At 38.4% G+C, this 144179-nt stretch overlaps 3 protein-coding genes across 9 annotated transcripts in view; 2 read left to right on the top strand and 1 right to left on the bottom strand.

Annotated features, from left to right (window-relative positions):
• BEGAIN (brain enriched guanylate kinase associated) overlaps positions 1 to 39138 on the top strand; it is a 168688-nt gene extending 129550 nt beyond the window's left edge. For all 6 annotated transcript variants that reach the window (XM_068160134.1, XM_068160133.1, XM_068160132.1 and 3 more), the window contains 3 exons: positions 29349 to 29456; positions 33844 to 33927; positions 37034 to 39138. In XM_068160134.1, coding sequence (XP_068016235.1) covers positions 29349 to 29456; positions 33844 to 33927; positions 37034 to 38407 — 1566 coding nt within the window. In that variant the 3' untranslated portion in view covers positions 38408 to 39138. The remainder of the gene's footprint in view (positions 1 to 29348; positions 29457 to 33843; positions 33928 to 37033) is intronic.
• Positions 39139 to 59802: 20664 nt separating this feature from the next.
• Positions 59803 to 121253, bottom strand: WDR25 (WD repeat domain 25). Of its 2 annotated transcripts, XM_068160127.1 has the most exons (7): positions 121244 to 121253; positions 118111 to 118867; positions 83645 to 83792; positions 74722 to 74852; positions 63015 to 63185; positions 61673 to 61813; positions 59803 to 61289 (listed from the first exon to the last, which is right to left on the bottom strand). In XM_068160127.1, exons 2-7 carry the CDS (start codon positions 118819 to 118821, stop codon positions 61068 to 61070), a joined length of 1524 nt encoding a protein of 507 aa, XP_068016228.1. In that variant the 5' UTR covers positions 118822 to 118867; positions 121244 to 121253; the 3' UTR covers positions 59803 to 61067. The 2 variants fall into 2 exon arrangements, with proteins under 2 accessions (XP_068016228.1, XP_068016229.1); XM_068160128.1 differs by lacking the exons at positions 74722 to 74852; positions 83645 to 83792 and having other exon boundaries at positions 59804 to 61289.
• Positions 121254 to 121553: 300 nt separating this feature from the next.
• On the top strand, positions 121554 to 143629 carry WARS1 (tryptophanyl-tRNA synthetase 1). The gene is made up of 11 exons (XM_068160125.1): positions 121554 to 121668; positions 126439 to 126633; positions 127709 to 127916; positions 130473 to 130581; positions 131449 to 131568; positions 132083 to 132265; positions 133679 to 133779; positions 134925 to 135037; positions 136043 to 136216; positions 141468 to 141608; positions 143164 to 143629. The coding sequence occupies exons 2-11, from the start codon at positions 126520 to 126522 to the stop codon at positions 143320 to 143322; spliced, it is 1422 nt and encodes a 473-aa protein (XP_068016226.1). The 5' UTR covers positions 121554 to 121668; positions 126439 to 126519; the 3' UTR covers positions 143323 to 143629.
• The last annotated feature ends 550 nt before the right edge of the window (positions 143630 to 144179 follow it).

Below are 144179 nucleotides of genomic sequence, written 5' to 3'. Positions count from 1 at the left end.
TATTGGAGGACAAGGGAAGGTAGTCAATACATCTCTCAAGTGAGTGTATATCCCTGATACTACTTATAGTACCAGGATCAGAAAGTCTTACTTACCAGTACTCTTCATATCTTCCTTTTTCCTTCTGTTCCTGACCTTTATCTCTTTTCCATTACAGTAGTCACTGGCCTCTACCTCCTCCATCTTCCTTTTTCTCTCCCAGGAGTTTGTAAAGGAAAGAGGGAGGTCAAGGCAGCTCTTTTGTGGGAAATGGTAGGGATTGATAACTACATGGTAGCATGGAGACATGAAGTCTCAAAGAATTTGGAGGGAAAAAATGTAGGCCCTAGGCTCTTGTATGGATCCCCCCTGAAAACCTCCTTGCCTGATTCTAGGCCTTCATCTACAGTTCTTCCAAAATCGCAACATGATCTACCTCAGTGAGACATTTAAGCTAGTTTAGCCACTTAGATATGGGGTTGAATTCCAATTTCCAAAGGGAAAGGATGAATAAAAGATGCGCTTGGTGGTGGGTCGTTCTTGTTTCTCCATCTCACTTTTTAACAGTATTTTTCTTTCTCCTCCCTGTAATGTCCTGTCTGTCAGAAAAAAAAATAAATGTGTTAATCTATCAGTCTAGGAGGAGATGAAACCAGCAACAAACAAGACACACAGAGACTTTTACAGGAGAATAAAACTGATGAGAGATGTGGTGGCAGACAGGAGCAAAGTTTGATGGCTGACCAGGGATGATAATAAATGCTCAGATTTTCAGCTACCTTTAGTTCTGTTTCTGAGATCAATCATGTTGCAGGGAAAAAAACAACCAAACAAACCTCAAAGAGAAATAAATTGCACACAGGACTAAAGAATCGTCTTGACAAGAGGCCTAACAAAGCTTGCATACATTATATATGTTCCTCAGACAACATGCTATTGGTATAAGGCTGGAATTCAATGAACTAATTTATGAGATTGTAATAGTCAATTTAACATTAATTTTAAACACTAAAATCTATGACTGTCAATTTTACACATCCTTCTTTCAAAACTAATATACATATTGCTCTTTTGTTAGTGTTTAACAGAATTGAAGTATCAGTTCAACAGACTTGTGATTTTTCTACCCTTAAAAGAAAAGCTTTGCTACAAAAAATATTATTGAATTAGTGCCTGAAATTATCCCTTCAGACTACCACTAATGTAAACCTAAAAGATAAATTGCTTACATTTTAGGATGTACCACAAGAGAAAGAAAGACATTATTGTGAATTTCAGCAACATAATAAAGCTTTTGGGGGGAAATCTTTGCACCAGTCTTAATCACCCAATTTCAAAGTAGCAATAGGGCAAGAAAACAAAAGGAGATTCTATTATGAGAAAAAATAAAAATATAAAGACTCTTAAATTACAGAAAAGATAATCCCAATGGTATACTGATTTCCACAGGGGTTTATACTTCATTAGATGTGCAGATAATTAACAAGGTTGTGCAGATGTTTTTCAGAAGCCCTTGATTCCCATCATTTTGCAATAACTGCCTGTCTATTCTATAGTTACACAGATTAGAATAATTCTAATTCTTTTTTTACAGTGCTACTAAGCAGTGCTATGAATCTGTGAATTACCTTGGAGACTGTACAGCTTGTCCACTCATTACCGAAGTGGTTCATTCCATCAAGGATAGAGAAGACGCTCAGAGCTATTTTGATACCATATATGCCTCTAAGGCTGAGCATTTCTATAGTGAAATACTCTATGTGGGAAATGCACCACACAAAAGCCTCATGTCTAACTTAAGCTTCACAATGATTATTAAAGGGACTTGAAGGCAAGAGCAAACAGTTTTGTGCAGGCATTTTGCACCTGCACGAACATTACTCTAATTGCTTAGGTTTATTTACTTTTCTTCTCACAGCCAGAAGCGAGAGATAAGCTTCCACTGCAAATAAGCTTCAATAAAGTAGTCTGTACCAACAGAAGGAAGTAAGCCCATGAATGCATTCATTTTACTTTGCAGGCATGAACAATCCTTTATTACAGCCAATTATTCCTACTTTTCCAACCAAACACTATGCAAAACATGAAAATTAAAACCTTCAATTTGGCAGTGCACATACTAAATCAGATACTAAGCAGATGACTGGTGGATTCAGGAGCTATGTCCGTAGCCTTTGCTTCAACATCTAAAGACAAAATTTCTCCAAAATAAAAAAAGAATGGAGAGGGAACACTGGACAGCACAGACATAACACACAGGCACAACACAACTGTATGTCTAAACTCCAGATTTGTATCCTCATACTCATCATTTTTAATTGTCTATAGCAGAAATGTGTGATGTTTAAGTTACAGTAGGTCCCTTTTAGCGCTTCCTGGCAAACAGAATGAAGGCATGGAAATTGTTATTATACATTTGCTGTGCCTTAAACATATGTACCACATTGAAAAGTTACATAAGACACTCATAGTTACATTTAAATTATGATATAACTGATAATTCTGATTGTAAATTAGCAATTTTTTCTGGTTAAGGGATGTTAAAAGGCAGGAAATTAAGTGTAAGTATGAGTGGTCTATTTTGTCAGTGAAGAAGATCTGATCTCACGCCTCTGTGTGTTTGGAAATGACCTGTAAGAGATAGATGACCAGATGCAATAAGAGCATTCCCTGGCAGCAGTAAGCTTCTCAGGGTCACAGGAGTGAAAGGAGTCTGCAACAATCAACAGAAGGATGTATGAGCAGTGAGCTACTGCATGTCAGAAACCCAGGTCTAACCTCATGCATGCCTTAAGACTAACCATTATGAGTCAGGGGTTTGAATTATAATAGTCACTTCTACTAAAACACCATCTTAAAACTGTTCTGTATATTATCATAGAATCATAGAGTAGTTTGGATTGGAAGGGACCTTTAAAGGTCACCTAGCACAACTCCTCTCTGCAATGATCAGGGACATCATTAATTAGATCAGGTTGTTCAGAGCCCCATTCAACCTGGCCTTGAACCTTGGTGCTTCTACCACCTCTCTCAGCAACCTGTTCCAGTGTTTCACCACCCTTTTTGTAAAAAATTTGTTCCTTACATCTAGTCTGAATGTACCCTTTTTTTAGTTTAATATCTTGACATCTAGTTGTGTCTCAAAAGACCTTACTAAAAAGACTGTCCCCGTCTTTCTTACAAGCCCCCTTTAAGTATTTAAAGGGCACAATAAGGTCTCTCCAGAGCCTTCTTTTGTCCAGCCTGAACAACTTCCACTCTCTCAGCCTTTCCTGATAGATGTGTTCCAGCCCTCTGATATTTTTTGAAGCCCTGCTCTGAACCACTCTGACAAGTCTGTGTCTCTTGTGCTGAGGACTCCAGAGCTGGACACAGTGTCTCACCGGAGAAGAGGGCAAGGAATCCCCTCCTTTGACCTGCTGGCCATGCTTCTTTTTATGCAGCACAGGATATGGCTGAATTTCTGGGCTCCAAATGCACATTGCCAGCTCACATCCAGATTTTCTTCTGCCAGTACCCCCATGAAGAGAATAAGAATATGATTATGATGTAGGAAAAATCAGTGGTGCTGACTATTGTATGCAGTTTAGGTTTCTCCATCTCAAAAAAAAAAAAAAAAAAAAAAAAAAAGGAATAATAGAAAAAATATGCAAAGAGCAACAAGATGAGGGAACTGTAGGACACATTCCATGCAAAGACCAAGTACATAGGCAAGATTCTCACAGGCAGGATTCTTCATATTGTAGAAGAGGAGAATCTCAGGAATGTTATCTGAAAAGCCACGGGAAAGTAAGAAAGAAGTACACAGGAATGATTCCTTGTCTTAGCCAACAAAAGAACCAGGGGACATAAAATGACAGCAATAATTATCAGATGGAAAACAAAACAGAGGAGGCACATAGTAAATGATCTCTGGATATTATGGATGCTAAAATAACATCTGGATTAAGAAAGGTATAGAAAGACACCACTTTGGTATAGTATGACCTATAAGTAAGGAAGTCCTTAAACTGCAAATTTCCAGAGAATGGGAGGATATTCTGGGAAATTATGACTGTGCTTGCTCTCTTTGTGTATACTAATCTGGGCAGTTCTGCTCCCAGACAGCAGGATGGATACCTCTCTGGGCTGACTAGTACCATTCTTTTATTTTTTAGATCTTTTATTTGGTTCAGTACAAGATTTAGTTTGGAATCTGGATGCTGCCTATAGACTAGAAGGGTAAACTATAAAAACAAGATCAAAGAAAGAAACAGCTTGTATTTCATTCCTTTCTGGCTAGATACTTTATCAGGATATTTTCATATCCACCTCCCACAGATTTCCCTGTTCTGTCCTTTTCTACATAGTCCACTAGCAAATTGTTTCTTCATTTGTACTGAGGGGCTCAGCAGTCAGTTAGGAGCTATCCCCGGCTATTTGCAAGGAGGAAGCACATGAATAAAGGTATCCATAAAAATCAGCCAGAGTTTGGATATGATTTACAAACATTCAAGAAAGACAGACACCTATGTTGCTCCCTGCAGGAGCAGAGAAACAGAGAACAGTAGAAACAGAGGAACACCACTCCTGCAAAGACAGGCTGAAAGAATTAAGGCTGTTCAGCCTGGAGGAGAGAAGGCTCCAGGGAGACCTTATAACTACATTTCAATATCTGAAGGGGACCTACCGGCTGGCTGGGGAAGGACTGTATTGATGTGATATGGGGCAATGGTTTTAAAGTGGTGGAGAGTAGATTTAGATTGGGCATAAAGAAGTTCTTTACAATGAGAGTGGTAAAAATACTGCAACAGGTTGCCCAGGGATGTGATTGAGGCTTCATCTGTGGAGACATTCAAAATCAGACTTGATGTGGCCCTGGGCAGCCTGATCTAGTCAGAGATGTCCCTGCTCACTGCAGAGGGGTTGGACAAGATGACCTTTGAGCATCCCTTCCAACCCAATGCAATCTGAGAACCTGTGAATAAAAGTCTAAAATGCCTTCTGCAAGACTGCTAGAAAAGGGTTTTTATTTTACTCTTTTTCTTTCAATGGAAAACTCCCCAGTCTAATTCTTGATCTCCAAAATTACAATGTTGGATACTTTATCCCATACATTATCAGAATTTTAGCAGCAAACTTCAGCTGCTAGTTTAGAAAGTAATGGAAACGTGTTCAGTTTGTAACTGTAAACTCAACTGAACACTTTCTGTCAGAAATGGCACCAAAGCATCTCAGGGATTTGTCATTTGGGCCCTTGTCTCCCTGACTTCTCTGCACCATCTGGCCTGAAGGAACAATGGTTCCCATGAGGTACAGTAGTGATCCAGATTAAAAATGAACTACAGAATACATCAGCAGCACAGGAATCCCATTTCACAAAGCAGAAGCATGCGTGAGCTACCTACCCTGCAGTTCTCTGGAGGGAGCACTTCTGGGATGCTATTTCTGTCCCAAAACAGGGAGTTCACCTGTCTCCTGTATCCTTCATTTTTGCAGAATATCTGAATCTGTGGGAACCTAAATGTTTTGTCAGTGTTAATAGACTTCCCTTTAAAGCTTTGGATGTGAAGACTGGGTGAAGATCAGTTCAGAGTGCATCCATGTATCTAGTAAAATTTCTCCTCAGTGACTGAATTACACCAACTAAGCTCTCTAGAGCAGAGGCTGTATTTTGATGAAGCATTAATTCAATTACATCTTGCTGTGTTACTGTAACATAAAGTATTATAAGAGTCAAGAGATGTGAATGTGGAAACATCTGACATCTCAACATGCTGAGCCAAATGTTTTTGTTCAAGGTATTGTTCTTCTCCCTACCATCAGGTTTAAACATTGCAATTGCTGTTTCCAAACACTGCCCTTCCATTTTCTTTATTAGTTAGCACTTAGGTGCTAAGTACTAAATAGAATTCAGTCCACTGGGGTTTGGCACACTCTGTGCTAAAGCATCATTCTTTAATAGTCGCATAAGTCTTTGTATGAGCAATAAAAGCTGCCACTTTCTTTATGAGGCAAGCTAAATGCTATTAAAATGATGAATGAACTAGTACCATTTTATTTGTTCAGCTTTTCTCAGAGCTATTCCCAGAACCCAATTTAAATCACCAGCTTGTATGCTACAGAAGTTCCTAAATGCTTGAAATGCAAACTCCTGCATGAAAGCCCCTCAGAATGGCAGTAAAGTTTCCTTTTCTTTTCCAGTGAACAAACAGTTAAAGATTTGAAATGGAGCTGAAATGCACAGTCAAGATTAATCCACATGTTCCGAGGCAGCTCTTACCTGAATTTTCCAGGTAGTATAAGAGGCCATCCTGCCTTGCAGCTAAATGCTTCTGGTTACTTATGGGAAGTTGAATCGCAGGCTGATCAGTCCCTCTGGACTGCAATACAGAGCAATAATGTTCAGATCAAAAGCATCTTTATCAAACAGCCTAATTGAAGGTACATAGAAGTAGTGTGGTAGCAGGCTTTTTTCCTCCTATGAGAATGAAAAAAATCTCAAAATTTATTTTTTTTCTAAAATTAACAGTAAATATTTGCTGTCTGTGATGCTTATGACCTATTAATTAGTTCCTACAAGGATAGCTGAAATCCCAGCCCCGTTTTAACATGGTTAAAGGAGCTAAAATTACCTTCAGCCAAACATCCCAAGAAATGAACCGTGAAAGGAATCAAAACACGTCTCACTGAAGTTTGTCTGGATGATCAAATATGGATCTTTCAGGTGCTAGCTTTAACGCTGGTGAGGAGCAGAAGGGGAAGAAAAGAGAAGAGGAGAGAGAAAGAGCACATAAGGAATCACACTGAAGCAATGAAATTGTCAATCAAATAAGGTGTCAATCAAAGTTCATAAACCATGGTTTAATTTAAATAAGCACCTGAAACCCAGTGGTCAGCATGAGCTGTAGTTTGTTACCAGGCTGCTTCAGGCCTTACCTATGCAGGAGGATTTTTAGCTCAAATCTTGAGTTTTAAAGATCCTCTGCTCTGGTGTACGAAGACAGACTGATGTTTCTAACTAATGGGACTAACTGGGGAAGAAATGACAGAATCACAGAATGTTAGGGACTAGAAGGGACCTTGAAAGATCATCTAGTCCAACCCTTCTGCCAGAGTAGGATCACCTACACCAGATCACACAGGAACACATCCAGGAGGGTTTTGAATATCTCTAGAGAGGGAGACTCCATAATGCCCCTGGGCAGCCTGTTCCAGTGTTCTGTCACACTCACAGTGAAAAAATATTTCCTTTTGTTTCCATGGAACTTCTTACTCCTTCACTTCCACCCATTGCGCCTTGTCCTGTCATTGGGCATTGCCAAGAAGAGCCTGACTCCATCCTCTTGACACTCACCCTTTACACATTTATAAACATTAATGAGATCACCGCTTAGTCTCCTCCTCTCCAAACTAGAGACCCGGATCCCTCAGTCTCTCCTTGTAAGGAAGGTGTTCCACTCCCTTAGTCAACTTTTTGGCTCTGCACTGGACTCTTTCAAGCAGTTCCCTGGTAAGAAAAGATGGAGCTGGGATAACCATTTGCTGTGGATAGCCCTGTAAACCTAATAGAATTAAATCCATACATTTTCTAATTTCTTTTGCTGTTTCACATGTTATAATTTCAATGCAATTGGGTTCATCTAGTTGAAAGTCACCTAGTTAGATAACTGAGATCTGGGTTTTAAAAAAAAAAAATAAATCCTGTATTTATTTTATTTCCTCCCCACAAAGCCAAATGATAAAACTTCTGAGGTGTATCTGTAATCTCAGAGGAAAAGCTGAGGAATTGTTCATCCCATAGTGATGTGAATTGCCTGTAAAAATAGTTCCTATATATAAAATATTTTCTTACATAATTCTGCCAATAAGATTGAAAAAGTGAGTAAAATCCAGTAAACACAAATGCAGGTTAGTGGTTAGGTTGGAAAAAGTTCACCAGTTGTCATGGGAACAGCTACAGCCACAGTTAGAACTGTAATAGAACACAAGTTTATCTCTTTTCTTTCTTATTTGTTACTAATTTTTATCAGAGTAGCACTTGCCACAGAGCATGGAGTGTAATTAAAGGAGATTGCTTGGTCACTACAATGGCACCATCTGATCTGTGCATGGAAAAGCTCCACAGGATGGTAAATGGGATAGCCACACTTAATAAAAAAAAAAAAAAAAAGAGTTTCAGAAGCTCAGCTAGTACTAACATGCAGAAAGAAATAAGATTGCTGTCATTCAGGGATGAAATTGTTTAGAAACACACTCTTGAGAAATGTATTAGAGTTTATGTCATAGCTCTGACTAAAGAATTTACGGAAGAATTCAGAGAAATTAAAAGTAAGCTTTGTATCTCTGGACTGACAGAATTCAGATTAATTAATAGGACTATTTAACTGCACTAAAGAATTCAAGAACTTGGAATGTGGAAAAAGCCTGAAAGTTCTTGAGGATTATGCACTACAAAATAGGAGACAAAATCATAAAGAACAGTCCTGGGATTAACTGAATACGGAGTTGCCTCGCAGGTGATAAGCTTGGAAGGAGAAAGCTGTATGTCATAAAGCATAGAAATAAAGTTACATTTACCAAAATTCAAGGTGAGATAGATTTCTCAAGGGAAGGTAGAACATATGGCAGAAGGAGCTGTGTCGGTGCAAACAGCAGAACATGAAAAAAAGAAGTTATCTACAAGGGGATTGGTGAAATTGGTGTTCAAGATAGCCCAAAAAGAAGAGAAGCAGACACTCATGTGGAACAAAGCAAAAGGAATCACTCTTACAAAGAAGATACAGAATAGGATACTACCATGTGGAAGCAGGACATGATCATGCTAAGTGTAAAGGTATCTGAACCATCAACGTTCTAGGGAACAAAAGATGTAGGTTTATAGTCAGAGAAAGCCAATAGATGGTTTTCTACAATCAGTGATTGCTTGTCCTACATTATTTCCACCAATTGTGTCGCCACAGTGGGAACTGGGAAGCATATGAGAGAATGGATGTTCCTGAGCCATAGGAACAAGATGAAATTTTGCAGCACACTCTACAAGGTTCATGATGCACATCTTTGTCCAGACTTTGGCAAAGCTAAGCAAGTAACCCAATTTAGGAATATGAAATTCCTGTGTTGCTTTTACAATCAACAAGGAAAGATGGGCACTCCTAACTTCAGTTAGAACATGAGTTGGTCTTTTGGAGCAACTGGCTGTTACTTGACTGTATATGCAGTAAAAGCCCTAAGCCTCACTCAGATATATATCCACTCATGTGCAGGACAAAGCTATGCCGTCAAACTAATGAAAAAAATCTGTTCTAAATTAGAGATTGCCCACTGGAGGTGTCAAAAAGGAAGAAAATTCTGTCTTGCTTAGTCAATCATAGCTGGAAAAGTCATTTTGTTTCAAATGTCCCTTGTGAGGCATTTTTAGAGAACAAGGCCATGATGAGGCCATCTGGAAAACATTATGCAGTCCTGGGTGGGAAACTGCAGATGCAAGGAAGATTAATTCTGTCTGTAACAGGTCTAAAATTATCAAGGAAATGAAAAACTTATCTTCTCAAATGAAATTAAAAGATGCTGGCTTGTTTTGCCTAAGAGAATAGGAGTTGTGGGGATTCTGACTGATTTTTATAAACTCATCAATCTAAGTTACTGTAAATTTAGCAGAGACTAAGCGCTATTTAAACTAAGAGACACAACCACTACAGTAACAAATGGATAGACACTAGCCATTAATAAACTTAGCCTGAATACTAGACAAAAGTTGCACATCCCCAGAGCACTAGAATAACTTTTATTAAAGGCAGCTCCACCACTTAGTTACATTCATGTTGAAGCATTATCAATTTACAGTTAGGACTTACTGCACAGCTGCCTGCTATGGCAAGAAGCAGAATTCACAGGGTCTTTTCCTGAGGCACCTCAAACATTTCTCCTAGTGAAGTAAGAATTTTCTCATCATGGCTCTGTATTGAATGCATTTACATGTACTGCTGTATTTTCAGAGACCTTCGTACTTCACAGAAACAAATGCCAAATTTTCAGAAGTGGTCTGCAGTCATAAGGGCCATTCTCTTTGGATACACCCACCTGAGTGTGCTGACTATTCACCTGATGATGATTTTTTTTATCATATAATCTTTCAGTGATCATATTTTGAGTCAGAAATTAAAATAAGGGTTTAATGAGGGATTACAATGAAAATAAACTAAAAGAGGGGTCCTTATTCCCTTAATATTTTACAGAAGTTAGAGTGTTGGCTGACCGCAGGCTGAGTTTGGCTAAGACAAAAGTACCACAAACTGGTTCTTTGCAATGAGGGAGGAGTAGGGAAAGGGAGAGAAAACAAAGTAATCACAGAGACTAAGGGGAGATACTGTGAGTTACCAACCTACTCAGATTTGACACACAATTATTGTATCCACACAGACATAGACACAGACATAGAAACTCTGTGACAGTACCCCCTGTGCAAGGCAGCAGCCCTCATCCATCACTCTTTGAGCATTGTTTATAAAAAATACAGAAAATATCATCTTCAGTGATATATTAGAAACCTGCCATATTTTCTACCAGCTGAAAAGGTCTGAGAATTGTGTCTTTGGCAAGAGTCTTGTCTTAAGGATTAACCTAAATGGATGATGCACCAGTCTTCTGTTAATAAACAAAACCAGGCTCCGTTGTACAACAGTTTGAGTCAAATACGTTGAGCCCTACAATTACATCTACTGATACTGGGATCTCTTATTTTTTCTTCTCTGCATGGCATTTTGCTCTTGATGGGGTCCTGGTGCATGAATAAGACTCCTAGACACTACTGCATTACTAGGGAAAGCAACATCTCAGCCAGCAGTAAATTTCTATTCATTTAAGTGAGCAATCATCCTTGCAGTGCTTGTATGTGCCATAACACCATATGGCACCTGCATTTTTAGTTCCACTATTAGTGTCATAATTGACATAATTTTTTATTTTTCCTAAAGGGCAAAACACATTTCACTTGTCTAGATCTCAGGATGCATTTGAGAAGGTAGGAGCATTAAGCAACTCCTCAGCACTCTCCAGCCATCCATTTTCCACATTTAGATACTGAAGTTCCTTTGTGAGGAAGGGAGCAAGGGTATATTTGGCATTTGTTAAGTCTTGGGTTTTTTTCAATTAGAAATTCCAGAAGAGAGGCTGTTGGAGTCCTGCACAGGTTAATCTACAGAGTAACTTAGAGTAACTTTATGAATGGGTCCTGATAGTAAATATCATTAAGAAATTCTGTTTTATGTAGTTGAGGAGATGGGAAATGAGCACGTTTTCTATTCTGACTCAATTTTTAGCTTTGACTCTTATCCAGCAGTTTTTCCCAGCAGTCAGGAGGTGGCAGCCTCTGCAATCAATGTTAGGAAGAGCCAAGCATATATTTTTACCCCCTTTCAGGAGAATGGAAAAGTGCCTGTAAAAATTATAATTGGGAGAGAAGAGACATTAACATCAGTGTTATGAAAAGGTTCAGGCTGGAGGGATGTTACTTACGCACATATACTTTCAGCTCTTCAATTTGGAAAGTCCTATTCATCCTCACAGTGAGTGGTATGGTTTAAAAATGGTTCCCTCATCAATGATATTTTGAAGCCATGTTTCCCAATGAGATTATAGAATTTTTAATAATAATAATAATAATAATAATAATAATAATAATAATAATAATAATAATAATAATAATAATAATAATAATAATAATATTGTTCATCTTTTTTCAGTTTCAAGCCTGGAAAGCAAATTGTATTTTAAAGCTCTATTTCATACTTTGTGTATTAAAATACAGAAGAGAGTTTTCAAATACATAATTTGAGGAAAATATTTTATCAATACATGAATAATAGAAAATTAACCTTAGAAAGAATCTTTTAATATATTTTTAACTCTTCAGGCCACTTTATTTAAGCAACACCATTACAACAACAACAAAAGAAATATGCATCTTCTGGAGACATAGAACTTGTTGAGATGGTATGAGATGCATGGTTTCTGCTCAGTGATTTTCTGTCTAAAGCTTTAAGAGAAGCTGTAACTTAAGCACCTGAATGACATTAACATGTCAGAGTATAGGGTGGCATGGCAGATAGTTTAACCACTTGCAAGGTGCTGCTTCCATCACTTTCTTCCTATTCACAGAGCTTGAACATCTTAACCTACTGTCTAAGGCTGCTCCACATCTTCCAGACAATCTCCTAACACAGAGAATAAATGTTCTTGAAATATCTTTTTTTAGACTAGAAATGCAAATATGATTCCAGCATTCATTCTCCTAAATTACAAAGGACTCACCATGAGTTCAACTGTATACTTAAAATACTGCTGGAGACAGCCACTAAGTTAGATGAGGATGAAGGCATCCTGCAGAAGTCCGTTAGTAGGACTATTTCAAATTATTACAATTAGAATTAGGAAACTGTAAAAACATGACAGTGAAAAGTGGTGATATAGACTGCAGTTACATAGCAGCAGACTGATATCATAAGACTCTCTAAATAATGCACAGATAAGCTGAGTCACCTGTAGTAGGAACATTTTAGGCTGCTGTATAATTTAGGAGCTTTTGTTCCTATGAAGAATGCATTAAGGTTTTCAGTTCTACATTTCTAACTGGTCCATGGTCACTTGGCAGTGATAAATAGTGACAATTAACATGTCATACAGTTTAACAATCGCACTGTTTGACTTTATTTTTTCATTTCCATTTCTCCTACAGTCCTGAAATTCCTATTCATTCCCATTCCCTATTCAGTGTCAGCTTTTCTTCTCATTAAGGCTAATGTGGGGTGGCCCCTGCCGAGGCCTTCCCCCCCAGCCATTTGGAGCAGTCTACCATAGTTCAAAGCTTTCACATAGCGCAAAACCTAGGGAGCAGACAGGCTGTTCTGGAAATGACCTTCAGCTACATGGAGCAGTGAGAAACCTCTAGCATGATTCTTTCTGCACTGGGACACACAGGACACATGTACAGATTTGGTCACTCTCAACTAGGCAACAAGTACCTTGTGAAATGTTAGTCAGCTTTCTGGAGAGTCTTCAGGCAGCTTCTAAGCAACAGGGGGGAAAGTATATTCTTAAAACAGAAATTGATGACTGAAATGTGTATGGCATGAGCTCAAAAAGAGTTGGTCACAGTGGTCTTTTTGCTGGCATAGAAAACCTATTTTAAAAATATGTCATTTTGACTGAGGGGGGATAAATTATTTATGAATGTCTGGATTTTCACACAAGACAGATCTAGAGAACCTAAAATCTGGCATGATACCTTATGCCAGCTCCTAAGTTGCATTTTTGTTAGCTATCAAATAGCAATTAGGACATTGCTTAGAATCAACCTCCTGTGTCCAATCTGCTGGAAAATATGGACTTTGAAATCATGCCAGAGTAGTAGGAAGTGTTTCTGTACCTTCCAACAGTGTCTAGTTTTATCACCACAAGCAGACAGCACAGGCTGTGAATGGTTTAAATAGTATAGTTGTCCAGCTCTTTGCAACAAAGCTGGAGGGGTTGCTCCTACTTACCTGTATTAAATTATACTTTTATACATTTTAAAATATCTATATTAGAAGTTTTTTTCCTACAGCTCTAACGGGTAAATTGAGCTGTAGTTTTGCTGATGACTTCAACCTGTTTGCTAGAGAGAGATTCTGGAACATAGCTAAAATTTTCCCTACCACCACAGGTTACAGAAGGGGATTTTTAAAAGTTTTGATTTAGAACAACTCCTATGACTTCTGCTGACACTTAAGACTAGTGTAGGGGTGTCCAACATTACATTCTAGCTGTTAGGCTGCCTGAAGGTTAACCTCTTACTTGCCTCAAATACACTCATGCGTGGGGACAGTATTCATTCTCTCATTTTTGGAGTAGCAGAATGGAAAGGCTGTTTGTTAAGATTCAAAGTTAGAGCTAAAAAGTGAGATAAAAGAAACTTTTTAACAACCAGACATTTTGTCTAAGGTGTTGACACAGATTCCTTACCATTAATGAATGACAATCAACACAGCTATAAACAGATCTCGGTAGCTGAAAAGCAAATTATCTCTACTCTTAGAGCAAAAATGACAGCAAGCCTTAGAAAAGGACCAAAAACTAGATGTCAGTTCTGAGGAAACTAGTATATGACAACAAATAGTAAACAAAAGTCATAAACCAAAACTTGAGGACAAAGTCAGAATAATTAGATGAAAAATTTCCCTGAATTTAAAACTATGTTCCTAGACATACCTTAAGAACAACAATGACATGGAAGGTAGAAGGAATCAAAAGGCAATCAAGAAGAGGAGAAGGCTTTTCTAAAGAGTACCTGTGGGTCTAGGCTCTAACCTTTAATTTGGGGGGGTATTCTCTCATAGATATTTCCCATTGTTTCCCAAACTTTATGATTAAATAGAGTCACCATAAAGTTCTTTTCTAAGGTCAAAGACCTAACAACAGAAACAGCCTTGTTTTGAAGCACAAGTTTATTCTTTTTCCTTAATTTTCTTACAGGTCTGGGGGCCTAACAACCTGCTTAATATTTACACTTCCCACAAGCCAGTAAAGCCTTACTCTTCACAGTGAGAGCAGATTTGGTTGTAGTATCTAAATGGCATTTGTTAAATACCAGGAAATAGTTTACCTACCAGGCTCTCAGGGTTCCTCATATTCCCCTGTCAAGAAGAAAGTAGCTGTCAAATGATTTCAGCATCCATGACTGAAGAATCATTTGTAAGAGAAGGGGGAAAAGAATAAATTAAAACTAATTAGTAATAATTGTATGTTTACTAAGAGGTCTTGGGGTTTTGTTTTGTTTTCTTCTTTTTCTGTGCCTGCAAGTAAAGGAATTAGTTATAAGCAGTAATTAACTTTCAGACTATGTCACTTGACAAACATCACAGTTAAAAAAAAAAAAGATATGGTGTGCATTATGGTTAGACTGAAAAGATAATTGCAGACAGAGTTTCCATCTTCGATGCTTCAAAGAAGAATTTTTCAAAATCACTTAGTATAGCACCCAGAGATACACTGAATGTTTTTGCTGTTGGGGTATCTCAAGATTCAAGGACAAGACTAGGCAAAGTCCTCCCAACTTCTGTGTGTGGTCCTGTGTCATTCAAATGTAAAGCAGCTTCCTTTGGACTATTATTATTGTCATATGCTTCTTAAACTAGCTTTGCAAAGCCACTATCATAGACTGTCTCTGATAGAGAATGTCTCTTTCTGACCTAAGTGGGACATTTCATGCCACTTTAGGTCCTTAACTTGCCATATGGCCAGAAAACAGATGAGCATCTTTCACTCTTCTCTCCACCACTCTTAGCTGGTGGCAGAGCTCTTGTAGCACACTTTGCTTTTAGCCAGAGCATATTTTATTACCTATTGCAATCCAGCTTCTGAATTCAATGGAAACTACAATGTTGAGCAATATGTCACTTGCAAAACTGTTGTTGCTTTTTTTTTGAGAAAACCCTGTAGCCTACATAAGCTTCCACATAAGAGTCCTAAAAGAACTAGCTGAGCAGATTCTCAACTTCCTACTCCAAGCTAAATTAAAAGTACATGCTAGTGTGTTAAGCTGGTGTTTATTTTAAATAATTCTCTGAATGTTGGATAGTTGTGAGAGGCTGAACAAAATGCTCATGTGCATCTTAGCGGTCAAATGTAGCAGTGGATAAACAGAGATCATACAAACCACAAACTAATTGTTTATGATGCTCAGCTACCAGCTAACTATATCACAGGAGTTTAAATAATGAAAGTTAACATAGTTTTTATTAAAAATTGTTAAATCAACCATAGTTTCTTTAGCAAAGTAGATATATTTGCATAGTTAGAAACAAGTACCACATCATAGTATTGTGATTTCAATTCTACTGAGATACAGCATCAAAAGCAGTTAATAGATGGTCTGCAAAATAACTAAAAGCCACTTCAAAAAGTAGCAGGCACAGGCATAATTCTATTATAAAAGAGTCTTTCAGAGGGATGGATCAGGACAGCTCAGTTATCGGTAGAGTTCTCAGCATTAACAATATTTTTCAATAGTCTCCTAAAAATAAACATAACATTATTGCTGATAAAATATTGTTAATTAGTGATAAGTAAATAATTCAGAATGACCAGTACATTTTGTAAGCTGTACCCAGTCAGCCAATATAATTTTCCCACAGACACCTAGAAATATCAAATCTATAAAGGTGTTTCATAAACCATATCAAAAAAAAAAAAAAAGGAAGGGAAAAGTGGAGGGGGCAGGCATCGTACTCAGGAAAGAAGAGACCCAGGAAAGGTCAATGACAAAGTCAGAGTAACTGAACAATTCAATGTGAGCTCCCAGAAGCATGCCATGGCAAAGGTGACAAAAGCAGTATTTGTATAACCATGGAAAAAGGTGAATAGAGTAGAATGATAATTTTGCCAGAGTTTCAGACAAGGGAGAGCCTAGTCTGAAGATAGTGGTTAAAGTTCTGATAGTCACCTTTTTTTTAAGAATACGGAAAATCATTCAAGCTGACAAATGAAAAAATACTCAGAAGAAGCTGCCTTAGCTAATGACTCAAGGAGATCACTTGATTAGTGCCAACAAAGACAACTGACTTCCATAAATGTCTTTACAGGGAGAAAATGGTAAATATCAGACAGCTTTTTAATCAGACAAAACAAGAACATTGACTATACTCAGGATGCAGACCTTTTTAATAGGGAAAAATGTTTCCAGATGCAGAGGCATAGAGCTAGGAAACGTGTACATTTTCCTTTATCAAGGTTTTCCCATCAAAACTGGCAACAGGTCATTTCCATTCAACAAAATGAAAGCCTGTCTCAGCTAGATTCATATTAGTTGCAAAATCCCTTCACAGTGCCCTTCCCTGGGGACAGTTACAGACCCAGAAAAGCAATCTTCCCACAAATTACAAGATGTGTTGGAAGGTATGGATTCAGCTTTTGCCTCTGCCATTTAGTTTATTACTTAAAATAAGCTTTATTTTACCTAGTTCTAGGTATCTAAAAGCTGTATGTCTATTTAGCATGTAAGTGCCTGAAGCATTTTTATCCTCAGTATCTCTGTCAGCTAGTGCAGAGAAGCTGGTACCATTGGAGAGCTATTTCTTGTCAATTCTCCAAAAAATCACTACATATTGAGGGATTTCACGCTTTGAAGAAACCTCTATGCTTAGATGTGGACAACGCCACTTTAGATAGATAAACAGAGGAAGGTCTGCCTTAGCCTCTGCTGAAGAAGATATTAATATTTATAAGCTGCTGTGAAAATACTACATCAGAGTCAATATTATTAGGAAATATATTAATAGCTTTGATAAATGTTATCAATTAATCACAACTTTCAAATTTCTGCAAAGCTCTAGGCTGAAATAAAGCAGAATCTTAAGATAGCACAGGACTACATTCAGACTGTGAGCCAGATCTCTGAATGCCACAATGAAATACTGAAGGTATGGAATCGTGTATGCTTTCCTTAACTGCAAAGATAGCTAAAAAGACCTTGTTCCCATGTAAAGGTTCTTTCCATTTTAAAGAGTTATTTTCACCAGCCTAGCTTTCACAATGGTAACAAAGTTGTGCCAGCACAGCAGATGGGTCTGTGAACTGGTGTGTGGTAGCAAAAGTCTTTTAAACCAGATTCAGGACTCAAAGAGAGGGCTGTGGAGTTACAGCATAGTGTAGAATAGTTAATAAGGCAAACTAAATTCTGGCATAGTCCTGAAATTGTGTAGAGTAGAGCTGATTCAAGTAAGATAGTTGATATAGTGACATGTAAGGGAGGTTCTGATGTTTCCCTCGACCAAAAGGTAGAGTCTTTCTCATATGCACAAACCCTAGAAGCAATAATCACCCTGAAGAGCAACATAAGGAATACACAGCAGTGAGTTTCCTGTCTGCTTGTAGGAGCAAATCCTTTCATAAAAACATATCTGTGTTTCATTTTCTTTGGATTTGATCCCAGCAGTCAGATGGGGAGGAAGTGTTGCACTTCCTTCATAGTAAAGCTTAATCAGTACTTTGAGACATCCATTCTGGAGCCTTCCTTTATACCAGAAGAATTTACTCCACAAACAATAGTCAGCAGAAACAGCAGTCCTGGTATGAGGATCAAATGTGACTGTATCTAGCAAAGTATCATGTGACCATGACCATGCAACAAAACTCACTCCAGCTCTCTAGCATACTCCTGCCTGTCCTTCCACCCAGGGTTTCTCAGCAATTCCGAAGAACCACAATTAAATCCATATTGAAAAGTACTACAACAACAGCCACCAAAACAGCTCTGCAGAGAACTACATTAGGAAACAGAGACTTGAGTAATGTATTAGCAAGATTGGAAGCAAAATTCTCACTTTGTTCAACAATTTGCGTAATGACACTTTCTTTTTTTAGACTTCTGTTGCACTGGTTATTCAATATAGTCATTATACTTCATTATAGTAGTTTGAACGGGGATGCTTCCAAAAAAACATTTTGTAGCTGGGTCTGAGGGGCTGGATGTTTGAACAGAGCATTTCACTTTAATGAATTTCTCATATTCCATGTTGAAAGGAGCTTACAGAGATTTTCCCTGGTGTTGATCAGAAGGGGATAATGTCAAACCTTAAATAGCTTTATCCAACATGAGATTTTACGAAGTAAATAACAAAGGTATTTTTTAATAAAAAAGAAGGGAGTAATTCACACAGAAAACACACAAGTACATTATGCTTATTTCCTGTATTACACTTGGAAACTTTCAGTCAGCTTACCAAACCTTTCCAATTAATACCCCGGCTGATATTAAACAAAGAGATGAGAAGAGCAGAGTATAAAAGCCTACACACACTGGCCATGGGTATGTTTATAAGGATAAAATTCAACAAGAGGAAGAGCCCAAGATGGGAACTAGGTTAGACAAGAAAAGGAAGCCTGTAGAATAATAATACTGGTAAGACTAATACCAGGATTACTATCATGACAAGTGCTGCAGGGACAACGGACCTGCTGAGGCGGGTTCTGCTTTGGCCTGGTATCATCAGCAAGTCTTGGACACAAATCTGACTCAGCACTACCCTTCTCTTCAATCTTGTGCACTCAAGTGCAAATATAAACCTAGAGAGGAAAAGTCAGTGTGAGACAGGACTGTGATAAATCAGAGAAAACTTTACTGACATAGAAGTATCTTAACTCCCAAGAGAGAGCACTTAGCTAAACAGTATTTTAGGACAGCATTTACAAGGGGAAGAGGAGTGGGATTTAGTTTTTCTTCTACTCAGCTGATTATTAAGAAAAAAATGTCAAAAGATGACAGGAAATGTGGATTTAGAAATTTCTAGAGAAAAAAAATAAATATTTGAGTGGTAAATAGTCTAGCATTGGTTTTGTTATATGGTTGGGAAATTACCCTTGCTTAGATAGTCAATGCTAATTAGAATTCTCTCACATAGCAAAATGATCTCCAATTAATGTGAACGAATGTGAGACTCTAAAGTTCAGAATTCCACATTTTCTTCATTAGGCTATTTTGCTTCATTACTCACATAAATTAATGCAACATTCTCTTCTCAGTCCATTCAAGTAGAGAAATCTCCCATCTCCAATAGTTTCTCAGATTTTTTTCTGTTTCCACAGGTCAACCTGTGTGGCTAGAAAGTTTGAGCATCAAATAATCAGTCATTTGAGTGACAGCTTCAGGTTGCAAGTCTAATGAGCCTAGTTGTGTGGTCTGCAGTAATGGTACCACTCTTTTTCTACCCATTTACACAAGTTCTTTTTCTTTTTGCAAATGTTTACCTGCTTGCCTTCAGCTAAAGCCTCTATTCCTTTCATCTCATTATGACCATACAATTCTTCTTAATTATTTTGATGTTCTCTTAAGTCTAATTACAAAACAAAAAATGTTAATATATGGCAAGAGCAGGCAATCTAGTCTCTTGCTAAGCCAACCCAAGGTTCATAAAGCTGTCACTTCATTTTATCTAATGTCTTCATCATAGAAAAATCTGTCACATTGGAATAATGCTCTTGCCACTATCTTCTTTACATGGAAGAACTCCAATATGACATAGGTTTTTGAAGTAATTGAGGCCTCAGGCAAAAGACACATTAACAACATATATTCTCTGAGCCTCCTAGCAAATTTGAGCATTTAGAAATCCTTAATTCCATACATTTGTCTCTGAAGAAAGCAGGCTTGCCTGTACCTTTGGCAGGTTGGAAACAGAAAGTAACTTTAAATAAATATCTAATATACTATAGAGTAAATATAATTCATTAGTCATTACTCCTTACCTTAATGTAATGGCAATCCTGAAAGCTAGGTTCTATTAGCTTTATGAAGAATGCTGTGACAAGGGCAGGTGTCCTGAAGACTGCTGCAGTTGGAAGCAAAGATGAGGTAATGGTACATAATGGAGCGCAGTCAGGATGCTGCCACAGCCTCTGAATATATGCATAAATATTCCTGCAGTTCAGTTTGTAACTTGACAAAAAATTACCCAATAAATTAGTTGAAAGTTTAACTTGTTTTCTCTAGTTGCTTGTTAAGATGCATGTTCTAAAACAGATTTGTGGGTTCAGTGAGTCTGTAAGTGAATACAGATACCCATTTTAGATACCCATTTTACTGTTAAAGCAAAGTGAGATTATTATAATAAAGAAGTAAACCCAAAGATGCAATAGGTAGTAAATATAAATACAAAACTAAATAGCTCCCAAGCAATGATCAGCACCAAATCATTCAGCCCAAGGATCGTGTCATGATCTGGTATAGGCTGATACAGCTTCATCATTTATTGAAATGTCTTTTATTATTCTTATTTGTTGTTCTCATCTTGTTAGTTCACAGCATCACAGTTCACTGTTTTCATTGCAACTTCTGCCCATGGGTGTAAGCAAGGGTGAGTAACATGCTTAACTAGGTTCTTAACTGGAAGATAAGCTCACATGGCTCCAAAGCATCCATAAATATGCACACATACAAACACATAATCTGTCATGATAACATGAAGATCTGCGGAGCAGAAACTAATATGCAGTAATGCTAAAGATCATGAATTACTGCAGAAAATACCCAGTAATATCTGCTAATCTAAACCATATTTTGCTTTTTTTATGAGCCAATTGATAAAACATATGTTATGCATATGGTCTGTGAGGAAGTACTGTAAATAGAACAGCTGTTAACTTTAGGAGTTACAATAGGAGAATAGGGTTTATTTCCTCCACAGGATTTCTCATTCTCATTTTTTGGCATATTATTGAATATACCCCTGGTTAGGCATCGCCATCCACCCCAGGTTTTATTTAATACTCTGCCAGTAAGATAAGAGGTCCCTTGGTTCAAACACTGCACTTCAAAACTGGGACTGTGTACAGATGGCATTTGAATATTTCCAATGATGGAAACTCCACATATCTGGGCAGCCTTTTCTGGTGCTTAGTCACCCTCACAGTAAAAGTGTTTCTCGATGTCCAGACAGCACTGCCTGTGTTTCAGTTGTTGCTTATTGTCTCCTGTCCTGTCACTGAGAACCAATGAAACAGGTCTAGCTCTGTCTTCTTTGCATTCTCCCTTCAGATATTTATGCAGATTGATGAGATCTCTTCTGAGCCTTGTCTTCTCCAGGCTAAACAGTCACAAATTTTCTCAGTCTTTCCTCATAATAGAGATGCCCTGAATCATCTTCCTGGCCATGTCTTGAACTGTCTCTCCAGTATGTCCATTACCCATCTTGTCCTGAGGAGCCTGAAATGGACACAGTGCTGAAGGTGTGGCCACAGCAGTGCTCAGTAGACGTGAAGGATTACCTCCCTTCGTTTGCTGACAACATTTCTCCTGATGCAGCCCTAGTTACCTTTGGCCATCTTTGCAGCAAGGAAACACATTGCTTGCTTATGTTTAACCTGATGTCTACCAGGACCTCAAGGTCCTTCTCTGCAAAGCTGCTTTCCAGCAGGGTGGCCCCCACCCAAACCAACAGTGCATTGACTTGGTCCTCCCCAGATACAGGACTTCGCACTTCCCCTTGTTGAACTGCATGAAGCTCCTGACAGTCCATTTCTCCAGACAGCTGAGATCCATCTGGATGGCAGCACAATCTTCTGGTGCATCAGCCACTTCTCCCAGTTTTGTGTCATCTACAGCTGCTCTGGTTTATCCTTAAAAAAAATTGTTTCAATGAGATTTTCAAATACTGCCTTAAAATATCTTGTATATTCACACAGATCTTGTGGCACTTGTTCACCAACTACGGTCCATGGAACAACAGTAAATACATCGCAGTTGCTTAGCAGATACCTTATAGCACATATTAATATTTGTGAAAAATATTAATATTTGTGTAAAAAATCATGACTGGTGCTCTGTGAGAAAAGTACAAAGCTACCAGTATTACACTTAACCAAAAAGGTGGACTTCTCCTGTGGAAGTCCTACCTTCTGCACAAGCATTTCCAAAGGAATGCTGCTGGGCCCCAGTACCTTGATAGCTTCTGCTACAATTACATTATTCACACTCTAGCATTGAAATGCTATTCATTGAAATGTTCCTTACAGGAGCATCAAGAGCAGATTTACTTTGCCATGTTTGAAAAGGCTGACATTTCCACAGACCAGCACTGCTCATTTGCAAAATTGAAACTGATTTCAAAAGGTCTATACACATCTCAAAGCTCCCGCAGGACAGCAGAGATGACAGCGAGCAGCATAGCCTTGACTAATAGGCTGACACAGCTTTATGGTAGGACACTCTCCAGCTGCTGGAAAGCATTGAAGAGAGAAGCATTACCAGAGAGACAGTCAACTTTTATGCTGCTCCATTTATGTTGAAGGACTAGAGTAGAAACCTTTGTGGATCCATGGATATGCAAGAAAAATAGAAGTTTTCATAGAGCTTCTGTTACTTTCCAAAACAACCCTATCTGTTAATTATTGCATTCTGTACTAACCTCCTAGAACTCTTTTCACCACACTTATACCACAGATAATAGATGTGGGGATTAGGTGATAACAAAACCCTTTTGAAAGTGACACCTTATATTTTTATGGATCTGTAAACATATCAGGGAAGTTGGCAGTGTGGTAGATACAAATTATAAGAAAAACAAGGTTCCAGACAGAGATGATATCTGTTATTATATCGTTTAGTTCCATTGTGAAGAGCAGATACCAAATGCCTTCATCAAGTATGAGAATGAAGCAATGGGGCTCATACTACATCCAGGATAGGAGCAAGGGTTCTGTGCATTTGGTTTCCTCAGCATTAATGATGGAGTCGCCCAGCAGTATGAATTTGATCTAACTCAGGCATGAGTGCGTGATTGCACTTCTCCTGTGTTAATCACACTGTGGAGCTGTATTCTTTTACACTGACTCTGTGCCAGGGGAAGGGGCAGGGGCAAGATGCACTGAGCTGACTCAACACAGATTTCTGAACAGATCCATGCAAAGCTCAGCCCATTGCAGCCTATAGATACAGCATTTTGGAGTGGACTGCAGGAGTGGACTTTAGATGCAAGATAGTGATTTATAAATAACACCAGTAACTTACTCTGCTACTGAGTTTTTAGATAAATATTTTTAGTACCTGTAGAGCATCTGGAATTTAGAGGGATCTGCAAGAGTGAAACAAGCATTTCTATTTGTAACTCACAATCATAGCATTGATATTGTGTTTTCATTGCATTTATAGTTTCATTCAGGGTTGGAAGACACCACAAGGATCATCTAGTTCCAACCCCCCTGCCATGGGCAGGGACACCCCACACTAGATCAGGCTGGACAGAGCCTCATCCAGCCTGCTCTTAAACACCCCCAGGGACGGGGCCTCGACCACCTCCCTGGACAACACATTCCAGGGTTTCACCACTCTCATGGTGAAGAACCTCCTCCTCACATCTAGCCTGAATCTCCCCACCTCCAGCTTCATTCCATTCCCCCTAGTCCTATCACTACCTGAGATCCTGAGAAGTCCTTCCCCAGCCTTCCTGTAGGCCCCCTTCAGATACTGGAAGGCCACAATTAGGTCACCTCGGAGCCTTCTCTTCTGCAGACTGAACAGCCCCAACTCCTTCAGTCTGTCCTCATAGGAGAGGTGCTCCAGCCCTCTGAGCATCCTCCTGGCCCTTCTCTGGACACGTTCCAGCACCTCCACGTCCCTCTTGTAATAGGGGCTCCAGAACTGGACACAGTACTCCAGGTGGGGTCTCACCAGGGCTGAGTAGAGGGGGAGAATCACCTCCCTCGACCTGCTAGCCACACTTCTCCTGATGCAGCCCAGGATCTGATTGGCTTTGCGGGCTGCAAGTGCACATTGAGAGCTCATGTTGAGCTTTTTGTCCACCAGCACCCCCAAGTCTCTCTCCTCAGGGCTACTTTCCAGCCAGTCACTGCCCAGCCTGTATTTGTGCCTGGGATTGCCTCGACCCAGGTACAGGACCCTGCACTTGCTCTCATTGAACTTCATGAGGTTGGCTTGTGCCCACCTCTCCAGCCTGTCAAGGTCCCTCTGGATGGCCTCCCTTCCCTCCAACGTGTCTGCTGCACCACACAGCTTGGTGTCATCAGCAAACTTGCTGAGGGTGCACTCAATGCCACTGTCCATGTCACCCACAAAGATGTTGAACAAGACAGGTCCCAGGACTGATCCCTGAGGGACTCCGCTTGTCACTGGCCTCCACTGGGACATGGAGCCATTGACAGCCACTCTTTGAGTGCGGCCATCAAGCCAGTTCCTTATCCATCTAGTGGTCCACCAATCAAACCCATGTGTCACCAGTTTGGAGACCAGGATGTGGTGCGGGACAGTGTCGAAGGCTTTGCTCAGGTCCAGGTAAATGACATCAGTTGCTCACCCCTCATCTATTAATTTTGTCACCTGCTCATAGAAGGCAACCAGGTTGGTCAGGCAGGATTTGCCCTTGGCAAAGCCATGCTGACTGTTCCCAATCACCTCTTCACTATTCTTTTGAGCAAGTAGTGACTCCAGGAGGATCTGCTCCATGATCTTTCCAGGCACAGAGGTGAGACTGACTGGCCTGTAGTTCCCTGGTTCCTCCTTCTTACCCTTTTTGAAGATGGGGGCAATGTTTCCCCTTTTCCAGTCTGTGGGGACTTCACCAGATTGCCATGACTTTTGAAATATAATAGAGAGGGGTTTAGCAACCTCATCTGCCAGTTCTCTCAGTACCCGTGGGTGTATCCCATCGGGTCCCATGGACTTGAACACTTTCAGATTCTTCAGATGATCACGAACCTGATCTGCACTTACAATGGGCAGTTCTTCCTCCCCGTCCCTGGCTTTGTCTTCCATAACATCAGGAGTGTGGCTAGAGGCCCTTGCAGTGAAGACTGAGGTAAAGAAGTTAAGTACCTCAGCCTTTTCCTCATCACTTGTGACCATGTCACCATTTTCCTTTCTGAGGGGGCCTACACCTTCCCTAGTCTTCTTCTTCCCATTAATATACCTGTAGAAGTTCTTAGTGTTCCCTTTAATCTCCCTGGCTAGATTCAATTCAAACTCTCCTTTGGCTTTCCTAACCAGGACTCTTGCTGCTCGGGCAGCTTCCTTATATTCCCCCTGTTCTACCTGTCCTTCCCTCCACTTCCTGTAGAGTTTCCTTTTAAGTAATAGTGTGTCCAGTAGCTCCTTGCCCATCCAGGCAGGCCTCCTAGCATTCTTACCTGCTTTTCTCTTTGTTGGTATACAGAGCTCCTGGACACAGAGGAGGTGGTCCTTGAATACTGACCAGCTGTCCTGGGTCCCTCTTCCCTCCAGGGCTTTGTCCCACGACACTTTGGCTAGCAGATCCCTGAAGCGATCAAAATCTGCACACCTAAAGTCTAGGGTCGTGAGCTTGGAATACTTCCTCCTGATTGCCCTGAGGAGATTAAATTCAACTGCTTCATGGTCACTGCAGCCAAGGCTGTCTATGAGCCTCACATTGCTTACCAGCCCTTCCCTGTTGGTGAGAACAAGGTCCAGCATAGCACCATTTCTTGTGGGTTCCTCTACCATTTGGAGGAGCAAGTTGTCTTCTATGCATTCCAGGAACATCCTGGATTGCTGGTGCCTTGCTGTGATGTCCCTCCAGCAGATGTCCGGGTGGTTGAAGTCACCCATGAGGACCAGGGCTTGTGACCTGGAAGCCGCTTCTATTTGCCTATGGAGGGCCTCATCTGCTTGGATCTGCTGGTCAGGTGGCCTGTAGGAGACCCCCACAGTAATATCTCCTTCCCCTGTCCTGCCTTTAATTTTAACCCATACACTCTCAACTAGCTCATCATCCCTCCCCAGTTGGAGCTCCACTGATTCCAACTGGCTATTGACATAGAGGGCAACACCTCTATGTCAATAGCCAGTTTAGTGAAAGATAAATGTAGTACAAATCCTTTTGCATTCTAACTGGTCCTCACACCAGCTGAGATAGACTCTTTGCCTCTGTCAATGACAATAATTTCAAGAGAAAGATGCAAATGTGTACTGGTGGAGAAAACTGGGGCTGGCCTTTCTCATTTGCCCTCCTCCACAGCACTGCTGAGATGTTTATTACTCCGGTGTCTGTCTGCTGACATGTATAGTATAAATTTGAACTGAGATTAATTTTACAGTTCAACAAATATAAAATATTTTTTAAAGTCACACTTGGTCAAATACAAAGCCTAGACAGTATTAGCCCAAAAGTTATCACAATCAAAATAAAATTAAATCATAATTCAGTCAGATTCAGCATTACTCAATGCTGCAGAAAGTACTGCTTTGAACGCCTGAATCTGCTGCCCTTTCAGAATCCCTCTCCTGAAGACTGTAAATCCTTAGTCAGATGATATTTCTTCAACTGGAAAATACATTGAGTCAAGGTCAATTGGATTAGGCAAGAGCACCACTTACCAAAATCAGAGAAACTCTGAGCAAATGGGGTTCTACAAATCAGCTGTCTTGGCATTGAAAACTTGTCATGTAAGGACTGATAAAACAAGTGGTTGTTTAGAAGACTAAGTCTGTACTCAATGTAAGTGGATCCTTCAAAAGTGTGAATGGCTTGGACAACTGAGGGGACACAATTTTCCTAGGTACTTAGATAGTTACTTGTCTACCTCACTGTGTGGCTAAATACCTTTGAAAATGTAAATTTCAGTCATGCTCTCAAACGAGACAGATTTCTAGACATGTAGAGATGTCCAGGAGGTATTAAAAGTGCCTAATTGTTTATTTCATAATAAAATCAATGAGAGTTAAGGGCTCATATAAAACCACATCTATTTGCCTAATTACAAAACACAGCCCCCTAAGATCATGAGTCTTGTTAAAATTAGTGAGGCTGGAGCTCTCGAAAGCTCTCAAAGCTATGTTTTGGCTTTCCGTGATACAGCCTCCAGGTAGCTAGCAGGAGCACCTGATCAGTGTGAGCTTAGATGAGAGAGATGTCAAGCCTGAGAGCTTCCAGGCACAACTGGATTGAGAGGATGAAGGTCTTGTCACAGAAAGGAATGTAAGGTCCATAGACAAGCAGACATAAAAACAGGCTAGTCTAGACCTTCACAAAGATACTTCAATCATATTTGGGCTTTTCAAAGCAAGCTGTGGCTTTGCTCTAGATGATTTGAGAAGGTGTTTTTCTTTAAATAGCAACTTAGGAAGAGAATTGCCACTTCCAATTTAATCATCCTTCCTTAATATAGCCGGGTACTTTACAGCTGGATAATTAACCTTGGTATTCATTCAGACTTCAAAACACAGAACTCCCATTGCTGTCAATTAGCTGACGATGTTGAGTGTGTTGATGATGGAAGATTTTTCTGTGACCCTGGCAATATGGCATTTGGGAAATTTCAGTACCTAATAGAATCATTCTTCTGGAGAAAGTCCTTCACAAACTACTCTATGAATTTTAGAAAAAGGGAAGTGAGATTGTGAATCTTTGATTAAGTTTGCTAAACAAAACAGATGTACATTAAAGTTTATCCTACTTTCTGGTTTTTATTACAAAATTACAGAATTGTTAGGGTTGGAAGGGACCTCAAGGATCATCTAGTTCATGCCACCCCTTCCATCCACTAGATCAGGTTGCCCAGAGCCACATCCAGACTGACCTTAAAAACATCCAGGGATGGGGCTTCCACCACCTCCCTGGGCAACATGTTCCACTGTCTCAACACCCTTATGGTGAAGAACTTCTTCCTAATATCTAATCTAAAGCTACCCTTGTCTAGCTTGGATCCATTCCCCCTAGTCCTATCACTACCTAACACCCTAAAAAGTCCCTCACCAGCTTTCTTGTAGGCTCTCTTCAGATACTGGAAGGCCACAATAAGGTCTCCTTGGAACCTTCTCTTCTCCAAGCTGAACAACCCCAACTCTCCCAGCCTGTCCTGGCAGGAGAGGTGCTCCAGCTCTCAAATCATCCTCATGGCCCTTCTCTGGACACATTCCAGCACGTCCATATCTTTCTTGTAATAGGGGCTCCAGAACTGGTGCAGTATTCCAGGTGGGGTCTCACAAGACTAGAGTAGAGGGAGAGAATCACCTCCCTCAACATGCTGGCCCCACTTCTCTTGATGCAGCCCAGGACACAATTGGCTTTCTGCAAGTGCACACTGGCAGCTCATACTGAGCTTCTCATCCACCAGTACCCCCAAATCCTTTTCTTCAGGGATGCTCTCAGGCCAGTCTCTGCCTAGTCTATATCAGTGCTTGAGATTGCCCCAGCTGAGATGCAGGACCCTGCAACAATGCTCTCAAAAAATCCCTCTAGATAATAGGTAAACCTTCTTATAATCATAGACTTACACAGCTCTGAGCACAAGAAGGGTAGCTTGATCTCAGCTAGAAAATGCAGAAGCTGCCTTACTTTTGAGGACTAACCTAAAGGCAGATTTTTAGATGATTTTCACAAAATATTTTTTTGTATTTGAGGCCGTGCAATGAACACTGAAATTAAAATGGGACACAGTATGGGAAGGATCAGTGGCACTTTAACTGTCACACCTTACTTTTAAAATACTTTTCTTCCTCCCAGGTGAGAATAGGAGCCAATGGCATAAGTGAAACATTCTTGTAGCAAAAGCCAAGAACCACCCAAGCTTCTTCCAGGTTACATACTCTTCTTTGTGACAAAGAAGGAATAGCTGATGCTCAGTTGAATGCTATTGCACAGGTTAGGTAGAGACTTCTGTGAAGGTTCCTAATGTGACCTCAGTTTGACCTCCATATTTTCAAAGTACTTTGCCTCATCTACTGAGTGAAAATACAAGAAGAAAAGTAAAAATATCACCCTGGTGGGCTTTCCCCTGGATTTGAGAGAGACATCAGCCTTTGGGCCTTTTTTCCTTCTTTTTATTTTTCTTTTTTTTTTTATATTCTGATTGTAGTGAAAATACTGACTACTCCATTTTCTACACAGGGTCAACATTATGAAGAGGAAAAACGGGCATTGAGCCACGAAATAATTGCACTCAATAATCACTTAATAGAGGCCAAGGTGACAATAGATAAGTTATCAGAAGACAATGTAAGTATTTAATTATGGACACATCTTGAAATTATATCATGCACTTCCCATGACATTATAGAATAACTTTCTTATTGTTTACATAAAATTCAACTTGTTGCCTCAACAGATAACATTTATTTTGGATTGCTTACATCATTTTCACCATCCCTGGATGTGTTCAAGAGGAGATTGGACGTGGCACTAGGTGCCATGGTCTAGTCATGAGGTCTGTGGTGATAGGTTGGACTCGATGATCCTTGAGGTCTCTTCCAACCTTGGTGATACTGTGATACTGTGATTTGTTTGATTCAGCTCTCCTCTTGCTATAGGTTGGGGTGAGCCTTTTCATTGATATTTTTTCTTTGTATCTAATCTAAAACTGATTTTAAAAAAATACTCTAAGAAATGACAATATTCCCACATTGATTTTGCCATCAGTATTGGTCCAGTGCACCAAATTGGTGGAAACACATTCTCAGAGCTATTGTATGGACACAGATATGCATGAACACAGGTGTAGAGTGAGGATTCATTAAAAGGATTTCAGACACAGTATAAAGCCCTACATTTCCTGCAGTTTCTCTGGTCTTTCAGTCTTTGCTCACTGAAATGGGATGCCCAGCACAACTGAGCTCTACTAGCACAAGGTGGAATTGACCCAAGCTGATCACTCAGGCTGTTACAGGGAGAAGGAGCCAAATTTTCTCCAGCTGTGTTTCATCTATAACAATTTAACTATCTCTCTGTGGAATGAAACAGGGAACATCTCGGGCAAATTGGCATTCTGCATCTCATTAAACATGCTGAAAACTCACATGCATACTGCAGCTGGCAACCAAGCTCATGAAATCCTTCCAACCTAAAATGCTGGCAAGGAGAGGAAGACTGCAGGCATTTAGTTTATTTTTGTTCCATTCTTAAGACACTTAATAAAAAAATTCATCTAGAGAAGATATGTTTCTCTTAGCACTTATTCTTCAGCACCTTACACTCAACAGTCCCATATTTCATATGAAATAGCAGGGAGCATTTGATCCCAATAATATTCATGTTGATGTGACTCTCACCTTTGTGATTAGTAGTTTTCCAACAGAAACAAAACGTTCACAATCTGAGCCTTTTGTTTTAAAGAAATTGTGTTGAAAAAACAGTTATCCCATAATTCTAATAGCTGTAAGTAATGGAACATGGGAAATGCAATGGGCTACATTTAGGGTTTAGTAGCACAGGTATACATCCAGATTAATTTAGCTGAAATCAGCCAACTTTAGATTTAAAATAGAGGGCAAGAAAAATTGTAAACCTCTCCCATTAGATATGAATGCATTTACACTACTTGATGGAGTCAGGTTTGAGCCTGCATTTGAAGAAGTGTAGTCCCAGTGTTTAAAAGACAGCTTAGACTGGACTGGATTTTAGAGTATTCTTCCAGGAATAATTCTGAAATACTAAGAACATTAGAGTATGGTCCAGAAACCTCAAAAAACACTACCCCTTCATCATGCTTGATGTTGATTCACAGAAAAAAAAAAAAACCACACAACTGCCCTTAGTTATGTAGCATCTCTAATGAAAGCAAAAGTTAAATTCCAAATTTAACATGAAGAGCTATGATATAAGCCATTAATATTCTATGGAATAAGTAGGGACAGTATTAAAATGAAGAAACCTACATGGAAAGAAAATGAGTTTGTCTTGCTAATACTGCTTGCTATAGAATAGAATAGAATAGAATAGAATAGAATAGAATAGAATAGAATAGAATAGAATAGAATAGAATAGAATAGAATAGAATAGAATAGAATAGAATAGAATAGAATAGAATAGAATAGAATAGGACTAAACCAGGGTGGAAAAGACCTTTGAGATCATTGAGTCCAACCTATCACCCAACACCATCTAATCAACTAAATCATGGCACCAAGTGCCCCACCCAGTCTCTTCCTAAACACTTCCAGTGATGGTGACTCCACCACCTCCGTGGGCAGCACATTCCAATGGTCAATCACTCTTTCTGTGAAGAACTTCTTCCTAGCATCCAGCCTAAACCTCCCTTGGTGCAGCATGAGACTGTGTCCTCTTGTTCTGGTGCTGCTTGCCTGGGAGAAGAGACCAACCTCCGCCTGGCTACAACCTCCCTTCAGGTAGTTGTAGAGAGCAAGAAGGTCTCCCCTGAGCCTCCTCTTCTCCAGGCTAAGCAACCCCAGCTCCCTCAGCCTCTCCTCATAGGGAGAGTTTGTGCTCCAAACCCCTCCCCAGCTTTGTTGCCTGTCTCTGGACACATTCCAGCAACTCAACATCTTTCCTAAGCTAAGGGACCCAGAACTGGACACAGGACTCAAAGTTGTAAAAAAAAATAAATATATAATAATAAAACCAAAACAAACAAACAAACAAACAAACCCCACACAGCAACAAAACAACCACACCACCAAAAAAAAAAAAAAAAAACCACCAAACCAAACTGCATGTTTCTGACTGCAGGAAACACCTGCTGATTATTGTTATAGTTGTCACAGGTGTGGCTACTTTCCATTCAGATAAACATTAAGGGACAGAAAGTTACTCTAGGCACGTGGCACATTGCAGACATGAGATACAAAGCAGAACAAGGTACACGTGGCACACTTAACTCACATGTAATTTTTCTATAGTAATTTTTAAAGCTACTAAAAATGAGGTGTCAGAAATGCCTTTTTTTTTTTCCCCGCTCTCCATGACAACTGCTTCACAGAAACAGAGGCACGCAGCTTTTGAAGAAAGGATTAGGTTTGGGATTTAATTTTTGTGTGCCTAGCAATGCCATATGGGATTTGGAGTAGTTGTCTGTGCTATTCATGTCTGTGCAGCAATATATTATGTGCTTAAGGTGTCACATGTCAGAATCACAATGTGCACACAATGGATTTTGCTTTAATATTGGATCCTTAGACTCCTGCTGGTTGCATTTGTTTTCAGGAGCAAAATTTGTGTACTAACATAAAATTTAACACCTACAAAAATTAATATATCTTTCCAGTACATTAAGGGCATGGTTGGCATGTATAAAAGCTCACGGAGACACCAAAACCAACCAAACAAACAAAAAAAAACTCCACAAAACCACCAAAAACACAAACCAAAAATATCTGAAGGCCCTTCAGTATGAAGCTATAGTAAACTAATAATCATAGGAAGGCTGCGTTTACTACTGCCATGCCTCACAGTCTCTTGAGAGCATCTTGCTGCATCTGTTATTACAGAGTATCTTTAAAGCAGTATTTCAAAACAAAGGGGATTTCCATCTTTCTTTTCACACAAAAAGAACAAGTGGAACAGTAAAAATCTGCATGCAATAAAATTACAACATTTACAGGAGTGAAAAATTAGATCAGTTCATTAATCAATACATTTTCTCTTTAAAAAATTTCCTAATCTTTACAGATTAAGAGATCTTAGTATACATAGTACCTTTAAACTTTGTCTCATCTATGCCCACATATAAAGGCAACTTCTGAAGCCATTTTTGTTCTTAATAGTACCTAGGTCAGGAAAAGCAACATACAACTTTTACCTCCAGGGACCAAATGGTACTGGTTAAAGGATACAGTTACAGAGTCATGTGTCCCAAATTAAATTTAGATGAAGGGCAAATCTATGTACTGAATTTTCCCTTTAAATAGGCTGCAGGCACCATTCAATACAAAACCAGTGTAAGTGGCTCATTTAAATTCTCTTTTTTCCCTGTGTGGAATTCTCATGGTAATTTCTTACCCAGTAAAAATATCCTGCTCTGCAGTATCCAATATTTGCAGCCAGACACAATGTATCTGCCTAGTTGAATTCTGCAAGATATGAAAGGAGCCAGGAGGCAAACTCTTTCTTTCTTTCTTTTGTTAGTTGTGTTTATTTGTTGGGGTTTGTTTGTTTGTTTGTTTTTGTTGTTGTTTCAGTTATTAAAAAGCAAACAAACAATATCATTACTGCAATGAATTTCTTTCACGGTCTCATAAGATTATTTAAGCATTTGCTCAAGTAGTATCGTAGCAGATAACACTCAGTCTGTTCTTAAGTTTTCTTTTGTGTTTAAAAGATCTTGTTTCTTTTAGCCTTTGTAGTGCTATATGCATGTTAACAGCAAAAGTCCATGTCCTAATGGTAAGTATCTATATTTTGGAATGCAGGTTACTGCTCTGTAGTAACAGTTATCAAATTTTTCTTTGTAGTTATTTTATCAGCCCTCATGGAACAAGCGGGAAAACATCTCAGGAATATGCAAGAAATACAAATCTTAATGTATAATATGTATAATATGTTCCAAATTTCCTCTAAGTAATTTTTTAAGATTTCTCAGGCATGGGAAGAAAACGGAAAGCCACAAGCTATTTACAGACTTAAAAAAACAAGCTATTTTTTGTTTTTCTAGGAGCTCTATAGGAAGGACTGCAATTTAGCTGCTCAGCTGCTCCAGTGCAGCAAGAATTATGACAGAGCACATAAGCTCTCAGAGGTAATGTGACCAAACTCAGTGAATATTCAAAGTAATAAATATTTTATGGAAAACAGGTTTCTTTACATGTATCAGTTACAGAGCTTGTTTGTCCTTAAGGCTTTGGTTCCATCCCCTTTAAGCCACAGGAGGTGTTCTGTGCGGCTGAGGGAGGTGCTGACAGAATCACAGACAGTGATGGAACGTAGAGGTACTCTCTTCTCCAAAACCTCTGCTATTCAGTAAAATGGGCCTGCACTGATCACATGGAAAATAAAGGGTTTAGCAAACCCAACGTGCTGAGAACTCTAGACTACACAATGCTGGGGGGGGGGGGGGAACGGGGAGTGGTGAGAGCCAGGAAATGACAAGCTGCGGGCATCAGATAGAATCTGATAGAATCAATTTTCCTCCTGAAGCTATTTTCCAGTCCAGCTAATTTCTAAACCTGAATTTTAAAATGGACCGATAGAACAAATATCTTTTTCTAAAGCAAGCAGAGCACTGAATGATTGATTTTCAAGGTGTAAACCATAATTAATAATCCTTGCTTCCAGGGAAATTAGGCTTGAGAAACAGACTCCTTAAAGGGGAAGCAAATATTACTTTAGGGAGCAAGATTATCTATAGGGACGCAGGCCCTACACAAAGCAGTAACATCTCCCTTGTGTCTTGTCTCAGTGAAGATCACAGCAAAGGAAAAAACTTTCCTTCATGAGTGCCATCACGTTAGTGTCCCACTCAAACAGACTCTCTTGTTCAATTCTGCAGTGGAATAATGCAAAACTATATGTAGTACATAGAAACCATTTCTAAGCCAGTAGACGACTGCAGAGCACTAAACCCTGGTAAATAGGGACAGAAAAAGACTCTTCTGTCAAAAGGGAGGGTGATTTTTGTAGAACAGAGACACAGCTTCCAAATTAACCATTACCTTGGTCCTGACTCCTCTTAGCAATTTATATTCAGGAATTAATATGACATTACTCGTATCCTACGCGTTAGTAGGAATTAGGAGTGATAAGGTACTTAGCCATTCACTTGAAGAAAACTATCACAAATGAGGGATCTCTCCACAATTTCTCTCCACATATACTCAATTAGGGGCAAAGTCTCCACTCATAAGTCGAAGTATTTTTTAATTTAGCAAGTGTGAATGTGTTGTCACAGCCAATAAACTCCTTACAAATGAAAATATTGCCAGAAAAAGTATTGTATGTTACCTCAAAGCCTAAAGTACATTATCATAATGGGACAGCAATATCATTCTAGTGTTTTCAATTTCCAGTGCAATGCCCAGAAAATAATTTTTTTTCTTAATGCATATCATAGTCTATCTAATGCATATAAAAAAGATCAAGCAGTAGTGTTACATGATATTAAAATACTATCTGCCCAGAACAGCAGTTTCACATTAAATGAACTGTATTTCTTTTCCCCAATTCTGTGGCAATTTACAGCAGCCCCATTTTGCAACCTGTTCACTCAATTTTACTATGACTAATATTGTTACCTGCCAGCAGATTGTCAATATCATATTCTTTATTTCCAATGGAATGCATATGAGTTAGTTAATAACATAATGATTAATCAAAAATATCCTGGAAGGTCTGTTGGTTGAAAAAACACTCATCCCCCTCCACATAAATAAGAATGCCACTTCACAACAAGCTGTATTTTGGATACATTGAGTTTTGGAGACTAAACCAATTTTTTAAACTTCCCTGCAAAGCTAAAAGAGGATCTCCATACCTTTTATGATGTGAGATGGTTACAAAGAGGAGGCATCATAGGTTTCTCTTTCTTAAAATATGGATGAAGGGGGAACACTTCAGCATTTACAGGGTTCTCCCCTCTAGAGAAAAGAAAGTTAAGGTGGGAGTGAGATGGTGAGGGCTATATGGGAAATCACTGATTATTTGGTGAAGGGGGGCTTTATATACAGTTATAAAAAGAAAGTGCTGTGTAAATCAGAGTTCATGCAAGCATTCAAGAACTGAATTCCTAAGTAGTGTAAAACAACATGGGTATCAAAAGAGCTATCACAGTCACAAACTCAAAATTCAGTACAAACATGAGTTCTTCCGATTTCCAACAAGAAACAGTGAGACAGTCATCATGCAGTTCTCTCTTATATCCCTATCTGATTACTGATGGAGACCTGAAATAAGCAAGGCAAGCATTTTTGGCAGCAACTAGCTAGGCATTACTTACCAAACTTCCAAGCTACACAAGAAATGTGGTCTCTCAATCTCTTCTGGTCTATGTGACAGGATGGCAGGCTGTCGTGGGACCACCATCTATAGAACTGATCACGGCTTTCTGCAAAAATTATATGATTTCTGATGGATAATAGAATTATTAATTCTGTGTAGTCTGTCACAAAAATCATAATGTAAATTTGGGTCTTAGTTCTTATCTCTCTCAGTGTAGTAAGGACCTAGAAAAGCAGTCAGCTAGCAGCTGCTGGAAGAGGGGAACATATTGAGGTGTATGTGGATGGTTGATCTGACAAGCTGTGTCCGGCTGCTGGGGCAAAGGAGCTGTTTTGTTTTGCTTATTACCAGCACAGGAACTGTCCCGCCATAGCAGCCAGAGACAGTGCTTTAAGTGTCAGTGAAACGAACATTCCTGCCCCTTCCCACAGAATTGTTTATCAAAAAAGATGGCATTGGGTTAGAAGAAAGATCAGCTCAAAGCAAGGCAAGAGAACCTACCCCCAGCAGAGACCTCAACATCACCACACTCCCAACTGCACATCCTAGGCATGCACACAGTCTGGAAAGTGTTGCTTTAATTCCCTGACCACCTTTTTAAGATTGTTGTTTACTGCCTTCTTTTCATCATACATCATTTCTATCCAACCTGAAGTAACCTAGAAGGAAACCTTTAAGTTTCACAGTGTTTTCCATGAAGGGAAGCAGATGAAAGTTTCCAGAGGTTAATAAATTAAAGTCATTTGATATTTGTTTTCAGAAATATGCAAAGATTGTGGGCATATACAGTGAGCTATAGAAAGTCATAATCATTGTCCATCTGTGGACATTGTATAAAGCCAAGCAGACCAAAGTCAGTACCCATATGAATCCTTTTCTCCTTCTCCTTTTGCTATCTGTTTGTGTTACAGTTGCCATCTGACTTTCAGGAAAGAGTCAGCATCCATCTGGAAAAACACGGCTGCAGCCTTTCTGTCCCCTTGTGCCACACATCATACGCTGATACCATACCCACTTGCGTCATTGCCAAAGTACTCGAAAAACCAGACCCAAACAGTTTGTCATCACACTTGTCAAGCCCATCTACAAGGGATCTCAACTTTCAGGACCCTGCCGGAAAACTCGGACAACGTCCCCAGTACAAGTCAGACATCTACTGCAGTGACACTGCCCTTTACTGCCCTGAGGAAAGGAGGAGGGAGAGGAGGCAGAGTGTGGACACACAAGTGAAAGATGTGGGGTTCCTGCGGTCTCAGAACTCCACAGACAGCACTGTTGAAGAAGATGGTTTCCATTCCAGCTTTTCTCATGAAGCCTTCCCAGAGTACATTACCTCTCTGCCAACATCCAGCTCCTATTCCAGTTTCAGTGTCACATCTGAGGAGAAGGAGAATGCCCAAGCCAACACTCTGACAGCCTCTCAGCAAGCTATCTACATGAGCAACCGAGATGAGCTGTTTGAAAGGAAGTCACCTGCAGGTTACGAGCATCAGGGAAGTCCTAGGTTTGCCAAGTCCAAACCTGCACAGCACATGGAGCTTGCCGATGATGAGAACTCACCCACTTTTACAAGGACTCTGCCTCCATATGCAAACGAACCTCCTTTTCATTTCTCAGCCATAACACCACAGCAGGCTTTAGCAAATCAGAAAATGAGGAATGAGTGCAGGAACACCAACCTTTCAGAAGAAGACTTGCCTGGACGATGGAGGCAATTAAGTGTGGAGGACATTGGTGCATACTCTTACAGGAACACTGGCAGGCTGTCACCCTGTAGTTTTTCAGAGCAGTACTACAGCAGCCCTGTTAAGAAGGGAGACGGTCGAACAACCCCCATCTATGCTAGTTACAAAGCAGATAGCTGCTCAGAGGGAGATGATATCTGCCAAAGCAGACTTGTGGACCCTTGCTTCCTGAGAACAGACAGTGGCCTGAATATTGACATCAACACTAGCTGTAAACAGGAAAAACTGCCGACTTACAAAGCAAAAGAAGCAAGAGACCAAAAAAATGAGAGGATCACCGTCCAGTTATGCAGTAGCAAAAACATTGAAAATAGCCCGGTATTGAAAAGAGAATATGTGGACGTGAGCCCAAACAGCTCAGCAGAGTCCCTCAATCAGAGCTCAGTGGAGGCTTCAGAAATCCACCAGTCTTCCATGGAGCAAGGAAGCCATCCGGGTATTCACAGCAAACAGCAACAGTTTCAACGGACTGGGAGCACTGGTTTGAGTCGTAAGGACAGCCTTACAAAAGCACAATTATATGGAACCCTTCTGAACTAGGCATCTTCCAAAATGGCAATAAGACAACAAACAAAAAGAAGCAAAGAGTGTTTGATACTTCTAGTGAACCATAAGGTTCTAAGGAACACGATTATTATAAAATATATATTCATAATGGTACTATATGTTTAAAACAAAATCTCTTCAAAAATGTTATACAGCACTTTTCACTTAACATCCTTTCCACGTGGGAGACTCTCCCCTCCCCTCTTTTATAAACCTGAAATATTTTTATAAGCAAAATCATATTTATTAGACTATCCTAAGCTATTTGAGCAGAATTCTTTTCCCTTTGAGCAGGTTTCTTATTTATTTTTGTGCATGAGGCCATCTGTGCCTAAACTATTGGAGGAAAAGGGTAAAATCATGACGGTGGTGATAAAAAATACATCCACTTGATAGAATACTATAAAATGTCATGTGAAAACAAAACAAACAAGAATGTTGGATTTGAAGAAGTATATTTTTAACAAGAATGGAAATGTATCTTAAGTTATTTCATACAAATGTATTTATGAGTGACTCATGTATGCAGAAAGTTATACTAATATTTTGCTCTTTTAATCCACTGTGTTTCTGCTTTCCTATTTTTCCTTGTATACTACCTCAAAAGTAATTGAGGGTTTCTTTGTCATATTTTCTGTAGGCTTGCATTTATATTGTCTAAAATGCATGCAGTGGCATAATACTGTATTTTGCATTACTTAATAAAAGACACCAGTGGAAATATATTTGGGATTTTTTTTTTTCCTTCATTAAAACATACTCTGGACAATAGAACACAGGATTTCTCTGGGAGGCATGTCACACAAGTATTAAAGCTCCTTGTGACTTAAGCTCCTCCTGCATTACACACAGACTTGACACAATCTTTTAGGCCTTTAAGAGGCTGTTATTTTCCACAGTCACCCTTTTCTCATGTGTAGCTTGGAATTTCTAACAGAGTTTTTTTAAAATCTTAAGGAATATCTGGCCTTATATGGCCTATGGGAATTTCATGGGATCAAGAAGCTGTGGTTTCTCCTCTACATTTTGCATTTCCTCCATCAGGTTTTCTGTTTCTCACCACTTCAGCATTGAGGAGTGCACAACTTGTACAGCAGCAAAAGGGAAAAAGCCTAAGAAGAGGAGAACTGAAAGAGACAGAAAGGGATATCCCTTGGAATTCCTTCCTGGCTTCAGCACTGTTGATTGGTAAGAGTCAGAAAACAGGAATAAATATTGAGCAATTCTTTTAAGTAGTATTCAGGAAACATGTATCCTATACCTGAAATACTGACTCTTACCATCTCATAGACAGGGAAGCACGTCACTCAGTGCAGTATGTGGCAAGAATCATTGTGGAAGTCTAAACTAGGTCCTTATCAAGCTAAAACAATGACCTACCATTCAATACTGATAGAGAAAAATATATATTTCCTGATGATTCTCTGAAAGCAGGCACCTGGCAAGCAACTATGAGCCAGGAATACAAAACTGTTTATTTCCTACACAAATATTTTAAATCATGAGGCCACAGATCCAATGCATTTGGCATTAACAATTCCCACTGCTCTTCATATTCTTCATGGGTAATGTAAAAATTTGACCATTATTGATGGAGGCAAGCACTTGCTGTGTTGTTTGGAAGATCTGACATCAAGTCCCTACAGTTCCTGTAAAATCTGTAGCAGTGCTGTGGAGAACAATGGTAGCTAATAATATCAAAAAGGTAAGGCACAACATAACTAAAATGAGACATACTTTGTGCTTTTATGCTCCCATAGTTGCTCACCTGGAGTGTGAGTGGCAGGCCATGCCACATGTAATTCTATGAAGTTCATAATACCCCATAGAATAAAATTTCCAAAGGCTAACTGCTTCTTATGACAGAATCCAATCTGCAGAAAATAGACTTGGAGATTCAGAAAAGCTGTTATTTCCCCTTGAGATAGAAAACATGACAAAAACCTCACTGTTGACTCATACAAGTATATAAAAATTAGACAAACTCTAAGCCAAGACGTTAATTTCTCCAGTCAATGAATACAAGGATTTGTATGCAGGAATGAAAATTAACTGTTATCTCACCAAAGGAAATATGTAATCTATTGAACAATACATCATGGTGTTTATGACCTGGAACACAGTATAAGGCTAATCATTATGTATCATTCATTTTTTGATACTCCTCTGTTGCTTTGGGAATTACACATAATTAAGTTCCTGCTACATATTATATACCTGATTACTTAATATCCTGTGTTATTACATTCTTTTATACTACTGCTTCTTTGCTTCACTTGACTCTTTTTCCCAGTTTATGTGCACTCATATGTAAACTGAAGAGTCTTTTCAGCCAATCAGTACCGTATTTTCCTTGTAAAAAGATCTATAACCTTGTAACAGTTTTCAGTAACTTACTCTGTTACAGAATGCTGTGCAACCCTGCAGAGTTTCAACTGAATCAATCAAAATGGCTAGAAAAGTTCTTCAGTTTTAATGTCTTGATTTTAATTTCTCTGAAATCAGAAAAACTGATAGCAAGTTTGCAAATTTTCTATCAACTTTTCTATCAAAGTTCAAATAGCTCATCTAAATCTGCTTAGATGTGTAATTATTAACTTGATTTAATTAAGAAAAAAAATAAAAAGAAAGAGAGAAAAAAGATAAAGAATGGAAAAATATAATAAATCCTGCATTGGTGCATTCAATTTATATTGCTCAAGACAACCACGGAAAGATTTGAGGCATAAGGCTGGAAAGATACTAGGTCTTCTCACATTTTGTTTGTGGTGACATCTTAATTGATTGCTTAGTACAGATTTAATAGTCATTGAGGTTTTAGGAGAATGAACCTGGTTAAAAACACACAAAGTAGTAGAGGGTGGGAGAGCAAATCAAAAATACAATTTTCAGGAGGAGAAGATACGCTTTGACTCCAGCCAGAGAGGCGGTAGGCCAGTTTGATACAGTGTTCTTCAGAGCACTTACTTTCTGTAGGACATTCATGCTGGAGGGTAGTATCTGAAACATTGTCCTCAGAACAGCTTCATTCCATTTTTTATTCAAGTAGGCATGGCTTGATTAACTTTACTCAACTCTTATGGTTCTTTAACAAGGCATTCCAGAAATGCAAAACAACAGATGTCCAGAAAAGTGCCACAAACCCTTCTACTCCAGTGTCTGGGAATTTGGGTTGAAATGCCTTTTCCCAAAGACATAAATGCTCTGTTTTCCTGTAGACATTATAAAAATGTGACGGTGTCTCCACATCACCACAAATCCTACTTTTCTAAGTGATGTCTAAAAGTAGTCATATACTGTATACAAGGCACCTACAGTAGTATTTTTGCTTTGATCATTGATTTCATTTGCCAAGCTTACAGTAAGAACAGAAAAGAGGAGGAAAAGAAGGGGTACGTCCTCAACAGTGCAATGAAGCAGAAGATGAGAAATGTCATTTTAATGAATGAAAACTTAAAGCAGAAAGTACACAGCACAGGACACTGACAGGGGAAATCAAAGAGGTTAAAAGAAATCATAATGAGGCATAACAAATCACATGTTAAAATGGATAAAAATAAAAAAAAATAAAAAAGGTATCATGGAAATGGGATACAATACACTGGGAACAAAGATATGTAAGTATTATGCAATAATGAAAAGCAAATTTGTTTTTTGACATGTGAAAATAGTTTTCTCACTGCAAATAAAGTTTAAACAAAAGCACAAATTCTCAGTAATTTTAAGTAACACGTGCAATGTCATACAGTTTTCTTTTAAAGCTTTTAGAAGCCTAGAAATAGCTAAAATGTCTGTGTTTAAATCATATCAATGCACAAAATAGGTAGTTTTAAATTTGACAGTCTCTGACTTCTGCCAAACTAGAAAATTTATCATACTTAATGCTTCCCACTTCCACTCCAACATATATATCAGAGGGTATGTTTATACAGCTACTTGGACTAATTTCCCTTTGTTTACTTCTTAAATACTAACTGACATCTTTTAGACTTTGCTATAAAATTCTTATACCCTATTCATGCTTACAACCTTGTGGTCCTTAAATATTGCTCAAATTGTGCACATGTTGTCCTCCCAATTATTCCTCAGAAGACACTCCCTTCAGAATTCTAGTAGTTTCCAGTTCCTTGCAAGGAACTCTCTTACCTTTCTACTGCTGAACACTGGGATGCTTTAATATGAATACTGAATTGCTCAAACCCACTGTACAAACAAGCAGTACAAGGAAAGGGGGAAACTACACAGTGATTTCATGTGTGATAATTTCAGTACTGCAATTCTCGTAAATATAGGTAACTGGTCAGAGACATCCATAATAAATGTCTTGCTCAAACTAATTGCATTTTCATATAGCCAAATGTAAAGGTTTCCACTTTGATAAAGAATGTCTGGTTATGTTTTTAGAATGGGAGCTTTCCTCCTTGAAATCATTTGAAAAGCAAGTGTTTTTCATCTATTTCCCTTTTGCGGTATCCAGATTTTCTTCTGTACTTACACAGTAGTATCTGGACATTCGCAAAGGGCTTTGGGTTTGGTCATAATGGACTTCAACTCTGAAGGGTGGATTTGTCGTCTTCTTCAATCACATGTAAGCTTAAGAATTTGTTGTCAGCTATACTGTTATCAAATCCTGCACAAAGTTTCAGTTACAGGCTGTTAGGCTCTAACATCTCTCCCAAGATCAATAGATCTGAGGCTACTCAGTACCAAGTTTTCTAAGCCTGTAACCCCCACAGAGCAATTCCATTTCCAGCCTTGGAGATCTATGTCACATTTAAGAAAAATGTCTAAGGCAACTCTGCAAAAGTACCTTGTGTCTAACAACAATCCTTGGGGTAAGTAGCATCTTCTAACGACCATCAGCTGGATGTGCTGATTGTATGTATGAAATCTTGGCATATTCCTGTCTAAATGGTCTTATATCAACACTATCAGGTTTTCATTGGTTTCCTTTTTCCTCTATGTCTTTTTTAAAGGAGCCAGTTGTTATAAAACAACTTTAGCAGTTCAGACATTCTTTAAGAGTCTATCATTCACTCCATCTCTCTCACATTGTTTTCTCTTTTGTGTTCTTTTGACTGTGTTAGCAAAGCTTTTTTAGGAGTTTTTGTTTAACTGGAGGTAAAAAGGACAACTTGAATTCTCATGCAATTAAAAGTTTAGCTGCTTGTGCAGTGAATGAGCTTTCCACTGACATTTAGTCTTGCCCTTTCCCCTTGCTAGTTTTATGTTTTTATTCTGTGGAAAAATATGTCCTTTTTTTTCTCACCTCACTTGAGAAAGCTTTGATTACAATTCTTCTTCACTTTCAGTGCAGGATCTTTTATAGCACTCAGATCCTGGAGCCATTTCTCATACAAATCCACTATTATCAATTCTCAGTCTTAATTCCTCCATATGTGCCTTCTAAGCGAAGTAAGGAGCACGTGAGCAGAAACTTGGCCTCAGGAGTGCATACTTAAGTGCTCTGCTGAACAAAGTCCTATATGATGTAGCTGGAGAGAAGGTACCCTCTGTAGATCCACAGTGTGCCATAAGAATTTGTCAAATATACTCTAAGCCTTTGCAACAGTAGTTAAGGGTATATTTATTCTGCCCCTAATTAACAGTCACTGACCATTTTCATTCAAAGTACTGATGTTAAGCTCATAGTCTCCTCATCACCTCAGAAGAGTTAATAGGATATGTTTCTGCAGTGAGGTAATTTTAACACTTCTTCAATTTAGATGTCAAAGTGTAAACAGATTTATTAAAATTTTAACTTATGAAGACTTGCTTTCTAAAGTAAGTTGTCTTTCAGAACATGTTGAAATAGTCACAAAGCCAAAACCCCACAAACCTCATATCAGCAGGACAGAATGGAAAAGAATTTCACCCTTTCTAGGGATCACAAGGGAAACAGGACCCTAATGTCATCCTTACTGCCATGTAACACTAAGTCAGCTTCCTAAGGCCTTGAAAAATATTACTTAAATTGCAGCTAGCTATACAGATGAGTCTCAGAGAAATCCAGGAGTTAATGGTTCATCTGCAATGAAGGCAAGCAGAAGGCTCCAGTGGTGATCATTCATCAAGTCATCCCCAGACAGCTTTTTACCTGACAAGATCTACTTAACCACCAGCTTGGTGTCTAAGGCATCACTGTGAAGAGCCTGATTCTGTCTCCACGATAACCTCCTTACAGGTTTTGGAAGGCTGATGGTCAGAGCCTCCTGATCTTTCTCTTCTCTAGGCTTCTGCAGTACCCATACTGCTGAGAAGTGCACTCTGCTTTCTGTCAGGTGGGAGCTCCCAGAGGCTGCAAACAGCCCCACATGCTATACCTGTGGGAAATGACAAGGTCCCTCCCACTCCTAATTTTTCTTTGCTGAGGAGAGGATCATCCCTGCAGACAATTACTACATCCCACTGTAGGTAGACTGTCTTTATCTGTACGGGCAAAAACTGTGATGGCTACAAGATGCAACCATTGGAAAAGATCCCTGGTGGGAGTTAAATGCCTTCTCAGCAGCACACACATCACTGACACATAAACGTTAATACTCTAACTATGATTATTCAGACAAATTCTTATTTTTTAAGTCACCTCTAATGAATTCATGTTTAAATTTATCCTCCCATCTAGAATTTTTCTTTGTAATTTATGATTCAGATCAGCCACACATATGAGCTGCAGAGCCACTGCAATATTTACTACACCTAGTTGAGCAATGACAGCTCTATGATTTAGATGAAGAGAAACAGCAGTCAGTCCCAGATTAATTAGATTTGTAATGTCAACATGTTAGTATGCTCTACCATTCCAGTTTTGCACATATCGTAAAACAGATCATGAAGAATAAAAAGTATTCTCAGCACACAAGGAATGAGAATCTAAGTGGGCTCTCAGTCAAACCCCAATTTAACTTTTTTCCTACAGTAGAAAGTCTCCTAGTCTGGACATGTTACGTAGGGTGATCTGAGGGGGAGGCCCTATGCTGAATGTCCAGACAGCATGCAACTTCTCACCTCAAGAAAGCTACCTGAGGAGATGGGGACATTAGCAGCACTTCTAATTGGGTAGTTAAATTATTAAAACAGCAAATAATTTCTAGCACATTATTGCCCATGTACAACAAAACAGAATTTTTTCCTTATTTTGCCCAGAGAATACACACATCAGGCAGATAACTAAGCTAAAAACTTGTTATATTGGACTACCTTGAATTTTCCTGACGAGCTGCAGGATAGATAAGGGAATGGAGGCAGAGGAAGGATGATGGTTGTGTTGGAACAAAATGCAGTAAAACATTGCAGTCACATTTACTGTGTTCCACTCATCCTTAGGGTACATTATGAAAAATTCCCATGGAAAGGCATTTTAGCAATACATATTATTTTCTTTTATTCTCATTTTGGCTTCTCCTCTCCCCTTTTTAAAAAGGAAAACCTCATGTTTTGCAAGGTACAATGATATCAGAGTTTTGTGGGTTTTTTTGCTCGAGTTGTCAGTCCTAACTACAATGACCTGACTTGTGTCAATAAGGAAAAACAATCCTGAGACTGAATCAGTTTAACAGAATAAAAATTGTTATTCAAGGAGAAAGGGTCTAATTGAAAAGAATGTCAGTAAAGAGCTCATTACTAAGATCTCAGAGCCCAGAAAGCCAAAGTGTACAAGCACAAATAATCTAGTAAGTCACACTTTGTAAATACACTGAACAAGTATTTTATTTAAAAATAGGTTCAGACTGCCTTTGCCTTTTCTTGTTTTCTGTATTGATGTTGCAGATGAAATGCACTTTTTGGCATTCTAGACAGCACCAATTAAACTTGATTTCTTGCTTGAGCTCCTCATAGCTCCACTTGTCTCTCCCTTCTAAGACTATTTTGTTTTGAGCTTCAAATTTCTGCTTTGTTTCCAGAAAAAGTGTTCCACCCACTCAAACACTCTAACTTGCACCTTCTGAATATATACACACAGTTCCCAAGCCCTGCTAAATTGTTACTTTGTCCAACGTTGTTATTTTATCCTTATGAAAATTTAGGCTAATTCTTCTATCTTTTTATCCTGTAAGCTTGTGAAGGATGGATTGTCTCTTATTTTTTGATTATACAGTACTTGACATAATAGTCTCTTGATTGTAATTGCATAAGCCATGCATATTGCATTACCTGCCTACCTTTACAAATATCACATTTTCTTATTCTTAGCTTTCTCTTCCCTCCCCCCCACCCCCCTCCTTTGGATGTGTATTTTAAGATTTCCTATCCATAAGCCAGTCTGTGAGCTACGATAGCTCACCACACATCTATGAATACCTCACACACTGGATGAAGTTCAAACATTTCCCTTCATTTCTGTAAAATGAAGAGCAAGTATGATGAACTTCCAGCTTTTGAAGGCCAAGTATATTACTTAAGTCTAAAAATGGCAGTTTATCAGCTACATGCATGTTCACCTCTCTTGCAGACCCACCTCAGCTAGAATGATTTATTTTGACATGCATATGGCTGCATATAATTCACTCCATTGGCCCCCAGAAACTTCCTCTGCCTCTGGGAAATCTTTGTGGAAACTTCCCCGGCCCTCATGATCTCAACTGTAGTCCCTCCAGTCCTCCAGGTTTAGCTGAAGATGAAAGCCAGAGCTCCTCAGAACCAGTGGATTTGACATTCACTTCTGACTGCCCTTCAGTATCTGCAGAAAGTTGATTACTTCAGGCCCTCCTTTCCTCTTGCCTATCCTTTCTGCTTACAATGCCCTCTTAAACTGAAACAGAGCAAATGTCTCAGCATACAGCATTCAGAAATTGCTATAGAGTGTCAAGGTCCGGAGACATTAGATGTCTCGGTCCGGAGACACAGTTCTTTTAAATATTCCCGTGTTGTGAAATTACAGGCACAAACGAGGCCAAAGCATCAACAGCTAGACTATTTAATAAATAAAGTGGACATAAGAAGGGAGAGGGAGAAAAGAGAGAATGAGAGAGGGACGAGAGATAGAAGAGGAAAGGAATTATAAAGTGGACATAAGAAGGGAGAGGGAGAAAAGAGAGAGGGAGAGAGGGACGAGAGATAGAAGAGGAAAGGAATTATATTACCACACCCCTCATCCCCCCCAAGACAGTTAAAGTCTGTGGAGGAATGGTGCTGCAGGAGATGTTGGGTTTGTAGAGAAACCGTGGTGAGGCTTTTGCTGGAGAACAGCTGTGGTCCTCTGGGGAGATGTTGGGTTGATACAGGAACGGTGCTGAGGCTCCTCTGGGCAGCCTGGGTCTGTAGAGAAGGGGTGCTGAGGATTTGGCTGGAGCTGTGGTCCTCCGGGCAGCTTCTTTTCTCCGGAGCAGCATCGTCCTGGCTTTCTCTTCTCAGCGGCCTGGCCCGTCTCCTGTGTTTTCCTTCATCTCCGTTTTTCTCCCCGTTTTCCTCCTCTGTTTCTCTCTCCTGTTTCTCTCTACAAACCAGTAGTTGCTCAAGTCTTTTATACAGTTTTTTAGTCCTCAGGCAGGTGTTGGTATGTCAGGTATTCCAGAGGCAAGGAAATAATCCAGGTATCTGTTCCCCCGGAAATCTTTCTGTGTATTGCTGTGTATGTGGGCAAGATTTTTTGGATGGAGGCGAGGGGGGCCTCCGTCCCCCCCCCCCCCCCCCCATTCAGACAAGTCCTCCCACATTCCTTTACACAGGTGGTGGAAACCATCGTATCACCCTGCCCAAGGTACTTGATGGGCGGAAACCACCCTGCCCAGAAAGCGTGATGGCTGGGTCCTTGGGTCCATTGTTGTAGTCCCGTGTTATCACGATGCAATCACAAGCTGATTTGCATCCAGGATTGGTGGACAGGATTCTTTCCACCTTCTTTCCAGTGGCTCTGCTATCACTTTATCTTTGTTGACTCACATAGAGAGAGACAAACTTATTAGACTCTCACATAGAGTAGCTGGGCTCCAAATCACGTTTCTACAGACACTTGCATCATATGTATCCCAGTTTTTTCAACACTCTACACTGTGTATTTAGACTTGCTTACAAGCCAAAACTGTTTATCAATCCACACAACAGATCTATTCAAAACAGACATCATCCTTGCCACAAACTACCTTGACACATCTGCACTACCTTCCATTAGTGCCATCCACTAGCTAGGCTAAGATACTTGAGGATTGCTTTGAATCCTTTCACATTCTCTTCCCGGGTGGAAAAAAAAAAACAACAATAACCAAAAAAAAAAAAAAAAAAAAAAAAAAAAAGGGAAAAGAAAAAAGAAAAAAGGAAGACCTCAGAGAGGCAGAACTGCTCAGGGAGTTCATTTATTAGCAACAAGGAACTACCTACCATCTGAGAAAGACCTATTTCACTGTAGAGCATGCTCATGCTCTTCAGCAGGTGGCTAATTAGCAGGGGCCTACAAGAAACTCATAAACATAATATTGCTAACAGAGACTAATGAGCAATGTGTCTTTTTGAGTAGCTCTTTCAGAGGCTGGTGACAGATTTTGCTCACATTTACAACAGTACAGATCTAGGATGATTCCTGTACGGCTCTTGGTTGCTTCATAGATCCTGTAGCATTAGTTGTACTCCACATGCCAACATCCTGTTACATCCGTGATAAAGTTAGCATGAACTATCCTGTTTTGACATCTGTGGCATGTGTAATGCAAGAAATTGCACAGCTGTGAATACTGATGTGGGGTAGAATAAAAAGGTAAAAAATAAGGCAAGAGGACAAGAGAGAAAGAGGAATGTTTACATTTAATATCTTGGGGTTTGCAGTCTTAGTCTAGGATTGTCCGGCAGCAAACAACAAACAAAATTAAATGAGACACACCAGAGAGCAAGGCAGAAAACAGCAACCAAACCTGACAAACCTCCTAGAGCCTCAGGATCCAAGCTACAATAAGGGTTGCCATTATTGTTGCTGAGCCTGCTGTTTGCTGTCCAGGCAATAGAGCCTGGAAATCAGAAGAGGGTCAGTTTTGAGCTTTTCCACAGCTCACAGGGCAGACCTGAGAAAATCCTTGTGCCTTGTCATTATGTAGCCACATACCTGCAGAGCAGAAGCCAGGGCAGCAGCTTCTCAGAAATGCAGAACAAGACTGAATAAAAACATAGAACGTATCTTGACTTAACTCTCAAAATTTTTCCTAATTAATGGTGGTGTCAGAGTGAGGCTTCTCCCTCACTCTGCTGGGTGAATTAATCCATTTTCCTGTGCTCCAGCCCTATATGTATCAGGCAGGAGTCACCCACTGCATTCAAATGCTATCAACACTCATCAGCACTTCCTCTCCTTTCTGGGCACTTGTGGAAGTTTCCATGCCATAGTTTATTTATACTACATCCAACTCATGCCTCTAGCAATCTTAGGGACATCCCACATACAAAATCTTATAAAGGTTTTAGGGCTCATTTTAAACCTACTGATGATACGCAGACTGTGCTGTCTGTCTTTGGACATTTGTTTTACACATTTGAATCATAGTAGAATTATTCAGAAATTTAGACAAATTAGAATACAAATTGTAGATGAAGTACCCATCTTGATCCTTGTCAGCATAATTCCCCACACACAAGAGCAACCTGCTCTGAATTCTACTGAATGAATAAATTTCCATTCAACTGCTGCATTGTATTGTTTGTCTAGAAAAATAGCAGAGATTTTTGCTGGACTGCTCATTTTTCTTTGCGTGTATATATATCCACATCCTGATTAGAAGGGAGATATTTCCTATCATAAAGCTTGCAAACTTACACATATAATTCTCAATATTAAATTATTACAGATTCCTTACTGTTAAGACTGCTCTGTTAATAATTTAGATGAGTTTCAGCCTTACAGCAAGAGCATTTGATCTGAAACGTGAGAAGCATATTGGCAGCATTCTAAAAGACAGATGCACATTTCTTACACCAGCCACAAATGAGACACTAAGTATAGGCTGCTAATACACAAATAAAAGTCTAATTTAAAGACAGGAAATAATCAGTATGGAAAATGGTAAAATAACATTACATTGAGGAGCGAATGTCTTGGTTAAGCAGTGTAATTCCTTGAAAAACGAAGAACTTGTTCCCTTGTAACACTTTCCTTGCAGAAGGCACTCCTACCTGAGGCAGCTGCCCGTTACAGAGTGGTTCTTGTGCAGCCCACAGCAGAGATCTCATTAGCTCAGGTTGATACCTGATGTGTTCAGCTTCCTGGAGTATGGAATGCATTGAATATTTCCCTCTTGGTAATAAAGGTGTAAGGCAAACTCTTACCTTCTCTTATCTATTGCACTAAAATGTTCAAAACACTTCCTGAAAATGGTACTACAATACAGAAGTGTGTATCAGTTTGCTTTTCTTCCTCAAATACTAGGTATCTTCTGTTTCCTAGCATTTCTGCAAAGGGACAGTAGTTTTGCCACAGGCATAGATGGGCTGAAGATCAGTTTCTCTGTTACAGGTGTTGTAAGTAAAAGCTTCACTGCATGCCTACACTTTTGGACCCTTTATATTACATGACTAGTGGGGAATACCAATTCCAGCCAGATTTCTCTCTGCAATTGCAGATGAATATATGCCAAATGTTTAGTTCAGGACCTGCAGATCCTTTGAAAACATCTGCTACCAAATCCTCCAAAACCCTGTAAAAGCAATTTGCAAAGTACAGCTCGAGAAATTCTGTACAAATATGGCAGAGTCTTCCAATTATAAACACCTTCAACTAACCCGGTGTAGGATGCCTCCCCCATAGCAGCCACAAGGGTATTTCACCTGCCTGAGCATTCAGGGGAGTGCTGAGCACATGAAGGTGTCAGCCTTTCTGGAGCAGAAATCATGGACACTGCACCTTCCAACCACCCCTTACCTCTGCTGGAGGAGATGTATCTGTATTGTTAAGAGGACCCCCTCTGCATACAGCTTTCCAGCACAAAGAACCCGAAACAAAATCCCACAGCTGGGGCTCTCCCAGGAAGTTACAGAAAGAAATGTCAAACGAATTATGCATTTTTCACCCTGATATCTTCTATGAAGTGGTCCTCTGCAAGCAAGACTTCAGGACCTCCTGTTCTATAACCAATTTAATAAAAAGAACATATGTTTTTTACCTTTACAGTTTGTTACAGAGAGAAAACAGAAGAGGTTCATGCCTATCATCTATGTCCTACATGTATCAATAGGTTAAAGAAATATTAAAGAGAAACCAATCTTTATGATTTCACTGGTTGCACATGCCATAACACTAGAAAATATTCCTAAACAGCTACCTAGATGATAGGTTGTTTTTAAGGCTGCTATACAGAAAACTAGGTACTACACCTGGATGAACAGAGAAGAATTTGTTTCATATATGCATTTTTCACAAGTCATCATATTATCTTTGTTGAAAGACAGCACTAAAAATGGAGAGATCAATGATGCCATTGCATTGATATGTACTAACTAACTTCCCAGGTACAGCTACCACCATCTTTCATGTTAGCATGTTCTCTCAAGCCGGACAACTAAAACTGAAAGTCTTCCAAAACCTGATTTCTTTGTGGGTGTTCCCATGATAGGAAGGGTACATTACAGGCACTCAACAATGCAGCAGTCCTTGTCCCCAGGAGATATTAAGGACCAACAAGCAGAGAAACGATAGAAACAGAGGGAGAAAATAACAAGGAAGCGCAGAGCAATTTAAACAAATCTTGAGTTATATGGCAGAAGTTATACCTAGAATTTAAAAGGTTTGTGTATGAGCTTGTGAGGGTTAGACTTGCAGAGTGAAGTTGTGTGGAAGCCTTTATTGGAATTCCTGTTGAGTAATCTATGTCTGACAGCAACGTCAGCATGGATGGGACTGTGCCCCATGTAAACATAAAAATAAATCACCCAGATAATGTAGCAACATTTGAAGTGTACTTAATTGTCATGAATTTTTCTCACAGAGATTCAGAGCAATACTTGTTCAAAAGGGAATGATTGCAGAATATGAAATGTAAGCATTCAGAAAGTAAATTAATGTCTAATTATGAATGCTAAAAATAAAAACACAGCTATTAATTTCAGGAGCAAATAAGCCCTTATGTTATGGAGAAAAATAACAACCCTCTAGAAAACATCTGAAGAGTCCATTGATAGTTTTGCCATAATTTACTCAAATTACTGCCAAAATTTTCCTCTGACAAGTTTTCTTACAAAACTGTTTTGTATTCCCTTATACAGTTGCCACCTTCCAAGATCTCAGGTTCAGAAATAATTAATACAGAACTAATGGGAATGTATTGAGCTAGAGGAGTTTGATTGGAAGTTATGTACAGATAGGCTTCCTAACTTGAATAAAAATGCGACCATCAGTGCAGACTGTGAAGAATGTGATCTCTTTCAAACATTTCTCTTGACAGACACCTAAGTAAAAGGCAGCTTAAAACACACCAAAAAGGTCAATGCCCTCTTTTTTTTCTCCCCTTTTTTTTTTCTCTGCGTGACTGCAGTCCCCAAGGAAATGTTCCAGAATCCTTCAAAATATATGGAAAACAGGAAGGCAGAAAAAAAGACAGAAAAAAGGAATCATCTCAGGGATACCTGTTATTTGTTCCTGCAGGAACATAACACAAACAGAAGAATATTCTCCCCAGTGCCAAGGTTCAGATCCTCCAAGCAGTCACATTGCAACAGAGAAGTAGGAATTTTCATTTGGTGAAACACCAGCTCCAAGGGCCACTTTGAATGTTGAATATTTGTACGAGCGTATCCAAATTTGAACACTGGATTTTTGTGTTAAAAACCTGGTCAAAATGAAAGCAGTTAAGCCAAAGATTGTGGTTTTTTTCCTGGTCCTGTTAACATTTTCATTTTAAAATTGGACGCATTTTCTGTTGTTCCAGTGGCATTTAGCTCCTTTGCACTAAAGAAAACACTCAACTTAGTATAAGCAATTGTGAATGTAACAGGAGATCCCCCCAGAGAAACCTTGCCTGACCTTGCATTTGCAAACCACCACTCTTTCTGAAAGGCAGACAAAGCAGACCAAATAGCAGAAATCCCTAAAAGTGTATAGTTCGGTAGTTTGTTGGGGGAAAAAGGAAAACATTCTGTAAGTCATTAACAGAGAGAGTACTAAAAATTGCACTGTTGAAGTAGAGACGAGAGGTCCAAATATAAACTATATCAGATGCTGGAATCCCCAAAGCATTTTCTTTAACAACAATCAAATGTCTCCACTGTAAAGCTCTCAAAATGCCAATTACCCAAGGAAGTGCACCCGCCATTGAAGCAGCCATGACCAGACCTCCTACAGCAGTGACAGAGTTCACTAATTGAAAACTGAAGTGCTGCAGGGTTGTCCTGCAAGCACGACAATAGATTTACAGAAATTTTAAGTTGTGTTTCATAGATAGGTGCAAGAAGGGGCCAAAGTAAAGCACTCAGCTCTGGCTAGTGCAGCAAGGCAGCCTGAGCAAGCAACACCAGCTCTGGGACTGTCACCAGTCCTAGAGCTCCACAGCTCTAGCAAGGTCATAGGGCAAACATAGTAAAGTTTGTCCATCTGAAAAGGACCATGGAGTTATCCCCACATGTAGTAGCTTGAGATTTGGACAAGAATGGAGGCTTTGCCCAGGTCACTGGGCATGCCAGCCTGCCTGCTACTGGGAGGCAATACTCATCTGGGCTGTGCTTTCCCACTTTCACGAACTTCGGCACCAGACTAGGCAGTTGAGTAATGGTTGAACTCAGTGATCCTCAAAGTCTTAGTCCAACCAAAACAATTCTGTTATTCTAGGATTCTCAGGCTTCCTGAGCAGCCACCCTCTTGGTCAAGGGCACAAAAGGTTCTTCACTAGCAGACACTGCTTGTGAAATCTAAAGCTCTTTGAGAACTAGACCTTCCTGCTTCTTTTAATCATGTCTAATGTTTGACCATACTTTTCATGGTCAGGCGTGTTCCTTTGTCTGATACACTGTACACTTCTGTGAACAAACCATGCTGATTTCTTCACATTTCCTTCTCGTGTTCTGCGATTAGCCACATCCATTCTTCTCCACTCTTATCTCAGCTTTCTCTTATCTTCTCTTGTGCTATTTTTCACCTGCAATTGCTGCTCATCCTCCAAGTACATTCTCTGTTTTCCTATTTTACTATTCCACAAAGCTCTCACAGGCTGTTCTTCCTTCTGTGTGTTGCTACCCTTCCCTCCCACCTCAGGTGTGCATCTCTGAATAAAGTCATGCACATGCTCAATGTAAATGCTACATAAAAATATTGTAGAACTGACTCTTGGGCTATAGGATTAGAGAGTCTTCACATTAGTCTTTGCTTTCTCATCTATGACACAAACAGCACCTGATAAAATTAAAAAAACAAACAAACAACCAAACAAAACCAAAAGGCATTTCTGTATACATTCAGGCCTGTGCATTGCACACATCCTATGAAGAGCACGCAATGACTCAGCTATGTTTTTATATTAGGGTGTGACCCACCTGAGTACTCACCAACAGCCATTTAGTTTCTGAGGCATTAGAAAATAGGAAAAAAACTCAAACTGAAGAGTCTGAGATTAGTGAAATGAACAAAAAGTGTTACCTGCTTTGTAGTTGAGGAAGGAACACAAATTTCATATTCAGCCTCAGCCGAGCTCTCCAGCCTGGCCTTCTCCAAAACCTCCCCTCCCAACCAAGCCGCAGTGCCCCAGGCCTCAAAGCCCCAACGCCTCCCCTGCCCCATCAGGCCACACTGCACCGCCAGAAAATCAGCTTGCCTGCACCCAGCCCCATGTGCTGGGAGAAGAGAGGGAGAAAAAAAGGGCAAGAAACTGACTATGTAGCCAGTTTATTCAGAAGATAAAGATGCAATATTATGGGATGGAATAACATAATTTCCAGTGCCATCCCCCAGGAGGGCCTCTCTAGGGCTGGACAGCTCTTCCTTAACTCACAACAAAGAGAAAAGGTCTCTGGATCTGTATGGGGGTAGAGGTGCTTGTGAGAGTTGGCTGTGTTAACCCAGAACAGGCTGCATAAAGAAAAATTATTCCCTGTCATGTGTAAAGTTCAAGGATTGAACATTTTATATTCATGGCATAATAAGCATTTTCATTTTTGTACTAAAAGTAGTACATGATTGGACATTATTTCTGTGTTTCAAGTGATTGTAAGCATTAAAGCAAACAGTAGCTGTACATATTAACCATATAAATTAACCATCCAGACTGGCTGGGGCTAATGTTTCATAGTTTCATAGTTTCATAGTTTCATTCAGGGTTGGAAGGGACCACAAGGATCATCTAGTTCCAACCCCCCTGCCATGGGCAGGGACACCCCACACTACATCAGGCTGGACAGAGCCTCAGCCAGCCTGCTCTTAAACACCCCCAGGGACGGGGCCTCGACCACCTCCCTGGACAACCCATTCCAGGGTTTCACCACTCTCATGGTGAAGAACCTCCTCCTCACATCCAGCCTGAATCTCCCCACCTCCAGCTTCATTCCATTCCCCCTAGTCCTATCACTACCTGATATCCTGAGAATGGATCTTTTCTCTCTCCCTTTTAAGACATTCTCTTTGGAAAGTAGAACAGCTTGCCTTAGCAAGGATAAACAAGGCAAGGAATGGGAAGGAAACAAAACAAATTGTTTGCTTTAGAAGGTATGACATTCTTTACCTAACATTCAACTTAAGCCATTTCCTAAGTGTGGTGAGTTGGAAGGTTTCTGGATTTTCATTGTATGTAATGGGAAGGTAACAAAGGAGGTGCTTACGCAGTAAAACATGAAAAATAACATAGTTCATGGGTAAAGATGTAGCTAAATGATTTTCTGAGGCGATTCTTTGCTACTTACTTATAAGAGAGTGGTAAAAATCTGAACAAGGTAACTATGTATCTACCAGAGATAGTACACTTACACACAAGCTGTTACATAAATTGCTCTTCTAAGGACACACTTCAAAAACTTTGTTAGTACAAATCTTATTCAGGACTAGAAATAGTAACCGAGTTCCATGCCCCGCTGATGGAAATTGGAGACAAATGGGTCTAGCTGAAGCTGTCTGAACTGTAATTTCAGGCATTTTCAAACTTCTCCAAAGAGTTCCTGCAAAGGTTTTTAGATTGATTTTAAGAGGCACTTATCCAAGATGTTGAAAATTACATTTGGATGATGCTTTATAATTTCTGTGCATGTAATGGGATAACACAGCCCGCTTGCATTGCCCTCTCCACCCCAGCCTGCTCTGTGCCATTGTGGAAGGGGCAGTCCCATCTGCCTGTCCCAACCTGTGGGGCCAGTCAGCTTAAACCAATACAGGCAATAGTTAGGTATTCTGGTAGGTTTCTCAATAAGCTTGTGTAGAAAGATAACCAAGGACTGGGAAAGACAGAATAAGTTTAAACCTTTAAACCTTCACCTAAAGCCAGTACAGGGAGTCCTACTTACATCTGGAGACCAACCATTCCCATTATAAACTAGGCTGTTCTATCCCTGTTTGGAGTCATTTTGCCCAAGTGGCAGAATTCATCACACACTGGGCAGGGGCCAGCTTGTCTTACTACCACTGGTACTAAAATTGCTTTCTTTTCCCTTCATAAAAGAAGTCTCTGTATTCCCATTCTTTGAAGCATGACTATATCAGACATATGACATGCTCAGCACCCCCTCTGTGCAGAGCAGTAATTCATGAAGAGATAGGCAAGAGATTTATCAAAGAAAGGGGGAAGTGTCAAAAACTTTGAAACTTTTGAGGCTATGTTTACCTTGGCAAGCAGTAAATCCTGACAAAACTAATTTTGTAGTTTGTCTCACTTCTGGAAATGCAGCACCTAAGGCACATGCATTTGAGGGGCTAGAGAATATTCTGAATTATCTTCAGTCTAGTCCCACCAGCTGTGACATGTTAAATATGGTCTTGGGGCACATCTCTTCATTTAGCTTCATTTGAAAGAAGTGCAGTTTGTGCATTCCCCGAATTAAAGCATTATATGTGGCAATAACTGTGAGAAGTTTTTTCTTGTTGCTGCTGTTGCTATTATTTTTGATTCAGAAGTGCTCTCCTAACAAACTAAAATGGTGATGCAGGTACACCTTGTAGGAGTGGCTATAATAGAAAGAATTGCAAGACAATAAAGCAATAATCAAAGGTAGGAGGAGGACAGAAGTAAGGCTAAGTAAAGGGCACAATATCCAAAAGTAAGAAGCCTCATTAAAACTAGAAAATAGAACAAGGCAAGAACAGAGAATGAAGTGCTCTAAGATTTCCAGCTACCTTTCTGTTGGCAGCAGGAAATGAAAGCCAAATGTCAGAGCACTACAAAATGAAATTTGTTGAAGTGAAGATGAACATAGTACAAGCATATAGACTACTACACATTTAAATGCAGAGGATAAGGTGCTGAAGCGAGGACAGAAAATCTGGAAATTAAATGACAAGAATGCAAGCAGTGGCTAGGAGGATCCAGGATTGAAAGAACAAATGAAGGTTAGCCAGAGAAAGTAGAGTAAATATTTAACAGTTGAATGCAGTTCAACCTCATATATCAGGATAATGGGAAATTTGTGGTTCCATGGTGTTTTGATCTTGCTGGTTTGCTCTGTTCTGTCATAGTCTTGCAGCTTTACATTTGCCTGTCCCCCTGTGGAGTCATCCCATGGTAAAGCTGTACCTTATTTGCGTGATTAGTTGTAGAGTTGAAATACAGAGTGACTCACCAACAGTATTTCAGTTGAGTGAACGTGATGATTCTAATAACTGCCTGCTAATTAGCAGGTTTTGGAGATAGAGACACTTGAATAACGCGCATCCTCTGACACCCCAAATTAATAACACCCCAGCAGCAGATAATAAAGGAGTAGAGGTTGCCATTATTGCTTTTTGGTACAGTACAAAATAGATTAAAATTAATCTGGCTTGTTTATCTACACAGCTCTTCCTTGGAACTAACACACAATAACCTACAGAGCTCTCTATAAAACTAGAGAGAATCTTGCTGCTAAGGCAAGACTTAAAAATTTCTAGATTACAACTTTATGAATAATTAACCAACAATTCGCTACCTTCTGAAAGCTTCATCTGACCATAACAAACCTTGTTCATAGCCCAAACAGTCATTGGTAATTGCAGAATGATGGAGCAATGTGGATGTTTTTTTATTACAGTTCATTACATACAATTACAAGGAAGAATTTGTCTTTGAATCATAATGAAAACTTAATCGACACCACTGCTCTAAAATATTTCTAATGATTACATTTCAGTCTGCATCTTAATCAGTTTTATACATATTAGAAAGATTTTAACACCAGATAATGCTGTGAACATCATTTCATTGCATTATAAAACCTTTGGCTGAATCTCATAAGTAATTAAAACTCCAGCCATGGAGTTGGAAATCTGACACAAATGCAATTCTAATTTTAATATTCAAGATTATACAGCTTCAAGTTCCTTTTATTTTTCTCTACTAACATTAATCAAATTTAAACCCCACCCCCCAACCATGAAACAATCTAAAATTTACATTTGCAAGATAATTTCAGGAGGGATAAATGACAGACACCAGAATCACACCTTAGGATGTAAGTTAAACGTAAGCAACAACATGGGCAATATTACAAAATGCAGCTACTTTTCTAAGTAATATGTGCAATGATTGGCCCCAAAGACTGCCCTTTGGACCCAAGAGATTTTTCTCCAGAGGTGCTCTCAGCTGAGCCACAATGTCCTGAGAGCTCATTCAGATATGGATCAATCTTCACATAACCTGGGATCTGATCCAGTAAGGCATTTCTACCATGAGCTTGCATTTATTTGAGAAATCCTTCCCAATGCTGTATTTAATAAGAGGTAGTTTAAAACAAACAAACAAAAAGCCACACAGGAAACGTTGTGGTTGTCGAGTACCTCAAAGGGGCCTACCAGAAAGCTGTGAAGGGACTTCTCACAAGGGTTTGTAGTGATAGGATGAGAGGGAATGGACTGAAGCTTGAGAAAGGGAGATATAGAATAGAGACTAGAAAGAAATTACTTACAGCAAGGGTGGTGAGACACTGGAACAGGTTGTCCAGGGAGCTTGTGGATGCTCCCTCTCTGGAGGTGTTCAAGGCCAGGTTGGACGAGGCCTTGAACAACCTGGTCTAGTGGAAGGTGTCCCTGCTCATGGCAGGGAGGTTGGAACTAGATGATCTTTAAGATCCCTTCCAACTCAAACCATTCTATGAATCTATGAATGCCAACTTCAGTAACAGTATTAAAAGTGGACAGGGAATAGCCTATGGAAAGACATATATGCCATTCCACCCATATGGAAAAGGCTTGTTTACTGATATCCAGATCAGTAAACAAGGAAGCAAAAAACAGTTGAGCAGTAAAGCATAAAGATACAGTACAATACTCAATGATCATTCTATGAATCTATGAATCCAAATTTAAAACACATTTACATGTAATCTATACATATGTAAATATAGAGTTATGGCCTAATGAATTTTATATTTGCTACAGAATAGCCCAGATCCTGTCTGAATGTCAAAGAACATCCTCTGCGCTAAACAGCATGATTATTATTTTCCATGTGTAAGTGACATCAAGAAGTATGGAGAAATGAATGCATGTTCACACTAGATCAGGGCAGCATATTAATTGTTTTTCCTTCCAAGTATCAATTTCATGATTGTCTTGAGTCCCAACTTACCAAAAGAAACAGGAGTAAAATAGAGAAATACCATGTATAAAAAAAAGTTTATTTTTTCATTACAAATATTTACAGACAGTTTTGCTTTGTTTATGTACAGTCATAACTGTAAGTTTAAAAATCAAGTTTAAGTATCAGGATTTCAAGAACACAGTTTTATTGACTTTATAATTAGCTTAAAGTTAACTGGCACATTTTTCTCTGGAACTTTCAAATAGTATTTTATAATATGTTTATCTGGTAACAGCTAATCATTTCCAAAACAAACACCTGCCCTGTCATCCTCCCTCTTCTTGAGCATAGAAGCTGTTTTGCCTTGAGCTACAACATTGCTTGTCTAATCCTTTGCTTTCCAATCCTTCAGTGACTAGGTCAGGGAGTTAAACTAATGAAAACGAATAGAAAAAAAATCCTAGGAAGATCGAATAACCACTAACTGATCTGAACATCCTCAACTGATCTGAACATCCTCATCTGTTACACAGCGTGTCCTCACCAGCTTTTGGTGAGAATGAGAGGAAATGGCCTCAAGTTGTGCCAGGGAGGTTTAGATTGGATATTAGAAAAAAATGCCTTCACTTGAAAGGGCTGCAAGCACTCAAACAGGTTACCCAGGGAAGTGGGAAAGTCTCCACCCCTGGAAGTATTTAAAATATGGGTAGATGTGGTGCTTCAGGACATGGTTTAGTGAGGGACTTGTCTGTGCTAGGTTAACAGTTGGACTTGATCTTAAAGGTCTTTTCCAACCTGAATGATTTTATGATAAAACCTGGTTTAAGAAAGTTGTATTGAAAAGCTTCATAAAAATTTGTCACCAGGACCAAGGGAGAATGGAAGACGACTTCTTTTCTCAGCAGCTAACCACAAGACCAGCATACACTCAGTGGTCATAAAAGACACCAGTTTATCCTGCTTACAACACATCACAGCAAAATTTGACATCGCACAGCATGGTTTATTTCCTATGCCTTTGACAGACTAACAGGAGACATCTTCAAAAGTAACTCTGCTTGTTATTGCCAGATCTTGATTTCTCCAGCCCAATCACACGTTGCAAGAAGTGATGGCAAGACTGGGTGAAATACTGCACTCACACAAGCTTCTTTATGTGCAGACAAAGTACGAATAATCCTAGCAGTATGATAGTTGTAGAAAAACACTTTACCATCTGAACTTCCTGTCACCAAAAGTGTTCCATCTGGAGAAAATTCACAGCCCACTGCAAATCCTTCTACCTGCAAAAATCAATACCAATGTAACGCCTGATGCTGATTATAAAAGTTCATTGTGATATATTGAAAATTAATACAGTACCAAAAAAATTGTGTCTTTAAATAAATATACACCAAGGACTCCTCCAGGTGTTTATTAAGACACAGCTATAACACAAACTTATTTAATCAAGCTGTTAAGTATTCACAAAGTCTCCTAATAACTATTTTCTTCAGAGTACATATAATTCAAAATAGATTGCCACACAGGAAGGTAAACGAAGCCAATTAATATCTATCACTGATTTATAATCAAACACTATTATCAGACATTAAAAAAGCATGGGTACTTTGCTCTATCTTTTCCTTCTAAACTTGGATATTAAGTTCCTAGTGAACAATCATACCTTATGTCCTTCATATCTTTTCTTTTTGTTGATCCGGTAAGGTCGCAGGGCCGAAAACAAAGCCATGTAGTTCCCATTTGTCTGGGCAACAAACACAGACTCTTTTGGGTGCAGGGTCAGACTTGGGCATGTGTAACGCTCCTGAAAACAAATATAAAGAAGGTTTTGGTTTATGAAAACAAAGGTTTGTTCAAATGATTCGGGTTATCTTTTGACAGTTAGGCAGTGTGCTGGTTCAGAGTGTGTTCCATAGCAGAGTACTGCATGCTGCTTGGAAGTAACTGAGTCTAACAGTAAGGGATTAGAAAGAGCAATTTAATCTACACTAGCAACTGTGCAGAGTTTACTGTAATAATGGGTTACTCTAGAACTCTTAACTATTAATTTGTTATGCAGGCAAGCAATAGATCAAGTCCTGTAGTCATCTAATCTGTTTAGAGAGTTCAGGGGTTCTCTCACAAAATCACCACCAAGTTTTGTTTATTCGCAGTGCAGAAAAGAGGGAAACCAGCCCATTTTGGAGATGTGGTAGTCCTGAGAACACAGGATGGTGGGAGAGGTGTTTGTTTGTCAGGCTATAAAGAGAAAAGTTATTTGCTTCATTTTCACTCTTTGATACAGAAGTTCTCTGGCCTGTACTTTATACATTCAGAGTTTTGTTCTTTTGGGCTTTTTGTTTGGTTGGGTTTTTTTGCTTGTGATGTTAATAAATTCAATGGTAGGCAAAGACATAACTGTAGCAATTAAACATGAAACAATACCATTACATCATCAACCACATGTCCCTGTCAGTACAAAACTGTTCATTTCAGTCAAAAAGTTACATTACATAGGATACAGACCTGAGTTTTCAGAAAAGACCCAGGGAGTTGGAATTACCTATTAACTGCCCTGGTAATCTCCTTTGAGGCTATAAGCCTTTCTAGACAATTTAGTCCATAAAATATCTTGCCTGTATAGATTACTGAGAGAAATATTATACCTGTACTGATAAAAATAAATCTTACTCTGTGATGATGCTGTACTACATATCTATATGCATGTACCAGATTGCTATTACTACACAAATATTAAACTCCATTTGTCAATAGCCCTTATTGCAGATGATGAAAAACGTATGAAAGTGTGAGGGGAAAAAAATGTGGCACTTACAGCAACTACTGCCATGCACCACTGCATGACACTGCAGTGGCCTTGCCTAAATATAGCTTAGATAGCAGTGAATGAGAACAGAAATGTAAATAGGAGACCTATCAGTCTTCAAGGCAATTTTTCTTTTTAGAACACTGACAAGCATGAAATACTAAATCATGACCCAAACAGTATTAGTTGTTAATCTTACATGAAAAATTTGATTGGAGATTTTTGCAGCACTTTGGAAGTCCCATGCAATAACAGTACGATCAGCTGAGTCCCGGCTTACTGCATCTGTGCTTGTAAGAAATTCTCTTCCTTCAGCAAGGAAGAGTATATCCAGTGTCTGTTGTACTGCAGCTTTATACACTCTTAACACCTAGGGGATACAAAAAAAAACACCCTGTTATTTTTTGACAGGTTAGTATTAATAACTACCTCCAAAAGAATTACATATTTGTGAAAAAGTGTATTAAATAGCTAACTTGTGTATGTAAGGAGTCCACACACAGGACACTTAAATGAGATAAAAGAAAACATCTGTTTGTACAATTCATAGTATATATGTATGTATATAAATACACAAACTTTGTTATCAATTCCCAGGGAATTACAGTTAGATCCAGAAAGAGCATTAGACAACACAATGTCAGGACACTGGGTCTACACAAAATCCCTCTCTAGATTCCCTAGAGGAGGCAAGAGAATCTTTGTCAGCAGGCTGGCCAACTTGATGAGGCAGGCTTTAAACTGAAGGAACTGGGAGGTGGGGTATAAAGTAGCAACACTACACCATTGCAACCAACTGGGGAATAATCCAGGCCAACCAGAGCAGTGACAAGTGTTCCTTAGCTGCCTTCCATGACAAGAACCAGAAGACAACCACTTCAAGTGTACACATGCTAATGCACATAGCCTGGGGAGTGAACGGGATGAACTGGAAACCAGTCAGAAAGTTACAGTATCATAGGAATAACTGAAATGTGGTGGGACAATTCACATACCTAGAGGATTGCCATGGATGGCCTTAGGCTGTTTCATAAAGACAGGCAGGGAAGAAGAGGAGGAGGAGTAATGTTCTGTGTTAAGGAGAACCTTGAATGTATAGAAATTAACTATGGCAATGGTGGAAGCCTTATGTAATGCCTCTGGGTCGAGATCAGAGGGCTGGTCTCTGAGGGGGATCTTACAGTAGGCATCTGCTACCAACCCTCAAGCCAAGATAAGGAAAACAACATTTGGGTCACTTACATAAATTTTAGGTCAAAAGAACCTGATTCTTATGGGTGGCTTCAACTACTCAGACATTTGTTGGATAAGCAATAGGGCAACTCACATGTCACCCTCAGCCATTAGAATAATCTCCCCAGGGAAGAAGTGGATTTCCAAACACTGGACACTTAAGATTTGGCTGGACAGGGTGCTGGGCCATCTCGTCTCGATCACACTTTTGCCATGAAAGGTTGGACAGGTAAACTTTGAGTTCCCTTCTAAACTGGTATTCTGAGGTTCTATGACGAACTCAGCATGCTCTGAGGATCTCTCCTTTTTCCTTCAAGGAAACCAAAACTGCAAGTCTTTGGTGGTCTTGTTCTCAAAAGACTCAGCTAGTTACAGAGCCAGAAAAGGAAAAGTAATTAGGTTAGTAGGGTTTGGGACTTCTAGGTATGAAAATTACATAGCAGGAAATGAATATTCTTGTTGATCATTCTGAACTTAATTATACATCACTATTTCTGACTGGGGATGAATAAAATGGATGATTCAAGGCTCTTCAAGTCTAGACTCAACTAGAATCCAGCCTTAGTTTATGGGCATTCAATCCCATACCTCCCACCTCATCTGCCTACTGATCATCCTGGCAAGAAGCAGCTTCTGGTGTTTCTGATGAAACAGAGGCTTTTTCTGCCACTCTGCTGAAAATGCAGTCCAGCAGTGAAAAAAAGAGTCATCAATACTTCAAAGCATGTCCAGGCTCAAAGGCAAATACAGTGGCTCATCCACCAGTTCCCATCATGTAATTAATGCATACATGATGTAATAGGAAATACCAAAGCTCCCAAGTCTTCTCAAATTCAAAAGACCAGAGGTCCCAAGCTTAGATCTTCTTTCAGGAAGAAATGGGTTCTCAGCCACAATATTCTGAATATTTGAACAGGTTGTGAGTTGGATATTAAAAAGTATGAGACTTTGAACTATTCTAAGGAATATATGAACAATTTTACTTCCTTTCCACCTTTCTTCATGAAATTTTGAATCTATGTTATCTACTTTGAATTTTGCAAATCAATAGTTTTGCTTTCTTTTTCCCTGATTTGCCTCCAGTGAAAGGAAACTTCAAGGCAAGTGGTCAGATCAAAGCAATCCATCTCTCTGAATACAGTGATCCTTAAAACTAGGACACTAGAAGGCTCCTAGTTATTAATAACTAATTCTCTCTCTCTCTCTCCAAGATAGCTAAAATATAGCAGCCTGCACTTCCAACAGAGTGTTCAGAGGTTAGCCCATCTTCCAAAAGCGCTAGATAAAAAACAGTGCAGAGACAGCGCTTGAAGTATTGGACTGAAACAGTTCCCAATTTTGAGGCATGTCAGTGCCAACCTTTTACCCCTAACATAGCATATGACTACTGACATCAGTGTCCAGATCTTTCACAGATACTGTAAGCACATACATTTATAAAAAAATAATATTCAGGTGTCACAGTGAAATATCCTGGATTATAGGTCTGGTTTATACTTTAATGAATAAAAGAAACAACTTCAAACATCAAACACAACATGAGAACTTTTTGATTTCTTCCTTCAAGCAGAAAAAGATCTCTGACTGGAAATGTTCAGAACTAGCTGATCCTACTTTAGGGTAGCAATACACTAGATGATTTCCTAAAGTCCCTTCCAGCTCTGCTTCCTGTGATCTCAGCATGTGGAAGGATGGCATCAGCAGCTGCTCCAACTGCTTTTCACAGGCTCTGTGAAATGTATGGTTCAAAACCGTGATATTTTGCATTTAGTGAAGAGCTTTAGTTATGCAAGCACCCCACATGCCCTGTAATAACATCAACAAGATGTAAGCCTGCAGACTCAAAAAAATGGCACACTTTTCATCAATTTCCCTGAATGCTTAAGACAGTGAATATAAAAATGTGTTACTTGCTCTTGTCAGATTTTTCAGTGTAGGAATCTGCATAATATACAAAGCAATTAAAATTTGTAAAGCAAATAGTGATATTTGCATATTTATAGCCTCTGCTTTCTCTACGAAGAAATCACCATGCATAGCTATTTCTTCACAGAGTTTTAAAAGGAAGTCCACATTTCATTAGTAAAGTAGAAAATTAGGCTATTTTGCAGGAGAAAATGTAAAAAAAATTAATTAACAATTAAAACAAACCAGCCAAACAAAAAAACCCCAACACCAACCAAAAACCACACACACAAAAAGCCCCCAGTCACCAAACAAATAAACCAACAAAAAAGAAAGCAAACCATAAAATATAACTGACTGGAATGAGAAATGGCATTCAGAAACCTGAGAGCTGTAGGAACTGCAGGAGAAATTAGATAAAGTTTAACTCAGAGGAAGGGACAAAAAGGCTCTACCACCCCAACAGCCAGTTGGTGATGGAAAATTAAGAACAATACAGACTGGTAAATTGTAAGCCCCCAACAATGACTCATGGTGGTGATTCTTAAATATTTTCTTATTTTACAGATTAAAAACTCAGACATCCTGTTTGGGTTTTCATCTCCTAACAAACCTTCATGAAATGCATGTAGCTATAAACACACTGTGTTCAGTACTGTTAAGGTGCTAGGGTTTAGGTTTGGGACTTGGCTTTAGCTGAGTTTTTTGAGCCGTCATCTCTCTAGCAAGGGAAAAAAGGAATTATGAAGCTGGCAATGTGTACATAGTTCTAATTTCTGCTGGAACACTGTTGGGCTCTTAAATAAATTGCTACTATCAGTAGCTTGCTTGTCTGTTATTTAATAGGGTATTAACCAAATTACCAGTGTATCTCAGCTCTGTAACAGGAAGTTGTCTTTGTAAAAGGTAGTACAAAAGACCATCTTATTCTATATGTTTAATACACACCTCAGAAAAATGATGCTGTTGAATCTTCAAACCACTTTGTAAGAACTGGCTTAGAGAACAATAAATTAACTTAGAACAGCATCTGGGAACTTGGTATATGTAGTATTCTAAATTCTCCTATAAAGACAGCTTTCAAAAAGAGCTAATTACAACACCCCTGCTCAGAAAAGTACTAATGATTAAACCTGCTTTGTTCTACCTTAGACAATTAATTCATGATATGCCTGAGGAACTTGCTAGAGGAAAGCACTAGTTTCCTTATCCTGCTGGCTTCAGCTTGCTAATAACAAGTTTTGCTCTTTTTCTATTTGCAGTTTTATCACCCACAAGCATTGGAAAACCACAGTCCACTTCTTCAATCTAAGAATTTTCTGGACATAAAGGAAGTAATTTCAAGTGAAGGCCTAACAGTTTATCATGTCAACACAACCCAACACCATAATAAAGACTCTTCACTGAGGCAGGAATTCATGGCTGCAGGCATTTGACAAGAAAGGCAATTTAAGCAAATTAAATCAGTTTTAAACAAATGCTTATGGCTCCGGTGAGTTGAAGAGCATGCTGTGATGCTGACATCAAGGTATATATTTCAGATGGGTGTTCTGCAATACTTCTCTGCATAAAGCAAATGCAATGCCTGGTATTTTATTTGTCAGGGAAGCTCAAAGCCTCCACACAAGCAATTCAGAAGCCACTGCTCACCCCAAGTCTGTGCTGGTCACCTGTAACTTATGTGCACTGTACTTTCCTAAAATCCCCTCAAGTTTTGTGCAAGCAACGAAAAAGAAGTGTGCTTTTATAGTCATTGTCTTGAGCATCAGGCAATGAGGCCTCAAAATAAATAGGACAATAAGCAAGCTGGATGGCCAAGGAAAATACTATGAATCGGAAGGTGCCACAGTTTCTAAACTGTAAAAATGGTTAAATTTTTCCTCCCACTTCTTGCCCTAGCCCTTCTAGATTGAGCACTTTGGCATGAAACCACCTCTTCCTACTGACAGGTTGGGTAATTAAGGCAACAGTGGCCTGATTAAAGTTTCTTCTGTGAAACAGTACTACAGCATTACTAATAACAAAAAGTGTCTTTTAATGTAAAAGCAAGCTTATTTCTCACAAAATAGAAGTTTGGGGGTTTTTATCTACTGCAGCATGAGCCATTTATGCTGATCTAGACAGTAAGGTGTTGATGCAGATGACAACTATTTGCTTTTTAGCTACAACATGACAAATCCAATTTATGTCTGTGATCATCTAAAAACTATAATGCCAATTTTAATCAACACACATGACGAGAAGATAAGACAAGAAGATCATAGACAAGAAGATCAAGCATGCTACACACTTCTATTTTTTAAAGGAGTTTTAGCATAAGACTACCATATTACTGTTTATGTAATGGAAAAATTATTTTGCTTTTTGATTTAAGTTTTTTCCTTGTAAGTGCTCTGTTTGCAGACACAGGTCAAGATTGTCAAGGGGTTTTCAGAAAAATTAAATTAAAAGGGAGAAAGATTAAAGTGAAAAAGTGACTGAGTTTAATCTAGTATTGATCTGTAAGAGTTTAAGTATTAATAATGTACACTTTTTTTTTAAAGTCACTTTTGACTTGCTTGAGAAGGCAGAAGAATGGTGTGCTGGAAAACATCAAGAATTTAATAGGGGAAAGAAAAAAATAAATTCCAGAAGATGTTTTACTGCAAATTATCTCCCCATCTCAAATAGGGTAAGAATTAAAACAGGAAACAGAGAAGGAACATCTGAGATACAGATTAGCTTTTCTTCCATTGTAAGAATTTAGATTCAAAACTAGCAGAAGGCAGCTTCAAAACACACAGAAAAAGATAGGTTTTCACACAATACATATTTAAGTCTAATTCCTAGCTACAGGATGTTGCAGATGTGAAAAAACCCGTGAAGAACAGACTGTTTCATAGTGTGAAAACTCAAAGAGTGCCATGAAAGACAAAGATGCCATCTGTTGTGCAGAAACTCCCAAAAGTAGAAGTTATAAAAGCCCAGGTAACTATTATGCTGGGAATTGTGATATTTTGCTCTAGTTTCACATTCTTGTTTTTTAAAGGCATACTGGTCAGTGCTGAGACTGTAACATTTCTCTAGAAATAGGCTTAAACTGAAACAGTTATTCCCTGACAGCTTCTTACTCAGACACTTGTGCTCCAGGAGGAGACTGTTTTTTCCTGGCCCATTCCAGGCCTCTCTAGAAGCAGTTGCTCCAGGAGAGACTGTATGCATAGCCAGGCCTACCATTCTCATCTGCAATACCACTATATGAGATTCCCAAATAAATGCAGTGAGACTGCTCATGTATGTGATACGGCCACATAAAATGTGCTTTCCCACTCAAAAAGGACCCCTGAATGTTATAATTTAATCCCAAATGCCATTATGCAAATACAAATGTACCCTCACCACGTATCTTTGATCTTTTTGTCCATTCATTCAGTAAGGATTTGACAAACTATGAGAACAATAATTTTGGTTTCCTAAAGCACAAAATAAATCATCTTAGCTTAATTACTTTGTTCTTCCTAATAGCACCGGTACATGACAATGTATTGGCTGTTTCTATAGAAACCAGAAGTGCAAGTAGCTCCACCAATTTCTACAGCTTTTTTTCATATTTATGTGCTATCCAGAGACAAATTCATTAGGTCTCCTAAATACACACTACTTAAAATGACTTCATCTCATCCAACAGAAATTGCAATATAACGTTTCCAAGGAAACAAATGCACTTCACTTATGCTCTGTATTTATTAATATTTTCTTAACTGCACTCTAGTGACTTTAGCTTATTTCTTTATAAAATCAACTATGGAGAAATAGCTGAAAAACATAAACAGCATCTCTTTATTTTTTTTATTTTTAACCATAAAGCTATAGATGATAGTTACATATCTGCAGATAAACAATGTTCAATCCAGAGTAAGAAACCAAGATGGGGGTGGGGAACAAAACCAAAACAACACACAAACCCTGCTTTGGCCTCTGACAATAAGAAAAATTTTGTAGTGCATTTCTAGACTAATCTTAAAAGCTCAAAATAACTGCTCCTGCCATTTTGCTAGTTAATTTGTTCTATAGCTTATAAGACCTCAATTTAAAGAATATAAATGGAATTTTGTTTAAATGTTCAAATCTAAGTTTTCCTTAAATTTGCCTACTGCTCCAACAGATTGACTTTCTATTAATTTGTTGGGGCTTTTTTTTTTTGAAACCTTCCTTATGTCCTGATAAAAATTTCTCATTAATCCCAAAAGTCTGAAACTCTGTATTCTTCCCATTTCTAGTAAGTCTTTGTTATTTTTCCTGCATGAAACTCCTTGTGTGTCCGCTGTTTATAACTGACTGTGCCACCACACTACTTTCTGCAACTCTCATTTTTCAAAATTTGGGACCATGATTGAAGAACTTCACTAAATTCCTCCCAGTTTCATTTCTTGTAATCTCCCCTTTAGTTAGATTATTCATTTTACAATATCTAGACTAGTCTCTGCATTCTCCAGCTTCTCTAATTGCTCTGTCAATATGCAAATTCCTAGTGTGACATCAAATAAGCTTCACACAATCAAACTTTGCTTATCTCCTATAATTTACTTTTTTAAATATAGTTTCATTTATTCCTATATCTGAAACTAATCTTTCCTTTTAAGTCTGTTCTGTGGCTGTGTCAGGTCATGCTACTGGATCTTCATTGACTGATGCCCTTCCTCTATTAGTTGTTCAACAGAGGCAGTGGATTCCCATTTATGGAGGCCTAAAAGCTTTAAATATTGCTTAATGATTGGAGCCTTGAAGCCTTCCTATTCTTCCCTCTCTAACATAGTGCATGATCTCACTGCTCTGACAACTACAGCAGACAGCCCTTGCCAAAGCTGCAACAGGCCTCAAAGGTTTACGAAACAGAACACATGAACATCATAGAATCAACAAGAGATCAAAAACAAAGACCACATCCAACAGCAGAATGTATTCTTCCTCCATTTTTAACAAAGTCCAACAAAATGCTCCCTACAATTCCTTGCAATTCTGTATTTGTGACAATAAGCTCCTGAATGCTTAAATTATGTTTCAAAGTATAATACAAATAAAAGGTCAAATATGCAAAACTCAAAAACAACTATGCAGACACGTAGAACATTTCAATTAATAAGAACCTGCATCCAAATGTGAGTGCTGTATGCCTCTTCGATAGTGCCAATAGCTTTACACTATGCAAACCTCGCTGACGTGTAGATTGGTGCTTTCAATTCACTTTGGCAAATCACTCACAACATAAGGAACTTCAGCTCCTTTAAAAGTAATACCAGTACAAGGCAGTTACATTTCTAGTCTTGTTCTGATATTGCAACTAAGTAAGCTTAGAAACACAAATTAAAATGGGGGGTGGGGGAGGGGGGGTGGAGGAGAAAAGAAAAAAACACCACACCACCACCCTGTAATATTTTCTTTGCTGAACACAAAGTGTCTTTATTGCTGAGCTAAAGGGTACATGTCTCAACCCTTTGTTCCCTTTGATATTTCAAGGAATATTAAAATTTCAGGTAAAATAAGTGGTAGGAAAATATATATATTGTCTCCTGTCTAAAGAGCTAACGTAGACCAGCACAACTGGAGAGTGACTGTGTAATTCAACTTGTTTGTGCTGGACATCTTTGGAAATTCTTCCACAGCTCAGAGAAAGGAAATACTTCAAATTATATAACTGCTTTGAGGTATTGATGTTACTACACAATTGTTCTTAGCAGGCATTTTACAGGGTTTTTCTAGGTTCAGCTCTAAGGTTCAAAGATCTCATGGGGACTGTTCAAGTGATACTCTCTCCTTGGTCAAACTGCAGATTTTTCTTTTAATCACAGCAACTCACATCCAAGTTTTCTGTTCTTTTCAAAAAGTCTCCATAAACATTCTCCAAATGTTTCATAATTTAATCAGTCTGTTATACAGCAATATAAGATCTCCAGAATAATCTCTTTGCCAGAGAGATAAAATTGGGTTTAACACAAAAAGTAATACCACTGTAATAAATCTCTGCATGCTATTCAGCTCTCTCTTTCGTTGTTTTTTTTAGGCTTTCATTGCTTGACACTGTATTTTTTGAGATGCCTGTATACTTCACATTTCACTGAGCAGTTAACAAGCTGTTTCACTCATTCACTTCTGAAATATATTGCCTAGCTTCATACTGAATATTTTTAACTCCCTTATTGTTCTTTTGTTCTTTATCTTACTCAATACTCAATGCTACATTTGAAATTGTTTTGCCTATCTACTCAAGAGAACAGGGATGGCACAAAAATGCCTCTCAGCATTCTTTCTTTTTTAATATATCTGCCTTTCTGATTAATAGCCTACTGTACATTTCTCAATGTTTTAGTAGCTGAAAGGCAGCCTCAAACCTGTCTTCATAAATTTGCTGGGCCCAGAAATCCAATTTTTGTATCATACTCAATACATTAATAAATAGTAGTAATTTATGTTCATAAAATTATGCTCCTGTTAAAAATTGGTTGTTCATCAAAATTGAAGTGAGATTTCAGAAGTACTAATTTGGAAAAATACCTCTATCAGCTATTCTTTGTCATTTGCCATCAGCAGGAAGCACCAATGTGGCACACTGGCATAAAGCTGCCCATTTCAACCACTCATGTATGTGCAACTGGACAACATTTCTGTTATTAGCAGCTCCTTCTCTGTGATGCCTAATACTTTGCTCTGAATTTACATCAAAAATTCCCTCCATTATATAGTTATCATTTTGCCTCATAGTTAAGTTTAAGATGTGCAAGCAGAGAGCCTGTTAAAGCACCAGAGTACATCATAAAGAATAACCTCTAAAATTGAATTACCAGCAAACACTGAAATTGAGTTTTCAATGTTCAATGAGTAATAAGATTCAAGGTCTTGATTTAGAGCACTCACACTACTGACAAAATATATTGCATAGCCTGAAAAGGCTATTGGCAGCATGATGGGGGGGGGAAAGAATGAGTTCACCCACACACCATTCCAAGCTGAATGACAGGTCAGCACACTTGAAAGCACAGGCAAAACAGGAAAATCTTGTAATGAATTAAGATAAAAGCACTTGAAAGATATCAAGGTTGTTTGCATCAAAACTGGAAGCGGCAAGAGGCCTCAAACATCTCTTTCAGTCAAGAGCACACAGTACTTGCTAGAACAGGAAAAAAATTCAAAATACTGGCCAGAACATTTTATCCAATCTTGAATATGGCTATAACCTTGTTAAGATGGAAAACAGAAAACATGCTGGTTTTATCTTGTGAATAAATATACTAATATAAACTGAAAGCAGGAATACCTCAAGTATCCATAGTAGTCTCCCAGAGAAGCAGACATGAGATAGTGATGATCTTGACAATTCCTACCTGACCAACATGCTGTTCTATGGCTGAGGATTTGAAATGTAACTACATTATTCTGCAATAACATTGCACTGCTGATACCATTCTGCAAGAAGGAGCCATAAGCAATCAAATCAGTTGGCTTTTTTTGACTTTTCTCCATTCATTTATGACCTTCCCACATTCACTCAGGACACTAACAGAGTTTCTCAAATTTTAAAATGAACACAAATGCAGGTGTTTAACAATCTACACTCATCATTGGGCTACAGCTGTGCCAGATGGGGGAAAATAAATCCCCTTTGTAAGTGTTTTGAAGTAAGACAGTAAACCATGCTCCCACTTCAGACAATCTGAGTACGTGCAAAATTAGTAACAAATGAAGAAATATAGCAAACAAATAAAAAGGATCAATATCTGTTACCAGGCTAAACTCAAGCCCTTCCCTTTCCAAGGTGGTTAGACACTGTTCATTATTAAAATTAATATTCCTAATGTGCTACTTAATTGGCCAGTTTTCCAACTGGTCAAGTTCTACATTAATGTAATTGTTTCCTAATGAACAAAGCAGGTAATAGCTTCTAAAAACCTGCCAGAGAACCCAGTACAGAAACTGTACAAAAGAAATAGGCTGTTTTGTTTGGGTTTTTTACCAAGCTTTAAACCTTTCCTACTTTACCTACTCATTCAATTAATTTATTCTCTGGGAAAGTAAATTATATCCTTACAATAAGGTGGGATGTTTCCCTTCTCTCTTCATTAGCATCAGCTTACGAAAATAGAATTACACACAATCTTTAAGCACTGGAGTGTCCTGCAGGTACAGAGACAACCCCTGTGTGCATTATTCCTCACTGATCAACAGCTCTTTAAAACAGATTCCAAGGCTGGAGCTTCAGCATTGCAAAAACTGATGTATAATTAGTCAGTGGGATAAAAATGCATTATTCTATTCTGCTACTCTCATTTAGCATCCTGGCCACAGAGTGCACTGCTTTTTGAGAAATCACATAAAATGGGAACAAAGGATGTACCTGCTCCTGTCCACAAGGGACTGTTTTGTGAATCTGTGTTTACGCAGGCCTGAACTACTATCAAAGTTTACCAGAGATATTAATTGACAATCTGGCTGTGGGACCGGCAGAGATACTGGCAATAGGAGAGCATCAGACTCAAGAGATGACTCAGAACTAACTTACCTAGCACAAACATTAACATCTTATTTAACCCCTTAACTCTTCTAAAGTCCATGCTAATTTTTCAGTTGGTCTTAGGTCTTGCCATCACAATTTCTGGTATAAGAACTGATGAAAAAAACCCAACACCTTATTTAAGTATAACCCTTGAATTGTAAAATACCCATTGTAAATAAATGGTACATCCATCCTAGGGAACATTCTAAAAGAGAAAGAGAAAAAAAAAATATTCCATTACCTTAGAGGTCCTTATATCCCAAGCTTTAACTTCTGGGCTGAACCCTCCACAAATGAAAATATTTGACTCTGTAGGGTGGAACTTCAACGAGCTGATCCTAAATTCATTTTTGTAACTAAATACTTGCTTCCCTAAAATAAAGTGAGAAAAATTAGATTAAAATTTGAGCAGAAAATAGACTATGTTATTAATTTCAACCTAGTTTCAAAGATTTATCAAAGGTGAATATGTTTACATTAACACACTTCAAGTATCCAGGGCTGCTTGGATTTACTGAAAATACAAGACTCAACTCACTAATATCTATCTATGTGAATTTGCTCCTGCTCATAGGTCTCTGCACCACTGACTACTTCCTACTGAAAGGAGTCAACAAGTAGTTCCCCACACTATGGAGAGAAGCTCCAGTGAGGTCCCAGTCCAGTCAACCTGCAGGACTTAATCTAAAAATCTGATGGTTGAATGTTTCCCTACAGTTTTTCTTTCAAGGGGATAAAAAACAACTAGAACAAAATACTGCCTATACAGAAATACCATGTCCCAAACTATACTACAACTCTTGAGTTGTTTACATATCTTTCTGTGAAAGTAGGAGTGAAGCTTCATCTTGAAAGTAGGAAATAATAATTTGCGTAGGAAGGCAGTAGCTGCTCCCACGGATACAATGTTTCCAACACTAATCTCCACAGGATTCTGTGGTCAATCTCAATTGGATTGTCAACACTTTTGAAGGCAACAGAACTCAGTGAAGTTAATTTATAGGACTTCTACAGTCTGCTTCATTTTATCCTAACAAATTCATTATATTAATGTACATTTGCTGAAATATAACTTTTGCAAGAGCAGAATGGACCAAGATAAATACTTCTGCTCAGTTTCACAATTTCAACTATGTATCACATATAAAGAGGTACATTAAATAAATTTATTGCTCTAAGCCACAGTAAAGGTACTGCAGAAGTAAAAAAGGGGGGGAAAACAGCAATAAAACCCCAACAAACCAAAAAGGCCCCTCAAAATACTATGACAAAGGCTTCTTAAAATAGCCATTCAACTCTATTTTCAGCGAGAGTTGTCTTAAACAGGCTTTCTTCAACAACTGAAAATACTTTGAGCTAAAACACATTAGTGACATGTAAATGCTCTTACTGTTAGGCGAACAGTACTGAAAATCATTCACACAAGTTCATTGTGCTTATTTCATGATTTGGAGCAAATTTATTTGATTTTATTGTCAGTTCCACTTTCCTCATATGCCGAATCCAACTTAGAGCCAATATGCTAAGATTTATCAAATTACTTATTGATTCGTTTTAAAGAAGGGAAGGGAGATTTTACTTCACTTGCTCTTCAAGCTAGCAGGAGCAGGGAAAACAGACAGCAGGGAAGTTAAAGGAGGGGTAAGTGTTGGTCTACATGAACACTGGGGCTTTTAGGAGTTTCTTTTCTTTCTCTAAATGTTCTTTACCAATTCAAGATCTAAAGGGCCTCTCTGTCTTTCATTTGCAGGCTTTAGAAAAGCATCTGAATCTCCACAGCACTTGAGAAAATACTGAATTTCTCTGTGGAGGCTCACCAGACAGTTTAATAGCACCTTGCACCAGAAGAATTTGGTTCCTACTAATAAACACTCTGGGAGTATAATCAACAAATTTTCAATGGTACTGCAGCCAGAAATAAGCAAAATTGTACCCTACTTGTACTAATCCTTTCAAACATCTTTATAAAGGATGTTTCAAGAAGACACTAGCCTCCATAAAATATGCTGTCCAAACAAACATACATAAGTCATCCAGTGAAACAATCTCCTAACCTTATGACAAACATTAACTACTAAAATATGTTTTTTTTTTCCTTCCACCAGACTTTTGAAAACAGGTTTTTCTATAATTTCCTCTGTGTGTGTGTGATTCTGCTATCTGGCCTAAGATATAAATCAGTCAAGTAAGACACCACCAAAAAAATGTGCACTAAATTCAAGATTTGTTTTATCTACTAACTACAAGATCTGTTATTTTTTCCTCAAGGAAAAAAAAAAAAGAAAAAAAAAAAAAGATTTGACATAATTTGTTACTAATTACTCCATCTTTCAAGCTCATGTGCAAATACTTCCAAGTAATTTAATCATTTGCTCGATATTTTCTCCAGAAACTAAAATTCTTTCATTTTATATTCCATCTTCTCTTTTCTTTTAAAGAGGAGGAGACACTGGGTTTGCCCTTTTCTTGACTTTTAGAGGCTTTTATCTAAAACCTCTCAGCTACAGTCGCTAATAGAATCACACTAATAGAATCTCAGTGTTATAAATTCTACATTGCAGTGTAATTATAAATAAAAGTCATGCAAACAATCTGAGCATCTTATTCACCTCTGTACTCTAACCTCCTTCTTTTTCCTATTTTAAGCTGTCACCTGACTGTTTGATGCAGATATTATCCATGCTAACTTTTTGACTGGTCTGAGGATCAGCTGCAAGACATTAACCTTAAACGTTCATGCCCTTCAATTAATAACTTTGAAATACAACTCTCTATCAGATGCTCTCACTCCAAAGTGAAATTCAATCAAACATTTCTTTTTGAAAACTCAGGGAAGCATTTTGAAGAGGCTTTATTACATGGATACATGAATTCTACTGCCATGTCACAGAAAATGAGAAAAACACTGGAATACAGAAGAGCAAAGCAGCAGCAACAGTGAACATACTCAAAAGGGGAGAATCACATTACAGAAGGGAAACTTTCTTATTGCTAGAACTGAAGTTTATGTCATATAAACACGCCTGAATCTAGTAAAATGAACTCTCCTAAACAATCATCTGAATGCATCCCTTAGACCCTCTCCTTTTAAACATGACTGCAGGGCTGAGGCACTGAGACACATTCTCCACAGTTATGAAGACTGTTGCTATAAATCTTTCAGAACCTTGATAAATGTAGGAAAAACGTCCTACTGACAAACTAAACAGATGACTGTGGAAGATGACATGGGGCAAAACAGTTTGCACAATTCAGCATTTTAAAACAAAGAATATAACTCTTAGCCCTCTCCTATACAAGTTTTATCTAGTGTGTTTTAATACACTACTACAAACAGAATTTGCTGATTTCCAGACTGTAAACATGCTGTGACAGAATGTAGCCCTATGCCTTGGGAAATCTGAGTTCAGTGTTTGCTAGAGACCCTGCTCCTCCTTTCTGGAAGCTGGTATTAACAGTTATGTATACTTTTCTTTACAATTGTTCAGTTTATTAACATTAAGCATTCAAATTATTGGGGCCTTATTTAATATACTGCAAAAAAACATCCTCTCAACAGAAGACTCCTTTATAACAGAATATAGTAGGTGTAATTTAGCAAGCTTACAACAGGTGTAACTCAGCAAGCTTGTATAAAACTTTATTGCAGCATAACAAAGATTCAACCAACTCTTAGACTGTAGAAAATTACATCTTCTGAAAAATCTATATGGCTTATTGAGAGAAAATCCATACCACAAATCATTTCTTCATATGAGAGGTTTTTATTCCATAGCAGGACTCTCAGTCTTTTAATTTTCACAATTTTAGTAAGAGTATCTACTACCTCTTTGCAGTGTGTTTTTTATTCTTAAAGCACTTTAATTCAATTCTTCACTCATTAAAGGCTTACCAGCAACATACACAGTATGAAAAAAAATATCTTTCAAAAGGCCTTAAACATATGTTTCTGCTCCCTTATGCTGCAGCCTACTGTGAAACTGCTCAACTATGAAATCAGATATTTTAAAGGCTATTTAGCACTGTGAATTTTTCACAGACCATCAGCACAGTTACTGAGCACTGGATGTTTCTGTAACTGTGTTTAGTGGTCCTCAGGTTCACATCCCTACCTGCATAAACTTCCTTACACTGATCTGTAAAGAAAAGTGAAGCCTAAAACTTACAAGGACGCAAGAGTAATCTTGCTAAGCAGAATGGATTTCCACAGTGTGTTTACAAAGAGACACAAGACAATATATTAAAAAGAAGGGCAGAAAAAAAAAATCTCATTACAGTCAAACTCTCTCATGCACAACCGTGAGCAGAACATTAGACTGATCAGATATAACTTGTTCTTACAAATCAATGTTGGCTATTACTTATCTATTGGATCTTGGCATGCTTACAACTTGTTTTATTATTTTTCCAAAGAGCTAAGTTTCTACTGACTATGAGCTTTCTAAGTTTTCCCTCTACAAATTCATAAATTTCTAGCATACAGAGGTGCTTGAAATATTAAATCGTTTTATCTTTTACCCTTGAAAATGTACCCAAAATGACATCTTTCCCTCTTCTTACTGCAAAAATTATACTACTGAGTATAAAAATGCTGCTCCCTCCTGACTGGAGAGTGACCACTACATTACCTTCAACACATTACTTAAAATTGTTGAATTTGGAGAGAAATACCTTTGACCCTCTGTCAAAGATGCACCCAAAAGAAAAAAATGAAATAAATTTTTAAACTATGCTTTCTTCCTGAGGTGTTACCTAAAACCTTTGCACATGTTAAAACAACATACTATATACATAGTACTGCTAGGAGAGAATGGGAGGAATAGAAGAAAGGTACAGCTCTCCTGAGGCAGTGTTCATACATGAGCACTAAAAGCCCTATGTGAACAAATGCAATTACATTAACAATAATAATGTCATACTTATAGGAGCACCAAATTAGAATACCAAATACAGTATAGAAAAGCAAATTCAGCCAATCCTTTTGGAAGTACAATATGGTCCATCACAAAACTCTCAAAATCATGTAAAAAACCCCACATTTTGAAAAAAACCCAAGCATCAGAGGTATAAGTAACCACATTATACATAATCTGAACCTTCCTTCAAAACAATCAGGCTGATTTCAGGATTGTGGCCATCATAACATGATAAACTTTCAAATTTTGGGGGAATGTAAATTTCCCATTAAAACTCTGATGAAGTTACATTTGAAATCAAGCTCAGTCCACAACCGAAAATACAACTGCAGCATTTGGTAACACAGGAAACATGCCAAAATTTCTTGGAACACTGTCATAATATTAGAGAAATGAAAAGTATCTACAATATGCAAGTAGTATCAACTCAGCCAATGTTCTGCCTATGCTACTGCACCAATTCATTTGTGACTAATGAAAAATCCACTGATGAATAAAACACATTCCAAAAATAAAACAGTTATATATAATTTGTAAAAATACAATTGCCCTTGTAAAGTCGGTATAGCATCTCCATTGCATCTAGACAAGCATAAGTTAAATGTCAAATGTACTTGACCTAGAATGTTTTAAAAGCATTTTTTTCCAGTGCTCTCTGAATATAGCACTACTTGCTACTCTAAATAACAAAATATCTTAACTATCACTAGTAGAAAATGACTGAGTGTAGTGTTAGAAGAGATGAACAAAACCAGAGTTTCCCTGGTTCAAACTGCTGCATTATTATCACATTTGTGAAACTTTTCAAAAAGCTTTATAAAAATTAAAGAAAAAGATGTACAGAAAATAAGACAGTAATCTTTACAGGCAGCTCAGATGCAGTTCTTGGATATACAAGCTATTTATGAAAGCCCATAATGCAGTACTGAACCGGCCTTGTAGAAACTCTAGCTATTGAACCATTCACATGAATAATGCACGAATAAACTTGAGTTCCTTTACAATTTTATGCATGTTTTCAATCAGAACCATACTCTGAATACACACAACAGTTTTCAAGAAAACCGTATTTGAGGAAATTCTCACCTTTACATCCTGGTGTTAGGACAGTGGATTACTATTAAAGATAATAAATGATGACACACAAAATTTCAGAAAAAGATGACTTGTACAACAGCATCTATTTTCACCAAACCAGGAAAAGTGAATTCCTTGTACCTCAGTAACTTGAATTTCTCTCTTTCCCTGTTCTTCATTATAGCATCCACAAATCATGTAGGTTGGACCTCCAGGGGTCATGTAGTTCTAACCCCTACTCCAAGAAGGTCCAGCTGCAGCAGGTTACTTACATACTAGGTAAGCACTTGCTAATCTGGCCCAGGATGAAGTTGACCTTCTTTGCCAATTTATATTCAGCACCAGGACCCACAGGTATTTTTCTGCATAACTGGGAAACTCAAACTTTAGTCCAAGCTTAGAAACTAAATTTCCTGGAAAATTCATTCTAGCACTGTGTTACAACGATGCTGGCACATTCATTCCTTTGAAGCATCTCCTAACTTGCTGTCATCACACTCAGAACAAACAATTAGTTAGGCTACAATTTTGATTTAATAGCCAAGAAACTATGTTTCTAACAGAAAAACAACACAAAATTATGAAGAAAAGCCAACTGGGCAGCTCAATATTATACAAGTACTAGGCTGTATTTGCAACACTTCCTAAACTTTTAAAAGCAATTCTCTTCAGACTGCTGGGTTTCTTGGGGTGAAGGGCATATACAGCAATACTTATAACACAGATATAACATATACTATCTATACTGAAAACAAAGACAAGAAAAACTAAACTTTAGCAAACATAACTAGAAAAATACACATAAACATACATACACAAAAGAAAAGAGCATAGAGCCATGAAGACAGCATTATTACTTATAAAATCACACCTGCATGCATTTATTGCATTTAAACACACTGGTAGTTAGTTCAACCTAGCAATGGAAAGTAATTAAGACTGAAGTCCAAAAAAGTATCTAGAAGTCCTTTGTGAAGGAACAGTTCTCACTTCTATCTGAAGTTAAACAAAGCAGAAATTATCTCAGTACTGATTAAGAGTGAGAAGAAATGAATGATTCAGTGAACTAATGTAAATCAAAAATCTTATAGCTGCCTTAGTGTTTTTCAAATGGAAATGAGGCTTTTTATATCAAATTGATTTGGATTCCAGAGGCAAACTGCTTGTCTTGTTTCTCTGAAATTACTGAAAAGGGGGGGGGGAGGGGGAAGAGGGGCAGAAGAGTAACTTTGTAACACAGAAGGAAATTAGAAACTGTCTTGCACGTATCAGAAATCACACCAAAGTTCCTGTCACTCATATCCGACATCCAAATGAGGTGCAGATCGTTGAAAGCCAGGTCCAAACACCAACATTACAACTGCAGTTCGCAGGAGCTACAAGGAATCTTGTGTTCTTGGTATTTTCAAGGATTACAAGCATTCCTTTTGTCTTTACACATATAACATACAAAGTAGTTAGAAATACTACATAACTCACAAGTCAGTAAGGAAAGACTCATTTATAAGCTTATCTGTTTTGAAACTTGGTAAATACAATTTGTGATTGTTGTCAAAACACCACAACACTTTCTTTCAAATGAACCACTACAATTAACTTGAGCCAGACCAGTACTATCCCATTACTGGGTAGTTAAGTCAAAGAGTCATTAGAAATTAAAGCATGTGACTAATACTACATATCTTTGGAAATTGTTCTATGGTTTTATAAAATGAGGATTCCCCTCAGTAGTCCTTTCAAATGACTCAGGCACATAAAATGTACTCTACTGCTATAAATCCCATTAAGGTGGTAGACATTCTGTTTAGGCTTTGTAAGCACTTCAGTCAAAATTAAACCCACTTGGATTAGTAAAATTTCAGTCACACGAGACTAAAAAGGGGAAATTGCTGCAAAGAGAACAAAAAATTTTAAAAAGGAAAAAAGGCTTGGCAAATTAATGACTTGCTATACTCACCTCACATACTACTTCTACATCAGCTACACGAAGGTCCTTTCTCTACTACAACACATGAATATTCATGAAACATTGATATTTCATAACTGTGTCACATGTTTTGCATTCCCAAACTATTACAATGCCCTTCCAGCCATCGCTGAATTGCAATATTTCTGGTACAACAAGCATTGAGAAAAAGAATTTAGAGGGGGGGGGGGGAGGGGGGGATCTTTTCACGTGAGTAACATTCACAGGTTTCCTTGGCCATTTTTGCAGTTCATCAGAATAGGACTTCTGCTCTCCAGAAGTTCACATAAAATGCACTTCTCACTTCTATGTAAGACAAGAAATAGACAAGGACTGCTTGTCATTTTTATAAAGATTTATTTTGTGATCTTACAAAGAAAATACTGCACCTTTGCAGGAGTTAAACATTTAAAAATAAATTAAGTGGGAAAAAAATGTCTCTTCAGTAGACAAGGTACTATTTTAGGCTCAATCTTTCATTTATACACACATAAAGATGTCCTATTATATACAGCCCCAAAGAACGCTGCCATAGGAACATACATACAGGAAAAAATAAATACAGCCCATAAAAGCACTTTAGTTTGTGAAGGAGACAGGAGGAGAGAGAGCATCCAGGAAATTAGTTAAGGTCACAAAATCAATTTCCATATCAAATTCACAACTACATGAAAGCAGCACAGATTCAGTCTCAAGGTTTCATACCAGAATTTACATCTCTATACTCCTTAATAAGGTCTTACTGAGAAAATGAAAAAATAAAGATAAATTTAAAAATCGCCTTATTAAGCATAAGCTCAAAACCAAGCCAACTGAGAATGAGGTATGAGCCTAAGTTTAAATTGATCCTACAGAAATGTTACTGAAGTCAACCTTAAGAGGGTCTTCAAATGTTTTAAGGAGCGATCATGACAGAGCATAGGGGGAAAGTTTTAAAAAGGCATATTTCATTCTATTCATCCATACAGGATCTGACAACAGAAATTACATCTGATCATGAACTCAAAGATGTTTGTTTTTTTTAAGTATCTTCAACTACCCTTAATTTTTTTAATTATTTTTTTTTAGTAAGGACAAGTTTTAAGAACTCTAACTTTGGTCTATAATTTTACTCTGTATTTTTAGAAGAAAGATTAAGGCTAATGACATGCAAAGTTACCTGTACTCAAAGGTAGGGCTATAAGGCACTCTTACATGACCTTTACCTGTTTCAACATCTGTTAAATGCAGCATGGAATCAAAGCCCCCACTGAGGATCCTTCTTCCACAAGATGACCACCGGGCAGCTCGAACAGCACAGGAGTGACAGGAGTATGTTTTTAAACAGCAGCCTGTATCTACAGCATCCCATATCTTGAAAAAGAGGATAACAACTTTATAAAGAATCACAGTATTTTTAACAATGCACTGATAAATAGCTGCAGCAAATTATCATGGCTGAGAAAGTTTTGCATTCCAAAGTCATATCTGCTAAGCTGTACAAGTCTGCTTGAAATAATTGCATGGTTGATTAGAATTAGGGCAATTTATTAACAAGGCACAAATTAGCAATACATTTTTATGACTTGTATTATTTCTTGAACTGCCTAAATTACTCTCAATGGCAATTTATGCTATACTTTCCCACTCATCATGCCACCCTACATCTGTGCAGGGATGTATCCAAATATATCCTCACTTTAAATAATTTTTCTTCCAATTTTTTGTCTCTATCAGATCTTGCTTTCCATCAAGAGGAGTCTAGCACATCACAGGTTTCACATTTGTCTATAGATAAATATTACCATATTTCTTACTCAGTTCATAATTTTAAGTAGAACTTTATCTTCACTGAAGGAGGGAGACAAGAATATTATCACGCACGGAGACTGGTCTACGTCCTCTCATTTCTCAATTTCTTCTGGACAGAACTGACCACTTCTGTTATCCAATTTTAAGTACATAACAACATATATTTTCAGAACATAAATATTCCTGCTCATTGTTAAAGAGAAAGGCAAATGTTTCCAAATAACATACTTCAGAAAACAGAACTAGTGTGAATTGAAATTTCAGTTACAAATATAGTTTACAGTAATCAAAAGCACACCCTTTTCATGCTGCTCTTTTTGGCACAGTCTTAAGATAAAAGTTAAGTAACAAATGAGCCATATAAAGATCCAGTATGTTCTCTTGTGTGAGAGAAGGCTAAATATCCAAACTAATTTCCTTGTGAATATTGTGCTTTGGTAAAAACTAGATTATGAACTCTTATGATTGCATGATACAATAGAATACCTCTTGAGCTGTCTAATAAAATGGGTAACAAATTCTGTAGCCATACACATAAATCCTACTTTTTATTATTTCCAATATTAGTACTACAAATACATCAACACTTTGACAGTGTTTTATGATAGTTTTATCGCAGTTTCAGTAAACTCAAGGCAGTCTATTGCTTTAAAGTCACCATTTTACTTCATGATATATCTCTTTGTGAATAGTTATTTTCATCTTCCAAAAACCTGCAGGATAAAAACAACACTGCCTATGAGCTTGGAAGATTATTCTGAATTTTGTCTATTCTAATCAATTTCTTAGTAGCAATAGACTAGACAACAGAATCCCTAAGAATTTCATTTTTTTTAAGTGAGATTAAATTCAACCTCCACATATCTGAAGTTAGAACCCCAAACAAAACTGCGTTACAGTTTGAAGGGAGAACTTTAGCCTATGCTTGACTGCAAAGCAGTAAAACAAATTGCCATTGGATGTAAAAGAAAAATAATTATGAGGTCTATGTAATTAATTGGACTGCTAAAAGAGCCAAGGCATAAACAGTTCTTTCTCTGTTCTCTTCTCCTCTCACTTCTGCTTGCAACTTTCTTCTCTCTCTCTTCTGTGACCTTGCCAGGGTATCTTTGGTTTGGCTAGTGTGTCAGGTTATGAGAAGGGACTGAGTTGAGGGAGGAAGTGAACAGGCCCCCTGAATCTGTCCAGGGGCCTTGAGAGGTTCCTGTGTTGTTTATAAATTGTGTACATATATATATTGTACACATATTGTATATTTTGTACATATTCATTGTATTTCATATTTTTAAATTGTAGTGTGCTTGTAAAGACAGCTTCATTTGCTTCCATCCCAAACTGAGCTGGTCTGGAAATTTGATTTAAAGGGTAGTTTCTCCAAATTAATTGGGGGGTAATTTCACAGAATCACAGAAATCCACAGAAACATTCAGATTGGAAAAGACCCTCAGGATCACCAAGCCCCACCAATAACCCTACTCTACAAGGTTCAACCCTAAACCATATCCCCAAGCACCACATCCAAACAACCTTTAAATATATCCAGCGTTGGTGACTCAACCACCTCCCATTCCAATGCCTGACCATTCTTTCCATGAAAAACTTCTTCCTAATGTCCAGTCTAAACCTACCCAGTTGTAGCTTGAGGCCATTCCCTCTTCTTCTATCACTAATTACCTGTGAGAAGATACCACCACCAGCCTCTCCACAATGTCCTTTCAGGTAGTTGTAGACAGCAATGAGGTCTCCCCTCAGCCTCCTCTTTTCCAAACTAAACAGCCCCAGCTCTATCAGTCAATCCTCATCAGATTTATTCTCCAGGCCCTTCACCAGTTTTGCTGCCTTCCTCTGCACTCACTCCAGCATCTCTGCACATCTCCTGTACTGAGGTGCCCAAAACTGGATAGAATACTCAAGGTGTGGCATCACCAGATCTGAGTACAAGGGGACAATCACCTTCCTACTCCTGCTGGACACAGCATTTCTAATACAGGCCAGAATGCCATTGGCTTTCTTGGCCACCTGAGCACACTGCTTGCTCATATTCAGTTGCTTGTTGATTAGAACTCCCAGGTCTCTTTCTGCCAGATAGCTTTCCAGTCACACTTCCCCAAGCCTGCAGTGTTGCTTGGGGTTGTTGTGACTCAAGTGCAGGACCTGACATTTGGCCTTGTTGAAGCTCATGTCATTAACATTGGCCCATCAATCCAATCTATCCAACCCACGGCAAAATGACTGCACATTTGTGCATTTTGAAGGCTATTAAAAAAAACAACAAAGAAAACCCACAAATGGGTCAAGCAGAAAACAAGTGAATATTTGCTTTCTTATGGCAACAGCACAATTTACAATATAGAAGAAGGTAAAGGCAGAGGAAAAAAAAAGCAAGACTTCTCTTAATGTATTTTTATCTTCAATTACATTTTCTTCTTACTGGACAAAAAGGACTTGCTGACAATATCATTATTACATAGTCCAAGCTTAGAAGATAGCATTCTGTTATAGAAAATTATTTCAAAGTGTCTTCTAGCAAGCATGCAGTTCTGCAATGCATAGCAACTAATTAGCATTAATTACTTGAGTAGTCAGTTAAGACTGAAACTGTGATAGCCATACCCTAAGTATTCTACCCTATCCACAAGAAAAGAAATCAGGAAAAATTTAATACTGAACTGCTTTGACAGTAAAGTTTCTCTGCTTTCATGAGTTTTAATGATCACTTCAAGCTTCACAGCTTTAAAAAAAAAGGGGGAGGGGGGGAGGTGATGTCTTAGAGGGCTTTTAATATGCAAAAACTAATGAATGAATCAAGATGAAAGGAAAAACAGGTGGTACACGCTTCAGATATTTTTCTGTCATGTTTTAGTGATTGAGTATGAAAACTCAATTTTCACAAGGATGAAATAATGCAAGTTCAACAGCACTTCTAAGTTCCTCTTGTTAAAAAAAAAAAGTATAAATGGAAGCAGCACATTCCTAAACGGGCACATCTCTCTCCATTTTGTGAAACAGAACAAATGACGGACACTTATGGCTGAAACCACTGACCCTGTGCAAGGGACACCTTACTGAATACTACATTTTTCTCCATTGTTAGGCTTTCCATTACGTTCCATTTTGTCTCAGGTAACAACCAAGCCTAAAGCCTGGTGATAACAGTTGCAGATGGGCTAGGTGCAGGGGAGGTGAAGTGTGCAACTAAAGGGGGCCTGGAGAGGGAAGGTGCTCCCCTAAGTGTTTGTTTAACTCTTGGTCTTTTTTCCCCTCAATACCTGAATCTGTAATTAAAAGTTTATGTTAATTTGCAATAAACTAAGTGAATTTCCTCAGTCAAGACTGTCTTGCCTATGTGGCTCTAGTTCAAAGTGAGCTGGAACCTGGTGCAGCAACACAGAGCAGCTCACAACCTCCTCTCACACAGGTCACTCCTGCAGCCACTGCTACCCAACCCCACAATTAATGCTCAATACAAGCCATAAGCTCAGAGAGAAGAATTAGGACAGTCCCCCATCAAGATATAATCCAACACATATTCACTGGAGCCCAGAAATGTGCTTTTAAATAATGCTGAAAGGCATAACTTCTCCTATGGCTTCACCGAGCAATGGAAAGAGAAGTCAAAACAAGGCAGCAGAAGAGGATACTGCTGTGCAGTAGCAATACTCTGCAAGCTTCATCTAGACACATTCATTCCTAGGTATGATTCCACATGATCTACCAGAGATTTTTCTTAAAGCTTCACATCTGGTGAATTTAGCTCAGTGTAACTTTGACATATTAACTGTCTGCCCTACAGCAATGAGGGTACAGCGCAATACTGTACAGAAGCATAATTTTAGAGTTGAAAGTGACAATATTCATTTTCCAGAGAAAAAGGGAAGCTCTACTTGCCTTCATAATTTTTTTCAGGGCCTGGTACAAAACAGAGGACAAGACCAAGTGAGTGAAGCTGATCCTCTGCCAAAAAGGAATGAGAATTCAACTCTTTACCTGAAGATCATAAAACCATTCTTCTGAGTGGCATCTACATACAAGCTCAGGAAAAGGATCTGTATCCAAGAACAGTCTATGGAGAAAGGAAAGGCTGCCACATTCTAACTGAAAAAGGCATGGCTGTAACAACTTCACCTTTAACTTCAAAGTAAGAGCTTTTTTTTAATTAAGTGTCTTATAACTACTTAGAAAGTATATCAAAGACTGCTGGACTTTGAATTTGTCTTGTAATAAATACTTCTATAGTAAAGGTTTATAAAATAAGCTTATCAATTTATGTGGAATAAAGGCTTATATATTTACTACAAAATAAATTACTCAAGCAGAGGGAACAGTTCCTTTTAAAAAATAGAGAGGCTGAAATATATATGTATATTACCATCATAGGCAACTGAACATGTGCATCAAGTATTACAGAACTAGGCACTATCATGCATCTATCAAAAGACAAAAGATTTTTATTCAATTACTTCTACTAAAAAATCAGCTGTTTTAAGTGTTAGTGTTTGATTTAATATCAGCTCTTACAGAATCTCAGTATTATTTATAGAGGAAATTCTCATTAAATTTGAGGTTGGTCTTTTATCTTGCAATATCCAATGTAGTTGATAACTGCTGAGAAGTTAAAAGCACAAATTTCAGCCTGCTACTCTGAAAATACTACTTATTGCCACACATTCAAGCAATGTTTTACATTATAAGCAGAACTCAGTCCATCCTTTCAGCCTATAAAGAATCATCGAATCAATAGGTTGGAAAAGACCTCAAAGATCAAGTCCAACCTGTCACCCAACACCTCATGACTACTAAACCATGGCTTCAAATGCCACTTCCAATCCCTTTTTGAACACCTCCAGCAACGGTGATTCCACCACCTCCCTGGACAGCACATTCCAATGACTAACAACTCTCTCTGTGAAGAACTTTCTCCTCACCTTGAGCCTAAACTTCCCCTGGCACAGTTTGAGACTGTGTCCTCTGGTTCTGGTGCTGGTTGCCTGGGAGAAGAGACCAACACCCTCCTGGCTACAACTTCCCTTCAGGTAGTTGTAGAGAGCAATAAGGTCTCCCCCAAGCCTCCTCTTCTCCAGGCTAAACAATCCCAGCTCCCTCAGCCTCTCCTCATACCTCAAAACAATTACATGTGTAACTCTTGTCAGGAAAAAGGCACATATTACTGTATTACCTCCCCTAAATCTACAATTATAAACAAATTAATTCTTCAGAAAGAAATAAACAGCCAAGACTCAAAGCTTTGAGATTGGCTATTTATTTTCAAAGAACTTCTTCAATGACTTCCTGGCATTAAGGTATCATGAACACTGTAACTGTAGTTTTTTTCCATTTTATTGAAATTAGCTTTAATGTGTCGAGCTGACTCATATTTCAGTAGTAGTTCTTACTCTTCTGCACTTCACTATTTATAATACTGCCTTTCATTTCTTTTTCATCAACTGCTTTCATTTAATTTCCTCTCACATTATACAAAGTATGGTGATTACACAGTTATCTGCTAGGATTAATGTATGAGGCCAAAATGGCAGGTACTAACAGCCAAGCGACAAAATTGTACTAGAGATGTATTATTTCTTTTTTTTTTTTAACAAAAGCAATTTTCTTTTTACTTTATCTGAGGCATATTGCAATTCAATTGCTCTTTCACATTCCTCATGATATTTGAAAAGAAAGGCTTTATAAGTTGCTTGCTTTTCTGTATAGGTTAGGAATGTGAAAACATCGTAACCAGCATTTTAGGTTACACAACCAGACCTCTTCACCCTCAAAGATCAAAAGTTTACTAAGCAATGTAACAGATTATATTTATTATAGGTTGTATGTATCCAGATTCTATTCTCTGTCTGAAACCTTTCAGGAAAACAGCCTGAAAAAAAAAAAAAAAAAAAAAAAAAAAAAAAAAAAGTACTTTGAGTTGAAGATAATAAAAACTCTCATGGTAAAGTCACAGAGGAAAGCAGGAGAGAGTAAGCACTTGAAACTCAAGTAAATAGCAGCCACAGAAGAACATTCAGGGGTCTGCTATGCTATCAGCCAGCTCATAGGACACAAAATGAAGGCTTTTACCTTACTGACCATCCAAACTAGGCATTAATTGCTAGGAAAAAAAAGTCACAGAACATAAGCAGAGTAACCAAAGTAATGTGAGAATTTATCAAGCATATGAAGACAGACAAATTAGGAACTGAGCACATCTCTTCATTGTCATTCTATGATTATCTATAACATGCTTGCCTCCAAGTAAATTAGATTGTGGTAAAGAAAATATAACAGCCTTAGTTTTAGAAAGAGAAACGTGCATCTATTCAGTCACTAATTGCACAGTGAAGCCAAGAACAATCATTCAATTGTAACAAATTAGAAGTTGGAAGCAAGTATCAGGAATTAAGTTGTACACGTTTTGAATTTGCATGCATGAAGGAACTACAGTAGAGCCAATAGAGAATACTAAACAAGAAATTAATTTCTGGAGCATGCATAACAAAATTGTTTTAATTTCAATGTAACATCCGTATTAATATACAGAACTCATCCCCTTCAGTTTAACCAAGTTGTGCCAAGTTATTGCCAGCTTTCTCTGTCATTGGCTCCTACTACATGAACAACAGCAAGACATATTGATTAATTTAAATACAAAGATGATATATAAGAAATAGCCCTGGTCAAGGATGTCATGGGATAGTACCGAGCTACAAGAAGAATGAAAAATTACTATGCTTTGACTAAAACTTGATGCTTTCTTCCAATGCAGATTTATGAAACTGAAGAGACACAAACCTCACCTTTCTTTTTTTTTTTTTTTTTTTTTAATATCATTGCTCCCTGGTGTGTCTCAAGGAGAAAAGAAAAGGTTTGCTTTGGTTTAATTGCAGAAATTAATCAATCTCTGAAATCTGGGCATAACTGCTAACGTGCATACATTCAAAAGCATTATACTCCCTGAACCATACTGCCTTCCGATCAGTATCTAAATACTGTCATTTAAAAAAAATACAGTGCAGGCCCACACCATTTACAGAAAATCATGCCTCTTCCAGTGAAATGGAGTTTAAAAGGTTCTTTGAAAAAATCAATGTGCCATTGGACAGAAGCAGTCCCCTGGAAAAATTACAAAAATAGATTTGCTGCTGCTTCTTCAGATTGCCCACTTGGATGAGGTGCAGCTTTGGGCAGGATGGCAACAGTTAGAAGTGCCCTTTGGGCATCCCTACTAAAGGGCAGTAAAGATAAGCCACTTATAAAACCAGGAATATTATTTTGTTCACAGAATTGAGGAAAGAGAAAGCCAAGAAAAAAAGCAGCAAATACCTGAAAAGCAATAAACAGGCAAGCATAAAAACTGGGAGGTACGCTTAAGCCTCTCCAGCCACCGTGTGATTGAAAACAATTTGATCTTGAACGGGCATGCAACGTAACACGTATAAATTCCTAGAGTAACTACAGGAAGATTCAGAAAGATTCATTGTTGTTTCAATTTGTGTCTTCTTAAAATAATGAGCTAAATATTACAGCTTTAGTAGAAGGTAAAATCTGTGGAAAGAAGAATTACAAAATGGCTCACTGTCTTTGCACTCTTCTGCCTAAACAGGCAGTAAAACTCTAGAGAAATTGAGAAAAAACTATTAGCTAAGGTCTCTCTCCAGGTATAACCTGTAAGACTTAATAAACTTATTTTCTTCTTTTCATGCAGCTATGAAGGATATAAATGGATGCTTGGATTGTAATACAGACTATGACTGATGACATTCTGGGCATATCAGCTTAATTCTTAAACTGAGAGTCACCCACCCCACCCCAAAAAAAAAAAACCACACCAAAAAACCACACATTTTTCAGCAGGATTCTTTAACGCTAGATAAAGCTAACACATTTTCAGATGTGTTGAACGCTTGCTCCAGGAATGTTTAAAAGCGTGCAAGGGAACATATTTTAAATGACATCCATATTCCTAATCTAGACACAGTGTAAGAAGTAGATATCAATGCTGTCATTTGAGCAAGCACTTGCAGATTTTCACAAGCTTTTTTCCTGCAGCTGACATTAACTCAACAAATATCTTACTAATCCGAAGCAGAGGACTAGTGATTGATGAAAAAGAATCACATAGCCACAGAATGTGAGGGGTTGGAAGGGGCATCTAGAGATTATTGCTAGTTGGTGAAGTCACCATCCCTGGAGGTGTTCAAAAAGGGACTGGATGTGGCACTTGGAGCCATGGTTTGGTTAGGCATGAGGTGTTGGGTGATAGGTTGGACTTGGTGATCTCCGAGGTCATTTCCAACCTTATTGATTCTGTGATTATCGAGTCCAATCCTCCTGCCAAACCAGGACCATCTAGGACAGACTGCACAGGAACACATTCAGCTGGGTTTTGAAAGTCTCCAGAAAAGGAGACTCCCCAACCTCTCTGGGCAGCCTGTTCCAGTGCTCTGTCACCCTCACCATACAGAGGTGGCTCCTTGTGTTGAGGTAGAACCTCCTGAGTTGCAGCTTGTACCTGCTGTTCCTTCTCCTATCACTGGGTACCACCAAAAAGAGACTGTCACCTTCATCTTGAGACCTCCCCCCCAGATATTTATAGATGTTAATAAGATCCCTTCTCAGCCTTCACATCTCAAGAATAAAACAGCCCCAGTTCTCTTTGTTACTGCTTTAGCAGCCGAACAAGAATTTGTATTTGGATAGTATATTACTAGACTACCTACACTACTGTTGAAACAATGAGAATGTAAAGTAACAAAAGATAATAAATTGAATAAGCTGAGACAGCACAAAGTCTCACTTCATTTTTTTTCTCCCAACATTTTAATATATTTTTAATATATTTATCAAACTAATGAGATGGAAAATCTCTTTTCTATTTTACAAAAAACAAAAATACAGCAGCACATTAGATCTTAAGATAGATCTTATTTTGCAGGAGGCTTTACCCAGGCAGGGGTATAGGAAGGACACTGAACTGCGGGAGCAGGTCTGGAGGAAGGCCACAAAGATGATCAGAGGGCTGGAGCACATCCTCTATGGGGACAGGCTGCAAGAGTTGGGGCTGTTCAGCCTGAAGAATAGAAGGCTCTGGGGAGACTTCAGTCTTCCAGTACCTGAAAGGGGCCTACCAGAAAGCCAGGAAGGAACTTTTTACTAGGGCTTATAGTGATAGGATGAGAGGAAATGGACTGAAGCTCAAGGAGGACAGATTTAGACTGCATATTAGGAAGAAATTGTCTACAGCAAGGGAAGTGAGACACTGCAACAGGTTGCCCAGGGAGGCTGTGGATGGTCCCTTCCTGGAGGTGTTCAAGGCCAGGCTGGATGAGACTAGTGGAAAGTGTCCCTGCACATGGCAGGGGGGTGGAACTGGATGATATTTAAGATCCCTTCCAATCCAAACCATTCTATGAATCTATGAACAGTAGCATAGTGCAAGTCAAATTAGCAGTACTACTAGAAAAAGTTGGTGATATAAAAATTTATTTACAAATGCCAACAATCTTCAATTCTGGTGAACCCAACAAAAGATGAGTTAATTACAAGTATCACACCTAGCTTCAGGAGGCAGCATGAACATACTAAGTGTATCTGTGAAATACATTTCCAATTACTTAGTGTGTTTTATTTTAATCTTCCCTCCCACAGTAACTCAGCAGCCCTTTTCCAAGGAAGGTTTCATCCCTGTTAATTGTGAAGCTTCATTTGGGTGATTTTGTCATTAACAGGAAAATAAAAACCTAATCAAAAGAGTACTCTGAGCTGCCAGCATGCTATAAAACAAGTTTTAAGAAAACACTAACAGACTAATATAAAACACTGATATTTTCAGATGGCAAAGACAGAGACAAGAGAAGTGCAACACAATTCTCCATAAATACAACAAAAGCTCCACACCACTATGGCAAAAGCTATCTACCTGCTTATGTACTGAAAGGGAATATTGTCAGTAAAGTTTTAATAACGAAAGCTACTAGACTTAACGTGAAGGTGTTTTTTTGGCCATCTACTCTTGGAAATACAGCTAATGTTTCCATACTTCAAAAGCTAACTTGTAGCACAAGGAAAATCTAATCACCCAATCAAAACTGAAAATATAAATAATTTTGAAGGATACAAATTGGCTGGGGTTTAGCCAATATAAATAACGTAGCCTCCATGGGAAACTTTCAAGTCAAAACTGGTAAACAGAACTTGTAAGAAAAATGTAAATTCTTTTTCAAAAGGGTAATGGTAAGAGACAGAACAAGACTGAAATAAATATGCCACAGACATTTCTATCAAAAAAACTTGTAAATATTTAAAGCTAGAGTTTTACCCACATAGTGCATTTTTATCAGGACATGCTAGTCTCACCTGCAAATAACTTCTTTTTTTTATGATTCAGAAATAGAAAAAGTAAAGAAAACATGGACACTAGTGAATTGCAATTTCTTGGATGTCATACACGTCTGGAATTAGAGAAAGACAGACAAGGTAAACAGCTAGGACAAGATATTATTTCCACTAGATGGTTTTCAATATTCTTGAACCTTTATGCAGTTTCTGGAGAAACAAGTTCAATCTTTCAGTGTTTCACAACCCTCTCAGAGGGAGGCCTTTGCTATCAGTTGTTTGGAGAGTACATACACACACATTTCCTTTCCAGGTGAAATGTTGCTAGACACTGAAAAGTAACAGTTGCATGGATGTTGCAACATGAAATATCAGCATACCAATAAAATATTTACTTCAGTCAAGCATTTAAATTAATGCTAGAGTATTATATAATAATTCAGAAATAGGGCCTACTCCCGTTAAAAACTGAAGGTACAAGTTAGAAGTAGTTTCATTAAATGGGAGGTTTACCTAAAATTAACACCTCTGACGAGAGCTGAGCTTAAATTGTCAAAGTGTCAACAAGGGCGGGGTGAAATCTTGGCCTGCCAGGTCATCACAGTATCACAGTATCGCTTAGGCTGGAAAGGACCTCGAGGATCATCGAGTCCAACCTATCAACACAGACCCCATGACTAGACCATGGCACCAAGTGCCACGTCCAATCTCCTCTTGAACACCTCCAGGGTCAATGACTCAACCACCTCCCTGGGCAACCTGTTCCAATGCCGAATGACTCGCTCGGTGAAGAACTTCCTCCTCACCTCAAGTCTAAACCTCCCCTGGCGCAGCTTGAGACTGTGTCCCCTTGTTCTGGTGCTGGTTGCCTGGGAGAAGAGGCCAACCCCTTCCTGGCTACAACCACCTTTCAGGTAGTTGTAGAGGGCAATGAGGTCACCCCTGAGCCTCCTCTTCTCCAGGCTAAACAATCCCAGCTCCCTCAGCCTCTCCTCACAGGGCTTGTGCTCAAGGCCTCTCCCCAGCCTTGTTGCCCTTCTCTGGACACGTTCAAGTGTTTCGATGTCCTTCTTAAACTGAGGGGCCCAGAACTGGACACAGTACTCAAGGTGCAGCCTAACCAAAGCAGAGTACAGGGGCACTATGACCTCCCTGCTCCTGCTGGCCACACTATTCCTAATGCAGGCCAGGATGCTATTGGCCCTCCTGGCCACCTGGGCACACTGTTGGCTCATATTCAGGCGGCTGTCAATCAGCACCCCCAGGTCCCTCTCTGTTTGGGAGCTCTCCAGCCACTCCGACCCCAGCCTGTAGCTCTGCATGGGATTGCCGTAGCCAAAGTGCAGCACTCGGCACTTGGACTTGTTGAATGACATCCCATTGGACTCTGCCCATCTGTCCAGTCGGTCGAGGTCCCTCTTCCAGTCAGTCATCTTCCTAAAAACACAATTTAAAGTTTCACAGGTATTCAAGAGCAGTTAGCTCCAAGTCCTTTCACAATACAGAAACTTACTGTAAAATTTTCATTAGGACTTAACTGTGCCTGTTGAGCTGAAGCAGTGTCAGATTTACAGTCAACTATTCTCATTCAACACCTGTGCCTCACTAAAATAACAAAGCTAAACATGCACTTTTTTCAGGCTACTTGCACAGAATAACATAAGCACCGGATATGTAATAATGTACTTGTTCATGACACACAGCTTGTGAGTTACACACATCCATGAAATAGTCTCTATCATGAGAGATTCTCCTCTTGGATGATAAATTGATTCTGATTCAATATTTACATTACTGTTATTATGCAATGCAAATAAAGTTTTATGCAAATGACTTACTACCTTATTGCTAAGATAGACAAAATACGTAAGCGTACAAGACATGCCTAATTACAACAAAAATCTAACACTTCCTTTACTTGACAGAATGGTAACTTAGAGGGTTTCCTATGTTTAACAAACCAATGACAAAAAAAAATAGGAGACCTTAATTTTTGCTGCTACAGTCCATTATAACATTCAGTCATGAGAAGGTAAAATTAATTCACTGGAAGTCCTCAGAGAGGCCATTAAGGTGCTATTATAAGACCATTATACTGTTTAACTTCAATGGTAAAACTACTTCTTACAAGTCATCCCATCATTTTAAAGACAGGAACAATTCTCACTGAAAAGAAGTACTTTAATTCACAATAACTACATTGTCCTCATTTTTACTCTTGCTTGCAGTTGTAAAGTTTGTTAACCACCTGCTTGCTTATGTAAGTGGTCCCATTTCCAGATATATTAGCACATACAAGAGTCATTAATAGCAGTGGAAGTTGGGAGGACAGGGTGTATAACAAACTTTAATACCTAGATTGAGTTGAAAATTTGGATTTTAATCTCTTAATGTTATAGCACCTCCTAGCTCAGGGAATATTAAGACCACTATTTATTTCTGATTAAGCAGTTGGGGGTTTCATAAAGCATAAATATGCAGTTAAGAATAATCAGACAATGCATTTACAAACACACCATAAGCATCTGGGTTTGGAAAAATATTGTAAACTTACTTTCACATTCATTAAATACCTTGTGATTCTTCACTTTTAGGCACTGAAGATAGCCTCTCTTTTCAGCACAGAGATTCTCTGACCTTTGCCTCACTTTCCACCAGGAAGATCATTTCCCTCAAAATCAGAATAAGTCATCCCTACGGAAAGTTTGGCTTATTTCAGACACACTCAACGTGGCAAGTTTAGCTGCTATTCTGACATGGCTCTGACACAGCGAAGTGTCTGATTAATAGTTTCAAAGAGAGAAGGCATGTCAGAAAGTGTTGTCTGGGCCTCAGCACATTGTGACACTACAGCATATGCAGCGCTTACAGCGCGGCATGCTCTCTCCACACACCAACACAGCCACATCATAACGTGTTGCAGCTGAACGCAGACCAAATGCATCTTCCTAAAAGGTGAGCAGAACATAATCTGACACAGGCCTCACTCAGGAGAAGCATTCACAGGAACAACACTTGGTTCCTAAACATGGTTTTAGAAAGGTACAGATAGAGATCATGATATTAAGTGGCAATAATCACATCTCTTTTAAAAAGCAATAAAGTGTGTTTTGATGTTTCAGTTTCCAGAACTGAATTAAATCCTCCTTTGAGGCACAGACTATGCAGCTACCTTAAACTGAGTGCCAAGCAACACACTTTTCATAATCACTTTTTACAGATCACTTAGAAGTGATCCATAAAACTTGCTCATTTCCTTTTTTTTTTTAATCCATTTTCCACACACACACACACCCCCTCCCTATAAGTGGTTTTTCTTGTTGTTCAGTTTTTGTTTGTTGGTTTGGGTTTGTCGTGGGGGTTTTGTGTTGTTGGGTTTTTGGGGGGGGGGGGGGGGGTTTGGTTGGTTGTGGGGGTGTTTTGGGTTTTGTTTTTTTGTTTGTTTTGTTTCTTCTACATAGTGCAGCCACCACCTGGTGGTGGTAAGTATGCTGAGAAGTTTATTATGACCAACTATGACCTTCCCTTTCAGCTTTCCTCATGTCACAGATAAAAGTATTTCACTTCCAAATTCATCTTCAGCATGCCTAAGCCATTGAACCAATTCCTGCTATCCACATCCATGTGTCTATACATTAAAAAGAGAGGTACAATTTTGGTTTGTTTCCCCAGTTGGTGAAGCCTTCACCAGTGCTGACTCCTACTGTCTCAAGTTACACAATACTTGAATAATTCACAGTCATTTTAACACATATGTACAATATCAGCTGTGCCATCTTGATTTCTTTTTAATATATTTGATTTTCATGTGAATTGATTACCGCCGCTCCTGTTCTCCAAGCAATTTACACAATGTCAACATGTATCATTAGAAAACTCAGATTTATTGTTTTAATTTATTGGGGGGGGGGGGAACTAAAGTATCTATGCATTAACAGATTAACAGCTTTACATAAACCAAAACTGATTAGCACTTGTTATTTCTCCTTTGCATATCTATGCAATCCATTAAACAGAAAGGAGCTTCGTGTTCATATGACAAGTAACAGATGACTGAAAATATGTTGAATATTCCTTTTGTAATATACTCCAGTTCCTGTACTATCATTTAGATTACAGAGTTTCTGTACTGTGTAAGATTTAAACTCTCTCCTGTGAAATCTTGAAGAATCACCTATTACATGAGTCAACTCAACAGTAAGTTCCTGACAATGATTTCATGAAGGCCTTTATCCCAAAGGGCACTTGTAGGTAATTTGCAAACCTAATGTACATCTAATCAACAGGGAGGGTTCTCTATGTTCACTTACATTTCTAGAGTGTAGTACAGCCTGTTCGACTTGAACAATGGATCTTTTATTATATTTTTTCCTCAATACAAAGTAAAAGTCTGCATGAAATTAAGATTTGAAAAAACGACCTTGGAAGAAGAGCTAGCTATTTCTTTCACATCCTCCAGAAGACTCTTGTAGGCATCCTTCTATAGTAATACATCAGTGAACTTCAACAGATTCAGCAACATTAAACACAGACTCAATATCAAATGTTTTAAAAATATGATACTTTTTTTTCCTCATTAAAGCTCATAAGAATCTAAAGGTCATCTATTTACCTCACCTGGCTATCAATTGGTTAGAAAAATAACAGCAGTTTAAGATACAATAAGCTGTTCATTAAAGAGGGATTACTATCACTGAAGTTCAAATGTTTCAAAGCTTTTTGCCAGGTGTAAGTAACTTTTTTAAATTTATACTAGTACAGCTCAAATGAGGAAGTGGAGTCACCATCATTGGAGGTGTTCAGGAGGAGACTTGATGGGGTGCTTGGTGCCATGGTTTAGTTGTTTAGGTGGGTTGGATTGGTTGATGGGTTGGACGCGATGATCTTGAAGGTCTCTTCCAACCTGGTTTATTCTATTCTATAGAAGTACAGGTGAAAGCATCTATAAATACTTTTTCACCTGGACAATTCTGAGTATCTACTATATTACTCTATAGTAATAGTTTAGAAAAATAAGTTACAAGCTTGCATAATTACTATGCTTTTGTCATAGTGAGGATATAGTATTTCTAACTTGCATTTTACAGCTCATAAAAGGATACCTTTGAAGCTGGAAATGTAAACAATAATACTCCATGCTAAAAATCTAGAATGAGTTTCAGGATTAACCTTCTCCTCTTTGGATGTTGACATGCCACCATGATACACGTATGGGTTGAGTTGAATCTGCTGATGAATATATTCAATACCATACTGCCATCATGCCAGCTTCAAAATGAAAGTGCTGGCTGGAGCAAAGTATCAGGGGGCTTGAAGTTCAGATTGTTACCATGAGAGGCTTCCTGTTTGGTCGCTGCTTCTGGGTTCCAGGCTTGGGGTGTTTGCTTTTCTGCTGAGCTGGCCGCTGCATGCTTGGGGAGGGGTAATTATTTTATCACTGGCTTCTGCTGCCACTTCTGCTTTTTGCTGTGTTTTTCTGCAGATAGACTAAGGTAATTGTGCATTGTATCCTTTCCAGTAAACTCTTTATCTCAACCTAGGTAGGGTTTATTTTGTGTTACTTTCCCTCCCACCCCATCTATGTGGGATGCTTGTGAGGGTGGCTGTGTTAACCCAGGACAAGTGACAATATAGAATCATCAAGGAGCAGATATGAGCATACTGACACTTGCAAACACTTCCTGACATTTAGACAGAATCCAATCAATTATTTTTAGCTATATAAGCAAACATAATACTTAGATATTTGTAAAATTACACACCACTGCCTCTTTCACACACTATTCTAAAGCCTCATGAACACCCAATTTTAGAAAGCAGTAACACATGATTACTCTGTCAGTAGAGTCAGCCTCTGATTACATTCACATAGCACAAACTTGCTCCCTTGCTCCCTCATCACATCAGTGCAGTGTTACCATGAGACATTCCACAGCTAAACTCTTCCCAGAGGAATACCTGCCTAGCTCAGGAGATAATCACACCAACCCAGCACTGAAGCTTCTAGCACCCAGGCTGGCTTGATTGCTTTAGGCCATGCAGCACTGAAACATACCCATAAACCCACATGATCTTGCACCATAGGTCCCAAAGTGCTCAACTTACTGGCACTATCACAGGGTGTTTCAGGAATATAATCACATATCAGGTAGAATTTGGCCCAGCATTTCTTATTGCAGCATTATATGCCTAGAGAAAAATGTTAATTCACTACTGCATTTACTTCATTATCATTGTAGAACTACAGAATGAATAATTTTTGAGTTAAAAAAGTTTTTGTAAATATTTTGAGTTTGGGTTACTTGAAAACTCAAGTAGCATCACAAGCTTCTGCATATTAGCAAAAATATAAGAATCTTTGAGATCAGTTTTGAACATATTGTTCAGGAGTATTTAATTCCTAATTAAGCACATTAAAATGAACAATTTCTAAAATAAACAATCATATCAGCAGCTGCACATCAAGTTTTTTGATAAGTCAGGCTTTTTACTGAGACAGCCAAAAGCAGATCCCTCATCAATTCTTATGAAGAGTCCTTCATGTATAATGAAGGGGGGAAAAAAAGTTAGGCAGTAAGTGGTATTTTGTTTCAACGCATTTGACAGCATGGGTGAAAGCTTTTTGACATTCAGAACGCAGCCATTAGGTTAGAATGATTCAAGCATAGCATCATAGAATGCTAGGTGTTTGAAGGGACCTCCAGAGATTGAGCCCAACCCCACACTTTCGACAGGTCACACAAGAATGAAGACAGGCAGGTTCTGAAGATCTCCAGAGAAGGAGACTCCACAACCTCTCTGCGCAGCCTGTTCCAGTGCTCTGTCACTCTCACAGTAAAAAAGTTTCTCATGTTGAGATGGAATTTCCTGTGACTGAGTTTATGGCCATTGCCCCACATCCTATCACTGGGTATCACTGAAGAGAGACTGGCTCTACCCTTCTGACAGCCACCCTTCAGATATTCATAGGCACTGATAATATCCCCTCTCAGCCTTCTCTTCTCCAATGATGTTTTCAAAATAATTAAGATCAAAACCTGTTAATTGTGAAAAGCTTGCAAAAACTTGCTTTCTCCAACCCATTCTACAACTGAAAAGTTATTATTGGGAAGTTCTCAATGAAGTGCTTACACTGAAGGCCTATAAACAACCAGATTCAAGTTATTTCAGCTTCTTGTCACTCAAGAACTTCTCCACCCATGCTGTCATCATCAACATGCTTTTACCACTACAAACAATATTCCTCACTTTGCTGATTATGCCTTCCTATACCTGCAGTTATCTCCACTCCCATTGCACAAAGTACAGAAAATTTGTTTAATTAATCGGCAAGACTGTTTCTAAAATTTAGTAGCTTTTCCTGCTGTTCTCTGAATTAGCTTTAAATTGATGTCTGAAAATTTAAACATGTGGTTAGCATGTTGCAAGTAGTCTCAAATTAAAAATTTTAGTGTAAAGCATTTCATCTACTTTATAGAAAGAGATAATTATAAGTTATGCATAGAATCAATAAGGCTGGAAAAGACTTCAAAGATCATCAAGTCCAACCTGTCACCAAAATCCTCATGACTACTAAACCATGGCTTCAATTGCCACTTCCAATCCCTTTTTGAACACCTGCAGCGACGGTGACTCCATCACCTCCCTGGGGAGCCTATTCCAATGGCTAACAACTCTCTCTGTGAAGAACTTTCTCCTCACCTCATGCCTAAACTTCCCCTGGCATAGTTTGAGACTGTCCCCTCTACATTATTACTAGGATTTCAATGGACATCTCATTCACACAGATAAAATGTGCAGGCACAGAGAATATCCAGCTTGTTAGCACAGTTAATTGACAACACAGGTTTATGTTAATTTAAAAACTCTCTATATATAATTTTCATATATATATACACAGACATGAGCACACAAAGGGTGCTGCTGCAAGCAAGGAGACTGACATTGTTAAAGAAAGATTTATTCTTTTTTTAAAGGAAAAAAAGTTGAAGGGAATCCTTTGACTTTTGAATTAAGTTTCTACATGGAAGGCACAGAAAAAAGATGGAAGAGGGAAACTGGAAACTAGAACACAGAGAGGATTTTCTGTGATCTGTGAGGATCTTTTCTGCTTGCAGTGTAAGCTGTCTGGGGCTGTATAATGGTCTTTGCCAATAAAACCCATCTTTACAGAGAAAAACCATATAAAGCATATGTGCTATGACTGAAGAAACCCTTCTGGTGTTATCATAAGCCATATTTCTTTAGCTGAAGATGTCAACACACCTTTGTAATACCTCATGGTGGATCTAGACTGCCAGTATAATTTGCTACAGCTTCTCTCTTCTTATTCTGCTAAAAACAAAATTTAAAAAAAAAAATTAAAAAATCAACTGCCTGCCTTTTAAAAAAAAGAAAAAAAAATTACATACAGCATGTTTCAGATGTTACAAACACTGCCCAGATACGGCAAAGGGAATAACTGATTCCCCATGCAGCAGTGCTAGAGGTAAAAAGTTAAAGCGATACTGTTGCTTAGGCCCTCTGTACAATGAGTTAAGTAAAATCTAGGGTTTATACTGCCAGACCTTTAGAAGCAAAGTACATTTTTCACAGTGGGTAAGAAATTCCAGAAACATAAGTACTACCTTGAGTAATTATTGTTAATTAACTAGCAATGAGGCACTATTTCCAAATTTGACATTTAAAGCACATAATGTGATTGTGAATATTCACAAAGATAATTAAGTTCATCTGCTTTGAGTCCTTGATTTCAGCACATCTGAAAACACCTCTTAAACTATCATTAGACCTGTAATCATGTATTTTGTTGCTCAGGAAAATTGGATACCTTTCCTTACCTGCTAATATACGAATGTGTGTTTAAATGCAAGTCTACGGCTTCTGGTAAGAAGCTCTCCTTCAAGACAAAGCTGGGAGAAAAAACCCCATTCATTCTGATTTCCTTAGAATAGACAGTTAATAAATTCCTCATACCATCATATGGAAACAAACAAAAATGACTGAACTTCCTTAACTGAACTCAGGATCACAAGACTAACATGAGGAATATTTATTGGAAAGTATTAATCACCAATCAAAGGGTGCCACTTCTATGCATACCCTGCATACTATCCACATTAGGTTGTTTACTTTCTTCCACCTTATTTACAGATAAATCAAGTTCATGGCAAAACAAAAAAAGAGCAAATATACAAGTATGAAATACAATGTATAATGCAAGAATGTGGGGAAAAAGATATCAGAAAATAGTTCTGTTAGGGGAAAAAAAAATTTTAGCCATTACTGTCTTTGAGAATGAAAAAGGTTTTGATCATCAAGACTGATCCTGGTTTTGATCAAGACTTCTTGGAGAAATAACCCCTGAAGTTTTGGAGGGCAGGGCAAGAAAGGACTCAAAGAACTGGATGTCAAAACAGTCATGCCTTGGTATTTTCTCCTTTATTCTTTAAACGGTAAAGTCAGTCTTTTTCCACTAGAAAAGATTTTAATAAGTAATGTGCTCTAAATAATAATATTTAGGCACATTAAATAATATAATAAATATTATATTTATATTAATAAATAAATAATATAATGTGCTCTAAATAATAATATTTAGGCAGCATTCTAAGGTATAATAGATTTACTCTATTGCTCTCCCATTACTTGACATAGAGGATTTTAAAATCAGACAATGACAACAGTGTGAGTTATAAGGATGTCCTCCTGGTCTGTATCTCTCCACAAGTTTGACTGTCAGGTTTATTTTATGCCTGCAGAGTCTCTCTTGATGGAAGTTCTGTCAATAATTATGTTTGGAGAGGAAAAAAAAAAAAAAAAACCAGAAAAATTAGTTATTTTAAAAATAAATAAAAACAGGGGGAAAAAAATAAAAGAAAAAAAGGGGGCAAATGTTCTGAAGAAATGTGCAGTGATGAGAAACTCCTGACTGTGTCTAACAGACAATTGCTGCTGCTGCCTGGCTGTGTAAATGCACATTTAGCATTCCGCTTCAAAGGTCCATCGCAAGCACTCACAACACAAACTGCCCAGAAAACAAAGAAGGATAAGAGACACTCTATGCTGAGGGTGATCAACCCCCAAGTCTGTACCCTGATTGTAACAGCAGCCAGCTGGACTTCATTCAGGAGGGTGTCATCCTCCAAGAAAGCATTGGTCCTTTTCTTATCAGTAGGACAGTACTCCACCCCAAACAGGGCATACATCTCAGACTCCCAATTTCAACTTTAAGAAGCATTTCAAGAGATCTACATATTACCCACCTTCCTCAATATTTCTTTAAGCTGCAAATGGACTGAGAAAGCAAGAAAAAATATTTATAAAGTCTCTGAGGATGAACAACAGTGAGAATTAAGAATGTTTTGCTTCACTCCTACTAAAGACAAATTCAGATAAAAGTTATCTTCAACCAAACTAGACAATAAAATCACAACTGCAGGTCTCCAACAAGTGCTCAAGTCATGTATCAGGAGAAAAAAAAATAAAATTCAAAAAAGCAACCTATTCAGGCTTATCCAAAAATTAAATACACCAGAGGAATAAAACAGTACAGACCTTTCTTGACCCTCTCTTTATTCTGTGCAAAAACACCAAAAATACTGCTGAAACTTGTACAGCTAAAATTCAGTAATGGTAACATCTATAAAATTTCATGAGAACTGCTTCTGTTCCCATATAAAGTGGCCAGCAGAATAAAATGGGCATGAGGAAGTTACTGCATGCAAAAGGATAGCCTTAAAGCAAGCCAGATTGCCAAACAGGCAGTAATTGAAGGCCAAACTTTATGGTTTATGTCCTCAAAGCTACTGCAGATTTTAGTCCTCCCAGAACAGCTGGGTAGTCCCCAAGAGGTACTGCTTTTTAGAACAATGCAGAAACCAGAGAATATAAGCAATAAATAAGAAGTAAAACTATGTTGTTAGTATTGTTCTCCCGTTTATTTCTGTAGAAGTATGACAAGATAATCATAGAACAGTAGGGGTTGGAAGGGACCTCTGGAGATCACCTAGTTCAATCTCCCTGCCCAAGCAGAATCATCTAGGGCAGGCCACACAGGAACACATCCAGGCAAGCTCTGAAGGAGAGGAAGAGACTCTCAAGAAGGACTCCACAATCTCTCTAGGCAGTATGTTCCAGTGCTCTGTCACCCTCACAATAAAGGGATTTTTCCTGATGTTGAGGTGGAACTTACTCTGTTCCGGTTTGTACCATTTGGCCCTCATCCCATCAGAGGGGCACTAATGAATAAAGACTGGCCCCATTCTTGATGCCCACCCTTCAGATATTTATAAGCATTAATAAGATCCCTTCTCAGTCTTCTCTTCTACAGGCATTTCAGGGAAACAAATGTGTAAGTCTCTGATCCTCATCATTGAATTTACAGCAAATTAAGAGGAAAGCAACATTTAAAAATATGTTTTTCAACCTAATTCATCTGCCCTACAGAGACATTATGATGGCATTTGACCATACACATCATATCCCAACCTGTAGATTATGCGTCCCATTTCGTTAAACCACCATTTCTAAATCCCAGTGAAGTATTCTCTAAATTACTGCAGAGCTGTGCTAAAGAAACCTAGAATTCACCCTAAGTATTAGACAGTCCCAATGAAATACCAGAAATTCTCATACAAAATATCAAATAAGCTGTTTCCAGAACAACTGAAGCAAATAAGGCCAAAGAGTAAGATTCATACCATCAAAGACTTCAGTTGATATTTTAGTCATCTATCCCAATCAATCTTTTCAGCTAATTCTCACTATTTTCAAAAGAGGCATGCTTACCAAATGCTGAATAATACAGTAAGGTGCTAAGGGGTAATTAAAAAAAAAAAAAAAGAGAGGGAAATAAGAGGAAAAGAGAACCACCTTTAAAACAGATCTACTCTTTAGACAGGTAATCTCTATACTGCAAGCAAAGCTCACAAAACGGAAGTTTGTAAAGAAGTATATATATCTAGTAAAAACTATGTTATCAGCAATTCTATCCTCAACAGCAGTGCTTCTGCCATTGACTCTCATACTTTAACATAGTGTGCTCTTTACCATGCAGAAAGGTTCCGAGATAGTCATGCCAGAAGCTAATCACAAATTCTCTATAAACCATTGCCTCGAAGGAAAATGACCATACAAATCACATTTTCAACCAGCCAGAAGTTGAGCATGACTAAATTTTTTAGTACCTTCAAAATAGAGTATGAAAAGTAACTTCCTACATAGACCAAAATAAAAGGAAGAATTCCCAGCTATTTTTCAGTTAACCTTTAAATATTTTGTGACTAATTGTTTTAATATGGCTAACCCTGTGGATGTACCTTAAATGTTAGGTTCTGGATAAATGAAGATGTGAAAATACGTTGCAATACATTCATGAATCAGTTATTTGAGCTATGGTTTGTTGTACAATAAGAAAAATCAGAGCTATTTTAGCAGAAAGCAAAGCAAAGTGTGTCAAAGGCACTTGTATCTCTGCTCCAGCTGTATACAACATATAAACAAACATTTACTTCATATAAATTACGTATTTCACACACAGAATTAGGTGTATTTGGGATGATGGTTAAAGCAGAGCACTTTGATGCACATATTCAAGTGAACCAAGAGAAACCAATATATAATGACAGGTAGCTATTAAGAATTACTTTAAAAGCACTACATTTTCTACTACTGAACCTGTTTGTGAGAAGAATAAGATGGCATAAATTTGGCAGTTTTTCACTGACTTTAGAGTGCAATAGTTGTGTATTAAGGATGAAACAAGTGCATTCAGAACACCTGAAAACACAATCACAGTAGTGGCTACTAGTAGTTAGTATTCATGCCCAGGAAACACTTAAGCAATTAATATTTCACCAGCAGGCAAAGAACAACTTCAAATGTATCACAACTCCCCAGGACATAATTACCTAAATTATTATGACCATTTACTAAATAACCCAATTTTCCCTTCACCTCTATCATATTCATTAGCATCAATCACTTCCCTAAACTGCATGCTTTTATGCTCTATTAGAAGTGGAGATTTCTCAATTTCAGACTTGGAGCACTTCAGAGGCAAATTGTTTTAAGTGTCTGCTATTCCTACAGGTAACTAAGGACTGGATAGTTACACTCAAAAACTGTGGGATTCACATATCTGTGGGATATGGGGATGTTGAACATCCACTATTAGAGCAACAAACAATGTTCTATTCAGAACATAAGTACAGTCTTAGCATCTACACCTTTCAGTTTCTGAAACATTGTGTCTCTTTTCTGTTGACCTAGAATCTCTGGTAACAGGAGGGAAAAACCCAACACTGACCAGCTCTTAAGATGTTTCACTATTTTACTCTAGATTTCAGTTAATAGTGGCTTCCACACATCTATTTGTGCTACACTTCAATATTATCATGGGAGTTTTGCATATATGAACTTGTGAATCTACTAAGATCACTCATTCTTTACAGCTTTACATTGATACATGTGCATGTATAAAAATCAGATAACCATCTTCTCTCCATATAGTTAATAAAACAAATAACAAACAACAACTAAGAAAGCTTCAATTGCTCTATCCCATTCTTGCACATTAGGCAAGGGGAGAACTTGATGCAGCAAAGATAACAGCTGTAGGTGATCCACTGATTCAATCAAACAAGCGGCTCCTGTTCTAGAGCACAGTGCTTTAAGCAGGGGACACAATCATCAGTATGTGTACAATAGCACAACATAGCACACTGCTACAACAGTTCTAAAAACAATGGTAAACAGTCAAACTTAAAGCAAAATTTCTATTTCTAAGAAATAACCTATTCTGCATCTACTAATTCTATCCCATCTGCAATATAAAATTAGAAGGCTGCTTTGTTAAAGTAGTTATTGCAGTCTCATTGCTCACACTGATACTTATGAGGGGCAGTATGCAGTTAAGGATTTACAACAGCTGTCTGAAAACCTGAGCTCTAACAGACCTTGCATTCATTTATCAGTGAGCCTGGGCAAATACCATTTTCTTTACAACTCTTCATTCTTTCAACTGAAAAAAAAGAAATTATTCCCAAGGCTAACGTTAATAACTACAAAAAGACCAAAAGATGAAAAATCCTAGGCTGTGGAAAAGACAGATGCCATTGTAAACCCACAGGATATCAGTGACATAGTTCTGCTCATGTTTAAGACTAGGCTAAGTATTTCACTATGAAAATAAGATAGGAATTATGTCAAGCAGCTATGTGTTTTGCTGGCAGCAAGGACATTTGTAACTAGTACTATTTCCATACTAGCAGAGTAAGACAGAACTACCTAATTTTAATGTCTTTGGCATTGTTAACACAGAGCTAACTTCAATGTATCAACCAAGTATTATTAGCTGTCATCCCTTCTATAGGCACAGGTGTGTCACTCAGTACATAATATACCATTTCAGCCACTAATCGCAATGTTCAGAATGAGAAGAATTCTTTTAAAGAGGACATCATAATCCAGACAAAGATAATTAGACAGCAGGACAAATCCCAAAATCTGACTTCAGTAAGTGAGGTGTTACACATCTGGCACATGCACAACATACAATCACATGCAGTCACACCCAGCATCTCCAATCCATTAGCCAACTGAAACACCTAAGAAAGGTTTCAATATCTATAATTTTAGATGTGTTTATTTAAATTGAAGAGTAAATACATTAAACGCTTCCACAAGCACACTGAAGGTAAAGCTCAATCACAATACCCTAACCAGCCAGTTAGCCATCACATATGTACTCAAAGACAAATCAAGTAAGTTCCAGAGTAGACATAAAATGCTTTTTGCTTTGAAGAGGGAAGCTTAAACATGATATGTATGATAAAGGATGGTAAGTCATTAGTTCCACAGTACTGAAACAACTTCTCTAAAGAACAAGGAGTTTATTAATATTTCTTTCCCCTTTAAATTAAAAGGAATCTATAATGAACATTTGTCTTTGCAGCACAAATATATAGCAAAGGTCATTAAAGATTTTTCTAGCAGGCTTCATCTAAAGATCAAATGTCAGCAATCTTTGGTACATTCGTTGATACTATGACCTTAAAGATGCAGCTATTTCACACAAACTAAAAATAAAAGCTGCTTTAAAAAAACAAGGACATGAATGTACCGAAAAGAATAGACAGTTCAGGCAAATTGCTTTTACCCCTGATGGTGGATAAATCCTACACAAGTAATCTATGGAACCTGAAAAATTAGAGCAAAGCTTCTCAAAAATTTGTTTCCTTGACAACATCAACCGACCAAGAGAGGTAGGGAATCGGTCATCAGATGCCTTCTAGCCTCACTAGCAGATTTTTATTTGTTAATACATAGCAGTATGTGAGATGTGTCAATGAAGCTAGACTCCTAGAAAAGAAGCAAAATTAGACTAGTGTTATTTATACTTCTAAGAAAACATTCAGAATTTTTCAACTGTTAAATAAATTGAGATAGTCCCATAACATATTATAGTAACTTCAGAACTTAAAATTGCTCTAGTTGCCCTTTTTCCAAGCACCAAAATCTTGACTTTATTATGAGCAATTTTACTGAAGCATCCAGGATAGGGGATAACACCACCATACACTTCTCCCCTCCCAAGTGACATTCTGATGTTCAAATCCTCAGCAGCTGCCCATAGAGATCCTATGCATTATTGAAAGGCTTAATTTATGATATTATCAGTTAAGCTTCATTAGAGAAACTATTTCATTAACATTGCTAGCCCTAACTTTTTCTGCCCTAGTAGATTGGCTCCACTAGGGAGAAAACAAGGTTGCTTATTTCTCTCCTTCAGGCTACTTCAGAGGCACTTAGTAAACAGCTCAGTAGAAAGGAAGTGCAGAACTCTGCTTTTCAGTACAGATGGATTTCCAAGGACAAATAGTCAAATAAACATTTAATATTCTTGTTATTCGGTAAGTCATGTCACAAGTAACCAAAACTCTTTCAGTAAAAGGATGAAATAGAATCCTTTCTCCCACATATTGTTACAGAAATCCAAGTTGCTTTCCATATTTTGGAATTTCCCAAGAAAGGTTTGTGACAATTGTCACCACAGCCATGTTCCCCTTGTATCTCACCCGCAGCCACCTCGAACATATTGGTCAATATAAATCAACACAGTACTTTTTCCTCAACACTTAATCAAGCCAAACAGATTAATAAAAGGGAAAGAGACTTGAAAGACCCCAAAGGAAAGAGACACAGAAGAGGATCTACAGCAAGGCTCTGTTAACTCTCTTGGAAGAACTTCATGAATTTTTCACTAAACAATTCCCAGCTGGGGAAAAACACAAGCATATTAGCTGTGCCATGGAATATCCATCTTCTCTCACTCTTCTTCCCATAGCCATATCCTCTAACATGGCTATAAGGCAGTGAAAATGCTTTGCAAGGCCACTTGGACCACTACACTAGTATTCTTTAAGGAGTTCCTAATGCAGGACACATTTGAGCTGGAGCTCCACTCCTATGAGGACAGGATGAAAGAGTTGGGGTTGTTCACTTTGGAGAAGAGAAGGTTCCAAGGAGATCTTCCAGTATCTGAAGGGGGCTTACAAGAAAGCTGGTGAGGGACCTTTTAGGGTGTCAGGTAGTGAGATACTGGAACACACTGCCCAAAGAGGTGGTGGAAGCCCCATCCCTGGAAGTTAAGGCCAGGCTGGATGTGGCTCTGGCGCAACCTGATCTAGTGGAAAGTGTCCCTGCCCATGGCAGGGGGGTTAGAAGCAGATGATCCTTGAGGTCACTTCCAACCCTGACAATTCTGTGATCCTGGTATTTCCAGTTGTGAAGGAAAACTAATGGCCTTACAGAACTGAAACCCTAATACAGAAGCTGAGAAGTTCACTGCAATTTTGTCCCTCTTCTTTCAAAAATGCCAGCTTCCACATAAGTGTTAACAAATTCTAATCAAAAGCAGCACCGAATTTAGTCCTTGTTGGTGAAGAAGAAAACAGGGGTCTATGAAACAGTATAGAGATTGGGATGGTGCTATTTATACTCAAAGAAAAATAGTAATTTGAAAAAACAATAATCCTTTGAGGCACAAGAATGTGTCAGCTACTAAGAACATAATACAAACTATACAAGCCATCTCCAGAAGTGGATTCTGAGAATGTGAACAAAGACATTACAAGGATTTCTGTTTCCTTGACAACAGCATTGCTGGAAACAAGAAAAAATTTAAAAAATAAATCTCTGTGTAACATCTCTAAATGTATGTAGGTATTAACACACCAAATGTGGAACAACACTTACCCACACATCACATTGGGATGAACAGGCCAAAATCCACCACCTTCATGAACTGTTCTTTGACTAGTGTTAATGGCTTTTGCAGAACAGTTCCTAGTACTAACCATTATATCCTGACCTTATTATGATCCAGGCATAAGCACAGCCAGAAGCTTTCTTTAATGGTCAAGAACATGCCTTCCTACACAATGTTCTTTTTCTTACAAAATTAGCATTATGGACAATATTTCTCATTGAAGTGTATGAAATCACTGAGTTAGAAAAAAATATCAATGTGCTCAAAGAATCTATTACAGCTCTCATATATATTCAATAGGAAATTGGTATTACAGGAAATAAGTGTATGAGCATCTTAATAATCAACAAGCCTGAAGTGCCTGGGAAAAAACCACACATAGTTCTGAACAGACAAAGGAAGAAGGTCAGAACAAGGCATCATAAAGAAAAGTCAGCTTTGGTATTTCAGAGTAGCCTATTTAGTAGCCTCTTCAACAATAGCCCCTTCAACAAGAAAACAACAATTTTTTTTCACACATCTAGATAAGCAACACAATCTCCAGAACACAAGCATTTCCTTGCCATTTCCAAGATAATGGAGAGAACTTCTTGTTATTTTTAAAATACAGTATAAATTGTACCAATATCAGAGGGATCTGCTTTAAAACATTTCAGTTAAAGTGAAACACGTATTAAATAGGATGACTCCCCAAATTCCTATGCATCAACTACAATTAAAAGAGCAGTGCCACAATTATGTTTTAAAAATTAATCTAAGTCTTGCAACACACAGGATACTGGCAGCACAATAACTAATACTGCTTAATGCACAGTTTGAATCTAGCCTAGCAATGGCAGGGCTATAGCCATCTGGCAGCTACACATGAGCTTAGAGGAAATATGCCGGCAGCTTAAATTCATTCCTTCACAAACCGAATGTGACAGAACAAGGAACACTGCCTATTGCAAGTGGATTTTATGCACAATGGTTGAAAACAGAAATTATTCCCCATTCTGGGACAGGGTAACAGTATTATCTAGGTAATCTGTATCATCAGTGCTACACACATTATATGGATGGTAGCTTACACTGATGTTTTGTCACATTCAGTCAAATACAACAGGATCAATAATAACCAAGTCTTAGAATATACTACTGTGTTACCTTTCTCCCAACAAGCACACAGCCACAAAAAAACAGGTTTTGAAAATATGAAGAAAAATGCTATTTCTTGTAGTACTGATACAGTCCGGGAACTAAAATCCATACATTAAATACGAGTGTGAGTAATATACCACTCCAGATTTAACGATACAAGAAGGTCTCTTAAGACTGGAAAAGCATCTGCATAAGATCTCTTGAGGTAGCACATTACAAAGATGAACTGCATTGGAGCTCAGAAATCCCCTGACTTGAAAATAGGCAGAAACCAGGAGAGGATTTAAATGTATCAAGTCTTCGACTTTTTCTTTAGGCATCTAGTTATGGATCCAACTAGGGACTGACCACTGGGCTTGACAGAGCCTTGGTCTGGACCAGTAGGGCCGTTCTCGTGTTCACAATCATGAGAAGTAGGCAACACTCCTGTTCAACACACTGACATTATTAAACCAATTTTAAAAACTTTTCCTTTCCTTGCACAGAATCAGCTGTGACTAAGGGAGGTATAGTTCAAGTAGCCATGAAGGTGACAAAATGCACTAAGAAAAATTTCCAACAATGTGTTATAATACAAGTCAAGCCAAAGTGCTTTATACATTTTGCATACTGAACAAATCACAGCACTTTCTTTCCTTGACCATGTTCATCAATAGAGGATTAAAGTGCTGAACATTGAAAAATACCTTGCAACAAACAATACCTGCTGTGATGCTCTAAATAGAAAACTAAGAACACAGAATTAAGGTTTACAGATTATTACATAAAGACGTCACCTTGAGTTGATGTTAATACAGAATAGGAAATATAGAATAATGGTATAGGATGCTTGAGTTGTTAAAAAGTTGTGTTTGGCATCAGTAACTAGTGAAAATATTTATGCCTCTGTTGCTTTATGCAGTCACAAGGTCTCCCAAACAAAAGACATTAATCATGTGAATGCAGTATAGTGGTTGCTGCAATTGGTAAACCTGTCTTTCACAAGGCAACTTTATATCTAACCTTCCACCTAAGGTAAACAACTGTATTCAACACTAACCTGTGATTTTGGATTCTATATCTGGGTTTTTAAACCAGAAATACCTAAATAAGAAAGTGATGAATATTCACTTTATGGAACCTATACCTTTAATAACAGCAGTCTCAAAATGTATGAAAAAAAAAACATAGAGAAGAATTAAAATCACAAACATTATTTTGGTGTTTAAGTAGGCAAAACCAAAAATGGCAGTAACAGCCTAAATTTCATTTACAACAGCTATTCAAACAGAAGGTAGAGAAATGTTTTTCAAAGAAAACAGATATAATCAGACAACCATGTTTTACAAGCCTTAAAATGTGTACTTAAACTAGAATCACAGGTCACTGATAGCACAGTTAGAATGTAATAGTGAAGAGCACTGCCACAGCACTGTGCTCAATCGTATTTTCCCTAACTTACGTTAGGTTTCCTGCTCACTTCTGCACTTATGTAAGCTAGAATTACTATCAGCTTACATTTTGAATGAGAAGTTCAAAATTCTAAGAAAAGAGAGGGTAAAAGACTTGGCAAAGCACAGAGCTAAGCTCCACCCACTTCCCATTCCTCACAAATTTTTTATTTAGCATGAAACATTCTTCTATTGATGCTCCAGACAAGAAGAACTGTGGACAATCAATCCACAATACATATCACTTCCTGTACAACAGTCTCTTGTACTTTCAGGTCTCCATGAGGTTTTCTTACGCATTGCAACACATACATAAACTTTTCATTTTGGTCTTGCAATGCACAACATGGAGGCAAGTATTAAAATCTTCTGGGCTTTATAGAGGCAATTTATTCACCACCCCTTTCTAAGATGCTGAGGAGCCCCATCTGCTGGTAGAAGCATTCCTCTATAGAGAATTACACCCCATAGTTGATTGATTTTTCAAGCATACCATTTGATAACCATTTGTGGTTTGTTTTTCCTAAATGCAGCCATACATCCAAAAAAAAAAAATTAACAGCAAATGCTTTCAATGAAAAATAAAATCCTCTAAATCAGTGAAATTCCTCCTAAAGACACATTGTATTTACATAAACTGCTTCAGATGATCTTACCTGACACTATGCTGGCCTTCAGTTAACAAGCTGAAAACATCAACTTACTTTTTGCACAAATTTGACCATGTAAACATTCATTCACAAAGATAGCAAAGTGTACATTGGTTAAACCAGGAGAATATAAAAGGAAGATTGTTCTTTCCCTCAGGATGCATGCACACACTTAAGAAAATGTATTACCAGTTCTATATATACATTTTGTATGTGCAGTATGGATGATTCAGTCACAATAATTTAGATGGGAATAAAGAAATGCAGATCACTAAATTAAGATAACTAAACTAATCATTTCTTCTTTTTCTTTGTAATGAAAATGTAAAGAGGAAAACATTTGAGCACAAAAGAATGTATAAAAGATGCAAAACTCTTTGGCTAAATACTGCAAAAATTGTATGCTGTTATAGATCATTTATGCACAACTACTATAGTCAGTCAGATAAGCTTAGACGTAACTCTCAATTCTGAAAAATCTCCACTAATATTAGACTCTTCAAAAGATGAATGTCTTAACACATGGGCTGAGTGCAAGGACTGAATCCAAGACATTTACACATTAAAATATTCATTCACAGTTATTCACATGACTAACAAAGTACAGCATTTTGTGCCTCTGCACTGCATAGTCTCTCTGATTATACAGGGATTTTAGGCTTCCAACAGTGCTTTAAATTTAATCTAAATCAAATTTTCCAAAGTAAACAGTGCAAACACCTGTGGTGCTTCCTTTAAAGGGAAGGAAAAGATGCTTCCACCGCCTGGAATTGAAGCAGCAGTTTCAAGCAGGTGTTTTTGGAAGAAAACAACAAAAAACAAAAGCAGTGGTACCTCTACATCTGCATTTTCAATCAGTTGTTTTATGTTTACACTAGAAAATAAAGAACTTCAGGCAATGGTAGACAGCCAAAAAATCCCCAGATTATAAACATCTGCTGTGAGAGTCATTAGAGATTTCTGGGCTTGTGACCCTCTAAAGTTCGTGAAAATAGTTTTGTTAACATCAAGTCAATACTTAATCTAACCATGCCCTCTACTGGCCTGAGAGGTACTTGTGTAAAGGTGTAAACTGCAAAAGATTCTACTGCTCTTACCACTATAGGCTGCCATTTCATTAAGAAGTAACAGTAAGAACCGTTCATAGGTATTACCCTACAGGCCACCTTCCAAAAATACTGAAGTGTGTCTTAATATATTTTTTAACAGCTACATTATTACTTCATTCATGTTTTAGACTCACATGCTCTGAAGCATTGCCAACATTAACATACTCTGTTTATAATTGCATTTCCATGTTTCCGGGCACCTAGATTCCCTCAAAAACAGCTTTGCTTTTAAGGACTGCTTCCCATCAAGGGTGGTAACACTACCCTAGAAAAATAAAGTCATCTTACTTTCTACTTAGAAGACAAAACAGACAGGCTATTATTTCCATTTTTAAGTAATTTTACATAGCAACACTGATTTTAGATTGCTGTACCAAATTTAGCACACCTGTAACTTCCTCAGCAGTAAAATGAAGCTCTGTGATAGAAAACAAGCACTAAGCACATGGTATGACAGTTTAAGACAAAAAGTCAAATTCAGCCATATTTAAGTCAGAGGTGTTTATAATTTTATATAAACAAAATTTAAAATTGGTGCTAACCAAAAACAAGCATGAGCACTTTTTGCATATCTTGGTCTTTTCTTTCTAAGTCTGTACTTAGAGTGTATTTTGTGCTCCATTTAATCTTTAAGATGTGAAGATGTTAAAAAAGCTTGGGAAAGAAGATGGAGGAATTTCCCACAGTTCAAAGTATTCAGACTTTGATGGTGTAATAGGCTATGCTGACTACAGAGCCAGTGAAGCTATCGTAACTTTAAAGAATAAAAGGTAAGCAATTTAAAAGAGCAATTTTTATTCATGCCTTAGATGTGGGTTTTTTTCTTTTGTGAGCACCAGTGTTTTAATAGACATGAAGGAGGAAAACAGGGAAAATCTCTGTCCAAGATTGAAAAACATCACTGCATCAAAGATGCAAAGCCAGTGCATATTTCACAGGGCCCCATGGGAAAACTGGGAAAAGAGGAAAGAAAAAAAAATTCTAGGATAATAAAAATCACACAAAAGCAACAATAAATGAAACTAGGTTTTCTACTAGAAATTAAACATCAAAATAGTAAAATTTTTTAAAGCTCAATTTTAGTAAGGGAATTTAAGAATATTTTTCTTACATGAAATCAAAGTCCATTTCAAAATCCCCTGCTCTCCTTTAGCCTTAGAAGTATACAGGTACAAAGGGCTTTGTTACTCCTACCTTTTTACTTGGCAAGATTGAAACACCTAAATTTTAGAACCAGGTTTTAAAAAAATTGAACCTGCCACATTAAATACATGATAGATACAATAAAGCATGCCTTCCAAAAAGGACACTTTCTGTGTGCTCTTATCAAACCTATGTTCCTGTGTAAACCCACTTCAGAAGACTTATTTGAACCAAGAAGTGGCCTGAGCCCTGCATCTGGGAAAGCATACACACAAATTATTTTTATTACCCACTGTTGATAAAATTAAGACTTCTTGTCCTGACTAAATCAACAATGATCTGAAGCCAAAGTCACTAAAGCTAGAAGGAAAATATACTTTAAGTATTGCACTAACCCTTGAAACAAAGTGGAAAGGCTCCTTAGATGATGACAGGGCACCTTTCTGGGATGCACAGGATCACAGGATGGTAGGGGTTGAAAAGGTCCTCCTAAGGTCAAGTCCAACCCCCCGATGCAAGATCTGGCCCACTAGTTCAGACAAAACAACTCATCTGATCTGACATACCTCCTCCATCACTAGCCACTTAGGCTTGTCAGAAAGGCATTATTCTAGTGCTGGCAGTCATTTTTTTAGTGAGGGATTAGGAGGCAAGATCACAACAGGTTCTTGTACTCCAGAGCATCTCGAATTCTGAATACATTTGAACTGTTAAACACAAAAGCAAGGATGTTATTCCCAGAAGATCACTATTTAATACAGTACTTTTAAGTTTGATAATTGGTCGACAAAGCATCCTGTTTTACATTACCTTGACTGTTTTGTCCATAGAAGCTGAGAGAAGCATGTGACTTTGTTCTCGTACAGGACACCACTGGATTTCATTAACAGGACCACTGTGTTTAGACATGTAAAATATTACAGTTTTGGGGAGTTCAGTTAATTTATATTTGGATCCCAAATATGGCTTAATTAATTCAGATATCTTTCTTGAAGTCTGCTCTCCTGATATGCCCGGTTTATCATCATAATCTGAGGTATTTCTCGCCTCAGGTTCTTTTTGTTCAGGCATACTGGAATTTTCTTGACGCAATCTTTTAGGGATGTATGGTCTAATTCCTTTTATAGCAGTTGTACTGTCTCTAAGCATTCTCTTCTGGGAAATGCCATTGCCAGACTTTGTTGAAGAGCTTGATGATTGTTCATTTTTGTAGGACATACATAATACATTATGGCCAGAGTATGGGCTCCTACAATAAGAAGATGCCAAATTCATATTATTCTGTGCATAACGGACAGGGGGAACTTCACAAGCAGTGCTTGTGCCAGAACTGTCAGTGCTCTCAGGAGGCTGCATTTCATAAACAGATTTCGTACACAAACTACCAGATGCAAAGTACTGAACACAATTCACAGAAGTACTTGGATGGCTTGTTTGTCTGCTAGATGTACGGGGAGCTTCAGTCTTTTCAGTTTCTGTCTCAGAGTCCGAATCATCATAAGCAACCAGTGATGAGCTCATTATGGCTAGACAGACCACACAGCTGGAATCCTCTGAAAATGATGATCTGCAATAAAGAATTAATTATTCAGTGCACAATTTATTACAGTCTACAATTTGAGTAACTTCAGCATCTAAATATGCTTTGCTGAACAAGACTGACCCTAACTTCTATTCCCATTTATTAATGGAATTTATCACTCTAACATCTGTACATCCAATTATGCAACACTATTTGCTGCCAAGCACTCTGTATGGCTTTTAATACATTGCAGAGAAGTATTTCCATATCACAAAAAGAAAGAAAATTAGTACAAAACAGAGAAACAAACTTGCAACATAAGTAATGCAAATCACTTCAACCTTACTCACAGCAGCAGTTCTTTACACACACAAAGAAGTCAATTAATTGTGCAGTAGTTTATATATACACTTATAAGAATACAAATGCTACATCTATTATGGAGTCAGTCTAAGAATATCTATTTCATACAAATTGCTTGAAAGACAAGAAGGGGCTCAACTAAAAACTGAAAAAATATTTTTGACCCAATCCAACTGTCCTGCAGTAAGGAAATTTTCCACCTATATCCACAGAGCAAGTTGCACAGAGCCTTTAGTTTTACAGAACAGACTTATGCCAGAAACTATGCTGAGTTCATTATTTGCATTTACTTGGGGGGGGGGAGGAGGGGGAAGTATAGTTGCCTTGTTTACTAGGGAATCATTTTTTAACTACCTGTGAGAAAGAAATCTCATGCTGTAAGTTACACACTGAATAACTCACCACCATAACAATCCTACCAAGCTTATTCCAATAATATGGATGGAATGTGTGGAATATAGAGTTAACTACATTAACTATTTGAATGTATCTGCAAAAATAATCTTTCAGTCTCTGCTGTTTATAGCAAAAAAGTACTGCTTCCCTTCAGTTACTAAGATTGCTTAAAGGGGACACTTTATTTCTGCATTGTTTCCTTGCTCAGCTGCTAGCACTCATGCTGAAGCCATTTAACCCAGAACACTTTCCAATCAGCTGCTGATTTTTTGTTTAGATCAGCAAATAAGCTACTCTCCAAAGCATCCAGATGATAATGAGAATGCTATATGGAAGTCAGTATCTACATAAGCATTTGCAGAATTGATGCCACAAATGTAGGTCCTACCACAGGAGTGGTACTTTGGAACTCATACAGATTACTCATTTAATGGGATCTCTTCGAACTAAAGCAAGCACGCTTCATTTAACCTACAAAAATGTTACATTACAGGCTACAGTCTGTATTCCGCAGCGAAATTTCCAAGCACCGACCCAGAAAACAGGTTCTGATGAAGACATACACGCTCATTATCATAGATTCTTTCCTTAATAAAAGCACGTAGAAGCATCAAGATCTCCCTCTAGAGGACACTTGATCTTTATCTGAAGTTTATGACAGCTGTAAATGTCAGCAACCAAGGGCAAGGAAAGATTCTTTTTTAATAGAATAGTACAGCTTTGGTTAGTAAAAGGAAATTTCACTTAAATAGTTACAAGATTCAGAAGTAAGTACAAGACCATGACAGGAGGTCAAAGAAGTTTCCTGTTAGAAAGAAACCATCCCATTACATTTGCTCAGCATAAATCAGTCCATCACACACATCACCCATAAGCTTTAGCACTCTTGAAAAAGCAGAGTATCTCTCTCATCTTAAAACTTCTCATTCAATTCCGATTTTTCTGAAGCAACACCACTCCAAAGTTTCTTATCCTGCCTAACTTTAAAAAAAAAAAAAAAAAAGAAAAAAAAAAAAAACCCAAGTGGGGGAAACCACACTGTACTTTGTTGGAAACGTACTGTAACAAGATAACATACTGCAACTAGATTATGAATTTATGAATGACATGATTTAGGACGTACTGAACTAACAAGGAAGTTTCTGGAGTTTTGTTTTTATTTTCAGTTTCATATGACTGATTCATCTCAACACATTAAACAGAAGACTGTTAGGTATGGCGCCCACAACCCCCACCGCCCGCTAAGTCACCGTAAATGTCAACACGGGTGCGATGAGAAAGCCAAAGGCAGCACCCCAGCCAGCCCGCTGGCCTGCCCCATGGCCCAGGTACGGTCAGCAGTGAGGCACGGCCGCCTGTTCGAGGCGTTTCCGCAGCCCCAAGCGGGAAAGAGTAACCGGCAACCCACAGCCGGAGCAGCCCCGTCCGAGGCGGCGAGACGGTGGTCTCCGGAGGACCCTGGCATCGAGGCCGCTTCCTTCTCTGCCCCAGCACCGAAGCCATTACCGTTCCCCATAGACGCGCACTCATCCCCCATACCCCTGGCACCAAAGCCAGTTACGGGGCAACCCCCACCCCGGCGGTACAACTGGCGTCACAGCTTCGGTTCGCTTCTCTCCCCCATCCCGAGCCTGCCCAGGGCCGACCCCGCCCCGCGGCTACCTGCACCGCACAGCCGCCACCGGCAGCGCAGTCCGGAACACACTAGCCAGCCCGCAGCGGCTCCGCCTTTAAAAGTGTGTCGGGTAGAAAATAGGTTCCCCCCCCAAGCGGTTCCGCGCGTCAGAGCCCTCTGTCGAGGTCTTGTGCTGAGAAGGAAAGAGGTCAATCCGAGGCTCTCTGGCCGCGTAGGAGCCCTTCTGCTATCGCTGTGGTCTATGTGGAAGGCGGTTCCTTTGGCTGGTGACTGTAGTGAGAGAAAGGACAATGAGAAGCAAAGGTTCCGAGGGTGTGCGTTTCCCAGCCGAGAGTCGTGAGTGACGTGCCGGTTGGGGGCTGATGCAATGTCAGTGACAGAGGAGTGAGCCGAGCTCTGTCGAGCCGGACAGGTCCGGTCGGAGGCAACCCGGGTCGTGAATGGGGCCTTGGTGAGAGATCCGGGTGGGTGGGAGGAAGGTTCGTTGGGTGGTTATTGCTGCCCCTGTGGCTAGTACGGGATGCTGGGAGTGTGTGTAGGGGGATCTCTGCTGGGCATCTCTGCTGGGCACGTTTCCTTCCTCCTTTCATGAGGAGTCAATTCGTTTTGAGGGATTTTTATTCCACTCCTTGCGGGGGCCGCAGCCCCCGTGGCTGCCTTACCAAAGCATCTGGACGAAAAGACCTTTACAATGGAAAGGGGAAGGTGGTTGCCTCTTGCTCGCTGGAAAATGCGGCCCAGCGAGGGCAAAGCTGTCGAGTGCCTTTGCTTAGCTTGGACGAAGGTGGTAAGGGAAGTGTTGCAGACCTCCAGGGTTATAAACGTCCGTTTACGGGTTAATTTTGTACATAATCCTTCCTGCACAAGAGCTTAGCTCTTAGCAGTAAAGATTCGTATTGGGCTTTCTTTAGAAGTGGTCTTATTATCATCTCAAGGAATCGTCTTGCACACTTTAATTGTATTCTCATACATAAATTGATTATTACTGTTACTGGGAAGGTAGATCTACTATAAAATGTAGTCCATGTTGGAATACTTCTTAAGGTATGTTTCACACATCTGTGTGCATACTAACTGCTTTAAAATATACTTTTCTTTTGTCAATTTTATTTCCGGGAGGCAAAACCATTTTCAGGAACATAAGTACTGTCAGACTTGCATTCACATTCGTTCATTAGTTAATGAAAAAAAATTCAAGCCTTCTGTATTACTGTCATCTCTGGAAGTCTTGATGAAACTTCATGCTATGTTTGGCCACAAAAGAGCTCTTTAAATAATGTTCTTTGGTTCTCAGGTTTCTAACTTACCAAACCAGATAGCAGACAGTGAGAATTATCATAGATCTGTGGTTGCCATCCAGCTGGAAAGAGAGGAAAATACAGTGGTATTCTGGTACCTATTCCAAGGATTATTTCTGACCTTTGTCTCATGACTATCGAATATTCTGCAACAGTCACTAGGAATACCCGTTATGAGTTACCCTGCATTGTGTGGACAGAAAAGGCACACAGTTCTTGGATTTCAAGTTCACACCATGAAACTAGGCTTTCAGGCTCATCTTAGACTCTGGTCCTAAATATCCTGATAGTCCATTCTCAAGTATCATTCCCATGCATGTTTTTTTCCCTTAAATGTATTTGCGTATGATGTCTAATGTACCTGTTAGTTTTGATAATATCAATGAAAAAACATGAGAAAATGTCTGATAAAATGCTGAATATCCAGACATTCCTTTTAAATGGCTCACAATTGCATTTATGAATTTCAAAAGGCAAACGATCTGTGTTGCATATTACTGAATCCTGGCTTGAATTCTACCCAGCACTCAGGTAAATAGAGATAAGTTTTAGGTAACATTTATTACCTTTGCATTCTGTAATCACCTCTTGTTGCAGTGATTAGATCAGTTTTTCAGTCTGAATGAAAATGCACCTTCATTTGAGATTCTTTGCTCAGCTCAAATCTATAATATTGCAGACTTTTTTCTAAAGAGTCTTTGTTATACTGCCCTCCAGCATACATTCTCAGTTGCAGCTGTGTCATTTCAGCCTTTCTGAGTGGAAGCAATCTATCAGTAAGAATGTATTTTCAGGAATTACATTGAAACACCAGTTTGTTATACACCAAGGGATGGTTCTTCTTTTTTTATTTTGTAAAATTTGAAGCCAGTAAGTATAATTGACATATTTTTGCAGAAAGGATGTGTTCTAATCTTCACTAACATTTTCTCATATGAATTTGCTCTATGTACTTTCTTTGCCAGTTAAGTATCTTGTGCCCATGAGAAAACACTGGTATCCAAATAAAAGATTATAAGTAAATTGTAGCAATACATGAGATACTTGTTTGATATACTTCAGATTGCCTCTTAAAAATAACACTGTCAAATTGTAAATAATCACTATTAAGTGTTGCTGATAATGCATCAATTGGTCTTATTTTAGTCAATTATTAATCTAAGTGTGATATCAATGTTAATCGACTAAGCAAATTCAACTTGACCTCTCAGGTTTTTCAGGGTATTCAAGTGAAGCTAAGATCTGGGAATATTGCAGCTGTCTGACAAACACAGCCTTAATGATAGGTATGTTTTGGTAACCAGCAAGTTACCAAATCAACCTTCTTAAGTTTTCTAGGCCAGGTGGAGGCTTTTACAGTCACAGTTTAAATACATACTGCATAAATATAGCCAAGGTTGCAATTAGGCTGATCGGTTTGTAGAAGGAAAGGTTTGAAATACTGGTGAACAATAAATGCAAATATTACATGCTTTTGTTACTTCTTAATTCTTTAATTCTGGAAGAAGGGAGCCAAATGAACTTGTAGTTTTATTAACAGCTTTTACTATTCACTTTCATATCTTGTATTCATGCTTTGTGCATAACACTGGATCAATAGTATGTTAAGGAATCTCTCCAGAGAGACACAACCCTTTGCAATTCAGTAGAACTTTACATGGGCACAGAGTGCTTCCTTTATGAGCATGGGCACAGCACAACAGAGAATGCTTAGAATGGATCCTGTGTTTCCAACACATCATTGCAACTTTATGATTTACTCTTTTGGCTTGCATTGCATTTGTCACTCACATGTGAATATAGTGCATGTGAAGCAAGCTGCAATTTAGTATTTGAGATGACATCACTTTTCTCAAATAAAAACAGCTGTACAATAGCTTGGGTGATTGCATAAGCTGACCACATCAGATTGTGAAGCAGCACTTCACAACCCTGGCCAAACTGCAGTGATAGTTTTCATGAAAAACTTACTTTACCCTCAGTTCATTTATGTCATTAGGATCTGTGCTGTTGCCTCATTTTTAACAACCTCAGGTTTCATGAAATTCTTTTATAATTCTCTATATACTTCTCTATGTACCTTATTATTGTTCATTTTTTAAATGAATTTTTGAAAATTAAGTTTTCTTAAGGAATTCTGCCTTTGCAGTTGGAATGAGTGTTCACTCGTGTCAGGTTGGTAACAGAGTCACTGGATTTCTTAGACATAAATGAAGATAATTTTAGGTCAGAGATTATCTGAAAACAACTTATCAAGTACTTTTACAAAAAATACAGGAAGAGATTGCATGGTTCTTAGAGTGTATGGAGGATAGCTTCTTATCCCAGCTGCTGAGTGAGCCTAGCAGGGGTAAGGCCTTGCTTGACCTTCTTTTTACAAACAGAGAAGGGCTGGTGGGAGATACTGTGGTTGGAGCCTGTCTAGGGTCCAGTGACCATGAGATAATTGAGTTTTCAATATGCAGTCAAGCTAAGAGGCTGGATGTTAGGAAGAAGTTCTTCATAGAAAGAGTGATTGGCCATTGGAATGGGCTGCCCAGGGTGGTAGTGGAGTCACCATTACTGGAGGTGTTTAGGAAGAGACTGGATGGGGCATTTGGTGCCATGGTTTAGTTGATAAGATGGTTTTGGGGTGATAGGTTGGTGATCTTGAAGGTCTTTTCCAACCTGGTTAATTCCCTCCCCTACCCTCCCCTACCCTCCCCTACCCTCCCCTACCCTCCCCTACCCTCCCCTACCCTCCCCTACCCTCCCCTACCCTCCCCTACCCTCCCCTACCCTTCCCTAAATTGCTGTGCCAGGTTTATGAGAAGCATATGTAGTAAAGCATGAGTTAATGCAATATAATTCATGTTACAGGAGTTTCCTGTCATGGAAATTAGGAAGAGGTGTTTGATTACAGTTACAATTAAGTACAGCAGAGTTTATTTATAGCATTTTAGATTATAGCTGATGGGACAAAGATCAAGAGCTCTCTGATGTGGAGTGAAAATTATCAATAACAAAACCTGTATACTTAACATATTAACAGCATTATTTAACTTTCTGTGTTAGTGTACTGTAACCTATGCACTTGTATTTTTCCCGAGTCTCAGTTGCTGTTAGTTAATAAACCACTAAGAAACTTTTAGATGATGTTACTGTTAATAAATACAATGCAATAGGCGTTGCTGTGGAAGAGAAGCCCATTTGTGGAAGCATGGGTGTGCTATGTGTTACGAAGCTCCAGTAATCAAGGTGTATGTCAGGCATAGGAAGACTACTTTGTTCTTACTCTCAGCTATTTCATCATTTCAAGCCATTTCCTAGGATTATTTTCCTATGTACTGCTATGAAACAAGCAGTTGCTTAAATTACAGCCTATTGTTTACCCAGTGATTGCTCTCTAGAAAGCAGCGTTTCTCACTAGTCATTGGCATGTTTTGTAACCTCTGGATCAAAGTAGTAACAAATATGACTAAGCTTTTCTCTTGTATGTCTTTGGATTTAAGTAATTTATTCCATAGATTAAGACAAAATTCTGTATGATAGTTATAAAAATCTGTTTATCATTCAGAATTTGACAGGGTATCAAGTGGCACAAAACTAATCATGAATCTGACAGTCCCTACATGCCCTTCTGAGATGTTCTGAATTGTATGTATATTTAATTACTTCTACTTTTGTCAAAAAATTGACTTCTAAAAGGTGTTCTAGTGTTAGGTATGTAGACAAACAACATTTAGTGTGTTTCCTACATTTATTTGATCCTCTTGTCAGTTCATTTCTGTATGAAACTGAAGCTCATTGTATTAATGTCTCCACATGAATCTGATATGAATAGAATTAGGTATGGGGTCATTACTGTTTTTGTATTCTTGCTCTGTTCATCTGATATTCAAGATACAAACAAAATAATGAAATACACTGTTTTTACTCTACAGTTCCTGTGGTTGCTGCTGTTTTGAATCTACAAGCCAAAGACATTAAATTTAGTTGAACTGTAAATAAACAGATCTGGCAAAATGGCTGATAGTCCGAACTGTGATTTGAAATCTCTGAGTCCACTTCAGCTGTTTGAAAGGGTAACTGAACAAGGGGACAAAGTGAGAGCATTGAAAGCGGGAAAAGCACCAAAGGTATTTCCATTTCATATTTTGAACCCATTGCTTTTTGACTTAGGTCTGTTTTCAAGAGTGAAGAATATGATTCATCTGAGATTTAGTTTTAATTGCTTTAAGAAAAAAAAAAAATCTTAAGAAGCATTTATGTCCATTTGTAAATTGTGGACCTACGTGGAGCAAGGTAGTCACTAGCAAGAGCAAAGTTCTTACTCCTGAAGAACAGAAGGTCATAGAAGTGCTTGGAAGTGTACTTCAGCAAGTTGCCTTAATATGTGACAAGATGCAAGATATTTGATTTTCAAACTTGCATTCTTCCCTGGGTTTAGTTGCTTCATTAAAATCTCTTTCTATATGCATTATTGCATGCATTAGCAAACATTGTCTTCCTGTAACTGTACTAATAGGGTCTGCTTAATCTACCTTAAGTAATCCAGTAATTTGCCTTTAAAGGTCCCTATTCTGTCATTGCTATTGTGGCAGAGTTTTAATGTGAGTTCTCGTAGTGTATTGCCTGTGGGAGTAAACCTTGAAAACTGGGAGCTGAATTAAGTGTTGATCTATTTATTGCTTGCATGAGACATTACAGTAGCTTTGTACTGAAAAGGTCATAAGCATAAAAGTTAAAAAGTACTTTTTGTTCTAATTTGTCTTCAAGTCTATCCATGAATTGTAATGAATAAAATGAAATTACTTTACAGTGCTTCTAGTGGTTCACCGTAAAGTAAACTAGAGAACTTATATTACATTTATGTATCTTAGAAATTTGTGCTTAAAATGTTAAGCTTGTTATACCTCTGAAAAGCAGGCAAGCATATTTTTTCCTCAGGCAGAAATTGAAAAGTGAGACAGAGGTGCTTTAAATATCTTGGCAATGTTGATGCTCTAAATTCTGCTGATTCGAAGAGTGTTACCTGCTGTTTGGTTTTCCTTTACCTTTGGAAGTGATGCTGCAAAATTATAAACTCTAAGCTTTTGTTTATAAACAATGCAATTCAAGTCAAAGCACAGATGCAGAATTTTGAAAGGTTAAGACATTAATGTAATTGTCTGTCTTTATGTAAAGTCAAACAGGTTTTTTTCCTTTATTTAGGATGAAATCGATGCAGCAGTGAGGATGCTACTATCATTAAAACTGTCATATAAAGCAGCAACTGGACAAGACTATCAGGCAGGCTTGCCTCCAAAGGATCTTGTATTAATAAATAATGGTACAAATAAAGAAGAGGATGAGGATTTTGTGGACCCCTGGACTGTGCAGACATCAAATGCTAAAGGCGTGGATTATGCCAAACTTATAGGTATAACTCTTTCTTCACCACTACTAATGAATTTATGTAAAGTGATCCTAATGACCACAGAAACAGCAAAGCATCACAACAAACCCTGATCAAAACCCATCATAGGTAACATTTAATTTATGTCTACTCACAACATTCACGTGGCAGAAGTATTGAAAATGCTCTAGACAGACATTTCCTTTGGAAGACTTAAATATTAGACAGAGGTGTTACAAAAGTTGCAAAATTTTGTAACTTAAGAAACAGGTTTGGTTAATTTCCTTATTTGTTTTACAGTCCACTGTATTAATAGCTTGTTTGAGTCTAGCATAGAAACAGATAGAACTCTTCAGTAATTTTCACTCTGCTTGCTTGCATTTTTTTTAATCCATTATTTTAAATCTTCAATTCATATACAGCCCCTCAGGTTTTGATTGCTGGGTTCTGCTTTGTAAATTTTTTCTCATGACAGAGCACACACGCTCATGTGGCAATAACTATTATTTGCTTCTGGGAGCTCATGTGCTGTTGTCAGTGTTCATTTAGCTCTGCAATGTTGTTGTAAGTCCATGTTAGATGTAGGTGCATGTTGGCTTAGTCTACAGAAGGTAGTAGGAGACAGAAAATGTATAAAAAAATTATACAACAGTAGGGGGAAAATCCAAAAGGTAATTATTAGAATTTAGGAATTAACAAGATCTCTCATGATCTTATTACTCGTGTAGGAGGTATGGAGAAGGTTTAGTGGTCTTGTGGGGGTTTCTAATTATTGTAGAAATGTTGGAAGAGTACAATACTTATGCTGACACAATCTTAAGGTCTTTTTGAGAGTGATTAGCATGACTTCACTGTAAATCAACTCTCTACAGCCATGTTAAAGCCCCAAAGCAATGTCTTTTTTTCCCCCCAGTAGTTGTGTATGTGTGTGTATAGCCTTTTGATCTACCCTAGAGTGGTGGTTTAGCTTAGAGGGGTTTTTACTTATTTGCATTACTAGCAAATTGGGGAATTTAGTGGACAAGTCATATTTCATAGAAGAATGCTAGCCTAGCCACTTTAGGAAGTGAAACAGCTGCTGTTTGCCATTGATAAACTTCATCCTCTTCCTCCCCTTTTAAAAAAGAGTAATAAAAAGTATTGTCCGAGAACATGACATCTGATAGCTTTTACCGCAGGGGAAAATTTTATGCCACCTATAATTTGTTTATAGACAGAGAAAGTTGCCAGTGGGCTTGTGTTTACTCAAACACAGAAGAAATGAAAGCACTTGGAGCACTATGTAATTAAAATGGATATTATTCTCAAATGGTTGTCCTAGATGTGCACTTCAGTGTATGCTTACACAACAAAACAGCCTGAAGATACTCTGGGAAGAAAAATTTCTTTAGCTAAGTACTAGGCATGTACATCCCTTGCTTTTTTTTTTTTTTTCCCCCAGCAAAGGGCAGAGGGATGTGTGAAAAGGAACTGTGTATGTTAACCATGATGATAATTCAGTGAGATGAATATTGCAAGTGACACAAAATGGTTTTACATGTTGGGAGATTTTTGAAGATCATCTAGTCAACTCCCCTCCTCAAAGCAGAGTCAACTAGAGCAGTTTGCTCAGGACCTTGTGCAGTAGGATTTTATCTCAAGGATGGAGATTCCATGACCTTCCTGGTCAACCTGTTTGAATATTTGGCCATGTGCTCAATATGAAGGGTTTTTTATACGTTTAAATAGAATTTGCTGTGTTTCAAGATGATGCTCAAATTGCAAGTTGTTCTCCTGATGAGCAGAGTAAAATAAGTAGATTCCTTAGAGGAATGGAGCATAGATTCTTCTGTAGATTTTTTTTCAATCACATCCAAATCGTGGAGTATTGACCTGCTTATTAGCATCCAAGAATTGGGACTGGAGTATAGGAAGCTTTACTGAAGAAATAAAACTTCCCCAGTTGAGTTTTATTGGGAATATGAAGAAACACTGCTGTTTCACTGTAATCAAACCTTTTTGAATTAAATGACTACATCTGTAAATGTTGGGAGTTTAACCTGATTTCCTAAACAGCCAAGTAACTTACTTGATTGCCTTGAAGGGTATTAGGCATTACATTTTCAAGCCTCTTGAGGGGAGTAATGTCTGTAATCACATCCGTGTAAAATAAGAATTAAGTTTACAGAAGAGTATTTGAATTGGAAGGTGAAAAACTGTGATTCAAGGTCAGAAAATTTAGACATCAAGAGAGGAGCTTTCAGAGCCTTAGAGCCGTTTTTGTCATATGGACAAGTTATTGGCACATTTCTCTGGAGTGTTTTTTGTTCTGAATAACTTTATTTCTGCTGCTAGGAGACTGCAGGTATAGGCAGTCGTGAATGGAGCAATACTCCATATTGTGAGTAGTCTTGGTCTGCTCGCATAGCATTAGTACTGGAGATGATGTTGCAACTTGTGGCAAGAATCAGCAAGATCTGGCCATTTAATGTGAGGCTTGAAGAAGGAAATATCTTCTACAATGTAGTACATTCTTGGTAATCCAAGATCTGCTTGTATCAATGCTTGTTTTGTTTATTTGTTTTGGTTTTATGATCACAGTTCGGTTTGGCAGCAGTAAAATTGACACCGACCTCATCAATCGAATAGAAAGAGCTACTGGGCAAAAACCTCACCGCTTTCTACGTAGAGGGATCTTTTTTTCTCACAGGTGAGCTTTTCTTCTTTTAAAATTCAAGAAGGCCCTCTTAGATAGACTTTCTGTGAGCATTATTGGAAGAAACCTAAAACTAGTAAAAGACCATGGTCTTTTATACCAAGGTAATCCAACTGCCTTATTTGAAATTAACAGCTACTGCAGATTTTCCTTGGCAACATTTGAAACCCTTGGGTGTATCAGCTTCTGATACGTCTTCACTAATACTGGACTGAAGAAATGTGGACAGAATCTTCACTTTGTACAAGTTCCATTTTGACTCTGTCTTAGCCGCCAGGCAAAGGCATTGGTGTAGAAGACAATTCCAGGGCTCATATGCCAGCACTGCTGGTTTCAGCAAGGGTCCACGTGTGCTGTGGACCTCTGCATTTTCAGTGCTATGTGAAAAAGGACTGGGAAATAATCTTAAACACCAGCCTACCAATCATCTACACTGTTTAATTGTTAGCATTCATGGGCTTTTGGGCTATGGCAACTAGTACATTTCAAACAAATGCCTGAGTATTATTTAAGGCATTAACCTCCACCATAGACCATTCCAAGCTGATTGTAAACCTATTTAGGAAATTATTCCCAACTCTGTTTTATTGGGCCTTAAAATTTTTTTCCTAATAAGTAATTTTAAGAGTTGCACATATTTTAATTTAATTTTTCAGTATTTTTTTTAATTGGGGGGTTTTCTTCTGAAAAAAGACAGTACTTTAAAAAAGTGCAACAAAACCTTTTTCTTTCTAGGGCACTTAACATACTATATTTTTAAATGCATTTGGCTTTAAAACCACTCAAACTTTGAATAGGAATTTTGACTATGGATGTTCCTTCCTAAAGAGTGCCATCATGTTTTCTGGTTTTTTTCTTTAGAGATATGGACCAAATCCTTGATGCTTATGAAAATAAGAAGTCCTTTTACCTTTATACAGGCAGAGGGCCATCCTCCCAGGCAATGCATGTCGGTCATCTTATCCAATTTATCTTTGCAAAGTAAGTTATGTCTGCTATTTATGTTAATCAAAACATTTTCTAAGGAAGTGTTGAATGTGCTTTATGGAACTGCCAAAATGATACATTGCAAGGAGTTCTGTGTAGGTGAGGTGGATATTAATGAACTTAATGCAATCGAGTTTAATGAACTTTAGTGCAGAGTGATCATAATCCTTGCATCACCATAAAGCCTTCTTTCTCGCACTGTGGCACTCCTTAGAACTTGGGTTCAATAAATAAGTTTGCAATGAAACTCAGTAACTCTATTATGCAGTGCCTGCAGCAGGACACAGATATCTGGCTCAAAGACCTAAAAGTTTCTTTGAATTCTGTTCTCATTTCAAATAATGATTGATGTTATGTGTACAGGAAAGGATAAATGTGAGCCTTTTTTCCAGGTAAAATGAGAAGCAGACCTCTTTATATACTTTTGTTTAGGTATATATAATTATTTTGACTGCTTGACTTACAGCTTCATTTTAATTATGAGATAAAATCTTTCTACTTTTATTAGGTGGCTGCAAGAAGTATTTGACGTTCCTTTAGTTATACAGTTAACTGATGATGAGAAGTACCTTTGGAAGGACCTAACAACTGAGAAGGCATATGAGTATGCTCGAGAAAATGCGAAAGACATCATTGCATGTGGCTTTGACATCAATAAAACCTTTATATTCTCTGATTTAGACTATTTAGGGTAAGTATTAATTTCTGTAGGGCATTGTAATGAAAAAAAAAAGTGCCTGTGTTTTCTCTCCAACTTTTGACATCCAAGAATATTTTAATAAAGGTATCTGAATTTGAAAGTCTCAAGACAAGTTTTGCAACACTTATTAATTTTTCTGCTGTGTAATGTTTTGTATATATACTGTTGTCACTCCCCTGTATAACATGTGAACAAATATTTGTGTGCAATGCTTAAATTGAAATTATGAAAAGTATCTTAAGCCAGCTAAATCGTAAAAATACTTACATTTCCAAGAAGCTTTCAGATTGACTTCAGATGGTATCAAAAGCTTTGAGATGTGTTTACTCCCTATCTTCATTAACAAAAGATTTGCAAAACATTTTTGCAACTTAGTGTGATCAATTAATTTAATAAATACAGCATGGAAGATTATTATCTGAACTTTGAGTGAAGTTTAAAGAAGATTTAAGAAAAAGAAACTGCTATTGGAAATGCCTTCTCAGAAGGAAGAAGTTTATGGCAGAGTTCAGAACTGAAGTTGGGTTTGTGCCTACATGGAATGGGCATCTCTTCCAAGTGGGGTGATAAGCTTCCTTAAAGATTTGGATGAGAGAATATGTGTTTTAGAGATTAACTGTATAATGTACAGCTCACAGAAGGTGGAGCAGTTTTTCCTCTTTTCGCTCCTCTGACTTACCTGCCTTAGGAAAGTTGCCTTAACATAGATCTGACCTGTGGTTGAGCAAGGACAGGTCAGAACTGCCATTTCCTTTTCTTTGTCAAAAATACAAAAGGCAACAAAAATACAAAAGGAAGTTGCTATGCTATTTTATGTGGAACTGTTGTTACTGTATTTGATGTATTTGGAGGCGTTCAAGAGGGGATTGGACGTGGCACTTGGTGCCATGGTCTAGTCATGGGGTCTGTGTTGATAGGTTGGACTCGAGGATCCTCAAGGTCATTTCCAACCTTAGTTATACTGTGATACTGTGATGACAGAAAAAGCCCAGCCATGGAACTTAGCCTGTAAAAAATTAGAATTTGGAGATTTAAGCTTCCATTCCTGTGGTGAACCACAGTGTCCTATATGGGATACACACTGGAGATACCAAGCAACACAGAAGATGTGATTTATTCAAGTTGTGCCTGACTTCACAGAGAAGCATGAGTAAAATTCAGGCTTAATGAGGAATTTTGGCACTGTTTACAAATCAAAATGTTTCTGAGTTTAGACTGCTTGCATTAAATGCTGGGGCAAAGGAAAAATTAATTAAACTTTAAAGGTGTAACATTCTTGTTTGTAAATAATTATCTAATTATCATTTCAGTGGGTCACATAAAGGCTGAAACACAGAGGTTTAATCAGCTTTTGGAGCACTTTCCTGCTCTTCTCATTTTATTTTTCCACTTTCTTTCTCACAGGACAAGTACTGGATTCTACAAAAACATTGTCAAAGTTCAGAAGCACGTTACCTTTAACCAAGTGAAAGGAATCTTTGGATTTACAGACAGTGATTGCATTGGTATGAAAATAATATGAATTACTAAAAGTGATGCTTGCTTTCACTCACTATGGTGTTATTTAAGTAACAGTTTAAAGAGATTAGTGTCTGACACTCATGAAATGGACAGAAAAAGCAAAAAGATCCCTGCTTCCAGGCTGATTCTAAAAGGGTGTTATTGTGGTTCCTTCAGTATAAAGAACACTTTACAGTGCAATATCTAGCATGCCTTAGTTTCAGTGCAGTACAAAACACCAGCAGTGAAGTACCCAGGATAAAGGACTTAGTTGTTTGGGTTTTTTCTAAAATTGTGATTACAGTCAGTTGTGCCTCTTAGAAATTTCTACATCAAATTTATATAGAAGCTTTTCAGAAAAAGATATATTAATGCACACAGACATGTATGTACGTGGGGGAAAATGAGTGCTCAAAAGCCTGATAATCAAGGTGCTAGGTGACTCCATTTGCGTAACTGTGATTGCAGGTTTCTATCCCACTCAACAAAAAACCAGATTCTGTGTCAAAGACTGCATTAAAACCTCAGTGTTCCTGAGTGCTAACATCAGTCTTTGACCAGTAACTGGGCCAGTGACAGCTTTTCAGCCATCACTGTATAACCAATTAACAGATTCCTACTTCACAGTGCTCTTATAAAAGTTGTTATTGTGATAATGGCTTTAGTACATGTTTGGAAAAATCTGCTGTATGCTTTCTCTTCTGATTTCGATTGGGGAAGACACATTTGAGATATTTCATGAGTACAGTATGCATATAGCAGTGATTCTAATACCTTAGAGGGTAGCTTGCCTAGTAAGTAACTCTATAGTCTCATAAAGAGAAAACAAATGAGCATCTCAGAATGATGATGTAATCAATTGTATTTCTGGGAAGGCTAGATGGTTCAGTGATGAAGATGTGCTGGTGAACCTTTTCTGAAACCTTTGTGATCATAGTTTGCCTTTTCTCATTAGTTTCAATATTGGAGGTTTGTTGACATCTGGGAAGGTAAAGATGGAAAGATAGGGCAACATTTCTTGTTAAATATAGATATTGGTCTTCAACTAAGTATCTGAATGATTCTCTTGTGTGTTTTACATATGTCGAAAAGTTCTGTTTGTCATTGCCCACACTGGCTGATTAGTTTTTACAAACATAATGTTTCCTAGGAAAGATCAGCTTTCCTGCTATTCAAGCTGCCCCATCCTTCAGTTCATCATTTCCACAGATCTTCAATGGCAAAGAGAACATTCAGTGTCTTATCCCATGTGCTATCGATCAGGTAAGAAAATCACATTACTTAATTTGGCTTTCATGGATTTGTTTTTGTAGCATACCATTCAAGCTTCATGATACTATGTAAAAACATCTGTAAAACATTCCTGCAAGCACCTTTCTGGGACACAAGCTGGATAAAAGGAGGTTGTGCTGTGTCCTGACAAAGGTGAGTGCTTAACCAAACAATTATGTATTCATGCCCATCTTGAATCTGTCTTGATCTAAACCTAGCTCACAGTGAGCTGATATCTTTGAGAGCAAAGCCAGTAAAATCTTATGCATGAGTATACTGACATGGGGCTAGGAAGAAACTTTTGGGCATCTCCATGGTAACTAGGACAAGTTGTAATGAGCTCTACTTGCAGCACAAGAAATGTACATTGAACCCTAGCGGGAAAACATTGTATCCATATGAATAAGGAAGCACTGAAATATTTTGTCAGAAAGGCTGCAGAGCCTTAACAATTTGCATCTATAGGGAGGATGGGAATGCATCAGCTACAAATCACAGTGGTAATCTCATTACTTGAAAAAAGTATTGTTCCCAGGAATCAAATTCTTGCTGAATTTATCTATTTTAGTCCAAGAGACAGGTAATTGCATCCATCAGCCATTATATTATGTGGTAATATTGTTGCAGTTGATTTAAGTCAGGTCATCAACACAGCACTGCCAGCTTGATCATTGATTTAGTTTAGATTCTGTGCCAGTTGTTAAACGGTTTGGGAGGAAGCTTGCAACTTAGTCTGCATCCATCTTCAGGCATACTAAGTGTAGTTTTCACAACTATTTGAATTCATAGAAATCTTTGGAAAAATGCCTATGAATTGAGGGAATCAGAGGGTACAGCAAAACTATGGAAATATTTGTTTGTTCCGCTGGATGAGCTGAATTGGAAGTAGGTTCTGGAACATTTTGTGGTTTGTTTGTTTGGGGTTTATGGTTTGGGGGAATTTTTGAGAGCATGAATGGGTCAGCAGTAATCAGCTTTTAAATCACATTGTTCTAGGATCCTTATTTTAGAATGACCCGGGATGTAGCACCTAGAATCGGACAGCCTAAACCAGCCTTACTGCACTCAGTCTTCTTCCCAGCCCTGCAAGGAGCACAGACAAAGATGAGTGCCAGTGATCCAAACTCCTCCATCTTCCTCACTGATACACCCAAACAAATCAAGACAAAGGTAAGGATTTGCAAAACCTGAGAGTACAAAGCTTTATAACAAAAGGAGTGGTGGTTTTCATGGTTACAGGGGCATTTTCAAATGTTTTCTTTAAACAGATCTGCCTCTTTTTCCCATACCTTTCATGGCAAAACTTCTTAGGGAACTGACCAAGATATGCATATTTACCTAGGATATCAAGTACAATTTTTTGCCTTGCCAACTAGTATAATAGTGCAAACGTTAGCCAGGATGATGTGCAAAACATCATGTTTGTTTATCCCATACCTGCAGAGCAGTAGTGTGACAATAGGAGCAGTGGAGACTCATGCTCTAAAAATAAATATTATGTTGCCATAGTTTTGAAATCTGACAGTCCATGATGTAAATCAAATAAACAGCTCTTTCTCTTGACTGCCTCTCAATGCTGGGAGCAGCAAGCATTGCACAGTGTCAGTTACATCATGTCAGACTTTTTGTGCTGCTTGGAGACCTGCTGCTGCCATGCACTCCTCCCTACGTTTCACAAATGATTGCATAAAATTTCACCTAAGTTTTAGAAGGGGTCTTTTCTCCCATCTCATTGTATTCCTAGTGCCTTTTTGAGCTCAAAGGAAAATCCCTCTTATCCAGTGTCAGATGATTTAATGTTACAGTATTAAAAAAAAAAAAAAAATCAGTGAAGTCAGTGTTTGGAAAAAGATTTATGGGCGTAAGCAGACATGAAATAACTCCCTGTCAAAACAGGAAGAAAAGATGTATGTGTTGTTTCTGCTAGGTGGACTTGGATTAATTTTCTTTACAGTTTCCATCTCATAATGATTCATTATCTTATGCAGGAACTGATTAAACAGTACAGTTTTGAAGAACTGGAATTCTTCATGTGTTTGGATTATACAAGTTCCAGTTTATTTTCACAGTTACAGGGTTGCTGTTTAAAAAGAAAATCTGTCACTTCAGAAGTAGCAAGTAGCTAGTAATTGCAGAGAGATTCAAGATGCCTTAAGTCTGGTTAATAAGTCCTATTTCTGCTACCTTTAAACTAGTTAGAAAAGTACTAAAATAACTCTAGCGGCTAGGAATAAAACAGCTATAAAGAAAAAATTCTGAACATAATGTAAAATGCTGGATAGTGGAGGACAAACTGAGATTTATTTCAGCTTCTGAAGCCCATCAGAAACAATTCTTTATAGAAACAGGGCTTGAGTGAAAGATCAAATATTGTTATGACAAATAAATTTAAAAAATGGAGTAGGAAAGGTGCCTGCTGGTGATGGACAAAGGTTAAAAATGAAGCACCACTGCTGCTGCAAAAAAAAAAAGATATAGCATTTACAGCATTTTTCAGATTGCCAGTACATTGCTAAATCATGAGGTTCAAAACATTCAGGTAACAGAAGATGAAAAATTGCTAGATACTAGAAAGGGCTGAGAGGCTTCTGGGAAACCGAAGGAGATGAATGGCAACATTGCAATAAGCTATTTTTTATCTTCCCTATCAGCACCAAATTACCACTCAATTATTTGTTCCCTTTTTCCTAGAAAGTGTTTGGGTTTTTTTTTAATATTCCAAGTCTATTCTAATTCAGGGAAAAATATCATTGCATCACTATGGTAAGTCATTGAAAGCCTCAGTCAACAAGTAGATGCCAGAATATATGAAAAATGAACTTTAATAAAGGAAACATTCTGTATAAAATAGTGTGCCTCCACTTAGCACAATAATGAGACAAACTGGAGAGACGAGGGACAGAAAAAATGTCATACAAAGACTTTCAAAATGTAGTATGGAGACAGATGAAGGGAAGTGCAAAACAATATGTAAAACTTCAGCTTTACAGATACTGAGACAACTCTTCCCGCTGTCCTGTAGTGTAAGAATGGATGTAATGTGACAGAAGGCAGGTATTTCCTTAAGATACTCATCAGTGCATCATTTTTGTAGGTAATTCATTGCCACAAGACGTCATCTGTAACATGCTGGTTAGAAAGATTCAGAAAAGCACTAGACAGTCATAGGGACAATAAAAATGTTCAGAAATTGTAAATAAATGACATTTCCTAGATACCAGAACTAAAATGCAATTAAAAAAACCCAAAATCTACCTCATATGCTTGTGTGTCTCTTGGCTGTTGATGATATCTGCAAAAGTAAAAGACCCAAATAAAAGTTGAGCTTGTGGCTGGGAACCAGTTTTTTCTCTTCCTGGCAATTTATTTTTTTTTTTAATTTGTAGGAAGCTTAGGATCTCCTGGGAATTCTACAGGTGTGATTTTGCTGAATAGGCCAGCAGCTTCTGAATTTAGTGGGAATGGGATTAGCAAGTAGATCTATTCACAGTGCAGTTCATATACCCATAGGAAGTAACGCTAAAAAACAGGGAGGAAGTCAGCACTTACTCCATTTTCAGACTGAACAAATGGAGATTTGTCTAGTTTTAGCCATTCTACCCAGAATTTTGCAATCTTTACCTTTGCCTTCTCTTTTTTCCCTTTTCCTGGGAGAAGAAGACTAGGTTCTCTCTAGTATTTCTTCAGAATTCTCCATGCCTTCTTCATCTCTTTCAATATTAATTTCTTAATGAATATCTTGTTTGCTCTTACATGAAGTATGGGTTTTAGGAAGGGAGTTGGCAGGACTCATTGACAGGGCTTTACACTAGATTTGAAGGGGGAAGGGGCTGAAACCATTTCCCCCAGACAGGAGTCTGAGGGTAGCAAGCTGGAGTCAGGGGTGAAACCAGCAGCCCAGCTGAAGTGCATGTACACTAATGCACGCAGCATGGGTAACAAACAAGAGGAGCTGGAAGCCTTGTTACAGCAGGAAAGTTATGATGTAGTTGCCATCACAGAAACGTGATGTGATGACTCACATGAATGGAGTACTGTAATTGATGGCTAGAGGCTCTTCAGGAGAGCAGGCAAGAGAGAAGGGTTGGAGGGGTGGCCCTGTACATCAGGGAGGCTCTAGATGCTATGGAACTAGAGATTAAGGATGATCAAGTTGAGTGCCTGTGGGTGAGAATTAGAGGGAAGGCCAACAAGGATGACATCCTGGATGGAGTCTGTTATAGACCTCCCAACCAGGATGAAGAGGTTGATGATTTTAACTTGCCAGATATCTGCTGGGAACTTAACACAGCAGAGAGGAGGCAGTCTAGAAGGTTCTTAGAGTGTATGGAGGATAGCTTCTTATCCCAGCTGCTGTGTGAGCCTAGCAGGGATAAGGCTTTGCTTGACCTTCTTTTTACAGGGAAGGGCTGGTGGGAGATGTGGTGGTTGGAGGCTGACTGGGGTCCAGTGACCATGAGATAATTGAGTTTTCAATATGCAGTCAAGCTAAGAGGGGCAGCAACAAAACCTCCACTCTAGACATCTGGAGGGCAGACTTCAGGTTACTTAAGGAAATAACTCAGAAGGTACCTTAAAAACAAAACAGCCCTTAAAAACAAAAGGGTACAGGAGGGCTGGACCTTATTCAAGAAAGAAATCTTGAAGGTGCAGGAACAGGCTGTGCCAATGTGCTGGAAGAGGAGTCACTGGGGTAGACGGCCAGCCTGGATGGGCAATAAGCTTCTAAATGGATTAAAGGAAAAAAAGAGGGTGCATCATCTTTGGAAGGAAGGAGAGGTAACCCATGAAATATTTCAGGATGTTGCTAGGTCATGTAGGAAAAAAATCAGAGAGGCAAAAGCCCATGTAGAGCTTAGACTAGCCACTGATGTGAAGGACAACAAAAAACCCTTTTACAAGTATATTAATGGCAAGAAGAGGGGCAATGACAACCTCCACTCCTTAGTGGACATGGAGGGAAATATTGTAGCAAAAGATGAGGAAAAGGCAGAAGCACTTAACACCTTCTTTGCCTCACTTTTTAATAGTAGGATAGATTGTCTTCCAGACCAAGGGCTGAGGCCAGTGAGTGGTGGTGAATGGTGCCACATCCCACTGGCAGCCAGTCATTAGTGGTGTCCCCCAGGGATCAGTGCTGGGCCCCATCCTATTCAATATCTTTATTGATGATCTGGACAAGGGGACTGAGTCAATCATCAGTAAATTTGCAGATGACACCGAGCTGGGGGCAGATGTTGATCTGTTAGAGGGTGGGAGAGCTCTGCAGAGGGACCTTGACAGGCTGGACAGATGGCCAGAGTCCAACGGCATGAGATTTAACACATCCAAGTGCTGGGTTCTACACATTGGCCATAACAACCCCATGCAGTGCTACAGGCTGGGGTCAGAGTGGCTGGAGAGCGGCCAGGCAGAAAGGGACCTCTGGGTACTGGTTGACAGTAGGCTGAACATGAGCCTGCAGTGTGCCTAGGTGGCCAAGAAGGCCAATGGCATCCTGGCCTGCATCAGGAACAGTGTGGCCAGCAGGAGCAGGAAGGTCATTCTGCCCCTGTACACTGCACTGGTTAGGCCACACCTTGAGTACTGTGTCCAGTTCTGGGCCCCTCAGTTTAGGAAAGATGTTGAGTTGCTGGAACATGTCCAGAGAAGGCCAGCAAAGCTGGGGAGGGGTTTGGAGCACAAGCCCTATGAGGGGAGGCTGAGGGAGCTGGGGTTGCTTAGCCTGGAGAAGAGGAGGCTCAGGGGAGACCTTCTTGCTGCCTACAACTACCTGAAGGGAGGTTGTAGCCAGGTGGGGGTTGGTGTCTTCTTCCAGGCAACCTGTTTCAGCACGAGAGGACACAGTCTCAAGCTGCACCAGGGGAGGTTTAGGCTGGATGTTAGGAAGAAATTCTTCGCAGATAGAGTGATTGGCCATTGGAATGGGCTGCCCAGGGAGGTGGTGGTGGAGTCACCATCACTGGAGGTGTTTAAAAAGAGACTGGATGAGGCACTTGGTGCCATGGTTTAGTTGACTAGATGGTGTTGGGTGATAGGTTGGACTCAGTGACCTCAGAGGTCTTTTCCAACCTGGTTAATTCTGTATTCTCTGTTTCCCATAAGCACATGTTCTATCCATTAAACAACAGCTTCAGCAAAAATTACTTTTTTTTTTTTTTTTTTACTGAATATTGGGTAATTTTTGCTTTATTTTTATTCTGATTATGCAGTCTGAGGAGCATGTGGCTGGCCATTTTTCTATGCTGGATTCTCATTTTGTGTTTCTGCTTCAGGCCTAAGGCTCTGCATTAACTTGCTCCATTCACCTTCCAGCTGGTTCTTAATACAGCATGTGAAGGATCATGATATACCTTTGTTTGTAATATAATCATCAAGAATTTAGTAGAAATTAGACAATAACATCATGATGTTGTTTCAGATTAACAAGCATGCCTTCTCAGGAGGCAGAGATACTATTGAAGAGCACAGGAAGTATGGCGGTAACTGTGACATTGATGTGTCTTTCATGTACTTGACTTTCTTCCTGGAAGATGATGACAGGCTTGAACAACTGAAGCAAGTAAGTAGCCAAGTTGAAGATAACAATATTATGCATTCATTATCACAAGGAGAAAACTGTAACTAAGTCCTCCTATCAACCTTCCCCAGGAAGGTAATTGTGGTGCTGTGCTGTCCATACACTGCAAGTTTCAGTATTGAGATCTTTGCCTTTGTTTTTTTGCCACATTCCTCTTTCTCACAGACCAATTTATCTCTTCTTTAAAGATAAATAAATAAATACCTTCATATCTTCATAAATAACTCTAACACTATAGGACAATACTTTCCAAACGAGGTCACCTTAGGGATTAGTGTTTTAATTGTATAATAAGCTCTGCCAGTTCCTTATGTGCAAACAACCTAAATAGTCTGCAAAACTAGAGAAGTTCATGTCTAGAGTTTGTTGGGTTTTGGTATTTTATGACAATAAATATGAGACACTGATTCACTGATCCCAAGCCAAAACTGCTACATAGTAGTTGCATTTTCCTAAACCTATCTGGCCGAATTCTGTCCTCAGAGGTAGTAGCAAGACATTTCACTTCCTTCAGCTATATGATCATCATCAACATTAAGCAGTTCTCATTCCCTGGAAGGCAGTATCTGTACTGTGCTGTTCATAGTACCGATGTCACATTGTTTTATCAGCTTTTCCCTCATGGAAACAGCTACCAGTCTTCATGCAAACTATTGTAAATTCCTTAGGGAAATCTGGAGTGCATTTGACATACTGAGCAGTTTTCTGTTAGTCTCTAACCACTGAACAGTACTATAACTGCTACAGAGATCAAATCCTATGGCACTACCCATCAAAAAAAATACAACCACCACTGGAATTACAACGGTTGAGTTCATTCTTGTTAACAGATTTTACTGTTGCTGAGTATCAACAACAGTTGCACCTTGAATTGGTATTAGGAATGACTTAATGCCAAGGGAGGGTGAGATTATCATGTTTATTGCCATTTCAAACCGTAGTTGAATGGCCCCAGCCATGACTTCTAATCAGGGCTGAACCAGTCAGCTGTAAATCTGTTCTTCTAGTTAAAGTGTGTTCAGTATCACAGCAACTGAACAGATTACCAGCTGTGAATATGACTGCTAGTGTGAGCCCAGATCATGAATGTATTTGCTGTAAAAAGGATAATTTAATCACATCACTTCAATCTTTTACCCAAATGCAGTGAGAGAAAAACACAAGAATTTGTGCCTCTCATTGCAAAAAAAACAGCTTAGGATGACTGTTTATTTTAGCTGGATTCTGGGGAGAAAAATAAGCAATTTCCTGCAAATAATTGTGAGGATTTCCCAATTAAGTTCTTGTGAATGTAGCTTATTCAGTCCATATAGCTCATCACATAAGAAATTGCCCAGCTGCCTTAATCTTTTGAAAGGCAAAAAGCAATTTTTTAAGTCGCATTTTTCAGAGTGATGCCACATGATCTTTTCAGGCATGTGCTTATTTTTAAGACATCCAAATCTGTATTTGCTAGGGGCAGGCTTTTGAAGAAATGCTCGTCACTGAGTCTTTTTCCATGTAGCACCATATTTAGCAATCATCACTTTCTTGACAGGCATACACAAGTGGGGAATTGCTCACGGGTGAGCTGAAGAAGGTTCTTATTGAAACACTGCAGCCCTTGATAGCAGCCCATCAAGAGAGACGGAAGCAGGTCACAGATGAAGTAGTGAAGCAATTCATGACGCCACGGAAGCTAGCTTTTGAATTTTGAAGAAATGTGTCTGTAACTTAACACTCAGTTAACCAAAACTGAGTAATTGTTGTCTTCTGTTGTATGTCATCACTCCCTAATTATGTACAGCCTGCAATTAGTGCTTTATAAATACTGCAATTAATGAGTTAATTACAATGAACATCAGGAAGGACAAATTACACTGGGACTCCTATCTATTTAAAGTAAGAATATACAAGCAAGAATTCTTCTTGCAGAGAAGCATGTCTGTCAGCACAAGACTGTATTTTATTGTATTACATGTTGAAATTATAAATAAAACTTTCATTTTGATGATGAAGCCTAACTTGCAAATTGTTTTAGATATGTTCATAATAGGTCATATATCAAGCTAATAAATAGTAGTTCCATTAGTTTGGGGTGGTTTTTTTTGCCCTGTGTACCACAGTTTACTAGACGGCATGTCCTTTTGGGCTATTGGAAACATGCTGACAGATACTAAATTTTATAAAACAGATTATGCAGGGGCCTAGGCCTGGGATAAGTACAGGAAGAATAAATACAGGTTGTGCCCATATATATGTGCCTTCATATACAGTACTTACACAGTCAATTCCAGTACCTGTTGGTAGCTTGTATCCATGGGAGTTAGCAGTGATTTCGTGCTTTAAGGCAGCATGTCACCCATACACCATGGATGGTTTGTTTGATTTTTCCAGTAAAGAATTGTGAACAGGATGGGATTGCAGAGCAGTGGTTTCCTGAAATAAGCACCCTGGAAATAACAGCCTGTCTCTTATGCAGCATTTGGTCAGGCCACATGAGAATCTTTTATAAGGTGCTGAATACCCTGAGGCTTACAGTTCTCAGCCCCTAACACTGCCTTCAGCAGTTGT

Source organism: Melanerpes formicivorus, unplaced genomic scaffold (assembly GCF_026170545.1).
Source record: "Melanerpes formicivorus ecotype bairdi unplaced genomic scaffold, bMelFor1.0.p_v2 SCAF_48, whole genome shotgun sequence".
Taxonomy (NCBI): Eukaryota; Metazoa; Chordata; class Aves; order Piciformes; family Picidae; genus Melanerpes; species Melanerpes formicivorus.
This window is presented reverse-complemented; position numbering and strand designations above follow the sequence as displayed.

What these genes read in the sequence shown, in the direction of transcription:
- WDR25 (XM_068160127.1), bottom strand. Translation starts at nt 118,821, where the DNA reads ATGAGCTCATCACTGGTTGCTTATGATGATTCGGACTCTGAGACAGAA. An exon ending in GGGATATAAGGACCTCTAAG is followed by an intron (nt 63,186 to 74,721) that starts GTAATGGAATAT and finishes TGTATCCCCTAG; the next exon opens with GTGTTAAGAGTGTATAAAGC. An exon ending in AAAGATATGAAGGACATAAG is followed by an intron (nt 61,290 to 61,672) that starts GTATGATTGTTC and finishes TGATTTTTGCAG; the next exon opens with GTAGAAGGATTTGCAGTGGG.
- WARS1 (XM_068160125.1), top strand. Translation starts at nt 126,520, where the DNA reads ATGGCTGATAGTCCGAACTGTGATTTGAAATCTCTGAGTCCACTTCAG. An exon ending in TCTGATTTAGACTATTTAGG is followed by an intron (nt 132,266 to 133,678) that starts GTAAGTATTAAT and finishes TCTTTCTCACAG; the next exon opens with GACAAGTACTGGATTCTACA. An exon ending in GGCTTGAACAACTGAAGCAA is followed by an intron (nt 141,609 to 143,163) that starts GTAAGTAGCCAA and finishes CTTTCTTGACAG; the next exon opens with GCATACACAAGTGGGGAATT.